This window comes from Engystomops pustulosus, chromosome 11, assembly GCF_040894005.1.
Source record: "Engystomops pustulosus chromosome 11, aEngPut4.maternal, whole genome shotgun sequence".
NCBI classification, from domain to species: Eukaryota; Metazoa; Chordata; class Amphibia; order Anura; family Leptodactylidae; genus Engystomops; species Engystomops pustulosus.
The window spans coordinates 32,392,099-32,536,277 of record NC_092421.1 but is presented as its reverse complement, the minus strand read 5'-3'; the positions used below and the strand labels follow the sequence as shown (position 1 = coordinate 32,536,277).

Genomic DNA, 144,179 nt, shown 5'->3' with positions numbered 1-144,179 from the left:
TAACGGAAAATAGCGCCCAAAGTCGAAAATGGCACTTTTTTGCCATTTTGAAAAATCTAAAAAAATCTATAAAAAGTGATCAAAAGGTCGTACAGTCCTAAAAATGATATCATTGAAAATATTATCAAATTTCGCAAAAAATGACACCACCCACAGCTCCGTACACCAAAGTATAAAAAAGTTATTAGCGCCAGAAGTTGGCAAAATCAAAAAAATTATTTTTGTACAGGAGGTTTTAATTTTTGTAAATGTATGAAAACATTATAAAACCTATACAAATTTGGTATCCCCTTAATCGTACCGACCCAAAGAATAAAGTAGACATGTCATTTGGGGCGCTCAGTGAAAGACGTAATATCCAAGCCCACAAGAAAATGGCGCAAATGCGTTTTTTCACCATTTTCATTGCATTTGGAATTTTTTTCCCGCTTCCGAGTACATGGCATGGAATATTTAATACCATCATTATGAAGTGCAATTTGTTACGCAGAAAACAAGCCGTCACACAGCTCTTTACGTGTAAAAATAAAAAAGTTATAGATTTTTGAAGGTGGGGAGTGAAAAATGGACATGAAAAAACAGGAAAAGGCCCGGTCCTTAACCGGTTAAAATGCAATCAGGACTCCACCTTTGAATGTGGTCTGAACAAATTAAAAAAGACAGGTGCAAAAAGCCATGGAAAGTCATGACATTTGCTGAAATCTATAAGTAATTAGAAAGCAATCCTACCACTTAGTGATACATTGGGGCTCATTTACTAATCCCAGCAGGTTCCAGAATTTTTCCATTTTGTGCCGAATTTTTGATTTTGGCACACGGGATCAGCTTTCACGCAACAGAAATCGGGGGGCGTGACCGTCGGACATCCTGACGGATTCGGAAAAAACCCAGAATTTAAAAAACCAAATGTGTCACATGACCTTAGTGAATCCCGGCAGAACCCGAATCCACGTCGGACAACGCGCCGCGGGATCGCGACAGGACCAGGTAAGTAAATGAACCCCATTATATCAGCTAGATCCACTGAGGGGCAACATCTAAAAATATCCAGTCAATTACATAACATGTTTTTTAAACAAAAAATATAAATTTTCTTGCTTGAAACAAGCAATAGATACACTAGAAAATAGGAATTTTTTATACGGTACTGAACTCTTTGTTTGCAATTACATAGATGACCAAGTTTGCACACATTGCAGCAGGGATTATGGGCCACTCCTCCATACAGATCTCTCCAAATCTAGTAGTTTTTGAGACTTTTTGGGAAACATTGAGTTTCAGCTCCCCCCAAAGATTTTTGATCAGGTTCAGTCTAGAGACTGGCTAGGCCACTCCAGGACTTTACAGAGCCCCTGGTTGGTTTGTGTTATGTATTGCTATGTCTTTTTTACTTTTATGGCTATGTACTGGGGGCATGGGCTGGTTATAAGCTGGGATCATGGGCTGGCTACATACTGGGGTGTGGACTGGCTATATACTGGGGATATGGTACTGACTATATATTGAGGGGCATGGGCTGGCTGGCTACATCCTGGGGGGGTCTGGATTGCTAAATATTGGGGAACAGGGGGCTGGCTGGTTATATACTGGGGGGCAGAGGGCTGGCTAGCTATATACTGGGGATCTGGCTAACTATATTAGTTGGGGGCAGAGGGTTGGCTCTGACTAGGGGGCACGGTCTGACTGGCTATATACTAGGGGACTAGCGGCTGGCAAGCTTTATACTGGTGGAGGCTGTGACTAATGCATTTCCCACCCTAGACTTATACTCAAGTCAAATGGTTTTCCCACTTTTTTGTTGTAAAAATAGGGGCCTTGGCTTATATTCTGGTTGGCTTATACTCAAGTATATACTGTATTTAACCAAAAAAAAAAAAACTGTGATTGAAATAAAGTGAGAAGATGTGAGGACAACATATGATAACATAAAACAATTACAGGTCAGATCTTGTGTTGCTATGACAACGGGGGATATAATGATGGTTCAGTCAAGACAAGGGAACAAGCGCCACAGCTGAGAGATCTGCATTATAATAACAATACAGGTTATTCATCATGAAAGAAGAAATGGCAGCAGACCTTTTCCTAGAATTCAGTGTGGCTACCATGAGATCTTCTATGGGGTTACTCATCTCTATAAATAGAAGAACCAATGTAGCTGGACTACCACTTTGGTATGTCGAAATTGTGGTGAGATACAGGAACAAGCCATAGAGCCATGGGTAATTTCATGGAAAGTGGGGAGGCACATACCGTTCCCATGACTAGAATGACCTACTTCGAACGCTGATCCAAGGGCTTGGCATGCATCAAAGAAAAAAACACTGTTTCGCAATGGTTCATGTAGCAAATTTATTATAATGTTAGAGTAAATTACTTGGCCAACTCTTCAACTGGAATAAGTTGAGAGATGTTACATTTAATTGGTCTAGGCAGACAGCACAAAACAGTAGGACGTGGAGCTCCTACCAGGCGGAAAAACTGCAGGTTAAATAATCACAAGGGGAAGTCCATGAAAATAACTTCCCTGTTTCATCGAAAATAAGACCTAGCGCAAATTTTTTCAAGCTTAGAAATATGAAGCCTCACCTGAAAATAAAACCTACACGCCATACTATTACACGCCATACTACTACGCCCACGCCAGAGTTGGGAAAGTTATAAGGATAAGTTTGAGAAGTTGTTGACATGAATGTCTTTAAATCTAAAATATTGCTTTTTATTCCTAAATGCTGGCATTCTTAAATGTATTATAATTTGTTGTACATGGAAATATTGCCACAAGACTTTCTTGATGGAGTTCAGATGTTTTGCTGATGCTTGCGGTGACATTACTAAACATTACTAAATGTTGATTTTTTTTTTTTCAACTATAAATGTAAACTCTTGTGTTTGTAAAAATAAGACATTGCTGAAAATAAGACCTATTGCCTTTTTAGGAGCAAAAATTAATATAAGATACTGGGGCTCATTTACTAAGGGTCACACGCAGCACTTTCGTCGGACTGTGCACCTTGTCACGGGTGGTCCCGTGGCCCAATCCGCTTTGTGGCGGGCTCTGGTGAAGACCAGGTGCCACTCCGGTCCCAGATATCGGCTAGTACCACCTCCCGCAGTGGTCCGGTGGATTCACACATCCCGAATCCTGACACACCTTTTTCAGGGCTTAAACGGTTTGCACAGGTTTTTAAGTAGTGGGTGCGCTGAGATTTTGGCGCACATGATCCTTTTGTGGCGCAGCTGCGCTGTCTTCCATGCGACACAAATTGGGGGCGTGCCATCGGACTGTCCGACTGATTCAGACTGAGCGCAGGATTTAACTTTGAAATTGTGTGGCAAGCCCAAGCACAAAGATGTACCACTTAAAAGTTGGTGAACTCTGTCAGACCTGAGCGGGGAAGAGACACATGCAGGACTTCGGGTGCACGGTCTTAGTGAATCGCCACACGGTGCATTATAGTCGGACAATGCACTTTCTGTGAACTCCGGTGACCCTGTAAATGTAAATGTGTCCCGTGTCACGGTTGGTCCCCCGACCCATATCGTGGGTTGTGGGCTCACACGTGCTCCCTGGGGCTTGCAGGCGCGGCGCCGCTCACCTCTCCCCGTGCCTAATTCCCTACCGAGCTCTTGACGTAGTGTCCCCGACTGCTAGGCCGCACGTGCGGCAACTTAAAGGGCCAGCGCATCACTAATTGGTGCACTGGCTGATCTCTTCCCCTTTAAAAGCCAGCACCTTCCTTACTGCCTTGCCGGATCTTTGTGCCTCACAGCCTGAGAGAAAGCTCTTCTGCGATTTACCTGCGTTCCAGTGTCTCCTGTGTTCCAGTGTCTCCTGCGTTCCTGTGTCTCCTGTGTCCCTCCGTGTTCCTGTGTACCAGTGTTCCTCCGTGCTGCTGTCCTGTGTGCAGTGTTCCCGTACCCATCTGCTTGGACCTCCTGTTGCTGACCCCGGATTGGATCTCTGCCGCCTGCACTGACCCTGTGTCTGGACTTTGACCTCGAAATTGTCTGCCGTCTGCTGTCTCTGCCACTGCGGACAAGTCACGCCCGAGGAACGACCTGGTGGTACCACGTCACAGCTTGTCTAACCCGCTTTGCGGCAGACTCTGGTGAAAACCACTTAGACTCCAGTCCCAGGTAGTGGCTTGTGTCATCGTCTGCAGTGGTCCAGAGGATCCACAACCCGCAAGCCTGACACCCCGCTGTCTTATTTTCGGAGAAACACGTTACCAAGACTCAAAAGCGGCTGGACCAGCATGTACTGTATGACTCATGTTCCAAACATGGAAACATCGGTTGTTTTAGTAAACTACTGACTTTGACCCATAAGCACTTAATTTCCAGGTAAGAATTTAGTCTAGGAAACTGCAGTCATACAATTTTCTATTAATTACTACATTTTACTCTCCTGCTTTCTGATAGCCATTACCCTACATAATTATAAAACACTGAAGTCTGCTAGGATTTAGCTTTAGGAGGTGAACATGTCTCCTTAAAGAAAACCTGTCACCAGAAATGTTATTTTTAGCTGGTGTCAGGTTCCAATAGCCCATGCTGTGCTGAGTTAATAATTTCATTACTTTTTAAAAGTATATTGGACATTACCCGTCAGCACTGCTAGCTCCAACTACCTGAGTCCCCTCCTTGATCCGGCTGACGTCTTCAACTGCCCTGGCAATGACATTCCCGGCAACAGGTTCCGTTTGCGGAGTTTTCCGCTTTCCCCACAAAAGATGTTTAGTAGATAAACAGAAAAGATGTAACTGAAGACTAAGACTCAAAAAAACTGTGCAAATAGGTAAAATGGCTGTAATCCCAAAGACTCTGTATGAATGCATTTGTAAAGTTATTTCAGAATGTTCCTGGTTATTTTCTTTAATTATTGTTTTGTATCTTTGGAACAAGGGCCTTCCGTAATTCAGATAAGCAGAGAGAATGCAGCAAGTTATCGTATTATAAATGCATGCCCTACTTGACCAACATCGTTGTAAGAAAGTTATCTTGCCAAGAAAGCAATTACACTACATGACTATTGACAACAGTTCTTCCCCTTCAGCGGCCCAAGGCTGAATATATTACAGACATACAAACTTGGCTGCAAAATTTCAAATGCTTCTGCTGTTTAGGGTTAACTAGAATTTTACATGAAATGTTGTCGCAAGTGCAGATATTGATGTTTAACAGAAAATATGCCATGAAGACCAATGATAGAAGATATATTACTTTTAACAATTCTAGAGTAGATGTTTTTTTTCCCAAAGATAGACCATGTCTGTTAGGCTACGTGCACACGACTGTAACGGGTCTGTTACACCCATGCGATGCAAAAGATACAGCAGGTCCCATTCCTGCCTAGATTTGCAGCACGGTCACTCAGCTTCCTATGTAGAGAGAGGGGTGACCGGCACTCCCCTCCATTCACCGCACGGCCGTCTATTTGGCCCAAGTTCTGGCCCAGGAGAAGCACAAGTTCGAGTGCATGAGGCCACAAAACAGAAATGTGGATCTTAAAAGACCTAAGGCTGTATACACATCTCCATTGGGATTTTCATTGCCCTGTTGTAGAAACAGAAATTTAAATTTGGAGTCGTGTTCAGGCAGAAGGTCAGGTTAGGCGGCACAGGATTGGAGTCGGGGACGTAGCGGAAGGTCAGGGCAAGGAGCAGGGAATCATCGTCAGGTACGTAGCAGGAGAGGCCATTTATTAGATCAGCGGATGGCCAGCGCCAATTAGCAGCACACAGGCCTTTAAATTTCAGAGGGGGCAGGAACACCCACGCTGAAACACAGCTCCTGTGGCGAACGACGGGCAGGTAAGTAAGCCTGCTATACTGGGGCACAGGGAGGTATATGAGTGCTCCTGCGACATTTTGCATACGTAGCAAATAAGTTGTATATCACATGTGAACCTTCCCTAAGAAACTCATTCATCTCACAAAGTTTATTTTTCTCAGGTACCCTACCACAGTGGTGGAAAACCTATGGCACGGGTGCCAGAGGTGGCACTCAGAGCCCTTTCTGTGAGCACCCGGGCCTTCACCCCAGCACACCAGACAGGACTCAAAGAATCTTTCTGCAGTTCCAAGCAACTTAAAAGATGCTGTTTTCAGTCATATACCGTATATACTCGTGTATAAGCCGAGTTTTTCAGCACAAAAAATGTGCTGAAAAACGTCCCCTCGGCTTATACACGAGTCTATAACGAAAAAAATTAGAGAAGAGGAGCCGCGGAGAGGAAAGAAGACGGGACGCACTGACATCGGGGACATCGGTAAGTCGCGCAGACATCGGGGAGCCGCGCTGACATCGGAGGGTGAGTATATAAGTTTATTTTTTTAAGGGCCGTGGGAGCAGGCTGGCTGTATACTACTAGGGGCTGCTGTATACTACTGGGGGCTTCTGTATACTACTAGGGGCTGCTGTATACTACTAGGGGCTTGCTGTATACTACTAGGGGGCTTGCTGTATACTACTAGGGGGCTGCTGTATACTACTAGGGGGCTGCTGTATACTACTAGGGGCTGCTGTATACTACTAGGGGCTTGCTGTATACTACTAGGGGGCTGCTGTATACTACTAGGGGGCTGCTGTATACTACTAGGGGCTGCTGTATACTACTAGGGGCTGCTAAATACTACATGGGGGCTGGCAGGCTGTATTCTTCTGGGGGCTGGCAGTCTGTATACTACTGGGGGCTGGCAGGCTGTATACTACTGGGGGCTGGCAGGCTGTATACTACTGGGGGCTGGCAGGCTGTATACAACTGGGGGCTGGTAGGTTGTATACTACTGGGGGCTGGCAGGCTGTATACTACTGGGGGCTGGCAGGCTGTATACTACTGGGGGGGTTTGACCAATGCATTTCCCACCCTCGGCTTATACTCGAGTCCGTAGTTTTTCCCAGTTTTGGTGGTAAAATTAGGGGTCTCGGCTTATACTCGGGTCGGCTTATATTCGAGTATTAAAGTGATACTTACTTCACTGCTTGGGACAGAGGGAGAAGAGTAGAGCAGACAGGGCTGAATTATCTTCGAAGGACCTTCTGCTGGCCAATATGAATTGAAAGTTGTTGAAGAACAGGGAGCAATAAGTTACTGCTTTAATTTTTTGTTTGCACCTCATGATAAATAAGGGGGGTTTGGGGTTTTCAGTTTGGGCTCTGGGACGCCAAAAGCTTCGCCATCACTGCCCTACCACAACTGGTGAAAAAGCACAATCCAAGGAAACAAAGAGGAAAAGCCGGGGCACATCCAGGTAAAATCCCAAATTCTTTATTAGATGTCCATTAAAAACGGCACACGATCGGTATAGATGGTCGGTGTAGGTACAGCACACCTACATGTTTCGGCTTAGTATTAAGCTTAGTACATATCAGACATCTACTATATATATAGTTATAGTTACAATAACTATTTAAAGGTGTTGTCCGAGAGCATCCGTTTTTTTGAAAACGCATCAGTTTTTTTTAGTTTTTGACCATTTTTCCCAATTATCATAACTATCATAATTGGGGAAAAATGGACAAAACCAGAAAAATGGATGCAATTTCAAAAACGCATGCTTTTTTAACAGACTGCTTAAAAATGTCCCCAAAATGGGTTCAAATGCCAAGTGTCTCACCACCCTTATGGGGCAGGTCCCATTCCATATACAGGTAGTATTTTTCTATTATTATCGGCATAGGGAGTCTTCCAACACATGTCGGAAATTTTATACGGGCCACAAACAATGGACCATGAGAAGGTAGCCTAAATAAGGAACAAAGGCAAGGGATGAAGACGCACACAGGGTCATATTTCTTTGATAAAGTAGATCACAAAGTTTACTAATATCATCTGCACTATTCAGCCCAAGGAACTTACTGACAATAGCTGGGATACTGGCCTTGTGCTACCCGTACCGCCCGGTCCTCCCCTCTGCAAACAGCCGTATGCTACCCGCAAGCACAAGCCCGGGTGAGCACACAGCCATGTGCTAGGCGCCTTGGAGTGTAGGAAGAAACCTGGAAAATCCCTTTAACAACCGCAATGAGTAATTCAGCGAGGAATCTGCTGCTCGCACCTGTTATTCTGGGGTTGTTCCCTCACTTCCCTATTCTTGTCTGAGGAAGGAAAACACAAAATCCCTGTATGTGCTCAGCCTCAGATCATAGCTTCACTGGCGACCATTACCCTCAGCCCTGATAGCTTTATTGAATCACTTTGCACAAACTCTCTCCATAGATTTTCTGGCCTCGTGTCAGTAAGCTGCAGTCGTCGCTCTTTCTAGTTGGGTGGATCTGCCTGGGGCTCTGCTGTTAGAGGTTTATACCAACACAACAAGCCACGGACCGAACGTGGTACAGACAATACTCCTGAGCCACCATGTGAATTATTTGCAGAATGCAAGTCATTTCTCATGTCACATGGCATCTAATACATTTTAACCAGATCAATTTGCGAATAATCCCAGTAAGACCAGTCTGATTAAGAACTGGATTTTCCTGCATGCTATTTTGTGAAGGCAACATTCAGGCAAACATGGTAACAAGTAAATGTGGCTAAGTGATTGATAATATAAACATAATGACTTCTTCATTATTCATATTACGGTACTATGTGAGTAACAAACTCCGCATTAAGCTAATACCTCAAGGTCACAGACAGAGCTGGTAGTACAGATTTTCATTGCAGTTCCCCAACCGAAAATTACTAATTTTTATTCTTTTTACATTTTTTTTTTTTGCTCCAGTAGACAAACTACCGTATATACTCGAGTATAAGCCGACTCGAGTATAAGCCGAGACCCCTAATTTTACCACTAAAAAAATTGGAAAACCTATTGACTTGAATATAAGCCGAGGGTGGGAAATGCATTGGTCACAGCCCCAGTATATAGCTTGCCAGCCTCCTGTAGTATATAGCCTGCCAGCCCCCTGTAGTATATAGCCTGGCAGCCCCCTGTAAATGCCTGCCAGCCCCCTGTAGCAGCCTGCCAGCCCCCTGCAGATGCCTGCCAGCCCCCTGCAAATGCCTGCCAGCCCCCTGTAAATGCCTGCCAGCCCCCTGCAGATGCCTGCCAGCCCTCTGCAGATGCCTGCAAGCCCCCTGTAGCAGTCTGCCAGCCCCCTGCAGATACCTGCCAGCCCCCTGTAAGTAATAGCCTGCCAGCCCCTTTTAAGTTATAGCCTGCCAGCCCCCTGTAAGTAATAGCCTGCCAGCCCCCTGTAAGTAATAACCTGCCAGCCCCCTGTAAGTAATAGCCTGCTAGCCCCATGTAAGTAATAGCCTGCCAGCCCTCTGTAGCCGGCGCCAGGTCCGCGACGGCTCCATGCCCGCGACCCGACCGGCACACAACTATGATGTCAGCAGCTGCTGAAGTAAGTAGAGGCACTGCATAGTTGTGTGCCGGTCAGGACGCGGGCACGGAGCCATCGCGGACCTGGCCCGGCATGAAGTAAGAAGAGGCACTGCAGGCGGAGCTGCCGCGGACCTGCCGCTGCTTGGGCCGTCGGAATGGTGAGTACCGAGTTTTTTTTTTGGTTGTTTTTTTTAATACCCGAGTATAAGCCGAGTGGGGAATTTTCAGCACAAAAATTGTGCTAAAAAACTCGGCTTATACTAAAGTATCTTTTCAGTTGTATCAGCTTTAATGCATTTATGTGTTTGCACTTTATATTAAAGGAAACCTACCATAAGGAATCTACTTTCAGAAGTAGATGTGACGGTAGATTCCTCCTTCCTGCCTCTCCCCTAATCTGTCATTTAACAAACCTAACCAAAACCTAACCTGTTAAAAACGTTATTTTCCTAAAATGCAGAGGCTCCTGGGGTGTGGAGTAGCCTCAGTTCCCAGTGCCCGGCCAGGCTAGTACACGCCCCAGTAGCCTCTGAAGTTAATTTGCATATTACTAAAATAAAGTTTTTAACAGGTTAGGTTACATTCCAGGATTAGGGAAGAGGCAGGCAGGAAGAAGCTACCATCAGATCTACTTCAGATAATAGATTCCTCATGGATGGTTTCTTGGTCATTGCTTTTTTGATTTTCAGGATTAGAAAAACATTTCTGTACCTTTCTATAAGACGTATAGTGATACTCTACAGTGGGTATAGAAAGTATTCAGACCCCTTTATTTTCACTCTTTATTTTATTGCAGCTAATTGGTAAGATCAAAAAAGTTATTTTTTGCTCATTAATGTGCACTCTGCACCCCATCTTGAAAAAACTGAAATGTAGGTATTTTTGTTAATTTATTAAACCAAAAAACCTGAAATATCACATGGTCATACTGTCCATTTCCTTCTGATCCTCCTTGAGGAACTGCCCAAAGAGCTCAGAGGATTGTGACAAGGCACAGATGTGACCAAGGTTACAAAAGAATTTCTGCAGCACTCAAGGTTCCTAAGAGCTCAGTGGCCTCCATAATTCTTAACCCCTTGCCCTTTTTTTTTTCATTTGCATTGTTCACTCCCCACCTTCAAAAATCTATAACTTTTTTTTTTTTACATGTAAAGAGCTCTGCGGAACAAATTGCACTTCATAGTGATGGTATTTAATACTTCATGCTGTGTACTGGGAAGCAGGAAAAAAATCCAAATGGAGTGAAAATGGTGAAAAAGCGCATTTGCCCCGTTTTCTTGTGGGCTTGGAGTTTACAGCTTTCACTGTGCACCCCTGTGCGACCCTTTGGGTCAGTGCGATCACAGGGATAACAAATTTGTACAGGTTTTATAATATTTTTATACATTTACAAAAATTAAAACCTCCTGTACAAAAATATTTTTTTTGATGTTGCCATCTTCTAATAACTTTTTTATACTTTGTAATATGGAGCAGTGGGTGGTGAGCCCTCTCCATGGACCCGTATCCAACACGTGCCATACTTTACGGGGTTAAACGGAAGAAGTTTGGGACAATTTATTTATGTGCCGTCTATGCCAGAATTCTGTGGCCATGTGCATTTCTATTGAAACGTATATACCACTTGTGGCCTCAACCTCAAATAGAGCTATATCCCTCTGAATTTAATAGGAAAAAGTTGTTAAGAAGTGGAATTTAACTTTAAGACTCTTTGAAATTACCAACATTGCAGTCATTATTGCAGTTGATCATCTCTAAGGTTATTAAACTATTACCGTATATGACTAGCTCAGAGATAATTTATATCTGAATAAACACATACTATTTCAGAAGATGATGTTCTTATGGTATCATTGCTCCACCTAGTAACCTGATAACTCTCCTTTTGCAGATTACATCGACACCTTTTCCTCAGGATCACTGAGTATTTGAGGCTATTACAGATTGCAATTTAACGGAATATCTATGGACTACGGTTCATATAAAGTGGAACTAAACCTTTGAAGTAATAAATTCAGAAATATTTTACAAATAAATAGTGCAGCTGATAATAGTAAACTTTGTTATCTACATTATTAAGGAGAAAAGCTACTCAGTTCAATTTTTCTTCTTCTTGCTCCTGCAGTGAGCAATGTACTTAAAGGCCTTCAGAAATCATCCATCTCTGATAGATAAGGAGGCTAATGAATAACTCTTTCCAAACCAAGATAATATGAAAGGTGCCCCTAATAATACCCACACTAAATAATGCCACCACCCACTGAATAATTTTCCCACATGAAATAAGTCTCACCATTAAGTAATGTCCCCCACAACCCTCCAGAGTATAATGTTATATATATGTATAATGGGCAATAAACAATCCCCAAAGAAATTGATGTTCCCCGAAGCCGCCCAGAAATTCATGTTCCCTGCAGCCCCTCACACTAATTCATGCTCTCCCATCCCCTCCCAGTAATTGGTGTCCCCCAAAAACCCCAGCAATTGATGTACCCCTTCAAAAAGGGATATTCCCCCCAAAACCCCCTCCCAGCCCCTCAGAAATGGTTTTCCCTACCCCCTGCAATGGATGTGCCCCATAGACCCCCAGCAATGAATATCCCAGAAATGAATTTTCACATTATCTCCCCATCAATGGATGTCATATACAGCCCCCCCCCCCTGAAATAAATATTCCATCCCTGCCCCCCCCCCCAGAGCAATGGATGTCATTCACACACCCCCAGCAATTAATATTCCACCCCAATCCCCACCCCTGAGGAACAGATGTCCCCCCACCGGCCTCTCTCAGCAATTGATATTGCCCTTAGCCCCACCCCCAGCAATGGATGTGCCCCATAGACTTTCAGCAATTGACGTGTCCCACAAACCCCCCCAGAAATTAATGTTCCCATTACCTCCCAAGCAATGAATGTCATCCACAGCCTTCCCCAGCAATGGATGTTCCCCAAACAGCCCCTCTCAGCAATTGATGTTGCTACCAGCTGCACCCCCAGCTGTACTCCACAAGCACCCACCCCCAGAAATGTTTGTTCCCATTAGCTCTCCAATGTCCCCCAGCCCCTGGCCAACAAGCCCCTGACTCCTTTCCCCACTGCAGCACTCGCCTCTATCTGCAGAAAGAAGTGAGAGTGGGGAGAGGAAAAGGACAGGGGACAAGAGTCCCACTGATACGGGGCACAGTTCAAAAGATCAGGGGTATGAGCTCCGATCTTTCAGCCTAGCGATGCCCCTGCTACAAAGTACTATTTATTCATGCTAAAAACAAGCCCTATTGGAAAAATAAAAAAAGGTGGGGGGGGGGGGTGAAAAATGAAAAAAACAAAAACAAAAAAGGGCCACGTTACTAAGGGGTTAAAAGTATGTCATGTCATATTGAATTTCTATAATTGTACAGATTGGTAGACATCACATAACAGTAATAGCACTAGAGATACTTGTGACTGAATCTTAGAGCGGCTGCACCCTCTAAAGATCACGCAGGGTAATGCAGACATGTTTTTACAATAACTGGAAGAATTAACACCTAAAATGGCCTTCAGGACACAGGCCTTTTTTAATTTTTCCATCCTCATTTTCCAAAAGGAAACTTTTTTTATTTTTTTATTTGAAATAGGCATATGAGGGCCTGTTTTTTTGGTAGTAAAAGTATATTTTCAATGGTTTTGTTTTTATGATAAATATAGCACAATGATTTAAAAAAATGTACGGTATCTTTCCTATAGGGGAGTAAATATGACGTTATCGTTTTTCAATTAACACGCTCATGCAATTCACCATAAAGTAAACGAAGTGTATTCTGTTGGTTAGTACAATTAAAGAAACTCCAAAAATGTACAGCTTTATATATATAAGAAAATAAGAGGAAAACTTATCTGCCTATGTCACTATAACTTTTTTTTATTTCTCAAAAGAGAATAACACACAGTCCCAGAACAAATTTAAGAACACACCTAAAGAAGCCACCATGTACATAACTTGTGGACTGCCTGTATTAGGGTTTGTTTACTATGGGATAACGTGGTTTCATCCAACTGTTTGACCGCATGTTATTACATTTTTTGGGGCATTAGGAAGCGCAACAATTGCAATTTCTTTTTTTTTTTTTTTTATGTATTTTGTACCTTACACAGTACGGATATATTGACACTCTATATAGTTACTTATGAGGAAAAGGTGATTTTTGGATTGTTTTATATTTTTATCATTTATGTATTTACAATATTTTTAAACTGAGGCTGAAACTAATAGGCTTCCATAGTTGCCAGACACAATGGTGATGATCAGGACTCTGGCTACCATTGCGAATGCAGGGTGCCACAAAGGCAAACCTCTTATTTCTGTAACTTTTTGTTGCTGTAACCAAGCTTGATCATGGCAGTTAATGGGTTAATTTGCTCTGCATTGAGATCTCTCTGTGAAGAGTAGAAGCAGCAGAGACCAGGCTGTTTATAACAGCTGGTGTCCTGCTGCTGATCCCGCTGGTACACTAGCAGTGCCAGCGTGATCTGCAGGAGATCTGCAGGAGATCTGCAGGACGATAATGCTCGTCCTAACGCAGGACATTCTTATTAGGATGAGCATACGTGTCCTGAATCCAGCAGTGGTTCAAGTGTAATTGATTATGTACACTCTTGTAATATAAATATATACACGCCTTCCATCTTACACAGAGGTTCACAGATTCATTTGAAATGTATAATTAAAAATGTGGCATATAGGACAGAAAAAAAAAAGAGTACAAAAAATATCAAGATTTGATAAATCTGGTACAATATAAGTTTAAGGTCTATGTTACTGGGCTTCGTTCTAGTCCTGTATCTATTTAATAATCTTGGTTCTGGTCCTGTATCTATGAAGTAATTCCGGTTCCAGTCCTATAACAATATATATATTTAGTACTCTTGGTTCTTGTCGTGTATCTATGTAGTCATTTTGGTTCTGGTTCTTTATCTATGCAGTAAATTTGCTTCTAGTCCTGTATCCAGGTATGAATCTTGGTTCCGGTGCTGTATCTATGTGGTAATCTTAGTGTATGTGAACTCAATATATATTACTCATATAGATCATTTATCTAGTGTTGCTATGTTTTGAGGAAATGTAATTGTGCAGTTGCTAATATTATGTCAATTTGTAGGAACACTGTTTCATTAAGTGTTATCCATTTGATAACAGATTGTGACACATCCTGTGTAGGCGACTGAGAAAGGAAACCTTGAATAATTCTTTTCTTAACAGACAGATGTAGTGTAATCTAATAAGACATAATCAAAGCACAATTTACATGGCAGCTTTCATGGGAGGAGGAATAAGTGTGAGAAGTTTCTGTATTTGCTTGTATAAATAGCTAACAGGGTAAAATAGACCATACTTATGGCAATGTGGCGAGCACTAAAATTGAGAGCTCTAGAAGATCCTGCATGTGTGACACTGACAAGCACACTATCCACCATATCTTGCATTTTGCAGTGTGGCATTGTATGGTTCAATAAGAGTTTATTGAGTAAAAACACAGTTGTGAAGAAAAATGACAGTAGTATGAACTGTAAGAAACAAAGTACAGGTACTCAGAGACCTACATAGCGGTCTAAATATTCGGGACGCAACCCCATATCGCAGCAGTGTGGCATTGTATATAAAGACTATGTAATCAAGCAACCTAGTTGGTAACATACAGAAAGATGATGCAAGTGGGCAAGTTGGGGCACATATACTAAGGGTCCGTCGGACACATTTTCGTCGGGTTTCCCGACTTTTTTACCGTTTTCCCCTGAATTGCCCTGGGTTTTTTGCGCACGGGATCGGATTGTGGTGCATCAGCGCCGGTTTGCATGCCACACAAATCCGGGGGCGTGGACGTCGGACAACCAGACTGATTCGGACACTGCGGAATTTAAAATCAAATTGTGTCGCAAGATCAGCACTCACATACACCGGAAAGAAGAAGTTGAACTCCGGCAGACCTCAGCTGGGAAGCGACACATGCAGGAAATTGGACGCACAATCTTAGTGAATCACGGCAGCTCCAAATCCTCATCAGACATTCCGGATCGGCGTCGCCAACTGGACAGTTAAGTAAATGTGCCATATTGAGCATTTTATTTGGTAAAATATATATGATGACTAAGCAACTAAGCAGTGTAACTCTTACTGTACAGAAATCTCAAAGATTGACATGATTGGAAACTGGTGGTTGTGCTTGGTATGGCAACTTAGCTACTCTAACTGGAACTAGAGACAGAACTGTGAAGCAGAATTTACACTCAGTGGATCGTTACAACTGCCTGAAACATCTGATCGGTGGAGGTCCCCGATGTAAGATCCCGTTCATTCCAATACTGATGACATACTCCAAGGTTAGGTGATCAAGAAAATATGTTTATATGTGGCTATATACACTCACCGGCCACTTTATTAGGTACACCATGCTAGTAACGGGTTGGACCCCCTTTTGCCTTCAGAACTGCCTCAATTCTTTGTGGCATAGATTCAGCAAGGTGCTGGAAGCATTCCTCAGAGATTTTGGTCCATATTCACATGATGGCATCACACAGTTGCCGCAGATTTGTCGGCTGCACATCCATGATGCGAATCTCCCGTTCCACCACATCCCAAAGATGCTCTATTGGATTGAGATCTGGTGACTGTGGAGGCCATTTGAGTACAGTGAACTCATTCACATGTTCAAGAAACCAGTCTGAGATGATTCCAGCATTATGACATGGCGCATTATCCTGCTAAAAGTAGCCATCAGATGTTGGGTACATTGTGGTCATAAAGGGATGGACATGGTCAGCAACAATACTCAGATAGGCTGTGGCGTTGCAACAATGCTCAATTGGTACCAAGGGGCCCAAAGAGTGCCAAGAAAATATTCCCCACACCATGACACCACCACCACCAGCCTGAACCGTTGATACAAGGCAGGATGGATCCATGCTTTCATGTTGTTGACACCAAATTCTGACCCTAACATCCAAATGTCGCAGCAGAAATCGAGACTCATCAGAACAGGCAACGTTTTTCCAATCTTCAACTGTCCAATTTCGATGAGCTTGTGCAAATTGTAGCCTCAGTTTCCTGTTCTTAGCTGAAAGGAGTGGCACCCAGTGTGGTCTTCTGCTGCTGTAGCCCATCTGCCTCAAAGTTCGACGTACTGTGCGTTCAGAGATGCTCTTCTGCCTACCTTGGTTGTAACGGGTGGCGATTTGAGTCACTGTTGCCTTTCTATCAGCTCAAACCAGTCTGCCCATTCTCCTCTGACCTCTGGCATCAACAAGGCATTTCCGCCCACAGATCTGCCGCTCACTGGATGTTTTTTCTTTTTCGGACCGTTCTCTGTAAACCCTAGAGATGGTTGTGCGTGAAAATCCCAGTAGATCAGCAGTTTCTGAAATACTCAGACCAGCCCTTCTGGCACCAACAACCATGCCACGTTCAAAGGCACTCAAATCACCTTTCTTCCCCATACTGATGCTCGGTTTGAACTGCAGGAGATTGTCTTGACCATGTCTACATGCCTAAATGCACTGTGTTGCCGCCATGTGATTGGCTGATTAGAAATTAAGTGTTAACGAGCAGTTGGACAGGTGTACCTAATAAACTAGCCGGTGAGTGTATATTACACTAGAAGGTAGCTGAAGCTGCAATATACCCCCAACTAAATAATGAATATGGACTTTTTGATTGATTTGTTGGATCATTTGTTTGCAAAAGGCAAAAAAAGAACATTGGGCATGTTATAATTTGGTTTTGAAGGTACATATGCTGCACAAAAGGTATCCCACAGTTTATTGTTCCCACCTTCAATTTATTTGGTTTATTTCAATGCTCCTTAAAGTTACCTTTTCACATGGATGCTGGAAGGTCATAAGCAGTTGTCGGGATCAGGTTTTGTTCTTCAATAGTTGGTGCAAGGGGGGAAGGAGAATGAAGGGTTGGACTGCAATGGTGGGGGAGGGCTCCTCTGTCGAAGTGTCGGAGAAGCTTTTCTGTCAGCATGGATCAGCTATTGAGGATGTGGACTAAGTCCTGTGAAGGCAAGCAAGTGCTATGCATGCGTTTACTGCTGGTACTCTGTGCACATCGAGTGGAGATACGTCAAACAAGAAGGCCAGCCATGAAGACGGTCCAACGAAGGTAAAGAGCTTGGTGAAGTCTCGAGTCACCTGCTTGGCTTTCTTTTCACGGGCACTTTGTTAGCATGATGCCTAATGCACAGCAGTGAGTATTGAATATCCTAAACATAGGTTTGGTCAAACAATAAAGGGCACCCAGCACAGGTCTGTGGATGGCAAATCCTTATGATGGGAAAACGTGCACGAGTCTTTCAGTCTATATGAAGCAGTTTGACAATTATAAAAATCTATATACACGGTCTCTTCATTGATAAATACGATAAGGAATCGTTACTTAACACACCCTCACCTCCCTCTGCTCCAGCCACAGCACTACACTAGGAGTGGCCACTCTACCAACCAATGGCTGAACAGGATGTTTCCAGCCATGGCAATGAGGTTTCAGGATGTGTAAACATTTTATAATTTAACTGGAGCTTATGGAAACAGGTTTTTTTAAAGTGATGTGTATGCAAATTCCATTGGGAGGATACACCATACCCCATATAAACCAGTGACGCTCTCTCGGTGCCCCCAGGGAAGCCCCTCCAGAACAAAGACTCCATGATTCTGTAGATACTGCACGTGTTTATTCAGTTACACTAATGAAAAAAATTGTAAATCAAGAGCATTTGGATTTTGAGTAGATAGGTTACACTTTACAGACTGTCCTTTCTGCCACAGTGCATAAAACATGAAGCGTTCTTTGTCTTCTACTGGCTGTCTATTTTTTACATTTTCTTAAGCCTATCTTACTGACTCCTTCCAACATTTCCTGTTTTCCTTTAAATAAAACCATCACCGAGAGCTATAGTTTACATCAACATACATAGGAAAGCCTGGCTGCTTTAAAGAGGGCATATTAGGACATGGTGTTGATGTGACCTGTGCCATTGGCAGATAAGTAGTCATATCTTATTGCACATTTCCTTGTAAGACTTGGAGGCCAATGGAACAGGTCATATCTGTAAATTCTCATACACCTACAGGCTACAGTTTTTTTTTCTTCCTGGTGTTCCCAGATTTTACAGTTCTTCTGTTTCACCATCAACGGGCACATTAAGTTCAATGTTGTAGTGTGTACCCTCACTAGATCCCAACCATCCAATTGGTGTCCTGTTGAAGGATGGTCTGTTGGTAACAGTAGGGTTGAAGACTGTTACAGGCTCTGGTTCCACAGGACCGGCATCAAATTCAGGCATCTGGAAAGTCATCAATTTTGATGCTTTCTCATATCCTCCATAAGGCATTGCAGACCTACAATAAATAATAACCATTATTGATAAGGAGACTTTATTATTATCTACAGATTATTAACATCATTTAGAAGAGCAACTTTAAAACATTAATTTCTCCAGTGGAACATCTCTTTAAGAATTTCCACCATTTGTTATACACTATTACTTAAAAGTTTGTCCACACAAGGACAAGGTTTTTTCCCAAAGGAAGGTCAGTTTTAGGTTTTCTGCCTTTCTAGCATACTTGAACAAGGATTTTCTAAACATACTTACACAATATACCATTAAACCACTGGAGTGGTGGTTGTTGGAAATGGGCCTATATACACCTAAGTAGATATTGGGGCACATTTACTTACCTGGTCCTGTCGCGATCCCCGATCCGGACAGTTCGACGAAGATTAAGTTCAGCGTGATTCACCAACATTGTGCGCCCCGAGATCCTGCATGTGCCGCTTCCCCCGCTGCGGTCCGCCGGAGTCCACCTCCTTCCTGATGCTTGTAAGTGCGTGTCTTGCGACACAATTTCCGATGTTAAATCCTGCGCGTTGTCCGAATCTGTCAGATCGTCCGGCGGCCCGCCCCCCGATTTGTGTTGTGTGAAAGCCGGCACCGATGCACCAAAATCCGATTCCAACCTACAGTAAATGATGTCTGGTCTGATGTGACCCAGCCTGCAGCCAGGCCATGATTTTTGGGTTACTTCTGGTCCGGGGGTTTATATCTGAATACTTGCTTTCCTCTAACACACAAAAATTATACTTGGATGATAAGAGGATTAATAAAAAATTAAGCATTACGCATTAAGAACTTAACCTCAATAATTACCAAGACTAAGATCAGATGAGACATTAACTGTTCTGGAGGGAAAAAAGAGCACTAATGTTAATGGGTGGCTACTTACCTGTTGAATGATTTATATTTGCATAGTTCAGCCTTTGTACTAAAATCCAGTAAGTTAACATTTAGTGTTGTCGCTTGCTGTGGATCCACTCCCAAAGCTTTGTCCCAGGGAGAAAGGTAGGTCTTAATGACAGTGATATGCTTCCCACCTTCACCATCTGGCTGGCTAGACTGACCATCTGAAATGACACATCAAGTAAAGGAAGACAAAAAATATAGTACTCATCAATATACCGTAACAATGTCTTAAATAAAAAGCCTCTGATTAACATGTAGGTATATTGTTACCGCACGGACACAGGGAGCCGGAACATTGATGACTAGAAGAGGACCTGCCGGGACGTCGGAAGGTGAGTACACTTTTTTTTCTCTTATAGGCTGGGCATTCCTCTGGGAGGGAATGTATACTGGGGGGCAGGGGCTAGCTGTATACTGGGGGCCAGGGGCTGCAGGCTGTATACTGGGGGCAGGGGCTGCAGGCTGTATACTGGGGGGCAGGGGCTAGCTGTATACTGGGGGCAGGGGCTGCAGGCTGTATACTGGGGGGCAGGGGCTGCAGGCTGTATACTGGGGGGCAGGGGCTAGCTGTATACTAGGGGCAGGGGCTGCAGGCTGTATAATGGGGGCAGGGGCTGCAGGCTGTATACTGGGGGTCAGGGGCTGCAGGCTGTATACTGGGGGTCAGGGGCTGCAGGCTGTATACTGGGGGCCAGGGGCTGCAGGCTGTATACTGGGGGCCAGGGGCTGCAGGCTGTATACTGGGGGCCAGGGGCTGCAGGCTGTATACTGGGGGCCAGGGGCTGCAGGCTGTATACTGGGGGCCAGGGGCTGTAGGCTGTATACTGCGGGCCAGGGGCTGTAGGCTGTATACTGCGGGCCAGGGGCTGTAGGCTGTATACTGGGGGCCAGGGGCTGCAGGCTGTATACTGGGGGCAGGGGCTGCAGGCTGTATACTAGGGGCAGGGGCTGCAGGCTGTATACTGGGGGCAGGGGCTGCAGGCTGTATAATGGGGGCAGGGGCTGCAGGCTGTATACTGGGGGCAGGGGCTGCAGGCTGTATACTGGGGGGCAGGGGCTGCAGGCTGTATACTGGGGGCCAGGGGCTGCAGGCTGTATACTGGGGGCCAGGGGCTGCAGGCTGTATACTGGGGGCCAGGGGCTGCAGGCTGTATACTGGGGGCCAGGGGCTGTAGGCTGTATACTGGGGGCCAGGGGCTGTAGGCTGTATACTGGGGGCCAAGGGCTGCAGGCTGTATACTGTGGACAGGGGGCTGCAGGCTGTATACTGGGGGCCAGGGGCTGTAGGCTGTATACTGGGGGCCAGGGGCTGCAGGCTTTATACTGTGGACAGGGGGCTGCAGGCTGTATACTGGGGGCCAGGGGCTGTAGGCTGTATACTGGGGGCCAGGGGCTGCAAGCTGTATACTGGTGGCCAGGGGCTGTAGGCTGTATACTGGGGGCCAGGGGCTGCAGGCTGTATACTGTGGACAGGGGGCTGCAGGCTGTATACTGTGGACAGGGGGCTGCAGGCTGTATACTGGGGGCCAGGGGCTGTAGGCTGTATACTGGGGGCCAGGGGCTGCAGGCTGTATACTGGGGGCCAGGGGCTGTAGGCTGAATACTGGGGGCCAGGGGCTGTAGGCTGTATACTGGGGGCCAGGGGCTGCAGGCTGTATACAGGGGGTCAGGGGCTGCAGGCTGTATACTGGGGGTAGGGGCTGCAGGCTGTATACTGGGGGCATGGGCTTCAGGCTGTATACTGGGGGCCAGGGGCTGCAGGCTGTATACTGGGGGCAAGGGGCTGTAGGCTGTATACTGGGGGCCAGGGGCTGCAGGCTGTATATGGGGGGCAGGGGCTGCAGGCTGTATACTGGGGGGCAGGCGCTGCAGGCTGTATACTGGGGGGGCAGGGGTCTGCAGACTGTAAACTAGGGACAGGGGGCTGCAGGCTGTATACTAGGGACAGTGGGCTGCAGGCTGTATACTAGGGACCGGAGCTGTAGGCTGTATACTAGGGACAGGGGGCTGCTGGCTGTATACTGGGGGGTGCAATTCACTGCAGGTTGTATACTGTGAACTGGGGCTGCAGGCTGTATACTGTGGACAGGGGGCTGCAGGCTGTATACTGTGGACAGGGGGCTGCAGGCTGTATACTGGGGGACAGGGGCTGCAGGCTGTATACTGGGGCACGGGGGCTGCAATGCTATTTTCCGTTACGGGGTTAAACGCAGTGAAAAAAAAATTATTATATTTTGATAGATCGGCCATTTTCGGAGGCGATAACTAATGTGTTTATGATTTTTACTGTTTATTAATTTTTTTTATTTTATTTTTAATTTTACTATTTTTCAGACTCCCTAGGGTACTCTAACCCTAGGGTGTCTGATCAATCCTATCATATACTGCCATATTACAGTACAGTATGGCAGTATATGGGGATTTTCCTCCTCATTCATTACAATCTGTTATAGATCTCAAAATACTTTATAATGTTCCTCATGGGCCGGATTAGACAGTCCTGACATTAAAGTTCTATCCTTGTAGATGCTGGTGTGAAATTTCAAAGTGACTGTTTTCTCAAATTGGTTTCAATACCTAGTAGTGTATACCTTTACATTGGTGATGTAATTACCTTGTCCCTCTGGGCCATCAACACTCACGTCGCCCCCTTGGCCTCCACTACCACCGGTGCCTTGCTGACCTCCTGCACCACCTTTGCTCCCTGGTTTTGGTGGAGGAATAGGTGGCTGTTGACCTCCAGGCCCACGATGTCCTCCAGACACACTAGACACAAATTGTCCACTGCCTTGTATTAATCCATAACCTCCTCCCCCAACACCTGTTTGTCCGCCGACACCCAACTGGCCTCCAACAGATGGTATGAACTTCTGGAAGTGGTCCTACAGAAGACAGAAACAAGATAACCATTGAGTGTTTCATCTTTAAACCTTGGTTAATACCCATCAGTCATAGATCTATTTTAACCCCTGTACTCATGGTGCTATGAAATTAATTTGAGTGTCTGTGCATCACACATAACAAACTTAATAAAACATTTATACCATGGAATACATTTTAGCAACAGAAATGAAAGTGTTCCCGAGCAAGTTGTTTTATTCCATTACCATTCATCTTCTGCTGAGCCCTTCCTCTGGTTCTCTTGCCTTCCACAGATGACCTGAATGAGGAGGCTATGGCACTTGAGTGTTGTTGTATTTCCACTGCAGTACATGACATGGAACCATCCAAAATGGGCTAAAAAGGGGCTACAGTACCAGACCCGGCCACAGGAGAGCAGATGTGTGTCAGGCTCTGCACTTCAAGATTTCCCTGCTCAGATGGATCCTACTGTACTTTAAGCAATCTGTATATGTATATGGCTTAATACAGCATAGAACTGCTTCTTATCTGTGCTATATATAATATGAAAATCAAAGGAGTATCAAGAGAATCTCTATTTTTACAGCCAATAATGGTGTTTTTACAGGTCTGCCTAAACCAGTGCATAGAGATGATTAATTGCACAGACAATTGGCTTAATTGTGCACTTTTGTTGTTTATCCTTTTTTCTGTCATTGTGCCTTATTTTTTACATTAAGATGTTACAACACCCCTCTCAACGTATAGCCAAGGTGGAAGTTGCTAACAGCGCCCTCTTGTGAGCCTGCATAAGTCATCCAGAGGACAATGCCAGGAGACCATAGGTAAATTGCAGCTGTAGCCTCTGCCTGGAAAGGCAACAGTTACATGCGTGTAACTATCCAATTATGTGGCTGTATTGTAAGCTGAAGTGTGATTGAACAGGGGGAGTATAAAGCCCCTGTGCCGGGGGAACACATGGTCTGTCTTAACTGGTCTTAGCATGGTCAGAGTGAACAGAGAGACAGTGGGGCACATTTACTTACCCGTTCCTGTCGCGATCCCCGATCTGGACTGTCTGCTGGAGTTCACCTTCTTGCATGTAAGTGCATGTCTTGCAACACAATTTGACTTTTAAATCCCGCGCTCAGTCTAAATCAGTCAGGTTGTCCGACGGCCACGCCCCCCCCCCTATTTGTGTCACATGGAAGTCAGCGTGATTGCGCCAAAATCTGATTGCGTGCGTCAAAACCCCCTGTTAAATGCGGTGCAAATCGGAAATAGTCGGGAAACCCGACAGGAAATGCAGTCCACGGAACCCTTAGTAAATGTGCCCCATTGTGTGAAGCACACCTTCATTGCTGTCATAGATACCAATCCCAGGAACTGAGTCAAGACACTCTAATCCAGAGCTGCAGCTTCTACAGTTTGGACACCGCTCCATCTCAACTATACCAGCCTGCATCTACTATCAGGCTGGTGCACTATTCCTGCGCACCACTCTCCATGTCCACTCCAGAAACCACTGCATCAGCCTCTCTCCATATTTCTTGTACACACCACCTGCCAGGCTGTAGGACAGCCCTCTGGTCCCCATTCCATGCACCATGACATCAGCGTGCCCATACCTCCCAACTTTTGGGCGAGAGAAAGAGGGAAAAAAGCCCCTCCCCTTTTTCTAAACCACGCCCAATGCCACACCCACAAGCATAGTATAATATTGACCTTGATGGTCCCCACATAGAACAACGCCCCTTACTTTGCCCCCCACCCCCGTGGACCCGTATAATTACACTGCAACTCTCCAACATATAAAACACCTCTTTAATTTTATCCTCCCTTTATATTTGGTTTTCCACTTTTATTTAATCTCCCAAATTTATACATAATCCTATCTGTACCCCTACCCCCACCCCTCCTCACATAGTGTGGTCCCAGTTCTCTATCCTCCTCATTCTGTGGCCTCCTGTTATCCATCCTCCTCCTGTGGCCTCCTGTCCTCCATCCTTCTCCAGTATCCTCCATCCTCCTCCTGTCCTCCATCCTCCTCCAGTATCCTCCATCCTCCTCCTGTCCTCCATCCTTCTCCAGTATCCTCCATCCTCCTCCTGTATCCTCCTGTCCTCCATCCTTCTCCAGTATCCTCCATCCTCCTCCTGTCCTCCATCCTCCTCCTGTATCCTCCTGTCCTCCATCCTTCTCCAGTATCCTCCATCCTCCTCCTGTCCTCCATCCTTCTCCAGTATCCTCCATCCTCCTCCAGTCCTCCATCCTTCTCCAGTATCCTCCATCCTCCTCCTGTATCCTCCTGTCCTCCATCCTTCTCCAGTATCCTCCTCCTGTGGCCTCCTGTCCTCCATCCTTCTCCAGTATCCTTCATCCTCCTCCTGTCCTCCATCCTCCTCCTGTATCCTCCTGTCCTCCATCCTTCTCCAGTATCCTCCATCCTCCTCCTGTCCTCCATCCTCCTCCTGTCCTCCATCCTTCTCCAGTATTCTCCAGTATCCTCCATCCTCCTCCTGTATCCTCCTGTCCTCCATCCTTCTCCAGTATCCTCCTCCTGTGGCCTCCTGTCCTCCATCCTTCTCCAGTATCCCCCATCCTCCTCCTGTCCTCCATCCTCCTCCTGTATCCTCCTGTCCTCCATCCTTCTCCAGTATCCTCCATCCTCCTCCTGTATCCTCCTGTCCTCCATCCTTCTCCAGTATCCTCCATCCTCCTCCTGTCCTCCATCCTTCTCCAGTATCCTCCATCCTCCTCCTGTATCCTCCTGTCCTCCATCCTTCTCCAGTATCCTCCTCCTGTGGCCTCTTGTCCTCCATCCTCCTCCTGTATCCTCCTGTCCTCCAGCCTCCTCCTGTCCTCCATCCTCCTTCTGTAGCTCCTGTCCTCCATCCTCCTCCTGTGGCCTCCAGCTTCCTCTTGTAGCTCCTGCACCTCCTGTATCTCCCTGTTCTCTATCCTCCTTCTGTAGCTCATGTCCTCCATCCTCCTTCTGTAGCTCATGTCCACCATCCTCCTTCTGTAGCTCATGTCCACCATCCTCCTCCTGTGACCTCCATCCTCCTCCTGTGACCTCCATCCTCCTCCTGTGGCCTCCATCCTCCTCCTGCAGCTCCTGTCCTCCAGCCTCTTCCGGTGTCCTCCAGCAGCCTCCTCCGGTGTCCCCCATTAGCCTCCTCCTGTCCCCCCATTAGCCTCCTCCTGTCCCCCAGCAGCCTCCTCCTGTCCCCCAGCAGCCTTCACTGTCCCCCAGTAGCCTCCTCCTGTCCCCCAGTAGCCTCCTCCTGTCCCCCAGCAGCCTTCACTGTCCCCCAGTAGCCTCCTCCTGTCCCCCAGTAGCCTCGTCCTGTCCCCCAGTAGCCTTCACTGCCCCCCAGTAGCCTCCTCCTGTCCCCCAGTAGCCTCCTCCTGTCCCCCAGTAGCCTCCTCCTGTCCCCCAGCAGAATTCAACAGTGCCCTGCAGCCTTCACCTGTGTCCTCCAGCTCTCCCTGTCCTGTATCCTGGCCCCCTCTTCCTGTGGCCCCCTGTCCCCTCAGGTTCTTACCTCTCCTGGTTCCAGTCATTAAGTCTTCTCCCGGGCTGCAACTTGACTCGCGGAGGGGGCGGGGCCAGCCGGGGGCGGAGCTACCGTCTCACATGACTTCATCATGTGAGGAGGTAGCAGGGGCTGGTCCCGCCTCCGCCTGGCTCCGATGCTTCCGCTGCTCTGCAGCTCTTATCTACGGAGCCAGGAGGAGGCGGGACAAAGCGGGGGAGAGGGGGGGGGAGCCGTGACATTCTCCCAACCGCCTGTGACGCGTGTACAGAGCCCAAAAAACGGGACTGTCATGTCAAAAACGGGACGGTTGGGAGGTATGAGCGTGCCTAGGCTACAATAGCAAGCCACTCCGGTATTATGAGCCCCGGCTGCCTCCAGGCCCCAAGAAAAGGCTAGGCCCCGGTGGGGGATGTTTACAAGCAGGAGCCACCTTCCAGAAATGAATGAAAGAAATAAAAAAAATAAAAAGATCCAAATGATAAATTCTTACAAATGAGTGACATGTGAAAAATAGAACGGTTTTCCATGTCACTTTCAAATTTAATGTACAAAATAAAAAATGAAGAACACAGAGTCGATTTTTATGTACAAGTGTGTATAAACCTGTAACAATTATTAAAGTGGTAACGTAGAGTAAGATAGATGTTAGACATGTTACATGACAGGTTTACAGGCAAGTGACTTATAAACTGGTATTTTGTCATAGATGGTGTAAGTGCCCGCTCTGAAGAGAGAATATGTAAACCAGCTCCTACAACAGCTGTTGCGAAAGCTAAATATAGACAGAAATGTAAGAAGGAAGAAGCAAGAGACTCGCTGGGATTATATAACCCTGTGCACTCGAAGGCTTAAACTGCAGAACAGACCTTACTCAGGAAGGATAAGGAAAGGTTCACTGGGCACAGAACCTGCACGTAGCATCGGCTATGCTGTGTGTATTCTCTCCTGACTAAATCTGATTAAAGGAAATCTACCATCAGGATGAAGGATTGTAAACCAAGCACACTAACATACTCGTGTGTGACCCCTCATGTAGGATCCTCTCTTCTTTTAGCTTCTTATTTCCTGGTTTTTACACAAAAAGGAATTTAAAATTATGCAATTAGCCTAAGGGGCTTCAGGCTCCATTAAAACATATGGAGCCTAGAGCCCCCTAGGCTCATTTGCATAATTTTAAAATCCTTTTTGTGTAAAAACCAGGGAATAAAAAGCTAAAAGAAGAGCAGATCCTTCTTGATTTACAATCCTTCATCCTGACGGTAGATGTCTTTTAAAATTCAGAATATTTATATCATATGCCATCAGATGGAATAAAAGAAGCGAAAAAAAAAACTTGAACCATCCATTATCAAAGAAAATAGCAATTTCCAATCAATCTTACTCAGTTACATACTGGAACATGAGTTATTCTTAACGGTGGGAATTATGCGAGGGCAGAGTTGGTGCCATCAGGCAACAAGACTACGACAGGGCTGTGATGTATGACAGAGACTGTCTCCCCTAGAATCAATGCTTCTATGTCTGGCATCTGATGAAATAACAATTGTGAAGATTCTGTGTAGTGCTGTTTCTCTGTTATTCCTCCTGTAAATCAATGAATAAATTGACAACTGGCCATTACCATTTCCCCTTCACAAAGGGGTGTGTCCCTGCAAAGCCACACTGATTGGACAGTGTCAGACTGTGTATGCACACGCCCCCAGCTGGCAATAAAAGTTGTAAAATTATGCATGAACTTCTAGAAGGAATAAAAGAAAAATGGCTCATAGTACAGTTTTGAGAGATGAAGCTCCAGATTTGTTGTTTCTTGAATATTTACTAAAACACACAGGGTAAGAAACATGATAGGCCCTTATTTAAACAGGTCCATATATGTTTTATTTGTATTTTTGGGCTGGGTATGATTGAGGGTGCCATATGTGTTTCTATTTCCACCATGCCGTTGAACGGTCTCTGAAGGCATTGCAAGGCTCTGCTAAATGTTACTGTCTCTCAGCAACACATGCCAGTAAAGTTAGACAACTCTCAAGTTGGACTTTGTGGTCACGAACCAAAACTTAGTCTCTGAGCAAAACACATGCTTCAATACTTATTAAAAAAATTCCGATGCCTCATATGATCTGCAAGCACTAATGCAATTCCATTTGTTATCTAGACTTTGTCTGACTCCTGGGAAGGATACAGGGTTTCTTCTGTTTCATATACTGTTAATTGATTCTTTATCTATGTGAATGCAAGGTAGAAATATTTACATCACTGTATAAAATAGTTATCACAAAACTCTATCTTGATTTGAATAGTGAGTAGCCATTATTTAAAAACTCATCCTTAGTAAGGTCCTGTCACCACTATTGACATGCTATGAGGGGTTAGGCAAGTGGGTGTTTTCAGTTAGGAGGGTGTCCCACCACAGACACGGACTGTAGGGTCCCACTTCCAAAAAAATGAAGCAGAACTGTTATTTCACGGGAAATAGACATGTCAGGGGCACAGATAGACAATTCACGCCCGCAGCACTCTGACCACTTCTGTTTGCTCCTCCGCCACTTCCCCTTCCCGACGGTCTCACTGCTCTCTGACGAAATCTTGCAGCCGCATTAAGTTCAGTCACTGAGGCCACAAAATTTTGACATAGACATGGTGACATCAATGGGAGAGAGAAGCTCCAAAGGATCCGTCTGTTGTGGTAGTAGTACTGCAGGGGCGTAACATAGATTAACAATGACCCCCTACAATCTATGTGGTGAGATCTACAAGGCAGCAGTAACAGTTAAAGGATTTCTACCATCAGTTGACTTCTTTTATTCTAACTCTATAAATTAATACTAATTGCCCTGGAGTGCTCAGGCTACGTCACTCGAGTGCCTCAGGGAGCCTCACATTCTAATTTATGCACTCCCCCCATAGCGCGAGCAGTTCCGCTCACATCATATGGTTGACAGGCAGGAAAGCTAGCGCTCCAGGGGGAGTACATAAATTAAAATAAGAGGTTCCCGCTCCCTGAGGCACTCGAGTGACGTAGCCTGAGCGCCCCAGTGTAATTAGCATTATGTAAATATCTTAGCGTTGATGCAGGATAAGTATTACCGTATATTGCGGTATGATTGCTTAAATGTAGCATTTCGACCAACAAAGTTTTAATAAAACACTTTTGTATCCTATTGTACATGTACAACAGCAGTAACTGGAAGGCGCCAACGTTCCATTGTGTTCAAGTCATGGTCTACTGCTATCCAGGATTGTGACTGTCTCACAATACTGTTCTTCTATAATGTCGTAATTAAATAACCTGTCATGGCAGCACAGTAGGGTCAGCCTGGGATGTCTCCTTCAGGCTTGAATTATGTCCTACAGGACAAGCACATCATCATAAGTTACCTATAGCTAATGCAACCCAGATTTGTAATTATGTACCTGGTTTAGGTGTTATCATCCAGGCCATTTTCTCCACACCAGTGACTACTACTATTACTACTTCTACTATAATTCAATATTCAAAATTATTTTTTTAGAGAATTTCTGCATATCCCAGAATATGGAAAGATATTGAGGCCACATTTACTTACCCGGCCACAGGAGTTCCCAAGTGTCCGACGATCTTGCGGCTGTTTTCTTGTGTCGCTCACCTTCTTGTTCCCGGTGTATGTAAGTGCTTGGCTTGCGACACAATTTTGAAGTTAAATCTCGCGGTTTGTCTGAATCCGGATCGTTTGACAACCACGCCACCCGATTTGTGTCGCATGAAAGCTGGCGCGATTGTGGCAAAATCCCAAAATCCGATCGCGTGCGACACAATCCCCTTCTAAATACCTGTCCCAGCGGCACAAATCTCGAAAACGTCAGAAAACCTGACAGAAATGCGGCCACTGGACCTTAAGTAAATAAGCCCCATTGTCCCACATATATTAATGTGTTTGTGCCAGTTTCCGTTTGACTTTGCACTGAAAAGAACGTGCAAACTTCTTATAGATCTATTTATAAAGCGTCTGCGCCAGTTTTGTGTCACGTCCGCTGCAGCACAAAATTCTGCACCTAAAGGACCGTTCCAGTGCGACACATTTATTGCAGTGACTCGACAGAATCGTATTGCATGCTTTATGTTAAATGTGCGCCAAAAAATGGTGCACACTTCCCGAGCAGTGCGGGGGGCGCCAGATTAATAAAGAGGATGCAACAGTTATGAGGAATCTGGCGCCCTCTGCACAATCCATTTTGATAAATGTGGCCTATTGTGACCCCTAAATGTCCTGGATATAACAGGTTGATGTTAGTGTAGGGTTAAATACTCATGACAGGTTCCCTTTAATAATAAGACTTTCCCACTGTATCCCTCTTATTCATTCCATATGAATTCCTTAAACAGAAACTTTTAAAACATGTCTGTTTTTGATAACCAACAATAAACTCCTCATCAACTTACCAATGAGTTGTCAGAGAAGACATCAGGATTGTTCTCATAGATGAATTTTTCCACTCTCTTTTGACGAAGTTTGAACATCTTTGAGCCTTTGTTGCTTAACAGAGATAGCTCCTCCAGCATGATATCCCTGGGAACACTGATCTTCTTCCCTAAATTTAGTCTGGAGGCATCCTGCTCTCCTTCTCCTGATGCTAAAACGATAACAGAAATATATTGCACAATTCTGTCATTTTCTTTGATCAAAAACAATTTCTGGTTGACTCATCTGTTTTGTAGGGACCTTCTATTAGGGCCCACCTTTTATATATTATATAGTGTCCAAATATTTAATACAGGGCCACAAGGTGTCAATGTAACACTGACCATATGATAAACTGAGGACTATCGGTAGATTTTGATAACTGTGGAAGAAATTCACAGGATGTGCTGCTGAGACAAAAAGTGGAGCACCTATTGCAACCATACAAGTCATCCACCACATTTTCTGTCCATGCTTTTGGCGCGCAGAACTTGCATTGCACTCTGACCCATTGTAACCAATGGGTCTTTTCAGACTTGCATTTTTTTTCACGCACACACGCGTGTTTTTTTTAACGCACGTTTAAATTTCGACATACTTTTGCAAGTCACGCGCGTGAAAAACGCACCATACAAGTCTATGGAGATGCATCAAAAACGCATTGTACTCTGAGACACATGCAAGTGCAATGCAAGTGCAATGCGTTTTTCACGCATCAATTGCCATAGAAAAGATAGAGCTCAGTGCTGAGTACATTTCACGCGCATTTTCTGCGCGTGAAAAACGCATTGAAATTGCATCAAAAACGCACATGAAAAACTGAGACACTGAACAAACTCTGACTGATTGCACTCTGATGCAAAATGTGCGTTTTTCACTGACCAAACCCTGATCGCACCCTGATCAAACACTGACGTGATCTGCAACGCAAGTGTGGAAGGGGCCTTAAGGTTGCGGTTACACATGGCATTTTGATTGCATTTTGAAACACATAACAGCTGAGGAGAGGTGATTTGCCCAATTACATTACTGTTAACATTTGTATTTACAAAACGCATAGTAAATGCTATTTTAACGCAAATGTTAACACTAATGTAATTAGGCAAATCTCCTCTCCTCAGCTGTTGTAATAGGTTTCAAAATACAATTAAAACGCAATCAAAACGCCACGTGTGACCTCACCCTAAGAAGTAATCAATACATTTAAAAACATTAAAAAAAAAATGTAAATGCAACAATTTATGAATTTTCTAAAAACAGGTTACTGTACAAAATGTTAAACATTTAAAGCATGTGAAATAATTCCAATTTACAGGTTAAAACAGGCTCCATAAAAAAAGCCTTCTTTTGCACCTGTCCTGGACCAGGTCCAGATTTGCGGCTAAAAAGTAGCAAAAATAAGCAAAAAAAGTGATACATTGCATGGAATATCTGGAAAATAAAGTTACATATGGCACACTGCACAAGGTGCAGCCAAGACGTCCTTGAAAAACGACAGCAAAAGTCGCAGTTAAAAATTCGCAAAAGTGAGACAATTTGACTAGCAGAAATAAAGATACATGTCCCCCGATCCGCAAGACACATTCCATAATGGCCACTCTCAGCCAGTAGTGGATTATAATATAGGCGGTTTGGGTGGTAGCCCAGGTCCCAAGTCTTCTAGGGGGCCCTTGGCCACCCAAGCCACCCACCAAATTATATATTGAGAAGGACCTTCACCCATGAAATCCACATAAAGGCCATTTCAGGACCTTTAAAAATCCTCCAAAAGTCCTGAAACTTTAGGTTGAAGCAGGGCAGAAAGGACCCATCCCCAATTTCCCAAGAAGCTTGATTCTAGTATTATATGTAGGAAGTGAATTACAGACTTGTGGGGGCTATAATATTCCTACAGCCCAGGGCCCATGGCAGTCTTAATACACCCCTGCTCTCAGCAGGTCTACTGAAGTAGGTGGATGGACAAAATTACCATGGTTTCCCCAAAATGTGATTGTGACTTCTGCTTAAAGGTAGATCTGATGTAGGTTGCTGCTCTAATCCTCACCGCCATAGTTATTTTCTTTAAACATTAAATTCTGGATAAGCAATGGAAATTGTTATCTTTGGTTTATGCAAATTAGCACTGAAGGCTACTGGGGCGTTTAGCAGCCGCACTGTGGGGCAGGAATAAAGGCTACACCACGCCCAGTAGCTGGCCTTCCCCACCTAGCAGCTTGTCTTCAGCGCGCTTCCTCCTGCGCTCATGCGCAGAGGATTACAGAGGAGTGGAAGCAGCTGCAGTACCAAGCACACACTGGTAGGTGAGTATGTCTACTCCACACCCTAGTAGCCTGCGGCGCTGATTTGCATAAACCAAAGCTAACGATTTTCATTGCTTATACAGAATTTACTAGTCAAACAAAATAAGTATGGGGGTGAGGATTAGAGCAGCAGCCTACATCACATCTACCTTATTAGATTTCATAAATGTTACAGGAGAAGGTAGAAAACAACTGTAGCTTTTGAGATAAAAAGAAAAATCTACTTACAGGTGAGCTCCATGATGATTTTTGTTGCCTTTTTCCTCTTGTTTGGGGCGGGAGTTCCAGACAGTGGCATTGCAGCAGATACTTCAGTAGGTTTTTTGTTTTACTGTTAATAGAAATTATTTATTATTCATTTTAAAGTGAAAACTCAGAAAGTTATCAACTAATGCTCTTTTCCTGGACTTTTCATTTTCTGACCTGTTTGAACCCATGTAAGGGCAGAAAACCCTGCCATACCACAGTTTTTGTCTGTGTATTTTGGGCCTAACTTGCTGATCAGTGGTGGTCCCAGTGCTGAGACCCCTACAGATTGCGAAAACGAGGGGTCCGTCAGATTACTGGAGCTTAAGGCTGCGCATGGACGTTCTGTTCCATTAATCTCTATGGAGCTGACGGAGATCGGTGCTCTGCAATTAGATCAGCTCCAAAGAGATTAATGGAGCAGAACTGTCCTGCGTGGCCGTCTGCTCCATTAGTCTGAGGAGCAACGTGAGGTCCGTCGGACCCCTTGTTTAAGCGATCTGCAGGGGTCCCAGCACTGAGGCCACCACTGATCAGCAGGTTAGGCCCTATTCCGTGGATCTTGTGTTCGTGGGAAAACCCCTTAATGGAGTATATATAAAAAATGATCACAAAATATAAAATTATTTCAAATGACAGCTACCCTTTAAATAATTTTAACATATTTGTGTCCAAAAATTACCATATAAAAATCAATGTTCATATGGCAAGGTAGTATCCTATGATTTATCATCTGTGTAATTACAGATAAAACTAAAAGCAAATCATCTTGTACATAATCTGTACTCCCACTGATGGTTTCCAGGCCAATGATAATAATGACCTATTCATAGGAGAGGTCATAAATATGTAATTGTGGATAACCCCAAATGGTGGAGAGGCCTGTGGCATTGTTACATGCTATAAGATGCTGGAGGAAGACAGCTCAGTTCGTAGTTGACCAACAAAAAAGTTGGGATAAGAGACAGAAGATGGGCTCCAAAAAGATGGATACATAAATAATAATAATCATTCCTTTATTTTTATAGCACACACAGAGCTTTGCCAAATCGCTCCCTGTCCCCATGGGGCTCACAATCTAATCAACCTACCAGTATGTTTTTGGAGTGTGGGAGGAAACCGGAGTACCCGGAGGAAACCCATGCAAACACAGAGAGAACATACAAACTCTTTGCAGATGTTAACCTGGGACAAAGTCACACTGGAAACCAATTACTATAACTGTATAATGAATATAAATTAAAGAAACAGGAAAACAAACACCAACATTACATATAGGTCAGGGGAAAATATTAAAGTACAACTTTCACCACCCATTTATTTAGTGGGTGCAGCCAGCGATTTGAGGGTCTGTGATTCCCTCTGCATCCACAAGTCTGTATACATATTACACATGCTGCTTACAATTTTACGTTATATGTCGTTTTCTGTATAGCAACCTCCATGTGCGTTTACAAATAAGTGTATAAATACATTTTGGATTTCTTGGCTCCTGTTTCTGTGTTTTGCAGGAAATATAAATTTTGGGCATCTTTTATAATAATGCTGGACCATTGCATAAACACAGTCTCCTCTTGTGTGATGTCTTCCTTGGGTGGGGTGTAATAGCCAGAGCCCCTGGAGAGGCTCAGGTGACACCCGCCAAACCACTTGTGCTTTGTTATCATTAACTAAACTATAGGAATAAAGCTCCTAATAAAAATATATTCTAACCAGGCTGCTTGGAGCTACCCAGCAGCGTTAATGGTTAATAAAGTGGACATCTGACGGTAGATTTCCTTTAAGAGTCTGCTACATTTTTTGCTTCTTTCTGACCAGAGGTCGCACTACATTTTTACTTGCAGAGTAATAACCCTCCTCTATAAATACTTGAGGATTATTTTTACCCAATGAGAACTATGGAATGAGCAGTCCTACTAATAAATATTCTGTAGAAGTCACGTTTATACAGGGAAAACATTACTATTACTTGCTTAATTTTTCTTTTAAGATTTTTTCCAAAACAAAGACAACAGAACCACTTAAACTCCCTAACAAACCCACACAGACCGCTCCAGTGGAAGAGCACATAACACAAATTATGAGAACCAAATGTAGCCATCAGCATGAGAAAGTCTGGATATCACACCCCTCCCACCCAAACATACAGAATAAGCCAATCTAAACATAATTATTTCAGTCCAGTGGCCCCACTCCAGGCCATTACATTGTGCATTTATAATAATATATTTTAATGGGGTGGTCTATTTTTCCATTTTATTCTGTGACTGTCCCTATGTTGAAGCTCAGATTCCTGTCCTCAGTACTATGTTCAGTCTCTAAAATCAATATTTTTAGGTAGTGTAGACCTGTTCTATGCCAGTGGGTACCAATGCAACCCATTAGCGCCCCATGACTATGCAACAGAGTGCTGATAGGGTGAGAGAAGGGCCCCCTTTTGAGCATTTCATTTTCCTTTGGGGCCACATGAGAAATTGGAATGATTTTAGAGGGTCAGACTAATATATTTAAGGCTATATTCACACTGCCGTTGCCCGCCCGTACCGTACCGTAGCGGGCAACGGCAGTGTACGGGGAGAGGAGGAGGAGGTGAGCGCAGCTCACCCCGCCCCTCTCCATAGCAACCTATGGCGCACGGCGCCGTATTACGGGAAAAGATAGGACAGGTCCTATCTTTTTCCCGGGTACGGAACGGTACGGTGCCGCACATGTGCGGCACCGTACCGCTCCCGTAGGGTGCCGTGCGCCCATTGCTGCCTATGGGGGACGTATATCGGCCGTATATACGTCGGCCGTATATACGTCCCCCATACGTTAGTGTGAATGTAGCCTAACTCTGTTTTTCCCACTACTGATATACTGTATTCAGTATATAACCCATCCTTACATAAAAGTGATAGTTAGAGGGTTGGCTGCGGCCCACAGGCCATACAATGCCCAGGTCTGCTCTAGGGGCTTAATGCAGCAGCAATAGTCCTAGTGGTGGTTGTGTTGTATTTCCCTGTGACTGACATACAGCAATGACCTCAAGGCTTAAAAGTGGCATCTGACACCATTAACCTCCAATCCAGTAGCAGTATACAAACTTGCGGTCACGCTACCCATACACATCAGCTATAGATTGAAAGTCAGATCATTGCTCAAATCACCCCACTATTAGCATGCCATATAACAGATAAGCTGCAATGGACATGTCTACAGCTGTATATTTCAATAGCATGCATTATCTAACAATAAAGGTGAAGCTTTATGGGTTATTTTCGTTAGTCCCACTCTGCAATGATCAGCTGTAAAGTGTCTGTAATAATGTTTTATTGATAATCAATCCTTGGTCCCATTACAGCAAAAAATGATAAAATTCCAATTGTCACTGGGGCAAAAAGAAATTTTCTTCTGGAGCTACAATTATAAAATATACGGTTCGAACTTACATAAAAATTCAACTTAAGTACAAAACCAAGGAATCTATCTTGTACGTAACCCGGGGACTGCCTGTACTTCCCATACTGCAATATTAAACACACCCAACATGTCTAAAGGCAATGGTGGCCGATTAAACACTAAATGACTGAAATACTGTAACATCTGTAGATGAGGAATATATTACATGGTCGCTGTAAATTGTCCAAATCTGCAAATCCCTTACTACCCCAAGCTATACAAACACACAGGATATTTTAAGCCGGTGCTTGACAATATATAAGTCATGGCTGCTACACATAGGATTTAAAAAGTCATCAGAAACCTCAACTGGGCAAGTGTGACGTGTTTTATGACTGCATTACAGATCATGGCTTCATATCAAGGGCTATAAACAGAATACAACAACAAGTGTGGAAAACAACATGTACAGTCATATGGTATAAGTGAGGAAAAGTGCATTTTGTAATTGAATCCAATGAGTGACAATACAATAATATAATAATACAGATAACAGTGACAGCAGAAGATTGAATACTTTATTAACTCAAAGTGTCAGGGACTGCCTGACCAAAACCTTACACCAACTGCCCTGCCAAGACCCCAAGGGAAGCCAGTAATATTATCCTGCCTAAATGTCATCTGCATGGCCATAAAAAGACTCACACTAAATGTTACATTGTTTCCCGTGTAACTCCGGCCAATTGACCTATAATAAAAGCAGAATAATGGGAAAATCCAACACTGTCTTGTGGCAGCCATACACCGAGAGAAGACCATCTAACCACTGACTTCTGAGGGACAGAGCTGATAACTTAGGATAAGTTCACATTTCCAAAATTATTTGCCAAAAAGAAATGTGGTGGTGGTATTCAGATATCTGCTATAAGGACCCAATTCAGAAATCTGCTATGGGGCCCAGCCTCTCCCAGTTACGCCTAGTCTCGCCTAGTTCCTAAGAAATGATAATAATGCTTCTTGTCTTCACCTTTAAAATATACAATTTGTTACAAATATAACACCCTGAAAAAATATACACACAGTTTCTAATGATATTTCAAAAGTTTGGGGTTTTGCCGATATCGGGACATTTTTGGCATCGGCTGTGAAAGTACATGAAGTAAGTTTCTACAGGACATTGAAAGGTCTAAGGTACAGAGTAAGGAGCCAGCCTAGTAAAATCTCTGGAGGGTTCTTACGTTACCCAAGCAGCATTTGGCTGCAGTCTATATTCATCTCATTCTCGGGAGGTTAGCCCTGCTGTCTCAGCAGGATTCCCTTGCAGGCAGCTTTAGTTTCAGTCCAAACATTTCATGACTTATAAATAAAAGTCATTATTTTTATTCTTTTTTTTAAAGCAAAAAAGACTTTCTCTTATTGTCCATAATTTCTTTCCAATGCCCTTCCCAATGCTGACATCATCATAACAACCATAATAATACATACCTTATCAATAGGTCAGTGCAATGCTCTCCTCCTTTATCGCTGATGTAGTATGAATGTCCTTTTCTTGTTAGAGGGTCTCTTAATTTCTTGGGGTCCTCTATGGAAGAGAGCAGCAGTAAGAGGGACGTCTGTCCTGGGGTGTCTGCACAGCACAAAGTGCTGATGCAAAGTGCAGTATATTTGACTCTTGGATGTTGCTTGCAGAGGCATCCTGAAGTTTATAAATAGTAAAAGAAGTAAGGGGGATCTCAGATGGCAGGAGCACAGAAGAGGAATGGAGAAAAGGTGGATCTCAGCAGTCCTGAGCACTATGAAATCTCACTTATACGGTGACGTAAAGCAGCATTTAATATGTAGCATAAATGGTTCCTAGAACAAGACATAAAAAGCTATAAAAACTGTAGCATAATAACATGCTAGAGGAATAATTATGTGACTCAATAATTCACTTGTCAAACATGTAGAATGACGGCCTTGTGTGACTTAGAGATACAAAATACTGATATAGAATCACCAGCTGCTTTGTCTCATTTACTATCAAGGGACCAATATATAAAAAGAGGACTGCCTTCATGCTCGTAGTGCAGCCCCCTTTTTTATATATTGGTCCCTTGATAGGAAATAAGATCATTCAGCTGATCATTAGGGGTACCATAGTAAGGCCCCTTTCACACTTGCATTTTTCACGTGCGTTTTGTGCGTGTGCTTTTGATGCGCACAACTTGCATTGCATTGTAACCAATGGGTCTTTTCAGACTTGCATTTTTTTTAACGCGCGTTTAAATCTTAGCATGCTCTACTTTTGCAAGTCACGCGCGTGAAAAACGCACCATACAAGTCTATGGAGACGCATCAAAAACGCATCGCACTCTGAGACACTTGCAAGTGTAAAGCAAGTGTAATGCAAGTGCAATGCGTTTTTCACGCATCAATTGCCATAGAAAAGATAGAGCTCAGTCCTGAGTCCATTTCACGCGCATTATCTTCCCTTCCACACTTGCGTTGCAGATCACGTCAGAGTTTGATCAGGGAACGATCAGGGTTTGGTCAGTGAAAAACGCACATTTTGCATCAGAGTGCAATCAGTTTTCAGTCAGAGTTTGTTCAGTGTCTCAGTTTTTCACGCGCGTTTTCAATGCAATTTCAATGCGTTTTTCAAGCGCAGAAAATGTGCAGAAAATGAGCTCTATCTTTTCTATGGCAGTTGATGCGTGAAAACGCATTGCACTTGCAAGTGTCTCAGAGTGCAATGCGTTTTTGATGCATCTCCATAGATTTGTATGGTGCGTTTTTCAAGCGCGTGACTTGCAAAAGTAGAGCATGCTGAGATTTAAACGCGCGTTAAAAAAAACGGGTGTGTGCGAAAAAAAATGCAGGTCTGAAAAGACCCTTTGATTACAATGGGTCAGAGTGCAATGCAAGTTCTGCGCGTCAAAAGCACACGCAGAAAACCCGCGTGAAAAACGCAAGTGTGAAGGGGCCTAAGACTACCAGTTATCTGATTATTGATGGCCTATTCTGAGGATGAATGAAACCCTATCAGCTTTCAAATCTCCCCACAGCTTATAGCATTATATAGGGAAATTTTACTACCGTATATACTCAAGTATAAGCCGACCGAAGTATAAGCCGAGGCCCCTAATTTTACCACAAAAACTTGGTAAAACCTATATTATTTTTACTCGAATATAAGGCGAGTTTGGGTTTACAGTACAGCACATTTTTTGTACTCGAGTATATATGGTACTTTTCAGACAGACTTTTGCTATTATATACAGTTGAAACCAGAAGTTTACATGGACTATATAAAAAGACACATACAGGTTTTTCTCACATGACATGCATTTAGAATAAACCTTTGCAATTGTAGGTCAATTAGGATTACCCAAATTATTAATATTTTCCAAATGCCAAAATAATGAGAGAGAATTTTTTAAGGCATTTCTATTATTATTATGTCAGAAGTTTACATACCCTAAGATTACTATGATTACTGTTACAATTTAGCACAGCACATATATATATATAATGATGTCATGTCTTTGGAAGTTTCTCATTGTTTTAGTAGGAACATCTGGGGCCCTGTGCTACTTATTCTTTGATGCACCTTTAACATAGACACAATTGTGTGACACAATTCTATTGAGTCGCAATAATAAATGTGGCCCACAGTCCTACTCTGCACCTGGACTCCACTTTAGGTGTAGAATCTTGTGGCACGGCGGACACAGAGCAAGAGGTAATAAATGCAATAAACAATTAACCCCTTATCACCGACACTAGTTTTCAGCTTAATGACCAGACTCGATTTTTCAAATCTGCCCTGTCTCACGATAATTGGTTATAACTTCGGAACGCTTTATCATATCCAGGTGATTTTGAGAATGTTTTCTCGTGATACATTGTACTTCATGTTAGTTATAAAATTTAAGTGATAAGTTTTGCGATTCGTTCTGAAAAAAAGTGAAAATTTGGCAAAAGTTTGTAAAAATTCTTCATTTTCCAAGTTTGAAATGTTCTGCTTGCCAGACAGGAAGTAAAACTACCCCAAAAGCTTGATAATTAACATTTCCGGAATGTCTTCTTTATGTTGGGATGATATTTTATGCGTCCTCTCATTTTTCTAGGATGTTATGAGGTGCAGAACTTTAGGTGCGATTTTTCTTATTTTCATGAAAATCCCCAAAACTCACATTTTAAGGGACAACTCAGCTTCCAAGTGACTTTGAAAGGCCTAAATAATAGTAAAACCCCATAAATTACCCCACTATAGAAAAGTCACCCCTCAACGTATGTAAAACAACTTCTTTTAAGTCCATTAACCCTTTAAGTGTTTCACATGGGTTAAAACAATATGGACCTGCGATTTAGAAACTTTCAAATTTTTTTGGAAAATACATTCATTTAGGCCAAAACTGACAGTTTCAGAATAAATTAAATGATGAAACGCACTGCAATATTTGATGCCCAATTCCTCCCGAGTGTAGCGATACCCCATATGTGGTGGTAAACTTCTGTATGGGCACACGGCCGGCCATAGAATGAATGGAGGCGCCCTTCACAGCAGATTTGTATTGTCACATTGTACTACCAGTACATTTTTTTTTTTTTTTTGGTAATACAAACATATGAGGGCTTATTATGTACGGGATGAGATACAATTTATAGATAATTCATTTTGGGGATCTATAGCTTATTCATGAGATTTTATTAACTATTTCAAGGTGGACACAAACAAAATCATCAATTTTTATTTTGGATTTTCTTCCCCCGCTCACCGTAACGTAAAAATTATATTTTATCTTTATTCTCTGGTTCACTACGATTTTCCTGAGCAAATCCAATATTGGAGAAAATCGCATTGTTTTTACCATTGAAACTTTTTTACATAACTTATGTATTTTTCTGTTGTCAGACCTGGTTGAGGGCTTATTTTTTGCGAAAAGAGTTGTTCTTTTCAGTCGTATCATATTAGGGAACGTAACTTTTTTGATCACTTTTTAGAACATTTTTAGTGATGGTGTTTGATGAAAAATTGTATATTATGGGAAGTTTTTCGAATTTTTTTTAACGTCGTTCACCGAGCGGGTTCAATTTTGATTTAGATTTATTGTATTGGTGGTACTGCATGACGACTTCCAGTACACTTTGCACTTGGTCCCCAGGAGTGATACCATTGTCTCCAATATTGAGCTCATGCCACCAAAATTGCATGGCAGGCTCACCTTCAGTACTTCGGTTGACCTCCAACTGTTGGGAGGCAGACAGGGAAGTTTTCAACAAGTCTTCGGGGTGGACGCTGAAGAGAGTGGCTACAGCTTGATATCTTCTCAGATCCACTGGGGAGTCTCCCATGTTTAGCAGTCTAATTGGTACTTGTCCTCGAGATAACGTGACTAGGCTCCTAGCTGCCAGAATGGGTAGGTCTTCATCGGCTGGTAGAGGTTCTACCATGGCCTGATAGTCTTAACCTTGTACACCCATGCAGGCTCAGCTACCCATTCACCAAGGAGAAGTTGCCATCTTCAGGCACTTGCATTGCCACTATGCCTTTTCTGGATAACTCAATGGGGCAGATTTACTTACCCAGTCCATTTGGATCACGCGGCGCGTTCTCCGCGGTGGATTCGGGTCTTCCGGAGATTCACTAAGGTAGTTCCTCCGATGTCCACCAGGTGTCGGTGCTGCGCTGAAATTGATCGGAATCCACTGATCTTCACCAAGCTGGGCCGAGTGCAGGTAAGCGCGAGTCCAGCGACACTTTTTTTTAATGAGTCGGTTTTTCCGAATCCGTCGGGTTTTCTTACATCCACAGCCCCCGATTTCCGTTGCTTGCATGCCGGCGCCGATGCGCCACAATCCGATCGCGTGCACCAAAAACCCGGGGCAATTCAGGGAAAATCAGCGCAAATCGGAAATATTCGGTTAACCCATCGCAAAAACTCGAATCGGGCCCTTAATAAATGATCCCCAATATTTGCGATGACTAGCGTGAGCTCCGAGTAGCCGCATATGGGCACAGTTTTCCCATTAGTAGCAATGAGGCCTTTGGAGGCTGTAACAGGGATGCTCCTCTTCGGCAATTCTCATAGGTAGCACTGCGGATGGTGGTCACTTGAGAGTTGTATCGATATACTCCATATATTGTCACAGGAAGTATGGGGCGAGTCCCCACAAACCTTGGCATCCAGGTTAATTTTGGGGACTCAGAGGTTTTTTCTTTGAGGATCATTCTTCAGTTCTGAATTTCTGTTGTCTCAGCTGCCGACATGTGTCTTCCTGATGCCCGAACCGGTGACAGTATCCATATCTGGACCTTCTACGGCTACTATAGCAGGAGTCTGGAGATCTTGGTTGTGTATGTCTCTCAAGTGTTGGTGAAGGTGGTATGTTGGATGGAAGTTCTGGTTTCTGTTGCCAGGATAACACCTCTAACTGTTCCAGGTGTTCTAGGAGTTGGTGTTATGTATCAGTCAAGCAGGATACTTGGTCTGCTAGGTTGGCAACTTCCTTCATCAGAGACATCAGAGATTAGGAGGTCTGTTGTGCCAAACAGACCACTGAGGCAGATTCTTTGTCAGTCAGGGGTGCTGATTCCTTTTAGGTTTCAGATGGAAGTCGTTCCTCAAACACTGCCGCTCTGTACAATAGAAAACGCCGGGCTGCGCTGTAAGTGGTCGGGCATATACATGAGGGGGCAGGATTAGGGAAGGTGACTGCCGCATGACAAGCGGCAGTCACCGCTGGCCTATGGAGTGCGGAGTGGTCTGGGGGAGAGGCAGCTCCTCGGTCCACCCCCTCATGAATAAGCCCAACCGCTTAGTGATCCAGCTTAGGTTGATTAGTCCTGTCTGGACAGTTCAGGAGGCTCCACATGTAATGCGTTTATGTATGGCAGCCAGCAGCACCCAGTTTTTCCAAGGTCTTGAATGTTATAATTGCTTTTTTAACAAAACACTCAGCACAGCTCAGGGATTAAACAAGATATAATTCTGCATCAGTGTAGCTACTTCAATCAAATGGTAGATTTCCTTTGACACTTATCGGGAACAAAAATCATGTGTTCTACACATAAACAATGCAAAACATGTACTAATCCCAATTGCAAGCCTATCAGTCTCAATCCAGATGCAATCGGATATATCTCCTTCCCAATGTGTCTGAATTGCATTCCTTAACTGGTTCACGACCGCCCGCCGTGTATTCACCGCAGCGGTCAGCTTACTGCAGCAAAGACTTACCGGTAACATCTGCGATCGGTGCTAGAACCGATCGCGGGTGTTATAACAGCGATCACTGCCAGCAAAGCTGCGGGCAGCCTCAAAAAGGCAGCGGCGCTTGCCTAGGATCGTCGCTCCGTCTGACGTCATCAGGGAGCGGCGATCCGTCTCCATGGTAGCCTCGGGTCATCTGAAAACCCGAGGCTATTATGTTTTAACCCCTTCATTACAATGTGCTGATAGCACATTGCAATGAATGAGGAGGAAAATCCGCATATACTGCCATACTGTAGTATGGCAGTATATGATAGGATCGATCAGACAACCTAGGGTTAAAGTACCCTAGGGAGTCTGAAAAATAGTAAAAATAAAAATAAAATAAGTTTAAAAAAAAAATTATAATAAAAAACCCTAAAAATTCAAATCACTCCCCTTTCCCTAGAACTGACATAAATATAAATAAACAGTAAAAATCATAAACACATCAGGTATCGACGCGTCCGAAAATGCCCGATCTATAAAAATATATTAACGGTTTTTCAATGCGTTTAACCCCGTAACGGAAAATAGCGCCCAAAGTCAAAAATGGCACTTTTTTGCCATTTTGAAAAATATTTTAAAAATCTATAAAAAGTGATCAAAAGGCCGTAGAGTCCTAAAAATTATATCATTGAAAATATTATCAAATGTCGCAAAAAATAACACCACCCACAGCTCCATACAAAAAAGTATAAAAAAGTTATTAGCGGCAGAAGATGGCAAAAAAAAATAAAAATTTGTACATGAGGTTTTAATTTTTGTAAATGTATGAAAACATTATAAAACCTATACAAATGTGGTATCCCTGTAACCAACCCAAAGAATAAAGTAGACAAGTTATTTTGGGCGCTCAGTGAAAGCCGTAATATCCAAGCCCACAAGAAAACGACACAAATGCGTTTTTTTCACCATTTTCACTGCATTTGGAATTTTTTTCCCACTTCCCAGTACATGCCATAGAATATTCAATACCATCACTATGAAATGCAATCTGTTACGCAGAAAACAAGCCGTCACACAGCTCTTTACGTGTAAAAATAAAAAAGTTGTAGATTTTTGAAGGTGGGGAGTGAAAAATGGAAATGAAAAAACAGGAAAGGGCCCGGTCCTTAACCGGTTAACATAACTCAAGCACAAACTGTCCTTGACTTGAGAGTCCCATCCTGTTGCGTCTCAGCGGTATCACACCAACCTGCTCAGCGTGGCCTACTCTTTTTCTAGTGGCCTGCTCACCAACAATGACCTTGGCTTTTGCGAGCCTGCCCTCACCAGCTATCCCTAAGCTAAAGGATGCACGGTGTAAGGCCCAGCAGAACAGAGATATTCCTGAACCGTCTGCTCCAGCCGAGCTCTCTGGCTCTCCAGCCCAGCAAGTAAGAGCATGGAGAGCTCCAACCTCCAGACATCAAATAAGGAGTATCAGGGAGAGCTAGCAATTACTTTTGTTTGGCCCCACAGTTGCCAACCATTGCCCAATGCCCTCCCCCCCAAGATGCAGGATAACCACTACCAACAAAATCAATATGCCCCCAGCATTATAAGGCTCACAGCACCTGATGGCTTACAACTGAGCATTAACACCTGGCTGGTAAGATTTCCAATAACGGTTGCCATGAGTACCAACATGTTCAGCAATCCTAAGAACTGTACACACATGGACAGGTGCCCATGACCAGGCTATATATGAGCACCCGAGCAGGAGCATTAGAGGGCAGGCACATTAGAAACCTTATAGCTTATAACTTTAAAGGACATCTTCCATCAGATTACCTGATTGTAGATGACTATTGTATACCTGATGGTAGATGTCCTTTAACCCCTTAATGACTGCCCTATCGGGAATCTATGTCGGTCATTAAGGGTACTTCTTCTGATGCGATGCCTTTCTAGGTCGGCGTGTCAGAAAAAGATTTAGGGACATTGGGTCAGTTTGGTGCTGGTCATGGGCTGTGATATCACAGCCTAGACCCGGCACGTACTCCCGGGATCGGAAAAACGCAGATCCCGGGTATTTAACCCTTTACACGCCGCGGTCAAACATGAGCGTGTCCCCGTGGATTGAATCCCCTGGTGTGCTTATCGGGGGATCCGATCCCTCCTGCCACAGCCCCGGGGTCCGGCGAGTGCCACGAGGCTGCCGGCTCTCCTTCACGCCGGGTTCCGCCCCCTGGCGGGACCCGGCTATATGTAACTGAGCATGTGCAGCATGTGTATTGCAGTGTAAAGGCTTGAACAAGCGATCGGATGAACACTTTTTCAAGCCGAAGGGTGGAAAATGTTAAAGAAGTAAAAAAAAAGATTAAATCATTTTATAATAATAATTAAGTAAAATAAAAGCCCCATAATCCCCCAGTTACACATATAATGCAAATAAAGTATATAAAACACAAAAAAGGTACATATTTGGTATCACCGCGTCCGTATTAATCTGTGCAATAAATCTAAATCAATATTGAACGACGTAAAAAAAACACGGAAAGCTTCCCATAATATACAATTTTTCATCAAACACCATCAGAAAAAATGTTCTAAAAAAGTGATTAAAAAAAAGATACATTCCCTGATATGATACGACTGAAAAGAACAACTCGCAAAAAATAAGCCCTCAACCAGATCTGACAACAGAAAATTACAGAAGTTATGGCCCTGAAAAGTTGTCAATAGTAAAAACAATGCGATTTTCTCCAATATTGGTTTTGATCAGTAAAATTGAGCAAAGATTAGAAAAACCATATAAATGAGGTATCACCGTAATCGTAGTGAACAAAGAGAATAAAGATAAAATATTATTTTTACATTACGGTGAGCGGGGGGAAAAAAAGTGCCCAAATCCAAAATAAAAATTGATGATTTTGTTTGTGTCCCCCATGAAATAGTTAATAAAATCTCATGAATAAGCTATAATTCCCCCAAAATGAATTACCTATACAATGTATCGTATCCTGTAAATAATAAGCCCTCATATGTTCGCAATTACCAAAAAATAAATAAAAATGTTGTACAATGTGACAATACAAATCTGCTGTGAATAGCGCTGCTTTCATCTTATTCCCGGCCGTGCGCCCGTACAGCAGGACACCACCACACATGGGGTATCAGTACACTCGGGGGAAATTGGGCATTAAACGTTGCAGAGCGTTTCATCATTTTATTTATTGTGAAACTGTTTTGGCCTAAATGAAATTATTTTCCCAAAAAATTCAAAAGTTTCTAAATCGCAGGTCCATATTTTTTTAACGCATGTGAAACACTTAAAGGGTTAATAGACTTAATAGAAGTTGTTTTACATACGTTGCGTGAACTTTCTATAGTGGGGTAATTTATGGGGTTTTACTATTATTTAGGCCTTTCAAAGTCACTTGGAAGCTGAGTTGTCCCTCAAAATGTGAGTTTTAGCAATTTTCATGAAAATGAGAAAAATTGCACCTAAAGTTCTGCACCTCATAACATCCTAGAAAAATGAGAGGATGCATAAAATATCATCTCAGCATAAAGCAGACATTCCATAAATGTTAATTATCAAGCTTTTTGTGTAGTTTTACTTCCTGTCTGGAAAGCAGAACATTTCAAACTCGGAAAATGAAGAATTTTTTCAAACTTTTGCAAAATTTTCACTTTTTATTCAGACCGAAACGCAAAACTTATCACGTAAACTTTACAAATAACATGAAGTACAATGTGTCACGAGAAAACATTCTCAAAATCACCTGGATATGATAAAGCGTTCCAAAGTTATAACCAATTATCGTGAGACATGTCAGATTTGAAAAATCGAGTCTGGTCATTGAGCTGAAAACTAATGTCGGTGATAAGGGGTTAAGCTGAAAACTAATGTCGGTGATAAGGGGTTAAGTGAACTCCAAATCTGCTGTTGTTTCATCTGTATACACTGAACCAGCGGCCTCTAATGAACCTGTTTCCTTCTCTTACACTTGACCTTGCATTTGTCTCTATGTATACATGCACTCAGTAGGTGATAATGTTTACCTAGCATATTCATTACATACTATGTATAATGATATGATGATGTGGTAACAAAATGTCTACATCTCCATGACGGTGACGATAGCACATAAAAAGACAAAGGTCACAAGCACAAGATTTCAGTCAAAACATGTCTGAGAAATACATGTTGCATAGCAGGATTCATACTTACCTTGTGGCCAAGAGGGAAGGGGGGCAGAACTCCTAAAAGAACCTGGGGGAAAAAATAAAAGTTTCAGGATGTGAATTGAATTCTTTCTGTAGATCATGAAATTATTTTGGGCTCTGGGATGCTAAAATATTTTTTGGACTGAAGTAAGAATAAAGGGCTGTCCAGATGTTTGGAGGCAGGGCTGACGCCAGCACTGAGCACACCTAGGCAAGTGCTGGGGCCCAGAGCTGCTTGGGGAAGGGGGGGGGCAGTTAAGGCTGTATATCCAGGTTTTATATAAAATAACCATGAGGGGCTGTTTGGGATTATAAACTAGGGATTGTTTTCAGGTACAGGAGACTATTTTAGTTTCTGAGTTTTTAATGCCGCCATGTGAGTTCACTGCAAAGGGGCCCACTGAGGCTCTGTCACCCAGGGGCCTAATGAAATCTGGAGCCGACCCTGTTTAGTATAATTTGCCGTATTAATATGGTCAGGGTTGTAGCAGCAACATAATAAGGTTATGGCTGTGTTTTCTATGTGAGGGATACAGTACATTACAGCGCCCTATGAATGAAAGCTATAGAGCTGTGCCATTCTTTTGTTCAGTTTGGGAGCGGTTATCATGGAGACAGGCTACATACATAAATATCTGTCACGTGATCTGCAGCTCCTAGCGACTACACAGAAAGATAATATGGTTGAATCTATTAGGATCTTATAGTTACCAAAGTAAACTTAAAGGCTTTAACTTTAACTGCAAGATTTAAAGGGCCAGCGTCCTCCTAATTGGCGCTGGCATTTCCGTGTTCCTATATAGCCCGGCGGCTCCCAGCATCCCCTGACGGATCTACAAGTCCTTCCACTGAAGAGAAAGCCCTTCGTGTTTCCTGAGCGTTTCCAGACGCCTCTGTGTTTCCCGTGTTCCTGTGGCGTTCCTATGTTCCTGTGTCGTTCCTGTGTTCCTGTATTCTTGTGGCGGTCCTGTGTTCATGTGGTGGTCCTGTGTTCCTGTCGTGGTCCTGTATCCCGGTGGCCATCCTGAGGTCCCGCCTTCCAGTGGTCCTGCCTACCCGGTGTCCCTGTCTTCCCGTGGTCCTGCCTTCCCTGTGTCCCTACCTTGGCTGCCACCGTGGGCCTAGTCGCACCCATGGAGCGACCTGGTGGCTCCCCACCGCAACAAGACCATCCCACTTTGCGGCGGTCTCTGGCGAAGACCAGGGGTCCACTTAGACTCCGCTCCTGGATTGCGGCTAGTATCATCATCCCCCGCGGTGGTCCAGGTAATCCACTGTCTTTACCCTCAAGAGACTCTCCCACACCTCCGTGCGTGACACTCACTTTAGGAGATGAATCTTGAAACTCTCAGCTGAAAGATGATACTTGTTTGGTCTCCTATCACTTATGTTCTTGATCAGTTAAGTTTCCAATGCCAACTCAGACCAGTACTAATGTGTATGGTATCTTTGGGAAATGAGCCAAAATATTTCACTCATATCAAATATCGTCGATGAGAATAAATAGCTGGAACTATCATTTTGTACATCTCCAGAAGCTTTCAGAGGGAAGCTCTAGTGGATGCATTCATTCTTTTGGGGGACATTTTACTGTACCTAGTACAAGGAAATAAATCTTAATATACTCCAGGTAGTATTACTCCTTCTTTTATTACAGATAAAAATGTGATCACAGGACAAATGGCATTGTACGTGCTGCCATAGTAATGGATTGTACCAGTGTCTTAAAGGGAACCTGACATCAGAAAGTTAATTTTTACATTTTCTTTAGTAACAGTTAGAAAAAGGGGTAAAAGAAAAAGTGCCAGGGAGGCTATTCCTGAACTGACCACCCTAACAAATATGCATGCAAGCCCATGAGCAGCATCACTACAGCAGGCTGTTGCTCCTAGCAACTAAGGCAGAAACTGTTGTAGGAAGACTAAGAATAGGAGTGAAGAAAGGGTTAGACAGATAGGTGGTGGGGGATTCTGTGCTCAAGCGGACACATAAGATTATCTGTCACTGGGACAGTGAATGCCGAACAGTATGTTGTTTTCCCGGGTACTCGGGTACAGCATGTTGCGGATCGGATAGACAGATTGCTGGGTGGGGTTGGAGAAGATCCAGTTTTAATGGTCCACATCGGTACCTATGACAAAGTCAGTGGGAGACGGAAGGTCCTTAAAGAAAATCTACCATTTGATTTCATGCATTACATACCTTGAGAATGCTGTAGCTACACTGATGCAGGAACATATCTTGTTTAATCCCTGTGCTGAGTGGTTTTGCTGAAAAAACAATGATAAAATCATGATCATGATGCTCTCTCGCTCCTTTGTCTGGCTCAGTGCTTCTCCTCTCACATAAGTTATGGACTGCTCAAGAGAATGATGTAATCACTGTGTTGTGCCTGACAGGCAGAAGTAATCAATCGTTGTACCGTCCCCCAGCTGCTGTGTATGAGTGATCCAGTTCAGGTTGATTAGTCCGTTCTGGACTATTCAGAAAGCTTGGTGTAATGTGTATGCTGAAGCAATCCAGCTTTCCCAAGGTCTTGAATAAATCCACATTACACACAAGATTTCTCAACAGCCAAGACAGGACTAATCAACCTGAACTCGATCACTCATACACAGCAGCTGGGGGATGGTGCAACAATTGATTGTTCGGCCTGGCAGGGAGAACAGTGATTGCATCATCCTCTGGTGCAGTGCATAACTAATGTGAAAGGATAATTGTTTTCAGCAAAACCACTCAGCTCAGGGATTAAACAAGATTTGATCCTGCATCAGTGTAGCTACAACAATCTCAAGGTATGTTTGCTTCATAATGCATCAAATCAAATGGTAGATTTCCTTTAAGAATTACTTTAGGGAATTAGGTAGAGAGATGAAATCCGGGACCTCCTAGGTAGTGTCTTCAGAAATACTACTAGTGCTACGAGCATCACTAAAGGGACATCAGGAGCTTAGGGAGTTAAATAAGAAGCTTAGAAAATGGTGCAGGAAGGAGGGGTTTGAGTTCATGGAGAACTGGGCCGATTTCTCTGTCGGCTAGAGGCTGTTTGCTATGGACGGGCTGCACTTCAATGTCAACGGTCCAGCTGTGCTTGGGGAAAAGATGGTTCCTCTGTTGAAAGAGCTTTTAAACTAGGCTATTGGAGGAGGGGTACAACTGTACAGATAAAGGGATAAAACAGTGGGAAGGGTTATTTAGAGAACGTGCCGCTGGATCGCGAATGGACCGGGTAAGTAAATCTGCCCCATTGTGTCACAGTCTGTGGGAAATAGTCCCTTGGGACTAAAGTTTGTGGACTCCCTGAACCACCGCGGGAGATAACGATGCCAGCCGCAACCCGGGAGCGGAGTCTAAGTGGACTCCTGGTCTTCAGCGGGGAGCCACCAGGTTGCTCCACGGGTGCGACTAGGCCCGCGGTGGCAGCCAAGGTAGGGACATGGGGCAGGCAGGGCCACAGTAAGGCAGGACCACGGGAAGGCAGGACCTCGGGATGCCAGGACCTCGGGATGCCAGGACCTCGGGATGACAGGACCTCGGAAGACCACTAGGATACCGGACTGTCACAGGCTTGTAGCGCCGCCACAGGATTACAGGACTGCCACAGGATTACAGTACCGCCACAGGATTGAAGACCGCCACAGGATTGCAGGACCCCCACAGGAATACAGGACCACCACAGGATTGGAACAAGAGAACACCAGAGGAACACGGGAACACCACAGGAACACCAGAGGAACACAGAGGCGTCTGGAAACGCTCAGGAAGGCTTTCACTCCAGTAGACTGACCTGAAGATTCGGCAGGGGATGTTGGAAGTCGCGAGGCTATATAGCCGAGCCGGGAATGCCAGAGCCAATAAGGAGGATGCTGGCCCTTTAAGGCTGGGAGAAGTCCGCGCGCAGCCCCCCCCCCCTAGTGGCGGGAGTGTGCAACTGCAGGGAAGAAGCATGCGGCCTACACGCCGGGAGCCAGAGTACAGACGGGAGCCAGGAGAGGTAAGTGAGGGCAGGGGGAGCAGGGGACCGCAGCAGCAGGCATGGGTGCACCCGCGATCCTCGGTACTGTAACCGTGACAGTACCCCCCTTCCTTAGGGCCCCTCTTCTCTCCTTCTTAGCCCGCTGTTTTCTTTCCACGCCTCCTCCAATTCTTCTTGGTGATGAGACACCTTAGGAGGAGAGCAGGCACCGGGAAGACTTAGGAAGCCGCAGGCTGGGTCAGCTCTAGGCACACCGGAGTGGCCTCAGGGGAGGCCGGTGGAGACTCTGAAGAGGCATCAGGGGAGGCCGGTGGAGACTACGGAGCGGCCTCAGGGGAGGCCGGTGGAGACTACGGAGCGGCCTCAGGGGAGGCCAAAGGGGACTCTGGAGCGGCCTCAGGAGAGGCCGGTGGAGGCTCTGGAGCGGCCTCAGGGGAGGCCGGAGCAGCCGTGGGAAGCTGCAGAGTCACCAGAGCAGCCATGGAAAGCTGCGAAGTCACCGGAGCAGCACTGGCAAGCTGCGGAGGTCGAGACGACTTCTGGAGAGCCGGTGGAGCTCTGGCAGGCTGCGGAGGCTGCAGAGTCTCTGGAGCAGCTCTGGGAAGCTGGGGAGTCTCTGCAGCAGCACTGGGAAGCTGCGGAGTCACAGGTACAGCTCTGGGAAACTGCAGAGTCTCTGGAGCAGCACTGGCAAGCTGCAGAGTCTCTGGAGCAGCACTGGCAAGCTGCGGAGTCTCTGGAGCAGCACTGGCAAGCTGCGGAGTCTCTGGAGCAGCACTGGCAAGCTGCGGAGTCTCTGGAGCAGCACTGGCAAGCTGCGGAGTCTCTGGAGCAGCACTGGCAAGCTGCAGAGTCTCTGGAGCAGCACTGGCAAGCTGCGGAGGCTGGGACACCACTAGTGCAGCTGCGGGAAGCTGCGGAGGCTGGGAGAAGTCCGCCTGCGCCCCCCTCCTAGTGGCGGGAGTACGCAACTGCAGGGAAGAAGCATGTGGCCTACACGCCGGGAGCCAGAGTACAGACCGGAGCCAGGAGAGGTAAGTGTGGGCAGGGGGAGTGGGAACCGCGGCAGCAGGCATGGGTGCACCTGCGATACATACCGAGGATCGCGGGTGTAACCATGACACAATGGAAACAGGAAAAAAAATCAAACTATGTAATTACCTAGTACTGTAAAGTTGGCAATGATGAGTGCCCCCATTCAAATACACCTACTAAATCTACCCCCCAGCCCTTTTCTAAATCAGTCCGTTTCATAACCCTGGCTTTAATAAAGCTTATTTACTAGGGGGTGGTCCAGGCACTCCTCTTTCTTTACAGGCTGGTTCAAATTCTCGTGATTGCACACTAGATGGCTGCAGATATGGCACCCAGTGCACAATAGCTGGCGGCTTCCTGCTTTTGGTGCTCTCAGGGACTTGCGGGCACTGCCCCACTGACATCTCCTGACATTGAACCCGGCAGCATCGCATTGAAGCCAATAGGGAGTGGCAGCCTGTGAAAAAAGAGGAGTGCCTGGAAGACCTCCTAATGAATAACAAGGACCGCTGGTCACTTGATCTGACCTATAAGTATTTAATGGGTCATATGCTTAAAGGTAGATTGGTGAAGTTTGATTAAAACCAGGGTTATTAGATTATGCTAGTAGGTATGTTTGGATGGGGGCACTAATTTGTGGTGACAGGTATCCCTTAAGTTACTAGAACGTGAAGGTAGTGATGAGGCATTACAGGAAACTAAAGAAAAAAAAAATCCTGTTAAAAAAACAGATAGAAACTGAAAGAAAAATTGCCTTGGAACGTAAAAATACTCTTCAATTATTCTAAAAATCTATGAAAAGCAAAAATGAAGAGTGTGGGCCCTATGAGGAATAAATTCTCCATTAAATGCCAGCTGCTTAAAACCTGGAAGAGGTACGTTGCAGCCTCAACACCACTAAAATAGGCAGATCACCGGGGCTAGATGGCATACACCACCGGGTACTAAATGAATTATTTACTGTGATATAAAGACTATTATTACTATATTTTTAAAGATTCCTTAATGTTCTGTTCAACATAGCAAATGCGGCACCAATATTTAACAAAGGGTCAAAAAGTGATCCTGGGAACTACAGAGCTGTGAGTCTAACATCGGTTGTTAGGAAAATATTTGAGGGGTTTATTAAAGATGCTATTGCAACACCCCTGCCAATACATGGGCAGAGGAGTAGTTGCGAATAAGGCCCTCAACCTGTTAGAACCCATCTAGTGAGTCTGATCAACTCATAAAGAGGGTATGCAGTAAGTCTCAGGTAATCAGCCGCTGTAGATTCTGCCTGAACAGGCAAGGGTTAAGTGGATGTGCTTCTGTCTACCAATTGTATTACACCATGTACACTGGAGTGTTATTGGAGAGTGAGCCACCACCTGACCAGGGTGATGAAAACCCCCTAGACAGGGTGAGACTAGGTCGGTCAGTCAGTCAGTCAGTGAGTTCCAGAAACCACTTAGAGCTCATGCTCTTACCATAGGCCTCAGCTCTCAAAATAGAGCACATCCTGTCACAGAGGAAAGAAACAGTGTCTGTGCACCTTCAGCACTAACACTCAGCTAAACCCAGGATAAAAGCTGCAGCTCCCACAACTAGACACAGCTCCATCCCAGCCAGCATCTGCTCCAGGCTGGTTTCCCAATTCCTGAGGACCACTCTCCATGACCACTCCAGTAATCCGGAATCCCCAGTAATCTGGAATCTTTTCCAAGATCATTTTGGCCGTTTACCTGCCTTTATTCTATTAAAGAACCATGAGTTATTTTGCACTACGTTGCCTTTGTCTATTCCCTGGATAAGGCTGTACCACCAAGGGCTCCACATCCATCACCCAAGGACATATATTACGGACACTCATGTGTTGCCCCAGGGAGAAACCAGCATATCAGCCTCTCCCTCCATATTTCTTGCACACACCACCTGCTGGAGACCTGCCAGGCTGTAGGACACGTAGATATAGAGTTTAGAAAAACCCGGGTTGGTATAAGACGCCCTGCCCGAATATGTCCGACACAGGTAGTATGGTTCAAGGTTAGGTTTATTGGTACAATAGTCCTTCTATTGTACCAATAAACCTAACCTTGAACCATACTACCTGTGTCGGACATATTCGGGCAGCGCGTCTTATACCAACCCAGGTTTTTCTAAACTCTATATCTAGGTGATTCCCTATCCGGCACAATCCTGTACCGGACTCCAGGAAGACGCAGCGTACCCTACCAACAACCACTAAGGAATAGACGGAACAACAAATTTCTGCTCTAAACTCATAAGACACGAGGTGTCTTCAGGTGAGCAGATACCTTTACTATCTCATCACACTCAAGTGACCTATTGCACTAGGGGCGCCACCTGTGTTTCTTTCTATTTTTCAGGCTGTAGGACAGCCCTCCAGTCCCCATATAAAGCACTGTGACATCAGCGTGCCTATGCTGCAACCGCCAGCCACTTCAGTATTCTGGGTCCTGGCTGCCTCCAGGCCCCAAGAAAAGGCACTATCCTGGAATATCCCATTGTACATAACTTTATAACCCAGCATCAGCATGGGTTTATGAGAGTTCGGTGCTGTTAGACTAATCTGGACGGCTTTAATACAGAATTAAGTTCTAGACTGGACCTAGGGGAGGCGGCGAATGTAGTGTATATGGACTTTTTCAAGTTATTCGATAGAGTGCCACATAAAAGGTTGGTACATAAAATAGGACTTATAGGACTAGGGAAAATCTGTTTACCGTAGTTGGGTAAGCAATTGGTTTAGTGATTCACAGTGTAGGAATTTAGCACATTGAGGGGATTTATGAACTGTCCTGACATGTCCGTGTTTGTCTTAATGGCCACATTTCTTTTACTTAAAAAATACATTGAAAAATATTGAAAGGGAAGTTTTTCCCCATTAAAAACATTATATGTAAACTCCTTCTAGACTTCAGTTTCATACAAGGTCTTAGCACTCCCTCTAGGGGCCATATAAATATACTAACAATGCCAGTTGCTCGTAGAAACACAACAAACACAGCACTACAGCTAGTGTGACAAAAGAAGTAATCACAGAAATGCTGAGAACTAAAAAGAAGCTTAAGAAAAAAAGTGTTAAAAAATCCACTTGTGACGAAGCAACTGAAACACCAAAGTCTGTGATTCACTTTTCACAAATTCCCCCACCAGTTCCAGGTGAAAAGGTAGGTGCAATTTCTTGATAGTCTGTGCAAAAATAAAATAAAAACTGTCTTTGCTAAAGGTTAGAGCGATATAATCACCTGTGGGTGCAACAGCTCCAGAATAGGGAGCCCCCAATACCCCACCATTCCTGGTGTTTGGGGCCATCCGAATGGACAAGTGGTCAGTCTTGTGTGACTATGGCCATTCAAATCTCCAAAGCAAGAAACGACTATATAAAACGTGTTGGATGTTGAAATATGTCAATGGCCGTAGTCATTTGTGATGGACGTAGTAATGGCCGTAGTCATTTGTGATTAGGGCCATTCAGTCACATGTTGAGGGACAACATGCGTACTGTATTTGTCAGGATGGGAGTCTGATGGGATGATATGGATACCTGTAGAATCAGGGCAAGATGATAATAAAGGACCCTCCATGGTTCCATACTGCGATTTGAATCCTGAGACTCGATAGACCTGACTTGGTAAGAATGTTCCTTTTTTATCTCTTTGAGCAGGTTTTATCTAATATAACATGTGGTAAAGAAATAGTATTTTTAAGGAAAATAGTAAAGGTTAAGTTTTATATAGTCGGTATCTTGCTTTGGTGATTTGTCAGTACACATTGTAGTATTTACACTACATTTGGCTTTTTTTTACTATGGTCATTAACTTATTCCAAAATCCAAGTTGTTTGTAAATATGGTAAACACATAGATGTCATTGAGGTACAGACTGTATGTAAATATATAGAATATACAGAAGTAGTAGTAATCTGCTGGTGACACTCTATTTTATAGCTGCTGGCAGCTCTTCAAGAATGGAAGAGTGGAACCCAACAAGTTGATTTATCACATAATGATGGCGAGAATGAGTTGCTGCAAAAAAGCAAAAAAGATTTAAAACTCGTTTTCCAATGTGTTGATACTGACAAAAAAGGGTGAGTTAAACACACTATAAATAATATATTTAAGAATCACTGGTTGCTCTAACAAAAATGTGCTAGAACAACAGTTTTGTACCTCTAAACCAGGGGTGGCAAACTAATTGTAACCAGGAGCCACATTATGGTTGCCCTAAAAGGGTCATTTTATTGCTGTATAAATGTATCTACTAAGCATTTGGGGCCATTTTGCAAAACCTCCAAACTGTTCGTTTGTATTTATTCAATTTTAGAAAAAAACTAAATTGTATGTTTTTTCTAACTATCCGACATGAAATTAGAACAAATCTTTCTTGTTTTAGGTCAATTAGGATCAAAATTATTTATATTTGCCAAATTCCAGAGCAATGAGAGAGTTTAAGCCATTTTATTACTTTCTTCAAAGTCAAAAAACGTGTCCATACACTAAGATTACAAAGCCTTTTGACAATTTGGGATAGCCCAAATGATGATGTTTTAAGACACATCTGAAACAGACTTTGTGTAAAAAGTCTAAAAAAACAGCCAGGATATCAGGAAAAGAATTGTGGACTTGCACAAGCATCCCTGGGTGCACTTTCCTGAAGGTGCCTCATTATTTTTTAAAAAAAGGATGGGAATGTCCAGCCAAGCACAAACAAGATGGGAATTTCCATCATTTCCAGTCATCAGGATGGGTTCTGTCTCCCAGAGATGAATGGCCTTTGGTCTAAAATTTGCATTGAAACCCAAGAATAAAAACAAAAGATGTTGTGAAGATGCTGCTGAAGCTGGTAAGAGTTTGTCATTATCCATACCATAAAGCAGTCAAATCTCGAAAAGAAACATGAAAAAGTCACATTACTGTTTGAAAATTGGAGACATGTCCTGTGGTCTGACAAAACTAAAATTGAACTGTTTGGCCATAATGACCATCATTATATTCGAGGAAAAACAGAGAAGCTTGCAAGCCTGACAACACCATCCCAAATGTGACAAAAGGGGGGGGGGCGCCATCAGGTTGTGGGGTTGTTTTGCTGCAGGAGGGACTAGTGCACAAAACAGATGCATCATGAGGAAAAAACATTATGTGGTAAGACATTGGCTCGGAAGTTACAGAACAAGGTGCAAATATGAATTCCAATGAACAATGAAGCTACTGGTTACAAAGAGGTTTAAGGATAACAAAGTCAGTGTTTTAAACTGGCCATCACAAAGCCTTCATCTCAATCGCATTGAAAATTTATGGACAAAGCTGAAAAGGGGGATATGTGAACAAGGGGGCTACAAACATGGCTCAGCTACACCAGTTCTATCAGGAGGAATGGGACCAAATTCTTACCAAATGTTTTGAAAACTGTGTCGAAGGAGATCCAAAATGTTTAAGGGAAATAATACCAAATAATTATGAAGTGTATGTAAACTTTTGACTTTGCAGAAACTAATAATATCTTGTTATTCTGGCATTAGGTAAATATAAATAATTTTGGTAATCCTAATTGACCTAAAATGGGAAAGATTTATTCTGATTTCATGTCAGATAGTGAGAAAAACATTATATGTGTCTTTTTTATATAGTGCATGTAAACTTCTGGCATAATATCTAGAAACAGCTGTCACGCAATGGGGTGTGGGAAGAGTCTCTGAGGCTAAAGTCTGTGGACTCCCTGGAACACCGCGGGGGATAATGATACTAGCCGCAACCCAGAAGCGAAGTCTAAGTGGACCCCTGGTCTTCTCCAGAGACCACCGCAAAGCGGGATGGTCTTGCTGCGGCCGGGAGCCACCAGGTCGCTCCATGGGTGTGACTAGGCCCGCGGTGGCAGCCAAGGTAGGGACACAGGGTAGGCAGGACCACGGGAAGACAGGACCTCAGGATGGCCACCGGAACACATGACCGCCATAGCAGTACAGGACCACCACAGGAACACGAGAAACACGGAGGCGTCTGGAAACGCACAGGAATACGAAGGTGTCTGGAAACGCTCAGGAAACACGGAGGGCTTTCTCCTCAGCAGAATGACTTGAAGATCCGGCAGGGGATGCTGGGAGCCGCCGGGCTATATAGGAACCCGGAAATGCCAGCGCCAATTAGGAGGACGCTGTCCCTTTAAATCTTGCAGAGTCCAGACGGGACCAGAGCCAGAAACCGGGAGAGGTGAGTACGGACCCTGGGGGAGCAGGCGTGGCAGCCGGGGCACAGATGAGGGCACTGGTGCACCCGCGATCCGCAAACAGCCATTTGTCGGACTTTAATCTTGTATGCCATTCACTGTGTGGGTAAAACAAGGTACCAGTGTTTTAGTGACGGTTGTTAATTTTTAAAAACAATATGTAAACCAACTTGTCCAGCAACAGCGCAACCACAGTCAGACTTGGTGCAAGCTGACAGACTGGTTTTAAGTGATGGCAGACTGACCCTGCATCATCCCTGCTTGCTATGGCCCTGCCTACAGCAGATAAAACTGCCCTGATAAGGGAAACCCGCTATCAGGAACCTAACAAACCCTGAAAGACCCTACAAGGTGACAGGGAAAACTTACTTCGTTATCGGATGGTGAAGCGGACAGGAAATCAGAGATAGACCAGTGTTCACACAAGTACACAAAAAAATCATCAAGCTAATAACCAAACACTTGTCTGAGTCAGGGAAAGCAGGGTCACCCCGGGAGAGACAAGACACAAGGGGTGAAACAACAGATAATAGCAAATTCAGACAAAACCGTGTCAAATCCAAGATGACAGCAAGGCACAGAAGCGTATAATGTGAGAAGGTTTAAAAATAAACATAGCTGAGGCCAGATACATATAATAGAAAAAAATATAGTAATAGCAAGACAGAGAGTAGGACTGCAATAGCCAGCATCCTCTGAAGGGGTTAGGCAGAATATAAAAGGAGTAATGGACACTGCCTCCAGCACTGACAGCTGCAGACAAACACGCTCAAACTCACACCCAGCTTTCCTTAAGAGAAAGATCCAGAAAGGGAGATGTCAAACACAGTGAGAAGCCTGAAACCTGATCCCATTCAGATCAACTCAGCGAGTTCTGACACAATAAATAGATATAAAATAACTTGTGATACAGTACATTACTTTGATTACAGGCCCTTTGTTATTCTGTTAATTGTTTAATATGCAGAATCATGTTGATAGGTTCCTTTGAAAGGGAAAAAGACACAACAGGTCCATAAATGTACACTCACTTTTATATATTATACAGTAAACTCGCAGGCATAATATTATTTATTCAAACTATATTTGTTCTCGGACAACATAATTAATGGTCCGAACTTTAATAGATACTGTATATGACCTAAAACAAAAGAGAACCATATCTTGAACAGTAGTATATTTTTGCTAGAAAGGAACATTTAATCCCATACAGATCACTAAGTAACAGACTAAACCTAGAGAGGCAGCCAACAACTTTTAGTATAAAACTAAACACTAATGAAAACTATGTTGTGTGCGCCGATCACTCACTTGCTTTGCCAGGAAGTTCTATTATATATTACATATCTATTCTTCCTTAGATTTCTTAATGAAAATGAAGTGAAGAGTGCCCTTAAACTACTTGGATTTGTATTTAACATGGAAGGCAAAGAATATATAAGAAAACAGCTTGATTCTAATAAAGGGTAAGTCCAATTAATAAAAATATATGGAATTTACAAATATTGATATTTTAATTAACCCCTTAACGTTCTGCGCCGTAGCTCTACGGCGCAGAGGTATAAGGGATGTATGAAGAGGGCTCACGGCCTGAGTCCTCTTCATACAAAGGTGGGGGTTTTTGCATTTTGCATAAAACCCCCACAGCTAATAACCGCGGTCGGTGCTTGCACCGATCGCGGCTGTTAAACATGTGATTGCCGCCGGCAAAGTCGCCGGCGGCCTTTAATGCGATCGCCGTGCCCCCGAACGTCAACGGGGGGCGGCGATTGGTTGCCATGGTAGCCTCGGGTCTTCTTTTGACACGAGGCTACATGGCATCTGCAGATTCGTTACAATGAGCCAGTGGCTCATTGTAATGAATGTGCTGCAAAAATGCCATATATTGCAATACAGAAGTATTGCAGTATATGGTAGGAGCGATCTGACTATCTAGGGTTAATGTACCCTAGATGGTCTAAAAAATAGTGAAAAAAAAGTTTAAAAAATAAAAAAAAATAATAAAATATTAAAAATTCAAATCACCCCCCTTTCCCTAGAACGGATATAAAACATAATAAACAGTAAAAATCACAAACATATTAGGTATCGCCACGTCCCAAAATGCCCGTTCTATCAAAATATAAAAACGGTTACAGCCGGCGGTGACCTCCGAGGCGGGAAATGGCGCCCAAATGTCCAAAATGCGACTTTTACACCTTTTTACATAACATAAAAAATTAAATAAAAAATTATCAAAATGTCGCACAGACTTCAAAATGGTAGCAATAAAAACGTCGTCTCATTTCGCAAAAAATGACTCCTCACACATCTCCATGCACCAAAGTATGAAAAAGTTATTAGCGTCAGAAAATGGCAAAAACATTTTTTTCTTTTTTGTACACATTCGTTTAATTTTTGAAAATGTATTAAAACACAATAAAACCTGTATAAATTTGGTACCACTGCGATCGCACCGAACCAAAGAATAAAGTAGGCGTGTTATTTGGAGCGAAGAGTGAAAGTCGTAAAAACTGAGCCCACAAGAACGTGACGCACGTGCAGTTTTTTTTCAATTTTTCCACATTTGGAATTTTTTTCAGCTTCGCAGTACAAGGCATGTTAAAATAAATAACATTATGGGAAAGTAAAATTTGTTACGCACAAAATAAGCCCTCACACAGATCTGTACTTGTAAAAATTAAAAAGTTATGGATTTTTGAAGTTGGAGAGCGAGAAATGCCTGCGTCCTTAAGGGGTTAAAGTGCACAATTCCCTTTAACCTGTAACATTGATGGGTACTTAGATAAAGTTACACAAACATTGGATGCAGTGTATATAATTGGGTTTCGGAAACAATGAGACACCTGCAACTTGCCATACAGAGTGGGTCACACAATCATTTTGCCTCCTGATTAAAAGGGTATTCTCATCTGGGCATTCACATTCAATTTAATTAATCTGCCATATATATATATATATATATATACATTTCTTCATTCAGAAGGAATTAGATCCTGAAAAACAACACTTATATTCCAGTTTTGTAGCTGGACTTAGACAACGGGGTGGGGGTCTTCAAACTGCTGTGTTCTTAGATATGACTCCCCAGCCCATCCCTCTGCTGTGATATCTTACCAGAACCCTACTGCACCAGTGGCGCAGAGCAGAAGAGGAGCACTATGCTGTGAAATATTACACAGTGCCCCCCACGTTGTGCTACAATCTTTAAATGTAAAAGCAATAGAGATGAGCGAGCACTAAAATGCTCGGGTACTCGTTATTCGAGACAAACTTTCTGATGCTCGAGTGCTCGTCTCGAATAACGAGCCCCATTGAAGTCAATGGGAGACTCGAGCATTTTTCAAGGGGACCAAGGCTCTGCACAGGGAAGCTTGGCCAAACACCTGGAAACCTCAGAAAAGGATGGAAACACCACGGAAATGGACAGGAAACAGCAGGGGCAGCATGCATGGATGCCTCTGAGGCTGCTTAAACGCACCATTATGCCAAAATTATGGGCAACAGTATGGCCATGACAGAGTGACAGAATGAGGCTAGATAGCATCTAAAACATCCAATAATTGACCCTGACACTATAGGGGACGGCATGCAGAGGCAGCGGCAGCAGCGGCAGGCTAGAGAGTGGCATGGCTACATACCCTAAATGGACTCAGGCTTCAAACCAATGGGTGGCAGAGAGGAACCAAAGGAGGTGAGCAAGAAGCGCTGAAATTATTTCCTCTGTGAACAAAAGGTTGACGGTATATTTAGTCGATAACACAGCATGGTGGGGACATAGTGACCAAGTTCCATAACGTATCTGGTGAAACACCCGAAAAATGAGCCTGACACAGCTCGTTTGATAAGGGGACGACATTTGGAGGCAGCCATGGAGAGGACTTCCATTATTAAGAGCGACAGTATGGGGCATCCATATTGCGCTTCTATGATTGCAACTGCAGGTCTCCAGCATGGCGGCGACAGACGCGCCGAGTTCCACTATGTATGTGGTGAAACACCTGAAAATTCTGCCTGACACAGCTCGTTTGATAAGGGGACGATGTATGGAGGCAGTGAACTAGTAGTAGATTAAAGGTGCTGCAGTTAAAACTATGTTAGTTGGATCTTGGGATGGAGCTGGCGCTCCGCTGCCAGGCGAGCTTTCGCCAATCCAAGCCCCTGTCTCTAGGCTACTCCCCAAACAGCACTTCTAAGAACCTTTTGTATAAGATCAAGTGTAGTAGCGTTCTTATAAGTTTGGGATATGGCGGGTGAGGGGAATGTAAACAGATGCGCAAGAAGCTCTGAAATAATATCGGTAAATGATAAAAGTTTGCCAGTATATTTTGTGGATTACACAGCAGGGTGGCGACAAAGTTAACAAGTTTGATGTGGAATGCCCTGTAATAGCTCTTGGGCGGTGTGCCTTTTATCGCCTAGGCTCAGCAGTTTGAGCACCGCCTGCTGTCGCTTAGCGACGGAACTGCTGCTGTGCCTAGAGCTAGCGACTGATGGTGCCATGCCCACGGATGGTAATTCGGAGGAGGAGGAGGTGGAGGAGGGGTGGGAGGAGGAGGAGGTATAGTAGGCCTTTGAGACCTGGACCGAGGTAGGCCCCGCAATCCTCGGCGTCGGCAGTATATGACCAGCCCCAGGGTCAGACTCGGTCCCAGCCTCCACCAAGTTAAGTGTAGTAGCGTTCTTATAAGTTTGGGATATGGCGGGTGAGGGGAATGTAAACAGATGCGCAAGAAGCGCTCAAATAATATCGGTAAATGGTAAAAGTTTGGCAGTATATTTTGTGGATTACACAGCAGGGTGGCGACAAAGTTAACAAGTTTGATGTGGAATGCCCTGTAATAGCTCTTGGGCGGTGTATGCCTTTTATCGCCTAGGCTCAGCAGTTTGAGCACCGCCTGCTGTCGCTTAACGACGGCACTGCTGCTGTGCCTAGAGCTACCGACTGATGGCGCCATGGCCACGGATGGTAATTCGGAGGAGGAGGAGGTGGAGGAGGGGTGGGAGGAGGAGGAGGTATAGTAGGCCTTTGAGACCTGGACCGAGGTAGGCCCCGCAATCCTCGGCGTCGGCAGTATATGACCAGCCCCAGGGTCAGACTCGGTCCCAGCCTCCACCAAGTTAAGTGTAGTAGCGTTCTTATAAGTTTGGGATATGGCGGGTGAGGGGAATGTAAACAGATGCGCAAGAAGCGCTGAAATAATATCGATTAATCATAAAAGTTTGCCAGTATATTTTGTGGATAACACAGCAGGGTGGCGACAAAGTTAACAACTTTGATGTGGAATCCATAAAAACAACCCAAATTTCTGCCTGACACACCTCGTTTGATAAGGGGACGATGTATGGAGGCAGCTATATGGACGACTTGCTATGGAGGTAGCAATGGAGACAACGTGTGGAGGCTGCTATGGAGACAATTTAATTTGGATAGTGCCTGTATGTGGCAGTCCAAAAAAGTTTTCAAACCAGAAGAGCAGGTAGGTGGCCCTCCAGAAAAATGAAATAGATTGAGTGCCTGTATGTGGCAGTCCAAAAAAGTTTTCAAACCACCAGAGGAGCAGGTAGGTGGCCCTCCAGAAAAATTTAATAGATTGAGTGCCTGTATGTGGCACTCCCAAAAATTGTTTAAAACAGAGGACCGGGTAGGTGGCCCTCCAGAAAAATTAAATGCATAGAGTACTATAGCTAGAGCCAGTGGGCCCTGTCAAAAACTAGCCAGTTTCCTCTGCTTTAGTGTACAAAGAGGAGGAGAAGGAGGAAAATGAGGAGGAGGAGTGCATAAATTATTCAGGTTGAGCTTCCTTCACCTGGTGGAGTTTGGAAATTATGAGAAATCCAGGCTTTATTCATCTTAATAAGCGTCAGCCTGTCAGCGCTGTCAGTCGACAGGCGTGTACGCTTATCGGTGATGATGCCACCAGCTGCACTGAAAACCCGCTCGGACAACACGCTAGCGGCAGGGCAGGCAAGAACCTCCAAGACGTACAGCGCCAGTTCGTGCCACATGTCCAGCTTTGAAACCCAGTAGTTGTAGGGAGCTGTGTGATCATTTAGGACGATGGTATGGTCAGCTACGTACTCCCTCACCATCTTTCTGTAAAGATCAGCCCTACTCTGCCGAGACTGGGGACAGGTGACAGTGTCTTGCTGGGGTGACATAAAGCTGGCAAAAGCCTTGTAAAGCGTACCCTTGCCAGTGCTGGACAAGCTGCCTGCTCGCCTACTCTCCCTCGCTACTTGTCCCGCAGAACTACGCACTCTGCCGCTAGCGCTGTCAGAAGGGAAATACTGTTTCAGCTTGTGCACCAGGGCCTGCTGGTATTCATGCATTCTCACACTCCTTTCCTCTCCAGGGATGAGAGTGGAAAGATTTTGCTTGTACCGTGGGTCCAGGAGAGTGAATACCCAGTAATCGGTGCTGGAATAAATTCTTTGAACGCGAGGGTCACGGGATAGGCAGCCTAGCATGAAATCTGCCATATGCGCCAGAGTCCCAACGCGCAAGAATTCACTCCCCTCACTGGCCTGACTGTCCATTTCCTCCTCCTCCAACTCCTCCAACTCCTCTTCTTCTGCCCATACACGCTGAACAGTGAAGGACTGAACAATGGTCCCCTCTTGTGTCTCGCCAACATTCTCCTCCTCTTCCTCCTCATCCTCCTCCACCTCCTCCGATATGCGCTGAGAAACAGACCTGAGGGTGCTTTGGCTATCAACAAGGGAATCTTCTTCCCCCGTCTCTTGTGACGAGCGCAAAGCTTCCGACTTCATGCTGATCAGAGAGTTTTTCAACAGGCCAAGCAGCGGGATGGTGAGGCTGATGATGGCGGCATCGCCACTGACCATCTGTGTTGACTCCTCAAAGTTACTCAGCACCTGACAGATATCAGACATCCACGTCCACTCCTCATTGTAGACTTGAGGAAGCTGACTGACCTGACTACCAGTTCTGGTGGAAGTTGACATCTGGCAGTCTACAATCGCTCTGTGCTGCTGGTAAACTCTGGATAACATGGTTAATGTTGAATTCCACCTCGTGGGCACGTCGCACAACAGTCGGTGAGCGGGCAGTTGGAGGCGGCGCTGCGCTGCCCTGAGAGTGGCAGCATCTGTGCTGGACTTCCTGAAATGCGCACAGATGTGGCGCACCTTCGTGAGCAAATAAGACAGATTGGGGTATGTCTTGAGGAAACGCTGAACTATCAGATTTAACACATGGGCCAGGCATGGCACATGTGTCAGTCTGCCGAGTTGCAGAGCCGCCACCAGGTTACGGCCGTTGTCACACACAACCATGCCTGGCTTTAGGTTCAGCGGTGCCAGCCACAGATCAGTCTGCGCCGTGATGCCCTGTAATAGTTCTTGGGCGGTGTGCCTTTTATCGCCTAGGCTCAGCAGTTTGAGCACCGCCTGCTGTCGCTTAGCGACGGCACTGCTGCTGTGCCTAGAGCTAGCGACTGATGGCGCCATGCCCACGGATGGTAGTTCGGAGGAGGAGGTGGAGGAGGGGTGGGAGGAGGAGGAGGCATAGTAGGCCTGAAAGACCTGGACAGAGGTAGGCCCCGCAATCCTCGGCGTCGGCAGTATATGACCAGCCGCAGGGTCAGACTCGGTCCCAGCCTCCACCAAGTTAACCCAATGTGCCGTCAGCGATATATAGTGGCCCTGCCCGGCAGCACTCGTCCACGTGTCCGTGGTCAGGTGGACCTTGTCAGAAACGGCGTTGGTCAGGGCACGGATGATGTTGTCTGACACGTGCTGGTGCAGGGCTGGGACGGCACATCGGGAAAAGTAGTGGCGGCTGGGGACCGAATACCGAGGGGCGGCCGCCGCCATGAGGTTGCGAAAGGCCTCGGTCTCTACTAGCCTATAGGGCAGCATCTCCAGGCTAAGCAATCTGGAGATGTGGACATTGAGGGCTTGGGCATGCGGGTGGGTTGCACTATATTTCCTTTTCCGCTCCAGCGTCTGGGGTATGGAGAGCTGAACGCTGGTGGATGCTGTGGAGGATCGTGGAGGCGACGATGGGGTTTTTGTGCCAGGGTCCTGGGCAGGGGGCTGACTATCAGCTGACACAGGGGAAGGAGCAGTGGTGTGCACGGCCGGAGTTTAAAGGGCTTGGTGCCACTGAGTGGGGTGTTTAGCATTCATATGCCTGCGCATACTGGTGGTAGTTAAGCTAGTAGTGGTGGAACCCCTGCTGATCCTGGTTTGGCAAAGGTTGCACACCACAGTCCGTCGGTCATCCGGTGTTTCCTTAAAGAACCTCCAGACTTCTGAAAATCTAGCCCTCGCCGCGGGAGCCCTCGCCACGGCAACTTCACTACGTGACACATTTGGCACTGATGCACCAGCTCTGGCCCTGCCTCTCCGTCTGGCCCCACCACTGCCTCTTCCAACCTGTTCTGGTCGAGGACTCTCCTCCGTCTCAGAAGCACTGTGTTCACCCGGCCTCTCAACCCAGCTTGGGTCTGTCACCTAATCATCCTCCGATCCCTCAGTCTGCTCCCCCCTCGGACTTCCTGCCCTGACAACAACTTCACCACTGTCTGACAACCGTGTCTCCTCATCGTCCGACACCTCTTTACACACTTCTTCCACTACGTCAAGAAGGTCATCATCACCCACAGACTGCGACTGGTGGAAAACCTGGGCATCGGAAAATTGCTCAGCAGCAACCGGACAAGTGGTTTGTGACTGTGGGAAGGGTCCAGAAAACAGTTCCTCAGAGTATGCCGATTCAAATGCCAAATTTTCCTGGGAGGGGGCAGACTGGGGGGGCGGAGGCTGAGGTGCAGGAGCTGGAGGAGTGCCGATTTCGGTGACATGGGTGGACTGCGTGGAAGACTGACTGGTGGACAAATTGCTCTAAGCATTGTCGGCAATCCACGACATCACCTGTTCGCACTGTTCTGGCCTCAACAGTGCTCTACCACGAGTCCCAGTAACTTCAGACATGAACCTAGGGAGTGTAGCTCTGCGGCGTTCCCCTGCTCCCTCATCAGCAGGTGGTGTCTCACCCCGCCCAGGACCACGGCCTCTGACCCCTGCAGTAGTTGCACGCCCACGTCCCCGCCCTCGTCCTCTACCCCTAGCCCTCGGGTTAAACATTTTGAAAATGAAAGTTATAACTTTAATTTTTTTTTAACTTTTTTTTGTGTTTTTTTTTTGGTTTTTTTTTTTGTGTTTTTTAGTTTTAAAAACCAAACGATGCTATCCTATTGCTATGGCTATTTTCTAGCCAACTATGAAAGCACACTGCTATGCCAGATGAGATGACGCTGAGTTATGAAAAAATAAACGTAAAATAAAAAGTAAATGGCAGACTGTGCCTAATTGAAATCCAACCCCTAATAAATTGTCCCACTTCGGTCTTTGCGATGGATATGTGCGTCACTAAGCGCTAAACACAACGGTCGCAAGTCTCACTGCAAATTCCTCACAATATGGTAGTAGATGCACTACAGCAAGGCCAGCCACCAGCAGATCAACCAGAAATAAAATATATAACGCTATTGTAGGCCTAAGTAAGCCGTTTGGATTCTCCTATGGCTATTTTCTAGCCAAGTATGAAAGCACACTACTATGCCAGATGAGATGACGCTGAGTTATCAAAAAATAAACGTAAAATAAAAAGTAAATGCAGACTGTGCCTAATTGAAAACCAACCCCTAATAAATTGTCCCACTTTGGTGTTTGAGGTGGATATGTGTGTCACTAACAGCTAAACACAACGGTAGCAAGTCCCCCTGCAAATTCCTCACAATATTGTACTAGCTGCAAATAAAAAAAAAAAAGTATAACGTTATTGTAGCCCTAAGAAGGGCTGTTGGGTTCTTGTTGAATCACTCCTGCCTAACACTATTCTAATAGAACAGCCTAACGCTTTCCCTGACCAGCAGCAGCTCTCTCCCTAGCGGCATCCAGACACAGAATGATCCGAGCAGCGCAGGCAGGGGCTAGTCTATTCCAGGGTCACCTGATCTGGCCAGCCAACCACTGCCATCGACGTGTAAGGGTACCACGTCATGCTGGGTGGAGTGCAGAGTCTCCTGGCTTGTGATTGGCTCTGTTTCTGGCCGCCAAAAAGCAAAACGGCGGGAGATGCCATTTTCTCGAGCGGGCGAAGTATTCGTCCGAGCAACGAGCAGTTTCGAGTACGCTAATGCTCGAACGAGCATCAAGCTCGGACGAGTATGTTCGTTCATCTCTAAAAAGCAACTTTTCAGAGTCCTGCTGCAACAAAACACACACACAATAGATCTCCAGGGTCCGAACCAAGGTCAAACTGATGGTGTTCAGCATTTAATACATGGTATATTCAGTAGCAGTACAGTATCTACCCCTATAGTTCTTTCCTAAGGTTTGCTTTACCCAAACTAACGGATGCAGAAAACATATAGAGAGAGCAACAAGAACTATAACTAAGCTAGTCCCTGTCTGCGGGTGATGGACAAGCTCCGTACCCGACAAATTCTATCTCTCTGAATACAAAGACTTATTTACCAACGCATGTCTCTAGGATTTCTCCAGACCTGCACAAATTCTCTGGAATGCTCTACCGTGGCCTATCAGACTAATACCCAACCCCCAATGCTTCAAACATTCTCTTAAAACTCATTTATTTAGGCAGGCCTATCACACTCGCTAATTGGATGCAACTTAAACTGTTATCCGGAGAAAATGCTTCTCTGCAGTCCTGCTGAATTTGGACTTTGCATATAAGATGGCGGCTGATGGCTGGTTCAAGCAACAGCATTTTTTATTTATTAAATGATTTTTATTTCATCCCCTTATAAAAATGGCTGGACCATTATACAAGCTCTTGAGTCACCCCTCATCCTCATAGACTGTAAGATCTTGAGTCACCCCTCATCCTCATAGACTGTAAGCTCTTGAGTCACCCCTCATCCTCATAGACTGTAAGCTCTTGAGTCACCCCTCATCCTCATAGACTGTAAGATCTTGCGAGCAGGGCCCTCACTCCTATTGTTTCACACTACTGTTGTTAGGCTACATGCACACAATGTATGCCCGCCGTACCGTAGCACGGCAAGCATACATCGGCGCTGCGGAGCGCAGCTCACCCCCGCCTCTCTCCAAAGGAGTATACAGAGCGCGGCGCCGTATCACGTAGAAAGATAGGACATGTCCTATCTTTCCCCGGGCTACGGAGCGGTACAGTGCCGCATGTGTGCAGCACCATACCGCTCCCGTACAGGGCCGTGAGCCCATAGCGATGTATGGGGGATGTATATCTGCCGTATATACGTTGGCCATATATACGTCCCCCATACATGTGTGTGAATGTAGCCTTACTCTGTAATGTCTTATTTTATTTGTATGTTACCCAAAATCTGCAAAGCACCACTGAATTTGATGGCCCTATATGAATTAAGATTATTATTATTCAGAAAAAAGGGAAAAGGACCAAAGAATACCAGGAGTATCTGGAGTACTAAATGTGGTCCCCCCAAGTGAAAACATTGCTGCAAGTAAAACTTGGAGAACTTTCAAAGCAGGTCCACAAGGCACCAACAACTATATAAACACAAATAAAAGGGAACAGACAGAAAACACAATGGCTGAATTTAAGTAGCCATAATAAAGTTTTTTTTAAATATACCTGAATATAGCATTGGGCTGACTAGATGGGTCACTAAACTAAGTTGAACTCAACATTTTATAAAAATGGGTTTGCCGAAAAAAAGTTCTCAAATCTTAATCCCCTAGGGATTTCATAGACTATAAGCTCTTGTGAGCAGGGCCCTCGCTCCTATTGTTCCCTATGACTGTTTGTACTCTAATAATATTATACAGGCAGTCCCCGGGTTACATACAAGATAGGGTCTGGAGGTTTGTTCTTAAGTTGAATTTGTATGTAAGTCGAAACTGTATATTTTATAATGGAAGTTCTAGACAATTTTTTTTCTTTTGCCCCAGTGACAATTGGAGTTTCAAAATTTTTGGTGTAATTGGACCAAGAATGATCAATAAAGCTTCATTACAGACATCTTACAGCTGATCATTGCAGTCTGGGACTATAGTAAAGCATCCAGAGAGCTTCACCAGAGGTCACAGTGGGCAGGGGGGTCCGTCTGTAACTATGGGTTGTCTGTAAGTCGGGTGTCCTTAAGTAGGGGACCGCCTGTATTAGTAATATTAGTAATAGTAATATTATATTTGTATATGTCCCCTATGATGTGCTACGAAGTGTGATGGCGCTATATAAATAAAGATTATTATGTTTCCACAATAAAAATCACTTTTAACCCCTTACTTTATAATTTTACTCAGTTTCATTGCTGTGGGCGGAGACTTCTTAGGCAGACACATCATGATTCCTCTGTGCTATGAAATGCTGTGTGCTGAGGTGAGAGAGGAACATCAGAAATGAGATTGATATAAAAGACAATGACACTCTTAGCTTATCTAACTCACCTATAACACACACAGAGTCTGCTCTGCTATATGCCTCCCTCCCAGATAAAGACCTAAACTGACTGTAGTTTGTAGACTAAGTCTCTGCACACTGCTGCTTTCCTGCAGGAAGTGCCTGTGTTTGAGCTGGTCTTGTAATACAGGGGGAGGGGCAGGATGCAGGGAGTACTGAAGTGTGCAGACAAGAGAAGCTATTTATGAGAAGAATCTGACCATAGTCAGAAATTGTAAACACCAGGACTAATAGAGCCAGGTTGGATTTACATCTGTAAAATGCTGTATTTTTGTTAATAACAGTGAATTAGAGAATGTGCTATTTTATTAACCTGCGTATATTTCAGAATCTTGTATTCATAGGAATACTGCTTTAAACACAAAAACATAAAAAGTAGATTATAACTGTGAATGTAATAACTATGTCTTTGGCAAAAAAAAACTAAAATATATCATTACAGAATGGGCTTCCATAACATACAGGCTGCTGTGCTTTGGCATTGGTCTCAACATTCTGATAATTTTTCCAAAGCTTTTACAGTGAAATTGTTGCTTTTCCCCCAAAAGAGTACACAATGCTAGAAGTTTGGAGATTAGGAAGAAATGGTGGTGGAGAAAACATGTATGAACCTAAGCCCTCCGCATTTGGAAGTTCCTGAGCATCCTGTTGCGGGAGGGGGGGTATGAAGAGGGCTTCCAGGCTGAGCCCTCTTCATACTCACTAGGTGTTTGCTGCATAATGCAACAAATACCTGTCAGTAACCATTTAAATCCTGCTGGCCATCTTTGATTTGCGCCATCTTTGATTTGATCAGCGCACCCATTGAAGAAAGAAAAGCAAGAAAACACGGCAAAATAAATAAAATAATTACAAAAACCTAAAAAATTCAAATCACCCCCGTTCCCTAGAATTGATATAAAAATAAATAAGGTATCCCTGTGTCCCAAAACATCCAATCAAATTACAAAAAGTTATTCCCGCTGATGAACCCCATAACCTAACATGGCACCCAAATGTCAGTATCACCACTTTTTTGCTATTTTGCATCATACAAAATAAAATAATAAAAAAAAGTTATCAAAAGTTTATACAGTCCCCAAAATTGTAGCAATGAAAATTTCATCTCGTCTAGCAAAAAATTACACCTTACACAACTCTACACCAATGTGTGAAAAAGTTATTAGCATCAGAATTGGTCAAGATCAAGATTTTTATTTTTTTTCTACAAAAGGTTTTAATTTTTTAAAATCTGGCAAAACATAATAAAATCTACGGTCAGGGGCGGACTGGCCATTGTACCCACCGGGAATTTTCCCGGCGGGCCGGACGGTCCTGGACCGGTCTGGGGCCGGTCCGGAGCTGGTGCGGGGCCGGTCCGCACTCCCTAAAACTTTTCACATAATCTATAGTACCTGCATCGTACGATGCAGGTACTATTGATTAGTACACAGACGCAGCGCAGCACCGCTGCTTCTGCGTCTGTGTATACACCCAGCTACACAGGTCGTGCAATCGACGTCATTGCGCGACCTGTGTAGCGTGGAGGAGGCTGACTTACCAGCTGTCAACTGTCGCCGGCCTCCGTGTATCCCGCGCCTCTACACCAAGCCACCGAAGACCGAGGAAGACGGGAATAAACTGCACCAAAGGGGTGAGTATGATGGGTTTTTTTAAAATTACAGAACGGGGGGCATTAATTATATGTCTGGGGGGGGCTGCATTATTTTATATTTGGGAATGGCAGTGGGCATAAATTATATGTCGGGGGGGGGTTTATTATATATATGGGGCTGGCAGGGGGCATAAATTATATGTCTGGGGTGGGGATTATTGTATATATGGGGCGGGCTGTGGGCATAAATTATATGTCTGGGGTGGGGGGGGGATTATTGTATATATGGGGCTGGCAGTGGGCATAAATTATATGCCTGGGGGGGTATTATTGTATATATGGGGCTGGCAGTGGGCATAAATTATATGTCTGGGGTGGGGGGGGGGGGTTATTGTATATATGGGGCTGGCAGTGGGCATAAATTATATGTATGGGGGGGTATTATTGTATATATGGGGCGGGCTGTGGGCATAAATTATATGTCTGGGGTGGGGGGGGGATTATTGTATATATGGGACGGGCTGTGGGCATAAATTATATGTCTGGGGTGGGGATTATTGTATATATGGGGCTGGCAGTGGGCATAAATTATATATCTGGGGCAGGGGGGGGCATTATTGTATATATGGGGCTGGCAGTGGGCATTAATTATATGTCTGGGGCGGGGGATTATTCTATATCTAGGGCTGGCAGTGGGCATTAATTATATGTCTGGGGCCGGGGGGAATTAATTATATATCTGGGGCTGGCAGGGGGCATTAATTATATGTCTGGGGCAGGCTGGGGCCATTATTTTTATGCCTGGGTCATAGTAGGAGCTCTATCAATACTGGGGTGGATCGGTGGGGGGGCGAGGGGGGGGGGTTAAAGGAGAGAAAGAAGAAATAAATTATCCTTACCATTACAGTTACATTATGGGGCACTATTTGTGTGGTACTAATATTTCAGGGGGCTCTATTACAGTATTTGGGGCACAGTATTGGTGGTAGCAGAAGAAGGGACAATGGGAAAGTGCAGAACATAAGACGTCTGTGTGATAAACTCTGCAGGAAAGCTGTGTACCTGGAGGAAGAAACATGGTGATGGTGGAACTAATGGAGAAGAGGAACGAGAACAATCCGAGGACACGTCACCTGATGTCACTGGATGCAATAGGTGAGGATCTCATGTGTTTTCTGAAGTTGTATATGATAAATACTGATTTTTTTCATGTTCGCTTCTGTGTACATATGTAGTATTATAGTAGTTATATTCTTGTACATAGGGGGCAGTATTATAGTAGTTATATTCTTGTACATAGGGGGCAGTATTATAGTAGGTATATTCTTGTACATAGGGGGCAGTATTATAGTAGTTATATTCTTGTACATAGGGGGCAGTATTATAGTAGTTATATTCTTGTACATAGGGGGCAGTATTATAGGAGTTATATTCCTGTACATAGGGGGCAGTATTATAGGAGTTATATTCCTGTACATAGGGGGCAGTATTATAGCAGTTATATTCCTGTACATAGGAGGCAGTATTATAGTAGTTATATTCTTGTACATAGGGGGCAGTATTATAGTAGTTATATTCTTGTACATAGGGGGCAGTATTATAGTAGTTATATTCTTGTACATAGGGGGCAGTATTATAGTAGGTATATTCTTGTACATAGGGGGCAGTATTATAGTAGTTATATTCTTGTACATAGGGGGCAGTATTATAGTAGTTATATTCTTGTACATAGGGGGCAGTATTATAGGAGTTATATTCCTGTACATAGGGGGCAGTATTATAGGAGTTATATTCCTGTACATAGGGGGCAGTATTATAGCAGTTATATTCCTGTACATAGGAGGCAGTATTATAGTAGTTATATTCTTGTACATAGGGGGCAGTATTATAGTAATTGGCTTGTATATGGGAGAAGGTATTGCAGTAGTTTTATTTTGTATATAGAAGGCAGGATTGAATGTGTTATTCTAAATGTGTTATTGTAGCAATATTCCTGTACATAGGAGGCAGTATCAATATATTCTTTCTCTGAATTCTACATGTATGGCACAGGGAAAGGTAATTAAGGCATAATTTACTGATCGACAGGTCACATTCCTTGCACATTAGATTCACTTACTAGCAAAAGATGTTCTTGTTTTGCATTAAGGCCATCTACCAACAATTTGTCTGTTATAACTCCACCCACATTATCTGACCACACCCACTTGTTTTGACTCCGCCCATAAGATGGGGCCACTTTTATATTTTTTTCCAGGGCCATTTTAAATTCCCAGTCCGCCCCTGCCTACGGTATATAAATTTGGTATCATTGTGATCATACTGATACAAAGAATAAATTTGAGGTGTCATTAGGAGCGCACAGTTAAAGCTGTAAATACAGAGCCCACAAGAAAATGATGCAAATGTGTTTTGCTTGCCAATTTTGCCAAATTTGTACAGCATGCATGGAATATTAAATACCATTACTAGGAAGGACACTTGTGAACAGCCTTAGAAATCGGGTGCAGTTTGCTGCATTGAAAACAAGCCCTCATACAGCTCTGTACACAGAAAAATCAAATAAGTTATGGATTTCTGAGGCTGGGGAGCAAAAAGTGGAAACCAAATAACGAAAAAGGCCAGCGGCGTTAAGGGGTTAAAGCATTGTCCAACACTATTTAGGTGAGATAAATTATGGAATTCATGTAACTAAATACAGATATCTCCACATTGTGGAGGAGAGGAGACTGAGACACAGACACACAGGGGCACATTTAATTACCCGGTCCTGCGCGTTTCCCGATCCAGAGTGTCCGACTAGAATGCACTGTGCCGCGATTCACTTATATTGTACACCCGATATCCTGCATGTGTTGCTTCCCTGCTCAGGTCCGCCAGAGTTCACCTTCTTCTTCCCAGTGCATGTAAGTGCAAGGCTTGCGACACAATTTTAAAGTTAATTCCAGCGGTTTGTCCGAATCCCTCGGATAGATCGACCGCCCACCTGCAGATTTGTGTCGAATGAAAGCCGGTGACACAATGCCCATCTAAATCCCTGTCCCGGCGGTACGTTAAGTTTAAAATTTGTCATAATACCAACTTAACACAATGGGGCTTATTTACTTAGGGTTCCACGGCCGCATTTCCGTCGGGTTTTCTGACTTTTCGGACACCGTGCCGCTGGGACAGGTATTTAAAAGGGGATTGTGTCGCATGCAATCGGATTGTATTGCAATCACGCTGGCTTTCATGCGTCACAAATTGTGGGGGGAGCGGGCCGTCGGACGACCCAACGGATTCGGACAATAAGCAGGATTTAACATTTAAATTTGTGTGGCATCCAATGCACTTCCATACACCGGGAGGAAGATGGTGAACTCCGGCAGACCAGATCGTGAAAGCGACACAAGCAGGAAATCGGGCACACGATCTTCTTGAATTGCGGCAGATGGGCATTCCGGCAGAAAATCCTGATCAGGGAACGCGCAGGACCGGGTAAGTAAATGTGCCCCAATATCATGACCTGATAACAAAGCCCTCGAAAGGCTGCAATTCACACATTTACCATTTTTGCACCATATTAGAGAAAAACATACTGTGCTGCCAAAACCTTCAAATAAAACAACGTGTTTTGAAGGTTTGTCACATCAGTGACACTTCTAGACATTAATGTTGCAACCACTGAGCCAGTGACAACTCTGACCACAGTTTCCTTCCTGTTCTTATGAATTGCCAAGGAGTTCTCATTTAATCAACATCCTATTACACAAATTGCAAGTAAAATTTTCCTTTAGAAAAAGAAAAAAAACTGAAGCAATGCATTGGGTTACGCCATTATGCTGGTATATTGGGGCAAATTTGCTTACCCGTCCCGTCGCGATCCCCGAGTTGCATTGTGTCCGACGAGGATTCTGAGCTGCCGCGATTCACTAAGATCGCGCGTCCAATTTCCTGCATGTTTCCCTTCCCCGCTGAGTAAGTGCATTGTCTTGCAACAAAATTTTGAATGTTAAATCCCACGGTTTGTCCGAATCCTTCGAATCGCCCGCGTGAAAGCTGGCGCCGATGCGCCAAAATCCAATCATGTTCAACAAAGAGCCCTTCCAAATGCGGCGCGCATCGGAAATCGTCGGATATGTTAAGGCTTTCTCACACAAACATGTGCAGTCCATTGATCTTAATAAGTTAGACAATTTTAAACTACACCCGATTTCTAAGGCTTTGCTCACACGTTTGTTACTGATCAGTTAAAATGCATATATAATCTGGGCAATATTCATAAAGAACGTGCAACACAATTTATGAATCTGGGGAACACTGCACACTCCACAGTTTTTTGATAAATGTGGGCCTGTATGTGACTCCAGGACCTCTCATTGAGAAGGATCACACCACAGGCACAGTGTTATAGATACATAGCAAATTGTCAATATACAGCTATACTGTAGAATAAAGTTACACAAAATAAATACAGGGTATGAACTGATAGAAAAACCTACCTATTTTAATTCTTCCCTCATGTAACTCATATTAGGAATCTCAACTTCAAGGCATTCCAGGAGCTTATTACAGACTGGCACGGTGTAACACGAGATTTTTACACGGAATTAAAAAATGGATTTTCAATTATTGACTTTGGTGAGAACATAATGCAACATATTTGAAATATTATGCCAACAAATTGCCTCATGTACTTGATAAAGAATGCAGTTATTTTTATAAACATGTGATTAGCGATGGGCTAGCGGTGGGCAGGAAGGGTGGAGGAAAAGCTGCTAGAGAAAGGGTGTAAAAATTATTAATAACTCATTTCACAAGAGAAACAAGGTGCTTACAAGTTGTGATCAACCTAAAGGCATTGCTTTTTCCTCTCGCTTAACTTGACTAAAACTAATCTGCAGCCCCGGTGATGTCAGGAAAGAGATATTAGTAGTATTAGTGGAAGTGCGGATGTGCCATGGGGGAAATCTGCAGCGTAATACAGTAATATTGTAGGACAGATCCTATTTAGCACAGAGGGTACCTAACCTTACTACACCGACTTCACAGATTACTGGGGTTATTACTAAAATTCCAAATGTTAACCTTTTAAAGACATAGCCCTATATAACTATATAGCTATATAGTTATATATCCAGCGAAATGAAAACAGGCAGCACTCCAAAAAAGTGAAAAAACAAGGGTGTTTATTCCACCTCCCGGCGGAAGGTGGAATAAACACCCTTGTTTTTTCACTATTTTGGAGTGCTGCCTGTTTTAATTTCGCTGGATATCTAATACACTCTTACTGGTGAGAGTGAGGATAGCACCCATCAACTCTTTTTTTCTCTCAAAGACTGTGCTGCTTTTTTTCTTTTTTTTGTATATAGTTATATAGCTATAACTTCAGAGCCCTTTGCGGTTATGCACTTACGGGCCAGCGCCTAGGACAACCCCTACATTCTAGATACTACCGATCTACCTGTGTTATTTATTTTGCAGGATAAGGTGACAATTTTTAGAACAGTACAACCATTTGATCACTTTTTATTGCTGGTTTCTCAACCCCCCGTACCTGTCCCCTCGATGCCTACATGGAGTGAAGGTGGCGTTTTCTCAATTTTAATTGCAACTGTGCAAGAACTGTGCAAGAATTTGTGGTTGTTTCACTCCTTGTACACCAGAAAACCGGAGTAGAAGCAGTGATAAATCTTCCCCTATGTGAGTGTGTGAATTCTGATCTATGGCGGATGAAAAAGAAGCAAATTAGGGCAGAAATAGGGCCTGTTCTGAGTTTTGCAGGCAGCCAGCCCTCACACATGTGGAATCCTTGGTTATCTGTGTGAGCCCATTGAAATAAAAGGGCCAAAAACAATGAACATGTGCAGGGGCCGCAGTCCTTCTCTATATAGGGTCAACATCATTAAGGGTTATTGCTAGGGGCACTTATCCTATACTGAACACATCATTATTTTCATACTCTCTTGGCAGATAAAGATGGCAAGATAACAGCTCAAGATTTACAAGAGGCTTCCAGATTGGCCGGCATTCAATTTTCAAACAAGCAACTGACCGAGATGCTACAAGCAGCAGACAAGAACGGTGACCATGCAGTGGATATGATGGAATTCGTTGAGATCATGTTAAAAACAAATCTGTTTTAAAATCTTTGGTCAATCAATTTTTGTTTTTATATTTAGTGTTCATATATCTTCTAAGCCTGACACCTAGAAATTCTGGACATAAAATACAATTGTGGAATATCCTTTTGTGTATAAAAAATACTGGGGAACAATTACACGTGGTCGCGCTCTGCATTTTTCTCGGACTGTGCTTGTTCTTGTAGGCTAAAACGTCTTGCACAGGTATTTAAGAAGTGTCTGCGCTGGGATTGTGTCGCACGCGACCCTTTTGTGGCACAGCTGCGGTGGCCTCCATGCGACACAAATTAGGGGGCATGCCAGTGGGTCGGTCCGACTGATTCTTACCGAGCGCCATATTTAACTTTCAAATTGTGCTGCACACCCTATGTTTAAGATGCAACACAAAAAAGATGGTGAAGATGGTGGTCTGTCGGAACAGTGTAGGGAAGCGACACATTCATCAATTCTGGCAAATAGTCTTAGTGAATAGCCGCACGCAGCATTATAGACTGACAATGCACTTTTAGTGAACTGTCAGAATTTTAAGTACCGGTAAATGTGCCCCACTGTATCTGGTCTCATTTCAAAAAGTGTTTCTTTTATTGTTTTTGTTCATTGTTGGAGCTAAATAAAAAAAAATTACAAAAAATATATATATTTATCCAGGATATTTTCCTCCATGTAGAACATGGATTCTTATTGTAAATGTCTATATTCAATGATTGTCTTCACTATTAATATTCATCACCAGCCCATCACCCCAGCTGATCACTACAACCGAGGTACAGAACCTGTCCCTTGACTATGATAGAACTCTGGATCAACTTTCATTTATACCAGGTCAAGGGCTAGTACTGATCTTTGTATGGGCACACTGCAGGGCTCAGAAGGGAAGGACCAAAATTTAGCTTTTGGAGCGCTGTTTTCACCAATTGGTTTTCAGGTGCCGTGTTGTTTTAGCAGAGCCCCTAAGGTACCAGTACAATAAAGACCCCAGAGAAACGACTCCACTATCGAAACTACGCCCCTCCAATAATTTTTCTAGGAGTATAGTGACCATTTTAACCCCTGAGGTGTTGGATATAATGTAACTATGCACACCGCTCACTTACAGTGTGTTCAACATCTAATAAGTGTGTTACACGTCTACTAAGTACACAAATAATGTAAAACGGGGTGAGACACAAAATGATGGAAGTGATCATTTATTATGATGAGAGCGATCACACAGCAATGAGGACAATGAGAGTATATACAAGTGATCAGAGAGGATGGGTGTAGTAGTGCTGGGACAGATTGCTCCTCTTTCCAACAACTTCAAACACAGAAAGTAGCCGCCGCTGGAGAGCGGGAATATAGCTTAAACTACCCATTTTTACTGTAAAGTGTTGTGATTGGTCAGTTGGATTTGACTAGCATCATGCTGTGGGGTTATTTTGCTGCAGGAGGGACTGGTTCACTTCACAAAATAGATGCATAATGAGGAAAGAACATGTGGCCATACTGAGGCAACAGCTCAAGACATCGGCCAGGAAGTTACGCAAATTTGTCTTCCAAATGGATGATGACCGGAAGCTCCTGCCAAAATAATTACAAAGTGGCTTAAGGACAACAAAGTGAATGTTTTGGAGTGGCCATCACAAAACCCTGATCTCAATCCTATAGAAAATATATGGGCAAAGCTAAAAAGGCGGCTAGAAACATGGCTCAGCTACACCAGTCAGGAGGAAAGGGCTCAAATTCCTACCAACTATTGTGAGAAGATTCTGGAAGGATATCCAAAACGTTTGACAAAAGTCATACAGTTTAAAGGCAATGGTCCCAAATACTAATGAAATGTATATAAACGTTTGGCTTTGCAAAAAAGGAATAAAAAATGCCTTAAAAATCCTCTTTCTCTCGCTATACTGGCATTTGGCAAAACCAAATAATTGTGGTAATCCTCCTAGTTGACCTAAAACAAGAAAGGTTAATCATGTAACGTTGCTTTTTTATATAGTGTAACTTCTGGTTTCAACTTACACCTTTGCAAGTAGTTTGTAGTCAAACCAGTGTAGTAGTAGAGTTCACGGAACACTTTCAGTTACAATATGGTAAATTACATACAATATGGTACTAACATGGTAACCCAAAATAGTGGCCAAAAAACCAATCACTTAACATGTAAAATTCCCTTTGTGAACTACATTTGAATAATGCAATGTCTACTATTTTGCTCGGGAGAAGATGGAGAACTCTTTGCATATTGCTGTCTATCTGGCTTTATAATATATTTACAGCACATACATAGTAGATTTTCCGCTTCTTAACCCCTTTCGGAGGCTTCAAAAAGATGGCGCCGCATTGGCGCCGCCATCTTGCTGCGGATCATCGCTCCCCGATGACGTCACGGGGAACGGTGATCCGTTGCCATGACAGCTTCGGGTCTCACGAAGGTCTGAAGCTGTCATGTTTTAACCCATTCATTACAATGTGCTATCAGCACATTGTAATGAATGAGGAGTAAAATCCCCATATACTGCCATATTGCAGTATGGCAGTATATGGTAGGATCGATCAGACGACCTAGGGTTAAAGTGCCCTAGAGAGTCTGAAAAATAGTAAAAGTAAAAAAAAAAATTATAATAAAAAAGCCTAAAAATTCAAATTACCCCCCTTTCCCTAGAACTGATATTAATATTAATAAACAGTAAAAAACATAAAAACATCAGGTATCGCCGCGTCCGAAAATGTCCGATCTATCAAAATATAATAACGGTTTTTCACTGCGTTTAACCCCGTAACGGAAAATAGCATCCAAATTCAAAAATGAATTTTTTTTGCCATTTTGGAAAATATAAAAAAATTAATAAAAAGTGATCAAAATGTTGCACAGTCCTAAAAATGATAGCAATGAAAACACCATCAAAATTCGCAAAAAATGACACCACCCACAGCTCAGTACACCAAAGTATGAAAAAGTTATTGCCGCCACAAGGTGGCAAAATCAAAAAAACAATTTTTGTACAGGAGGTTTTAATTTTTTTTAAATGTATGAAAACATTATAAAACCTATACAAATTTGGTATCCACGTAATCGTAGCAACCCAAAGAATAAAGTAGACATGTCATTTGGGACACATAGTGAAAGCTGTAAAATCCAAGCCCGCAAGAAAACGTCGCAAATGTGTTTTTTTCACCATTTTCACTGCATTTGGAATTTTTTTCCCACTTCCCAGTACGCGCCATGGAATATTAAAATACCGTCACTACGAAGTGTTACGCAGAAAATGAGCCATAACAGAGCTCTTTATGTGGAAAAATAAAAAAGTTATAGATTTTTGAAAAAACTAAAAAAAGGCCAAGTCGTTAAGGGGTTAAAATATTCAATGTTTGAATCCTGATGGGATGTATCCCAGGTACGCTATATAGAAAAGAACTGTGCTAACAAAGAAAGTGTAGTTTGGACACTAAACAACAGTGTATACTGTATATATAACGCACAAAATGTGAATACAATTGAAATATATACTAAAGCGAAAAAGGAAGTTATAAGTGATAACCTCAGGGAAATGGGTGCTTTCGGTGCACAGAGGGGGAGGACTTAGCAGCCAGGGCTGTGTATACAGGTCTGTCTCTCAGTACAACCTGACAGCTCCAGCTGTACAGACCACTAAGGTACATACTAGGCTCCTTGGTGCCAAACAAGATGCCATCATATACCATCACAGTGGCTACAGGCAGTCAGTGGTTTGCTGGCACAGATGATTATATCTATATTACATTAATTGGATCGAAAGGATGCAGTGAAAAGAATCTGCTGGACAAACCTTTCTACAATGATTTTGAGAGGGGGGCGGTAAGTATGAGCAACAGATGACTTACATGTGTATTAGTCCACTTTGTTGTATTCATAATAGATAGATAGATAGATAGATAGATAGATAGATAGATAGATAGATAATTAGTATTACTTAAAACTGAAGCAAATTCTTGCGATGGCTTAATTTTTATTCCGTGTGGGAATAAAAATGAAAAAAAAAAATTCTGTGTATTTTTTCCCTTTGCTCTCACAGCTTTACCAAATTAATAGATTTAAACGAGTGCTTACATTTTTTTTCCAATGTATGTTCAGAGAGTAGAATGTATTCTTTTTTTGTAACTTTATTTTTATTGGTTTTATCCAGAACATATCATACATAGCGCATTATAGATCACTCAATCTATGACATACAGGAGTTTATCTCTGTATTCTTAATGCTGTTGAAAAAAAGAAAAAGATTCTAAACGGATTTGCATTGATACGTTATGGTGCTGTTATTTGGGTGCTTTTTGACATTATTTGGGCAGCAGCATGTTATGTCACTCTAATATTATACAATGAACCTCAGCAGAAGTAGAAAGGCAAGAATATGGCAGAAATGCATCTACTCCGAAGTAACTGCATTACTGTATATGTATTACTATACAATAGAACAACCCTGGTTACAAGTAAGTAAAGTACCACAGTAGCTGCGAACCCATGATCCCATTGCTATATTGCTGCTTGGTAGACCCTTTCTTGAATATGGAATTCTATTTAGGGCTCCTTATTGTAAAATGAATATAGAGCTGAAGATGCGGATGTCTTACTCATGGGGTTGCAGGGGTCTCTCTTATAAGAAGAAATTAACAAAGGGCTCTTCAATTCTGGGACAAAAACTCCTAGAGTAGATCTAAATGACATGTACAAATATATGTATGTCAGTACAAAGAACCAGCGGGAGAAGTGATTTAGAAATTTACAGAGAAGCAGTGGGAGATTAACCCTTAAAGCTACTGGGTAGAGCCAAGCAGCCTGATAACTAAATGTTTATTATGAGTTGTGCTCCTTTACTTTAACTATAAAATGAACTTTATGTTTATGCTAATGAATCCTATGGGCTCTGGTGGGGGAGCACTTCTCTCTTGCCTCCCTGCTCTGCCCCTCTTGCTGTCTGACAGAAATATCATGCCAGATACCCAATGCTGCAGCAAGATTTTCATCAGACAATAGGAGGGGGTGCGGCAGAGAGCAGGGAAGCAAGGGACAAGTGCACCGGGGGTATAGTAGGCGGTACTCAGAGGAGCTCTAGTGACGCCCCCCAAAGCACTTGGGCTTTATTTGCATCCGGTAAAGGAGCACAGCTCCGGATATAGATATAGTTATAATCAGGCTGCTACATTGTACGCAGCAGTGTTAAACTAAATGGCAGATTTCCTCGAAGTGATGGAATTCTCTACCCCAGGAGTCAATAACTATAAATAGCATTTTGAAAGGGGTTATGTTCATGTTAATGTCAACGGGAAAGAACAGTGGATCATAACTTGTCATTCTACATTTTCATATTACAAATGGTCCTAGTGTGTTTTATCTGTGTTCCTACAGATATTTGCATCTCCATTAATAGCTGATACACTTATATAACCTTTCATGTTTAGGACAATGACAGCACACATAGGAATTGGCTAGATTTTTCTTTTCATATCTTTGTTTATTCCAGTATGCAAATGTAGCACACATGATAAACCATTGTTCTCAACAGTACTCCCTTTATAGATTCTGTTATCAGAATTTTGTAACACCTTAAGTTAGGATGTGTAGTATAATTCTTATATTTTCTTTCTTGTTTAGCCAATGAGCTAAACAGAGTCACTATTTATCTGCAATTGGTCACTCTGAGAAAGTGTGGGGGTGGAGAGAGGTGAGCATCACATGCTACACATGTAGCTATTTTGGGCTCTATCCATCTAATTGTTATTTTAAAGATCAAAAAGTTTTCGAAAAAATTAGGGCCAACAATTCCTCCATGTGTCCTTTTCAAATAAATGAAAACGCCCATCACTTGGCTTAGCAACGCCCCCTGTTCTTCTACAGCCAATCCTGATGGGAGTTATTCATATATTTGTAAAGGACACACAGAGGAGCGGTTTCCCAAGGGTAGCCACTTCCAGTTGACCAGTGCCTAGTCACAGAGCACTTGGCATTGAAAGGTACTGTATAACATATGTTTTTTCTGTAAAACTTATTTTTTATACAAAAACTCTTTGGCAGTGTATGCACTATGCTGTGGGGACTGGGGGAGTGCTAAAAATAGGTCTCCTGGAGACAGGTTCCCTTTAAATACATTGTAGCATATTTCAGAGAAATAAAATCCAAGATTTTATTACCAATAATCTACACTATATGATGATGTCAGGAGCCCCTAAGAAAGTAAGGGGTGAAATTGTTTAATTGTTGAAATTAAACTAATATGGAGTAATGCCAGCCCTTCTAGTAAAGCATCAACCATAGCATGAGAAGAAGTACTACCAGATCTTCCACATAAAGCAGAAGTGAAGCGAGACAACAGAAAGTCACCATATCAACTGCAATAAAGAGGAACTAAATACTTGCACATGAATGGGGTTTCTAGCAGCAGGTATTGGTACTAATGTGGTGTTACACACAAAATAGCTCAGTAACGAATAACATAACAAGCATGTTACAATATGAGGGTTCTATATTGTGTACTATGTTTCTATACAATATAGGTTTCTAAAAGTTGCATTATTCTATGCATATGCTTATCTAGTGGAGAGAAGATCAGCAAGATAAAATTACTTAAGAGTCATCATTATCAACATCATGATGGATACTGTCCATGAACTGGTCCTGCTATATACAGTACAGACAGAGGTCACACTAACATTTTTCCAGAAGGGTAATAATACTCCTCTCACAATTTTTGAGGAGTATTTTTAACACAGGAGGAGTACGAAATTTTCATTAATAAATATATAACTCCCAGGCGTATATATAGTGTTAAGAGACGTCTATTAATACAAGGAAAAAGTTACAGCTCCTGTTTTCTGTGCTTAAAAGGGTTTTCCCACAAATTCAAGTTTTCCCAGTTTGAGTTCTTGGGAAAACCCCTCTAGGGCGCATTCACACGATGCGTTGCGTCACGTTTTTTATGCCCCCTCATCTTCTCCATGGCACGGAACGCATGCCTGCACGGCTACGGCCTGGCGGGCATACGTTTGTGTGAATGCAGCCTTAGGGCGCGTTTAAAAGTTGCGTTTTGACCTGCGTTTTCATTGCGTTTGAAACGCATTACAACAGCTGAGGAGAGGTGATTTGCCTAATTACATCACTGTTAACTATGCGTTTTGTAAATGGAAATGTTAACGAGTACGTTAACACAGCATTTAACGTAAACGCTAATGTAATTAGGCAAATTACCTCTCATCAGCTGTTGTAATGCGTTTCAAACGCAATAAAAACTCAACCAAAACGCAACGCGTGAACCCGCCCTCATTGTCTACAGAGCGGACTATGGCTGACCAGTCTGGGGCTGATGCTGCTGAATTTTTATTTAATTTATTTTCTGTGGTTTGGGAACATAACTCTTCACAGGGGCACATTTAGAAATGGAACACATAATATACTTAAATATAGATCACAGATAACAGTGATCTAATGGTAAGAGCACATTGGATCACTGTCATCTTCCCTGCATGCCTCTCATTGTATACAGGTACTGTTGTGACAGGGGGCCGATTATTATCAGTGACAGTACACGATTGGGATGTCACATAGGCAGCACGATCCTGCTACTGGTTGCACACAGTTTGGAATGGGCAGATGAGGAACACAGCCCCGGCAATAGATATGCCCCAACCCCGTGCTAAGCTCCTCCCCCGCCCCTCGGCTCTGACAGTGAGCAGGAAGTCCCTCCCTGTCCTGCCTCCAGACACTCAGCGCTGCGATCCTGCAGAGAATATTTTTCAGGATCGCAGCCGGCGCCGTCACTGTTTGGAACCAGCAGCTCACATTCAGACAGGGAAATCACCAATCGTATTTATACGCTTGATGATTTTTTGGGGGAGTAAATCAGCTTCTAAACACGTCTATGACGCGTGCAGAGGCGTTATTGCGACCTCCGAGTACAGACCAAACGTTTGGACATACCTTCTCATTCAAAGAGCTTTCTATATTTTCATGACTATAAAAATTCACACTGAACCCATCAAAACTATGAATTAACACATGTGGAATTATATCCTCAACAAAAAATGGGAAAAAACTGAATATGTCTTACATTCTAGGTTCTTCAAAGTAGCCACCTTTGCTTTCATTACTGCTTTGCATACTCTTCGCATTCTCTTGATAACCTTCAAGACGTAGTCACTTGAAATGGTCTTGCAACAGTCTTGAAGGAATTCCCAGAGAAGCTTAGCACTTGTTGACCATTTGCCTTCACTCTGCGGTCCAGCTCACCCCAAACTATCTCAATTGGGTTCAGGTCTGGTGACTGTGGAGGCCAGGTCATCTGGATGAGCACCCCATCACTCTCCTTCTTGGTCAAATAGCCCTTAAACAGCCTGGAGGTGTGTTTGGGGTCATTGTACTGTTGAAAAATAAATGATGATACAACTAAATGCAAACCGGATGGAATAGCAGCCACTGCAAGATGCTGTGGTCACCATGCTGGTTCAGTATACCTTCAATTTTGAATAAATCCCCAACATTGTCACCAGCAAAGCACCCCCACACCAGCACACTTCCTCCTGCATGCTTCACGGTGGGAACCAGGCATGAAGACTCCATTCGTTCACCTCTTTTGCTTCGCACAAAGACATGGTGGTTGGAACCAAAGATCTTAAATTTGGTCTAATGTCCATTGCTTTTGTTCTTTAGGCCAAACAAGCCTCTTCTGCTTGTTGTCTGTCCTTAGCAGTGGTTTCCTAGCAGCTATTTTACCATGAAGGCTGCTACACACAATCTCCTCTTAACAAGTGTTGTTGCTGCTGCTAGAACTCTGTGTGGCAATGACCTGGTCTCTAATCTGAGCTGCTGTTAACCTGCTATTTCTAAGCCTGGTGACTTGGATAAACGTATGCTCCGCAGCAGAGGTAACTCTTGGCCTCCACAGTCACCAGACCTGAACAACATCAAGATGGTTTGGGGTGAGCTGGACTGCAGAGTGAAGGCAAAAGGGCCAACAAGTACTAAGCAACTCTGGGAACCCCTTCAAGACTGTAGGAAGACCATTTCAGGTAACTACCTCTTGAAGCTCATCAAGAGAATGCCAAGAGTGTGCAAAGCAGTAATCAAAGCAAAAGGTGGCTACTTTACAGAACCTAGAATATAAGACATATTTTCAGTTGTTCCACACATTTTTGTTAAGTATATATGCCACATGTGTTAATTCATAGTTTTGATTCCTTCAGTTTGAATCTACAATTTCTATAGTCATGAAAATACAGAAAACTCTTTGAATGAGAAGATGTCCATTTGGTCAGTAATTGTATGGAAACTGGTCTGCTTACGGAAAATAGTGCCCTGTGCAAAAGTATTGACCTCCCATGCCATGTATACACCCAAATGATACAACCTAATAACAGCCTCATTGTGTTTTCATATTACTGCCCTTAGCAGGAATTAGACTAGAAGTGCTGAGGAAGCAGCATGGTAATCCATATCAAATATTAGTGGTTGATTCTTACTGGATTCTTGCCACATACTAAATCCAGCCCCGCATTGGAATATAAGGCGAATAATATTGACTTCACAACAATACAATCCAAAATATAAAAAAGTGCATGGGTCTTTTAATGTCAGTTAAAGGGCTTTTCCACTAATCTTATTATTCCAATATCTACAAGTCAGGCAAGTAATGTCAGAGTTAGGCTCCACAGCAATTATGAGAATGTTTGGCCTCTGTTCTAATCACTTCTATGGGAATTTCAGATGTCCCCCAGGTAAATAGAGAAGTGGTTTGCATGCTTACAAGTCACTCTTTTCACTGTGGGGCTCCTACAGGGGGATTCTGGGATAATTTTGTGTGATTGTACCCCAAAATTACACATATTTAACCCTATACTATAAACACTTGATTACTAATGGGACCACATTAGTTTAGTCCCCCACCCATGCTCTAGTTGTTACAGCCAGTGGATGGGGGTGGTTGGGTAAAAGATGCTAAGGAACAGGAGAATTTAGGGAAAGTCAAGAGTAGAACATCACATTTGTATAGTCAGAACTTCCAATGCAACTTTTGACTCTTGGTCTTTGTCGAATAAGAATTTCTTTAAAAATCTAATTTTCAGAAACAGGCACCACATTTCTGATAGTGTGTGGCACATTTTTTTTCCATCATACTTATTAAATGACATCTACCACCAGGATGAAAGACTGTCTGCAAATGAGCCTGAGGGGCTCCAGACTGCATTTACCCCTAGGGCTCATTTGCATACAGTCCTTCATCCTGGTGGTAGATGTCCTTCAAAGACTGGGTAGTAGGTGCAGATCCTTCACTAGTGGAAGAATGCAGTTTTTTATGAAAGTAAAAGAAATTACAGAATACTGCATGAAATATAAACAATGAGTTAATGTTTTCTTACTTTTGAGATAAAATTATCAGAAAGTGGTGCATGACTGTACCATTCTCCTTTTATTTGGTCTGTAAGCAAAGAATTTTTTAGCAGATGAGATATTGCTTGTACTTTTTTGGGAAGAATTTTCCTTTCTAAGGATGCAATCACATTGTATGCTAAACAGAATGGGGGTCAAGGTAACACGCGAGTTCAGCCGCCGGGTCCCACTAACAGTACAGTACAGTGTCCGTAGATTGGTGAAAGCGGTGAATATTCACTATATTGACTGTTTATGACACCAATTTCACCAATCTACGGACACTTGGATTTCCATCCTTTAGTTCAGATGTAGAGGAAATTAATCTGGAACCGTTGCCCTCTCCTCTATCCAGCTCATTTGATTCTAACAAATCTTTTTTAGAGCTAAGTCCCACCAGATCCACAACTCCATCAAACTAATTAATCGACCCGAGCAGTCCAATTACACTGAATCTGGCACCTACCTCTCAATCTCTACAAATACCCACCACACAGACCAATTTGACCAACTTCTTTGTACCACTGTACACCCTTCTGCATACAAAAAAATCCAAAAAAAGAAAAAAATATAGAGGCTGCAGAGAAGGCCAAAACAAAAGAAAGAATAAAAAAGAGCAAAAAAAATTGATATACATACACCAACTTTGTGTAAAGAGATTGATAATAGTAAGAATACTTTCTCCACAATAAATTTTTTAACTTATCCGAAAAAGAGTTAACCACAAATGAAATCACTCTGTTGTCATAGGGCCTTAACTTCTGCCCCGAAAAGACCACAGATAACTTTGAACTATTTTTGGACCTAAACAATTTTGTGCACAATTTGTCAAGAAAACATTTTTTTTTCAAACAAGAGACACTAAAATACAACATCGGACCCTTTTCTTCATCAGCCAGTAAAGAAAAAATCTACATTTAATCCTGTCAACCATCATGGCCGCCATTTGGAGAATTTTTATTCTCTAATGGCAGAACAATTTAGGCACATTAAAACACAACAAGCCCCCAAAAATAATTTAACAAAGGCAGAAAAAATAGCCCTCAAAAAACTACAGGATGATATTAAAATAACCATCCGAGCAGCGGACAAAGGGAGGGGGGGGGGGATCGTTATTCAGGACGCTATAAAATATATAAAAGAGCCAAATAACATTCTAACAGACAAAAAATATTGCAGTACTGTATATTAGACAGAGACGCAACTCCATATGGAAAAACGAATATAATAATATGATAAAAGAAGCAAAAAAAAAAAAAAATATCCTAAATAAATCAGAGAAAAGTTTTCTGTTAATGGATCAGCCCACTCTCACATTGTTTTATCATCTACCTAAAATACATAAAGATGTAAATAACCCTCCAGGCCGCCCCATAATATTGGGGATTTGATGCCTCACTAGCCAACTGTCCCACTACATCGACTTGCATTTACAACCCTTGGTGAAAGAATTACCTTCCTATCTAGGAGACTCAGGTCACCTTATTGAAGAACTTGAATCAATAAAATGGGAAATGGTCTATATATTCATCTCTATGGATGTTACATCATTATATTCCAATATATTCCACCCATTGGGTATAAGAGCTACTAAATATTATCTGAACCTTGACCAGAAAATGGAACCAGAACAAATTAAATTTCTGCTAAAAGGACTAGAGTTCATATTAAATCATAATTACTTTTCTTTCCAAGACAAAATATTTCACCAGATGTTAGGAACAGCCATGGGGACCCGAGTGTATCCTAGTTACGCTAACCTCCAGTCCTCCATGGTGTACGAATCCTATTTCTGGAAAACTCAAATAGTATTCTATCCCCGTATATCGACAATATATTTATGATTGTCAAAGGGACAACCCAAGAAGCAGAAGCATTCGTTGAATCGCTAAATCCCAACGACTGGGGTATCAACTTTACAGCTAACATCAACGTGAAAAAAATGGTTTCCCATGCATCTAATAAAATGATTACAAAAATTAACTTTAAACAAGTTGATGGCAACGGGTACCGGGACTATAAAAGCGCTCATTACGGCAAATGGTTGGAGGAACGTACCATTTAGCCAGTTTGTGAGCATACGAAAAAAATGATACTTCAAATGAAGACTGTCATGCTCAAGCAAAAAGTATTTCCAAAAAATTAATTGAAAAGAATTTCCCAAAACCACTAATTCAGATTGCATACCAGATCAATACAGAAAAAAGAAACCAAGACCCCCCAAGAAACAATACAGCTACAGCTGATGCACTCCTACTGCGCTAACTGCCAACTAGCAAACTACTTACAACCTACTCTCACAATTATTAAATGCCAAAAGATGGCGTTCCCTCCTTAGCCGTAAATATATACCCTTCTATAACTCCTCCCCCCACATTTAAAACCTTTATCACCCTTCACTACCTCATCCACCCCCAAAGAATACCACCCACCCATTTTTCTTCCCAGACCTCTATGTCATCGCCGCACTCCACCTAGCCTGTGGTCTGCTCCGTGCTCACATTATGAATGTTGTCTGAGATAACCCTTTAGTAACAGTACCATATATACAGTATGTCTTCTTAAGAAACCTAAATGGCTTATTAATACATACACCCCTTTTTTGTTCTTTTATGTCCTTTTAACCTATTCTAAGGGGTGGTTAAAAGACCTTAGTAATTGCAACAGTCGACACAAAGGCAACAAACCTTTGTGGTTACAACGTTTTTATCAAAACAATCTCTAAAATACAAATATTTACAAATCCGCTCAGCAGTTTCAGTCTCTGTAGCAGTGCACAATGTTACACTGTATTCGGCAATACAATTATTAGGCAACATAACTGTCACAACCCATACAAAAAGTCGAAAGGATGCTAGAGCTAGAGAGAGCACAATCGGTTTGCATCAGTTTTGACCCTTCTCGCACATTTCTGTTGCACAATCTCTGTAGGTTATGTGCAATTATGTTGGAGAGCTTACAATAACAGAATTTTTATATCAATTTCTTAGAGTATGAACTTTTAAAATCTGTTTTATAATTAGATTATAATTAAAATTTTAAATATATGTATTCAATATCCACTGACAGGCACAACATTAATAGTCACTCGACCTAAATATTGTGATAACACATTAAAGGTTTTTTAAAAGAATTAAGATTACATTTTTATCCACAGAAGGGGGGAATAAGTGTCTAATAGCTTTGATAAAGAGAAGGTTAAATAACCTGTGCTGTGCTGTCCTGTAAGAGGCAATGGAGTCGAACATGCACGTCTGCATTCTATTCTGTATGAGGAACTTAAGGTGGCTTTATGTCCCCTATTCTCCCCATTGTTCTCCCCATTCTTGCAATTTGTTACTTATTCCTTATCCTGTGAATAGGGGGTTAATGTTAATTGCAATAAAACCCTCTAAGCATAAGTACTACCCATTTCTATAGTGCATGTGAAAACACTTGTCACAGATGAGGAAGGAAGTTTACAGTATATATTATGAAGCAATAAAATGGTATTAACCACAGCTTATGTAACATCTGCAAGTCAATCTTATCACTGGTAAAAAAAAAAAAAAGTTATTTGAATTTCCCACAGTAGATACAGTATATAGTCAAAGATAAATTCTGCAGAATATTAGGGTGATGCCAGTTTTCAGCATTAACTTTTGCATCTCTGCACAGTCGCATTGCCACAAACTGGTTTAAAACTTCCAGGACCTAAGGGTTTGGTCAGTGATACAGGGAATGTACAGGCAGTCCCCTACTTAAGGACACCCAACTTACAGACGATCCCTAGTTAAAGACGGACCCCTCTGCCCACTGTGACCTCTGGTGAAGCTCTCTGGATGCTTTACTATAATCCCAGACTGCAATTATCAACTGTAAGTTGTATGTAACTAACTTTTATTGATAATCCTTGGTCCCACTAAAGCAAAAATTTTTGAAACTCCAATTGTCACTGGGGCACAAATAAATTTTGCCTGGAACTACAATTATAAAATATACAGTTTTGACTTACATACAAATTCAACTTAAGAACAAACCTATGGAATCTATCTTATACGTAACCCGGGGACTGCCTGTTTACGGCAAAACGGCTGACCTGTCGTAAAATTCTAGGTAAGAACCTGCCTGAGAGCATTAGGGGGGTTGCAGAGCCTTTCATTAGAGGGGGTTGCAGAGCATTTCATTAATATGGGGCTGTAGGGCATTTCATTATTTGTGGGGCTGAATCGTGCATTTCATTATTTGTGGGGCAGCTGCAGAGCATTTCATTACGGGGGGAGGCTGCTGGGCATTACATTACTGGGGGAAGCTGCTGCAGGGCAATTCTTTATTTGGGGGGTCTGCTGCCTGCAGGTCATTTCATTACTGGGGGAGGCTGTTGGGCACTATATTACTCAGGGAGGCTATAAGCAATGCATTTTTCACCATAGGCTTATACTCAAGTCAATAAGTTTTCCCAGTTATTTGTGGTAAAATTAAGGACCTCGGCTTTTATTTGGATATATACGGTACTTTAATAATAAATTCTCCTTGGTTTGTATAGAAACAGGCTGCAATGTTACTTCTACATTGCTTTGTTTCCTTTCCAATTTGTTACACAGCTGTGAGTGTTATCCCTTCCTGCTCTCTCCTTGGCTGTAGGAGCATTATTTTCAAAGATCAACCCGAAAGTTAAGGGGTTAATCCTCCCTTCTTAAAGCTGTTTAGCCAAACTCAGGGATATTAGATGTGAGTTCATATACAGGCTGGAATACATATCTCTATGGGAAGGAGCAGCTTGATTTTTATAACAAACTAAGCAGAATTTGTTAATGAAGTATATTTTAAATGTTCATCACACCCCCCCCCCCCACGCACAATATAAAAAAAATTTAATTATTCTGAAAAAATACTCCTTTAACTGCTCATGTATAACGCAAAGGTAAGTCAAGTCAACAAGTCTTTAATGAAACAGAAATGGATAACTGATAATAAAGATTATTAATACATATGAATTAAAATAAAAAATATCAAAAAAGACCTCTTGGTTTCTATAATTGCTTAATCCAGTTGGAGGATGTATCAGCAGATGTGGAAAATTAGATGTGTGTTACAAGAAGTTGCACCACACGTGTCGAAAGTTTCATATATAACCTACCATCAAAATCCAGAGACTATGGTAATCTTCTTATATTTTTTTATCCAGTCTCCTTTCTTCTAAACTCAACTTTTAAATTATGCTGAGTCTAATGGGTGATTCCAGAGCCCCTCAGTGCTGTAGCTTCACAGGTTGTTACAATGAGCAGAGTAGGCCTTCCCTCCCCATGCACTTCCTGCTGCTACACAGGAAAAGGGAGGAGGGAGTGATCAGGGGGTTGGGTGAAACATGTTCTGCTCATTGAAACATCCTGTGAGGCTACATCACTGAGGGGCTCTGATAAACCTCCCAGAACCCTTGAGATTAATTAGGATAATTTTAACCCCTTAGTTACTCCCCCCATACAGGTTTTTACAGCTTTTTTTCCATTGGCCTAGCCCAAGTTCAGACCAGTGATCCAGCGGTCATACGGCACCCGGGACCCTGCTCTAACAGACCAGATCAGAATGAGTTCTGATCCGGACTGTTTAACCCATTAGATCCCGTGGTCAATGCTGTGATTGAGGGATCTATATAACTGCAGAGGGAAGAGGCGCTCTCCACCTATCTTTTCCAACGGACAGCCGGGACCTAATGAAGGTCCCTGGGTCTGTCATCACATGATCACTAGTTGCTAGTTATGCTAGTTATGTTAAAATTAAAAAAGATTTGAAAAAACAGACCAAAAATAAAATTTACTAAATGGTCCCAAAATCCCCACATGTAAAACAATACATCATTTTTTTAAAAAGTGGAAAAAAGTAAAAAAAAAAACTACATATTAGGTATCACCGCATCCCAAAATTCCCAAACTAAAAAAATATAAAAACATTTACTCATGATGGTGAATCCCGTAACGGAAAATGCTTCCAAAAAGTCAATTATAAAATGACACCAACATAAAGCCGACATACGATAAATGTTAGTTAGCAACTAATTTGGGTTGTAAGACTATGGGGCTTATTTACTAAAGGTCGCGGATCGCACTTTCGTCGGACTGTTCATTGTTTTCGGGATTTGTAATTGGACCAAGTATTATCAATAAAGCTTCATCAAAACACTTTACAGCTGATCATTACAGTCTGGGACTATATTAAAGCATCCAGAGAGCTTCACCAGAGGTCACATGGGGCAGAGGGGACCGTCTGTAACTAGGGGTCGTCTGTTAGTCAGGTGTCCTTAAGTAGGGGAAGACCTGTACAGGCAATGAATCGATTCTCCCATTGAAGTGAATGAAAACAACACAGCACACAGGGCTGATTCATAGCACCAATGAGATTGAGTTATGGTTTTGTGCATGTATTATAAGGAACAGGAATTTGTTCTATTCTTAACAAACAAAATTGTATCTAAAAACACCAAACAAAAACACTGGCACAGCATATAAACAGGGTTTTCAGGAAGGTTTTGCTTCCTGTTTGAAGTTCCCCATTTTTGTTCATGTGATTATTTTTTAGGAGCAAAAAAGTTACAAACTCTGGTATCTAAAGTTTTATACATTTCACCTAAACTGGAGAATTAGAGAACAACGTATGACATAAAACTTATTTTGCAAAAAAAGAAATGATTGTACTTAGAGAACAGAAGTGACGGTAGCATAGAGAAAGATCACACTGCTCAGATGAGATTTTGGTCCACTCTTATTCCAGTCTCTTCCACAGTTCGGTGACTGTTGTGGTTTCTTAGCCATCATTTTTTCACCTCTGTTTCCAGATGTTTTCTATTGGGTTTAGACCAGAACTCTCAGCTGATCATTTCATTGTTTCAAGAAACTGCTTTATCCGTTTTCTTGTGTGACAGAGAGTATTGTCCTGCATGAAAATTACTGGTTGATTGAGCGATGAACGTAAAGGAACCATGTGTTGTTGAAGAAGGTTATGATACTCCACACTTGCACTCACTCTGCCATGTAGCTGTATAAGAGTTCAAACTACTGCTGTAGAAAACATTGACACTTCTAAATCATGACACTTCATCCACCACCTTTCACTGACTTCTTTATGCACTTTGGGTTCTGTCTTGCCACAGGTTGTCACTGAATGTAAAGTTTCCCAACAGATCCAAATAAAAGATCCAAACTTAAAAGTGGAGACACTCCATGACGAGGCAGATTCTAACATTGTTCAGTGGCGAGCAATTCCTGCTGCTCCGTGGGCCCCCGTTGCTGCTGCTCCTCCGGACTTACCTCTCCCGGCTCCTGCTCCCCAGCGGACTGCCGTACGCAGGCGTCCCCGCCTACTAGGGCGCATGCGCCAGCTATAAGAAATTTAAAGGGCCAGTGCACCACTGATTGGTGTGCTGGCTGAACACCTCCACCTTTATTAATCAGTGCTTCCCTTCCTTCCCCACTGGATCTTTGTGACTACGCCTTAGAGAAAGCTCCCCAGCGATATTCCAGCATTCCTGTGTGTTCCTATTCCCATCGGCCTGGACCTCCCTTTGCTGACGAGACTGTCTTCCGCTAAGGTACCTCGGCTGCCACCGCAGGCTAGTCGCACCTGTGGAACGACCCGGTGGTAACCTGCCACAGCAAGACAATCCCACTTCGCGGTGGCTCTGGTGAAGATCAGGTGCTACTTAGATTCCAGTCCCAGGTGTCGGCTAGTACCACCTCCCGCGGTGGTCCAGAGGATCCACTCATCCCGAATCCTGACACTGCCTTAGCTGGATGTACTATACTCACTGCCTTACCCTTTATTGTAAGTGATTATCTTGGGCTAGGTCCTCACAGTTAACAGGCTACTTCACACCTCTGTCCTTTCACAAGTGTTTAGCATCAGTTATTATGAACTATGAACAGTTATTATGAACTATGGCAAAGTGTGGAGACTTAAAGGGGTTGTGTGTTTGTTTTCAATATTCTGCAGGCGGGCTGGAGAGGTATTAAAAAAAAAAACCCACAGAAGCCCACCCGTCCCCATACCTCCACAGCCCACCTCTGAAGTTTGAAAACAGTCGGACAGCCCCTTAAATAATGGGTAAGGTATGATGTTATGATCTGCATCTGTTTTCTGTATCTGACTACTAATTTTGGTTCACAATAACTAATGCAAAAAACTGATGAAATAATAGAGCTGGCATGAAAATGACTTGGGCCCCTTACACACGAAGATATGGGGGCCAATGCTAAGGCTACATCACAGCCCTCTTAGACGTCTATTGCACCTGCTCACGGTGCGGTGAGCACACAAGGTCTCGCCACACTGTGACAGAGCCAGATGAAAGCATGGAGAAATATAGGACATGTCCTATATATTTCTGTATCACGGAACCGGACACCCAGCTTTCAATGGAGAGGGGTGAGGAGTGCTCACTCCTCCTCTCTCCTACATGCGGCTGGATGCTCACCTCAGGCCATGTGTAATGTCACTGGCACCCCAGCAATCCCAGGTGTCGGCTAGTTCCATCTCCAGCGGTGGTCCAGAGGGTCCACAGACTGCACAAAGACCCCGGCTGCTAAGAAACGCAGAGCTCCTCCTGTCTTCTCTCCTGGTGACAAAGTGTGGTTATCCTCCAGATACGGCCGGCTTAAGATACCCAGCTACAAACTTGGTCCCTTTGAGGTAATCAAGCTCATCAATCAAGTGGCCTACAAGCTCCGCCTTCCTCCATCAATGCACATCCTGAACTCCTTCCATGTCTCCCTTCTGAAGGCCGTTGTCTTGAACTGCTTCTCCCAGCAATCACCTACTCCTGCGGCTGATTCCCCATATGTCTCTGAGGTTAAGGAGGTTCTGGACATGAAGATTGCGAGGGGTAAGCGGTTCTTTCTTGGAGCCTGGAAGGGGTTCGGGCCTGAGATGAGATACTGGTAGCCCGAAAAGAACATTTTTGATCGGACTCTCCTCCAGAGGTTTCTTGGGACCAAAAAGAAGAGGCGGAGGCCGAAGGGGGTAGGTACGGTTACGGGCACACCCTCTCCCATGGACTTACCTCTCCACATTCCCGTTCCTGTCCGGACTAAGCCTTGCGCGTGGCCCCACTCCCTAGGGCGCCCACGGCGGTACTTCGAGATTTAAAGGGCCAGCGCACAGGTGATTGGCGCTGGCCACTTCCGGGTCTGCATTTAATCTGGTGGCTCCCATCATTCCCCACCGGATCTGCAAGCCATTCCTGTGAAGTGAAAGCCTTCCTGTGTCTCCAGCTTTCCTGTGTCTCCAGCGTGCCTGTGTGTTCCCATGCGTTCCAGTTCCACCTCCTGTGTTCCCGTGGTCCTGCTCCTGCGTTCCTGTCTTGTGTGTCAGCTCCTGTGTTCCTGACGTGAGTCCTAGTGTTCCTTTCTGTGCTGTTCTCCTGCTGTCACCCCGGGTACAGACTGTCTCCTGCATTGCTACCTTGGCTGCCACTGTGGGCTAGTTGCACCTGCGGAACGACCTGGTGGTACCCCGCCGCAGCAATACCATCCCGCTTTGGGCGGGCTCTGGTGAAGACCAGGTGCAACTTAAACTTCGGTCCTAGGATTCGGCTAGTACCGTCTCCCGTGGTGGTCCAGGGGGTCCGCAGACTCAGAACCCTGACATGCAAAAGGCATAACGTTAGGGAAAATAAGTGTTTACTAAACTTCCAATTTTGCCATTGTAATTTTTATTGTAGGTACTTTCCAAGTGTGAGAGACAAAATAAAAAATTAAATCCAGAAAACCCACACTTTTTAATTTTAAATTCTCCTTATGGAGCCACTCTTTAGTTGCCCTGGTTTCGCGTTTTTGGTCACTATCATGGTGGAAGACCCATCTTCAATGCGTAACCTGGCCGCATCAATCTCCTTTCATTATGGCGCAGTTGTTCTGCCTCCTCTGGATCATCCAGATGGTCATTGTTGAACTTCAAAAAGATCTGGACATGTGCTGTGTGAGCAGGGGGACCTGCAGGATTTCAAGCCATAGTGTGTTGCTAATAGTATTCTTTGAAACTATGGTCCCAGTTTACTTAACCTTATCGACCAGGTCCTCCCACAGAGTTCAGGACTAATTCCTGTTCTTTCTCAGAATCATCCAAACCCAACAAGGTGAGATCTGGCATGGAGCACCAGACCAAGGAAGACTGACAGTCACTGTGTGTTTCTTCAATTTCCAGATAATTGCAGTAGCAGTTCTTCTCACCAAGCTACATGCCCATTATCATGTAGCCCATCCCAGCCTAGTGCAGGTGTACAATTTTGTACCAGGTATCGTAAACTGAGAAAACGTATTGACTCGAGTGTAGGCTTAGGAAATGCAGTTGTTACTCTAATAAAGAGAAGAAGAAGAGTGTCCCCTTAAAAAAATTATTACTTTTAAAAACAAGTTATTACTCACTTTTGGCACTGAACCCCGGCGGCCTCTTCTCCCCACAGTACATCTTCAGTACCACATCTGCTGGCACCCAAACTGCCACGTAATAGTTCTGGCCGGGAACCTGAATTCATGCTGTGGGGAGAAGAGGATGCCAGGGGTGAGCGCTGGAGGGTAAGTACTAACTGTATTTCTTTATGTATATATGAGTATAAGTCGAGTGGGGTTTTTTCAGCACAAAAATTGTGCTGAAAATCTCACCTTATACTCGAGTACAGTATTTAAAATATGATTTTCCGGATTTTTTTTTTCTCACAGTTGAAGCGCATCTACGATAACAATTGCAGATTTCTCTGTTTTCTTTTCTTTTAAAAGAACACAAACAAACAAGATATATATTTACAAAAAGGGAACAGCACAGCACGGGAATGTACAAATATATATTAAGGCCAAGTGCACCCAAATAAACACCATATGCAAACAAAAGAACAGAAGGGGATGCACAAAGACTGGCCTGTATAAAGAATGCATTATTAGAACAATATACATCAAAAAAATGACAATGAAGACACCACAATAATAAAAACAATTAAAAATGTGTAACAATGGCACAATAACTCCCGCTGGGAGAGGGAACCTAGTCCCAAACCCAGGAATAGCCCACACCACAAACTCCAAAAACCCTTCTAATGACCCCCTACTTCTGTGCTGAATGTATCCAAGGTCCTGGGAGGAAATGGTGACATAGTACAATACAATACCTCACAAGCGCCAGGCGAGAATTCAATAATATCCCAGAACACAAGGAAAAGTAAATAAGGTAGGTCAGGCGGGGGGAGGGAGGAGGAGATGCAGTTGAAGTGCATCTACGATAACAATTGCAGATTTCTCTGTTTTCTTTTCTTTTAAATCAGAACATTTTTATTTGATTTTTATAAACACAAGCAAACAAATGGTCATACATTACAGCTCTATGGCCAAGGTATGTTACATGTAGGAAATAGTCACCGTATTACACTGTTTTACAAACAACCTGTTTTACAAACAAACAATTTTCGATAAAAACTGTATCAAGAAAAATCTGACAGTATTTGGATCAATGTTTTACATGGAATCACAATGACCAAGAAACCTCCCCCCCCCCCTTCCCACCCCAGAGTCAGCTCCCGTGGACTGGGCTAGTATGCCCAGAGGCACTTCATTCCAATTTCCCACTTATGTGGCTAAAGACAGTTGGTATTGCAGACTCGCTCTGAGTTGGAGCAAGGATCGTGATGGCAGTCCTGGTACATCCATCCATTTCCCCCATATTTTTTCAAATTTGGCTATAGAATTTCTCTTCAAATATGTCCCATATTCCAGCATGATAACATTGTTGATTTATATATTCCCTTAGTGCCAGAGGCCTTGGCTTTATCCTGGTATAGAGCCCGTTGGATCCCTATAACATTGGAGGACGAGGCATTATTTATATCAAGGATTCCTAATAAACAAGCGAGGGGAGTTGCTGGTATGACAACTGAATACACCTTACCCAGGAGTTCTAGCACCTCCTTCCAGAGTCCTTCTAATTCCCTGCACTCCCAAATCATGTGTAGAATACCCGCCTCCTCAATCCCACACCTGGGGCAGGATGAGTCCCCACAGACGCCTATTTTACATAACAATTGTGGCGACCTATATGCTCTATGCAGCATGAGTAAATGGGACATTCTGTAAGGCTCACTTGGAGACAGAGTTGGTACAACCTCCAGGCAGTCAGACCACTGTTCATCTAGATTAGGTCCAATATCTCTCTCCCACTTAGCCCGGCATTTCACTGGTATATTTTCCAATTTTTTTGTTTAATAATACAGTGTTATAGAAGGAAATTAACCCTTTAGTAGAAGTAGACAACAAAGCCCTATTCAGAGCGCCACAGGTTCCTACCGTAATTGGCGTCAATCTGTGTTGGGTGTCATAGGCATGTCTCAGTTGCAGATATTGAAAGAACCAGGAGCGGGGGAGCTCAAAGGTGGTACTAGGGTCCTCAAATGTTTTGCACACCCCCTCGGTACATAAATCCTCCAAAGTAAGGATCCCCCTCTCCTCCCAGGGAGAGAAGCCTTACAATCTAAAAATCTCTGGCAAAGCCGGGTTTCTCCATAAAGGACTATAAGGAGTGAATTTGGTTGTACCCAAAATGTCCTTCACCTTACACCATACCTCCCACACAAGCAACATCGTTGGTTTCCTGCTAAGTGGTCCCCCTCCAAATTCAGCTTCCAGGGCATGTACAGGGGTTGGAAACCGCGTCCATCCTTTAATTAGACTGCCCGCAGCGTTAACCTCCTCTTTCTTACCCCACCCTACAAAATGCTGTACCTGAGAAGCCAAAAAGTATAACCAGGGATTAGGGATCGCTAGGTCCCCTTCCATTTTGCCTCTTTGTAGCATTTCCAGACTGATACGTGCCTGTTGACTCTTCCATATCAGTTTACGGAACATCCCTTGTATCCTATGAAAGTAGGTCTGTGCTATCCATATTGGAGCGTTATGAAGGATATACAAGAGCTGCGGCATCAGAACCATCTTAATCAGGTTCCCTCTTCCTACTGGTGACAGAGGGAGCTTACACCATGTGTTAATTTTGGTCAGTGAGCGGGAGAGTAAGGGTCTCTGTTTTCTTTTCAGATGAGAAACTTGCAAAAGTGTCTCAGATGCTTATCTTCCCTACTGTACAATTTATTGTAGAGTTTAAACATCAAGCAAACTTTAATCATAAAACCAAGAAATACATTATGATGAGCAGCTGAGGTGTACATTACAGTTCAGTTTTCCTGGTCCCTCTAGCGCTACTTGAGATGACTGCAGGTATTCTTTCCCAGGTATTCTTTCCTTATTCCTCTAATCTATAGCAAAGGAGCTTTACTACTGAGCATGTACATAAAGTGAAGCACACATTTATCAACTAAAAGAGGGATTCTGGATGCACAAGCCTTGCCGAAAGGCCACAGGATTGTAAACCAAGCACAGTGACATACACTTTCTGGCAGGATCTGCTATTCTTTTAGCACCCGATGCCCTTGTTTTGAAGAAAAATAGGCTCTAAAAATTATGCAATGAGCCTGAGGGGCTCCACGCTCCATAGATGTCAATTGAGCCTGCAGCCCCTCTGGCTCATTTGCATTATTGTAAAAGCCTTTTTTTTGTAACAACCAGGACATTAGACAGCAATAGAAAAGTGTATCCTGCCAGAGGGGGCACACACCAGTATGTTAGTGTGCTTGGTTTACAATCCTTCATCCTGGTGGTAGATGTCCTTTAAAGTTCAAAAGCAAGACAGTATGGACCTCGGGCCAATAAATGTTGGTCACCCCTGGTCTAAATCCTTAGATCAGAAATAGAACAGACATTTTTATAATTCACTGTATGTTTGTGGAGACAATTCTATAAGTTATCATGTGCAGTTCTATTTCTATGCTGCCACCTAGCGGCCAAACTGCATTTTGATTGTAAACAGAGCAGGACAAGACTCTCAAGTCATAGGGCAGTGATGGCGAACCTTTTAGAAACCGAGTGCCCAAAATGCAAACCAGACCCACGTATTTATTGCAAAGTGCCTACACGGCAATTCTAGCATTAAATTATTAAAATCTTCTTGCTTCGTGCTATACCACAGCTTTCAAGGGTCCTGAGGACACCAATATCGTTGACAGAAGGTGGGAAAATTCAGATTGCCATCTGAGCTTCCCTGAACATGAAAAATTGTGGGGCCAAGAGCAGGAGCTTCAATGGCTCCAATGATAATCTGACCATGTCCTCACCTTCTCTTACTGCAGTCTCAGGTAGACCAAGACGCTTCACGTTTTGGACTACCTGGGCCTGCAGAAGGATCCCTCAAGTCCTGTCTGGTGAATTCTGTGCTGGGGCAACAGCCTGAGTGCCCACTGAGAGGGCTCAGGGTGCCACCTCTGGCACCCGTGCCATAGGTTCGCCATCACTGTCATAGGGGCTCATGTACTTACGCAGCCGCTGGAGTTCACCGAAAGTGCACTGTCTGGCCATAATGCACTGTGTTGCGACTCAATAAGATCCTGCATGTGTAGCTTCCCCGCTCAGGTCCGACAGAGTTCACCTTCTTCTTCCTGTCGTATGTAAGTGCAATGTCTTGTGACACAATTTAAAAGACACAATTAGATATCCAGCGCTCAGTTTGAATCAGTCAGATCTTCCGACGGCACGCCCCCCGATTTGTGTTTCATGGAAGCCAGCGCAGCTGGAGCAAAAACCGTTTGCGTGCGACACAATCCCAGCGCAGACACCTGTTAAATACCTGTAAAAACTGTGCAAATCCCTACTCACCACCGTAATTTGTGATGTTGTGCTGAACTGAGGATACAGGAATGGACAGTAGATTGAATCCATTTAATTTACACAATTTAAGGTTCTTAAATTATTTCATTATTTTCAGAAAGGTTATTTTATTTATTTATTTCTGTAATTTTAGATTGACTCCTATGACTTTACAATATCGGAAGATATTGGAGAAATCCAGCTAATTAAAATTGAAAAACATAAATACTGGTATAAAGACGACTGGTATTGCCGGCACATAACTTTGAAAACTCCCACAGGAGACTATTTGGAGTTCCCCTGCTACAGGTGGATAACCAATGATAAGGAAGTCATTCTCCGTGAAGGATCCGGTAAGTTCTGCTATAACACTACCGGGACTTTTAATTTAACCCCATTTTAGTTTTTTTCATCACTGCATACCAAGAACCAGAACTTATTTTATATGTCTTTCACTGCGTATTGTAGGCACTATAAAACCGAAGATAGGGCCCGTGGAACTGAAACTACCTCTGCTTGACTCATATCATGAAAATATGACTCTTTTTTTATTGTTATACAGACAAGATTTCTCATAAAAGAGGGAATTCCAGAAAGGAAATTTCATACCCTACCTGAGGGGGCTGGTAGTTTAGTGGTGACAGGTTCCCGCAAAATCTCTCCAAATCCTGACCAAGTGAAATAATTGGCAGGAATTTATCCAGCTCTGCTCCTCAAATTTCTGGCATGAAAAAGATGCATTAAAAGTTTATACAATTTTATTCCAGTAAGACTGGGGCATAGAAAAAGTAGTAAAGTTTTAGAATTTACCGCTTTATTTCACAGGCCACAAACAACAGATCTGAGGTCCTTTGTTTGCAGTCCTTGTGTCATTGGCAAGTGAAGTTCACTTTCACCTCGATGACCAGAAGAAAGATAAGCTGAGCCATAAACACGGGTGACTTGGTCAGCCAGCCATCTCCCATGTGGGCCAGTGGAAAACATGGCTATGCATGAGCCCATAGGAATGAAATTAAAATGGCGTAAATTGGCACATATGGCACTCAACTTTCTCTTGCAATCTTAATGGTAGGGTTTTCATTATTTTTAGTGCTAGTTGTTCTTTTCTGGCACCCGATTTTAGCAGGGTTTTGTGCAGTGATTATACACTCACCGGCCACTTTATTAGGTACACCATGCTAGTAACGGGTTGGACCCCCTTTTGCCTTCACAACTGCCTCAATTCTTCGTGGCATAGATTCAACAAGGTGCTGGAAGCATTCCTCAGAGATTTTGGTCCATATTGACATGATGGCATCACACAGTTGCCGCAGATTTGTCGGCTGCACATCCATGATGCGAATCTCCCTTCCACCACATCCCAAAGATGCTCTATTGGATTGAGATCTGGTGACTGTGGAGGCCATTTGAGTACAGTGAACTCATTGTCATGTTCAAGAAACCAGTCTGAGATGATTCCAGCTTTATGACATGGCGCATTATCCTGCTGAAAGTAGCCATCAGATGTTGGGTACATTGTGGTCATAAAGGGATGGACATGGTCAGCAACAATACTCAGGTAGGCTGTGGCATTGCTACGATGCTCAATTGGTACCAAGGGGCCCAAAGAGTGCCAAGAAAATATTCCCCACACCATGACACCACCACCACCAGCCTGAACCGTTGATACAAGGCAGGATGGATCCATGCTTTCATGTTGTTGATGCCAAATTCTGACCCTACCATCCGAATGTCGCAGCAGAAATCGAGATTCATCAGACCAGGCAACGTTTTTCCAATCTTCTACTGTCCAATTTCGATGAGCTTGTGCAAATTGTAGCCTCAGTTTCCTGTTCTTAGCTGAAAGGAATGGCACCCGGTGTGGTCTTCTGCTGCTGTAGCCCATCTGCCTCAAAGTTCGACGTACTGCGCGTTCAGAGATGCTCTTCTGCCTACCTTGGTTGTAACGGGTGGCGATTTGAGTCACTGTTGCCTTTCTATCAGCTCGAACCAGTCAGCCCATTCTTCTCTGACCTCTGGCATCAACAAGGCATTTCCACCCACAGAACTGCCGCTCACTGGATGTTTTTTCTTTTTCGGACCATTCTCTGTAACCCCTAGAGACGGTTGTGCGTGAAAATCCCAGTAGATCAGCAGTTTCTGAAATACTGGCACCAACAACCATGCCACGTTCAAAGGCACTCTAATCACCTTTCTTCCCCATACTGACGCTCGGTTTGAACTGCAGGAGATTGTCTTGACCATGTCTACATGCCTAAATGCACTGAGTTTCCGCCATGTGATTGGCTGATTAGAAATTAAGTGTTAACGAGCAGTTGGACAGGTGTACCTAATAAAAAGGCCGGTGAGTGTATATTGTGGCACACATTTGTAATGTATTAGGTGCTCCGTAAGAACAAATGAGTGTCAGAAATGTGAAACCACATTCATGAAGGGTTTTAAAAATTGTTTTTCTAGACTTACTTTTGTTGGTCTAATTTGGCATCAAAAAATGTGCCAAAAAAGTGTAGGAAAACTAGAAAGAAGTGTCCCGATTCAAAAACTGCAACCAAAATAAGCAACAAAAAAATAAATAAAATAAAAAAAGTCAGAAAATAAGCTAAAAAGAAGCCAACATATAATTATTAAAGCACAGAAAAATTTTTTAAAAACTGTTTTGCTTTTGGCGAAAGGTGAATCGCAATGTCCCCCCATTGTGTTCAAGAAACATAGCTGAAATATGGATATATTAATTAGAAATACAGATAAAAAAAAAACGTTCTAAGCCCTACGACAAATAAACTTAACATCATTTTGTGAAAATATCTAATTTTTATATATTAAAACAGCAAAATTGGTTACCCATGATGTGACACAAATTCACAAGCAACATAGAAGAAAGGAGTTGGAAGACAGACAGAAACAGTACAGGTAAGCTGAAAGTGTTATTTCCTCCTAAGCCCTGACACTTTCTTTTGTCTAGTGTGCTGCAGAAGGTCGTAGCACGACTAAAGGATTTTGCACCATAACAGTGACAAGGGCGATTTAGATATTGGCAAAAGTTAATAAATCAGAACTCCAATGGTAGCCATAGATTAATAAATCTTTTAGAGTTCCTGTTAGTTTCCTATTTTAATGCAAAAGGCATGACTGCTGGAACACCTCATTGATGAAATGTCTTGTGAATATATCAACAACAAAAATTGTAATGCAGTAAAAAGTGCACATTTTCAGCATAGCTGTAAGTTGAACCCCAGAGCTATGTCCTACGGGTCAATGCTAAATGTTTACCTGCAAAGTTTCGGAGAGGTGATAGAGGGACAAGAAGAGATTTTCTTCCCTAAGCTGAAGCTTACTCCACCCAACACAGTAGCTTCCCCCCGCTCCATCATATTTAGGCCCCCTTCATACTGTGCCCCCAGCATCTGCTGGAGGATACTGTAGTTGGGGGAGGTGGAGGAGGGAGGCGGCAGCTTTGTCCCACACATCTCCTCTGCATTCTGCCTCCTGGTCCCAAAGAGCAATTCTTGTCAGGACCAGGAGATGGGATGCAGAGAAGATGTGTGGGACAAAGTGGGGCAAACCGGGACAAACGCCCAACCATCCAGGATGGCGGGAAAAATCCAGGACAATTGGGAGCAATATGAATGTAGATGTGAATGGCAGTGCTGGGCTATGGTACTTGTTAAGATGTAATAATTTTTTTTTTTTTATCAGAATCTTTTCTAATTCTTTTTTAAATCTGACTAAAGAGCAGGAACAGGAATGGAGATGATTATAATATAACGTGATAATAATATAATATCACTGAAACAGCACCAGAAGTCTATGAGCTTTTAGCTTTTATAGTATAACATTTGAACTTTTAATTTATCATTTGATGATATCATCTAGATTAGTGATATGTTCTAATGCTGTCAATGACCTAATCTACCACAGATGGAAGGAGTGGCATCCTGGCTTCCCATCGAGTATGGACGCTCACTGTCATAGTGATCTGCCCCATGACATACAGTTTGACAGTGAAAAGGGTGTTGACTTTATTTTAAACTACACAAAAGCGTAAGTACTAAAATAAAAGAAAAAGTTTAATGTTTGGTGTGGGATTTTACCTGGCATGGCACAAGTCAAAACTAGATTCTTACTCTTCAGCTGCCCATACAAACAAAATACAGTATATTACAAAATGATAATTCGGCTATAAGCTATCTGTTCTAACGTCTTCATAAACAAGGACACTTTGCCCCGTAATATAAACTTGCAATGTCAGCTGAGGCAGAGAGAGAACTGGTAGCGCTGTACAGGCAGTCCCGGGTTACATACAAGATAGGGTCTGTAGGTTTGTTCTTAAGTTGAGTTTGTATGCAAGTTGGAATGTATACTTTAATATTGTAACCCCAGTCAAAATTTTTTTGGTCTCTGTGACAATTTTTTTGGTTTCTGTGGATTTTAAAAATGTTGGATTGTCATATGAACCAGGATAAACAATAAATCTTAATTACAGGCACCATTGATAACTGTTACAGCTGTTTATTGTAGCCTAGAACTAAAGTACAGTAAATTACCAAAATCCAGAGGTCCGTTTGTAACTAGGGGTCGTATGTAAGTCAGGTGTTCTTAAGTAGGGGACCACCTGGCATCTATTTGTTGAACATAATCTGAAGGATTTGAGCGTTTTACAACAAATCCATGCCACTGCAGCCCTACAAGAACTACAGCATCAGTAGAACTAAAATGATAGTCTGCGGCCTTGTGAGGGGGTCCTGCCAGATTGGACAGGTCCTTGTATCTGAGAATAACTTAATTCCATGATGGTTTAGTAAAACTAAAATTACTTTAAACTTTAGGGAAAGGATGTGTGAAATGAAGATGCAATATTCTACCCTGATACCTTCATGTTTATAACTTACAGGATGGAAAACCTCTTTGTGAACAGCTTTATGCATATGTTCCAGTCCTCATGGAGTGATTTTGCAGACTTTGAACGCATTTTTGTCAGGATTAGTAACACAATATCAGGTATATGTCCAACCATTACATTACATGAAGTACTTGTTTTATACATTCTGCTCTGCTTGATTTCTTGATTTTTAGATTTCCCTATGTTTCCTTCTCTTCTCCCTTTTGCTCTCAATCTCATAATGCCTCAGCATAGTGTCACATGACCGGTTAAAGACATTACCACCTCTTATTATTTGGGTGTTTATTCTCTCCATACCATAAGTATACAATATAAGTATACAGGAAGGCTGAAATGTGAGCCTCTTATTCATAAATTTTTCTCTAATGATAAGTAATTATGATAGGAGCTTCTTCCCTCCTGTACAGAGCCTATACTATAGGTGTATGGTCCATGTTATTTCAAATACAGGAATATCTGATGCCTGTAAAGGGTGACTTATAACTCATAATATTCTCAAGTACACAAAGTATGTCACAAGAGAAAGGTTCACATTGCTGCTGTTCAGCCACCCCAATGTGATATACAATGAAATAAGCAGCTAAGAAAAGGTGGGAGAGTGACACATGGAATACCAAAATGTAGGACATAGGGGCTCATTTACTGAGGGCTCTGCGGCCGCACTTTCGTCGGGTTTTCCCGAATTTTTCCGTTTTGCGACGAATTCCGCCGGGATTTTGGCGCACGCGAATGGATTTTTGCCCCGGGTCACACGACAGAAATCGGGGGGCGTGGCCGTCGGACAACCCGACGGATTCGGAAAACCTGTGGAATTTAAAAAACAAAATATGTCGCAAGATCAAGCACTTACATGAACCGGGAAGAAGCAGGTGAACTCCGGCGGACCTCGGCGCAGCAGCGACATCTACTGGATATCAGGCGCACAACCTTAGTGAATCCTGGCACAACCCGAATCCACGTTGGACAATGCACAGCGGGATCGCGACAGGAACGGGTAAGTAAATGAGCCCCATAGTGTAAAATATTTGTTTTGGATGCAGTGTCCCTTTAGGTGGGAGCAATATTCCTGTTGACTCAATTAAAAGTCCTTTATGTTTAATGTTCCAGAATATGTTATGCAGCACTGGCAGGAAGACTTCATGTTTGGATATCAGTTTCTCAATGGCTGCAATCCAGTATTAATTAAAAAATGTAAGAAATTACCAGAAAAGTTCCCAGTAACCCACGAACTGGTGGAATGCAGTCTTGAACGGAACATTACACTTGAGAAAGAAATGGAGGTAATTGCGTATGAATTTGAGTAGATAGTTTACCTGGAGTTTGACTTGAAATTTACTCAGAGATGGATCACGAGAACGGGGGTCCTATGTAACCCCTTCACACCCCTCGTTGCTCCCAGAGATGACTAGAGCAGCATGCGCGGACAGCCTCGATCTTGATGGAGCTGATGGAAAATTCCCAAGTACAGCCCTCGGAAATCTCTGTCAGCTCCTTAGAGATGAACACAGCAGCTTGTGCACATGCGACTGGGGTTATCATCTTAGGGAGCTGACGAGGCTTGCGACAGGGGGTACATCGGACTCCAGTTCTCATGATCCATGGAGGTCCCACTACTGTGATCCTGTGGATAGGGCCTAACTTGCTTCATGGGAAAACCCCTTTTAAGACGAAGTTGCCAAGGACAGGTGGACAGAGCCTTCTACTTCCAGCTTCCTTTACTGTATAGAGTTCATTCTATTGGAGTGCCGAGTGAATAGTCTCGGCTCTTGTTGAAGGTTTACTAGAGATAAAGGGAGAATGGCTGCACAGGCCGACACTCTCTCCATTCAGCTCCGCTGTGGGAAGGGGGTCAAAGGACCTCCGTTCCTAAGAAAGAAGTTAATAAGGTGCCACTTATGGGACCTGTACCTATTTATAACATAAACTGTGAATATGTCATAAATATTAAGATGGGGAAACACCTGCGAGATAAACATGATGGTTTAGAAATTAATAACCAAGCAAAATCTGGTCTTTATCTAATTTTTTTCAGCAAGGTAACATCTTCATTGTTGATTTCTATCTACTCGATGGCATCTCTTCAAACAAAACGGATCCGTGCACCATACAGTACATTGCTGCACCCATCTGTTTATTATACAAAAATCTTGAGAACAAAATTGTGCCGATTGCTATACAGGTAATGGCAATATTCCATTTATGCTATTGGGTTTTTAAAAGAAATATATTTACACTAGTTGTAAAGAAAATGAATGGCTTTGAATATGGCTGGTAAAATCATGTGATTTGTGAAGAACACTGTTATATTTACAACCAACATTGCCCACTGGGTTAGCTGCTGATGGATTTGTGAATAGCAGCAAACCTTATGACTTTGGGAGGTTGTGCTGCAGAGACATGCATAAGAAAATACCAACTTTCTGCAGCATTCCTGCCTCATGTTTCCCAGGCACCTTTGTTTGGCCAGCATACAGGGACATCTTGCATCTGACCAGCACACACATTAGTTCACGCAGTATTTGAGGCCAAGACCATGCATGGATTAAAAAATGTAAAGTACCACTACTAGTCCTTTCATTATCTTTCATCATGATCCACCACTAGTTTGGATATTAAGAACTGCATGCTAAAACATGAATATATAAGATATATCCATTATGTATCTAGCTCTTACATCTATATATTCTAGATCTATATGCTCATTAGTTTAATGGTTCTCACCACTGACTGTCACATGCAACTGGCTTGGTAACAGGAAGATCGGGAACCCCACTACAGCTGCATCAATGGATCACTGGCGGGAAAAAAACAATGTGCTGTTAAAAAATAAACAGAAAACCCCTTAAAACCCCCCTTCAAGACCAAGTTTTTTTGTGTTTCTGTTTTCCACTCCTCTCCTTTTACAAGCCATAACTTTTAGTTTCTTTTGTTTACAAAGCTAAAAGTTCGGTTTGTTATGTGCCATGTACTGGGAAGCTGCAAAACAAAATTGCACAAGGTGGTGGAATCGGCAAAAAACACAGTTGCAGCGTATTCTGATGGGCTTTATTTGTATGGCTTTCAATGTGCGGTCGGGATGACACCTCTTTTTTATTCTTTGGATCAGTACAATTGCAGCGATAACAAATTTATATTCTGACACCCATAACTTTTTCATACTATGTGAGGTGTCATTGTTTGCGGGATGGGGGACATTTCATTGATACAATTTTGAAGACTGTACAACCTTTTGATCACTTTTTATTAAAATTTTCATTGGAGGCAAAACATCGGAAAAGTAGCAATTCAGATATTTAGGCGCTATTTTCAGTTACAAGGAATAATTGTTTTTATATTTAAATATATTGGATATTATGGGATGTGGCGATACCTAATTGGTTTATGATTTTACCAGTTTTTTATATATTATTCTCGAAAAAAAGAAGGCGATTTAAATTTTTTAAAAATATTTTTTCACTTTTTTTTTTTACTATTTTTTTTACTTTATTATTATTTTAGAACCTCTATTGTACTTCAGCCTTGGCAGTCTGATCACTTATAATTCTATATTACAGTCTGTCTGACAAAATGTATTGCAGGCTCCCAGCTGTCTCATCAGCCAGTCGGCGCCCTCCGATGTCGTCACAGAGGGTGGCGACCTCCATTTAAACATGGCAGTGCCCTGTAGTATGCCTGTTAGGTGCTGCGGTCAGCACTGGCCACTGCAGTTTCCAGCAGGTGTCAGCTGTGTAATACAGCCGACACTTGTGTAGTGAGGGCTCTATTTGGAGGTCATGAAGGGGTTTCCACTGGTTATTGTGCTAGTAATTTTCTGCACAACATTCTGTGAATACAAAGACACTCATTGAGTAACTAAATAATGTGAATATAACACATTTTTGTTGTTTTTTTGCTACATAGTTGAATCAGGTGCCAGGTCCAGAAAATCCAATATTTCTTCCATCTGATGCCAAGTATGACTGGCTGTTAGCGAAGATATGGGTGAGATCATCTGACTTCCACATTCATCAGACTGTTAGTCATCTTCTGAGGACCCATCTCCTTACAGAGGTTTTTGCTATTGCAATGTATCGTCAACTACCTGCTGTTCATCCTATATTTAAGGTGATAATATTTTTATGTGTGATATCGTATTTTAATATAACTAAAGATTTTTTCAGACCAACAATACCACGACACACAAACGCACATGAATAATGTAAGTTTTCTTCACATTTTCAGTTTAGCATCCGTTTTTTGGGATCATCACAACCTATAGTCTATGAGTGATAAGTGAAAAACAGTCCTTGCTATTACATACTTTAAACTTTAATGGATCAGCTGCATGACCTATAAAAATAACGTCCATGGGCACTGATTCATCTACAGTATTGTATTGCATGACGCCTTAGCCCCCTGCACATGAATGTGGAATGGGCTGTGAGGTGGTCAGATCCCACCGACTGTGCACAATGCAGTGAATAGGATTACTTAGGGAATATCAGCCACCCACTGGGATTTATCAGGGGGCTCCTGGGGGTCTATGGGGACAGGATTTCATCATATATGGCTACACTTAGAACTACTGTAAGATGAAAGGCCCCCATTGTGTCATACAGAAATGCTTGCCAAATAGAACCGGAGACATTGCAATTACTGTAAGTGTCAGCGCTGTTGTTTGGTCAGCAGACAGGGACTCCTTGCATCATAACTCACTAAGATACAGGGACTCCTGTCCACTTTATTATGCTGTGTCCATGGGATCTGACCATAACACAGACAGTTTGTGTGGACAATTGTGTGGCAAATTGTCAGGGCGAGTAAAGTCATATTTGGGCAAGAGTAAAAAAAATGTTACCTGTAATTTAGCAAAAAAACATTTTTAGGACTGTAATCCCACATTCAGTATTTGTGATTATATACAATTGTGATTCACACACCGATTGTTACCTGTGAGCTCTAAAGAGGGCAGGTGTCAAACATAAAACAACTTGCTTTTGTTATAGATCAAAGTGCATAAAACTACAGGGAAAGTTACACAGTTAAAATATTTCACACTGCTCTCACCTTTTGTAAATTAAAAATGTATTTTATGTTTCAGCTTATAATACCACATGTAAGATTTACGATAGCAATCAACACAAAGGCACGGGAACAGCTTATATGTGAATGTGGCCTCTTTGATAAGGTTTGGTATATATCTTCATTCTTCAACTATTTTTGTGTTTATGATGTAAAAAGACATATTTTAGTTCATATGTACGTTGGAGGATTAAAAGTCACTGGCAGCAGCGAGTGCGCTGGTGTGGGGACAGTAATGCCCCACGCCGGCCCACTCCCGACCGGCCGCCACCCCTCCTCCCCACCCGACTGGCATGAAGGTGGCGGATTAGGGCAAATAATCGCAAGTGTTAGCAAACTGTAATGGCGCAGAGGCCCAGATAAATATGCCCCAAAGAATTTTTTTTTAATTATTTAAAAAATGCCAAAAAACCCCACAGCCTTTCTTTAGCACAACTGAAAACAAAATCTGCTTGTCCGAACTCTAACTTAATGCAAGTCAAACCTGACTATACCTCAATACCCGGTACTTAGAATACAACAGCAAAACAAGTTGTGTTTGCAGTCCCAGACTTTGAAGTCTCACTTCTCATGCAGCACTTTGCAGTCAGCTCTGGGAGACATTGGGGCACATTTATTTATAAAGTTGGAAACTGCACTAAAAGTGCAAGGCCTGTATATAATGCTGGGAGCCACAGATTCATTAAGATTGTGCGCCAGAAATCATGAATGTGTCGCTTCCCCGCACTACTCCGACAGTGTTCACCATCTTTTTTTTGGCGCACCTTTAACGTAAGTGCAACTTAAATAGGGTGCTTGGTCTGAATCATTCGGACCGACTGACGGAATGACCCTAATTTGTGTCGCATGGAAGCCAGCGCAGCTGCGCCACAAAAAGGTTGCGTGCGACACAATCCCAGCACAGACACTTCTTAAATACTTGTGCAAGCTGTTTTAGCCATGAAGATCGTGTATAGTCTGAAAAAAGTGCAGCGCTTAGTAAATGTGCCGCATAGGGTGATGTCACATGTGGCGTTTTTAGGCTATTTTTGGGCCGTTTTTAGTTAGTGCGTTTTCAGATTGTAAAAAACGCATCCGTTTTTGTCTGTTTTTAATTGCGCAAATTCGGAAAACCGAACAAAAACGCATGCATTTTTAAAAAAACGGATGCATTTTTTACAATCTGAAAGCACACCATGTTTGACATCACCCAGCTGATTGCACAGACATGTGGTCCAAAAGTCTGCGATGGACCAGGGATGTGTAAATCCGCCCTCTATTCCCAAACCAGCAGGGCCTCTTTATCTTGACTTTTACAAGAAGCCAACCTTACAAAGTCTCTGCTTTCCAATACACACAACAATAAAAATCTATTGGAAATATATAACCTTCCCCATCTTATAGTATATGTACTCAGGGTTGTGACAACTATAGAAGATGTAACATTTGGAGAGCAGCACAAAAATGTTTGGACACATGTTTTCATTCATTGCATTTTCTTATTCTACAAAATACAATTATATGTATTATTACATAATACGCACCAGCCCCCACTCCATTTACATCAGCCTGGTGTAAAATCGTAAATTGTGCTTCTGCCAGCAACCATTCAGGCCAGCTATAATGAGTTCAAAGGATTCCGCCGTCGGCCCTAACTGGTGTGGAGTGCCATAAAGGTGGAAACAATCGCAAAGCCTGGCGGTACGAGCCACATACAAGCCCTGAGAAAAGTCTCCTGAAGTTTCCAATACATGGAGACATGTATATTTTGACACAATGGGGCACATTAAAATAAGGTCCCTGCACAAGTTTTATTTTCGGATTTTGCGCATTCTTTCCAGTGCAAACTGCTTGCGTATGTATTTAAGAGGTGTCTGCACCACAAATGTCTTGCATGCGACCATTTTGTGTTGCGGCTGAACTATTCTTCAAGCGACACAAATTTCGTCATTGAAATAAGACAGAAATGTGTCGATCTCCCCATTTTAAAGGGGCACCAAAAAAAATAGTTGGTGTACTATGTCGGAGCAGTGCAGGTGGCGCCAGATTCATGAAGAACCTGCAGTATCCACTGTTCTTAGTAAATGTTCCCCAGTATAATTGAAAAGCACATGACTACCTTTTTAACCTGATTATAAAATGGAGAGTGTGCTAAGCTGACTCTGAATTAGGGTACATTCAGACGGGGATGTATAAGCGGATGCAAATTTATGGCCGCATATATGTCCCCATAGACGGCAATGGCGGTTTGGTGGCAGTCCAGTGCCACACACGTGTGGCACCATTCTGCGCCGTACACAGGGAAAAGATAGAGCATGCTCTCTTTCCCCATGTGTGCGGCCGGGCGCCGCTGTTCTTTATGGAGGGGGGAGGGGTCATATTCTTTTTGTTTACTGCTAAATACTATATGTGTTCCTTTATAATTGTCTTCACAATGAATCTACAATGGGAAAAAATAAGGGAAAAAAATAAAGGGGCTGGTACTTTCCCGTATACATTTTATTTCAAATAAAATAAATTTACAATATTTGTAGAGATATGAAACAATGTATCATACCCAGTCGGGAAAATGTACAAAAAGCAATATCTACGTTATCAGCAGGTGTGGGAGCCTTGAGAAATTATATGGTATGGTATGTCAAGTCTTTTGGGGGTACAATCTGGCATTACAGAAAGGGGGCATATTTCAGCAGTAGGGAATGGGTTTTGTGCTTATTTGTTTTTTTTTATAAAATGTTTAACAAAAATCTCCAAAAAAAATATGTTGTAGGCCAATGCAACTGGAGGCGGAGGACATGTGCAGCTAGTGCTGCGAGCCATGAAGGAGTTCACATACGAGAGTCTATGCTTTCCAGAAATGATCAAGTTGAGGGAAATGGATAATAAAGATGAAATTCCCTATTACTTTTTCAGAGATGATGGAATGAAAATCTGGGAAGCTATATTAAGGTAAGAAAATTTTATATGCTTTAATACCTATTAGTATTTCCTTAAATGTGCTTACCGTAATTATGTGTACAAAGGGGTACACATTAATAGGGTACACAACCCTGGTAAACTTTCTATGTGGTCCGCTGACCCATTGACAGCAGGACACAAGACTTCCTGTGATATTCTGTGTCCTGCTAGCTCCTGTAGGATCAGCGGGGCCATGCAGTCATAACTGTATGCACACCTCATCAGTAATAACTACTCCCATTGTAGTAGTAGTTGGAGTGGAGTGCCGAGGACCGCATGGCCTCCTTTATCCAATAGAAGCCAGCAGGAAGGCACAATAGGACGCCCAGAGTACTGCTGTCGGCGGGTCGCAGTCTACAGAGAAACTTAACGACGGTTATGTAGGGCATACAATAGCGTTATATCTCCAGTCCCCACAAACAGTTAAATGCCAGTATTCAGTAATAATGACACAGTCACATAACTGTCTACTACATCCCCACCCTTTTATATCTGTATGGCAACTCCTCCATGATCACCATAACCCACACACTTACATCGGTCATTTGTATTATTTTTAGCTTGGGAGATCACAATTTCTTATTTTCCCTATGACTAGTTTGCATTCTTTTTTTACCTTTTTTTACTGATAAGGTGTTCTAATTAGAATAGAGGAAGTTTGGTTAAGTAAACTTCCCTTGTACCATGTTCCTCATTGATGGTTTTTAATTCTTAAAAAATCTAGCCTAATAGCATCTAAAAATTACTACCGGACATCATACAGCAAATGCTTTTGTTAATTTATGAATGAGCAGCCTTATAAAAAGAAATCAACCAGTTCAAAAACACCTAGAAATACTTGCCTCCGCTCCTCTACATCTTGATCTCCGAGCTGTTCTTCACTAGGCTTGACACGCCGGGATCACCTACAAAAGAAATTTATAGATAGCAGCCTGGAGTGCTGGGACAAGATTAGTTGCGATACTTTGATGCACCAATATAATTAATTTTTGGACTCGGCCATGCGGCCATGTCTCCATTTACTGAGGACACGCCCTTTTTTCAGAGAGAGTCTAAAATCTTCAATAAATGTGGAATATGACATTTCAGATGCAAATGACTACAGTTTTGTGGCATAGACAGATTGATACATCTCCCCCAGTGTTTATTCACACGTTAACGTTAATATTACATCATAAATTACAACTGTAAAGTATAAAAACTTCTGTCTAACTCTGCTCTAAGCAAAAAGAAGCAATTCTCTAATTTACTCTAATTAGCTACCTTCAGGTGTTTAGCAGCTAGTAGAGGCTTTACCATACTCCCCCCTCAGGAAACTATCCGTTTTCCATGCTTTCTGGTAACCATAGGAGACCATATAGAACAGCTAGAGATGAGAGGAGGCTTGTTGGGAGTAGCTGTAGGATCTGTAGTGATGTCATGGTGCTGACGTCATTGTGCTTGCAACGGATCGGGACACGCAGCCGATGTCGAGGCCGCAATGTACAGAAGAGGACCTGCCCGGGGGGAGGGGGCGTCAGAAGGTAAGTACATTTTTGGTTTTTTTTCTTGACTCAAGTATAAGCCGAGTTAGGGTTTTTCAGTACTATACGGTATATACCGTATATTCCGGCATATAAGACGACCTGGTGTATAAGACGACCCCCTACTTTCCTGTTTAAAATATAGAGTTTAAGATATATTCGCCGTATAAGGCACTCGCCCATTCACTCAGAGGGATCCCACACTTCACAATGGACCATACTTCCACCCCACACTTTTCCTCTTTCACTCCACTCACTTCACCTTTTCCCTTTTTCCCCCTCCCCCCCCCCTTCCTTCCCCCCTCCTTCCCCCTCCCCCCCCCCATTTCCTTCTTTTCTCCAGTTCACCCCCCTCTTTTTCACTCTCTTTTTCACTCTCTTTTTCACTTTCACCTCACTTCATCTCCACCTTCCCATATCTATCACCATCCACATCACTTTATCACAAGGTCACCCTGTTTTCCTTCTTCTTTCTTTCTTCTTTCTTCTCTCTTCTTTCTTCTTTCTTCTTTCTTCCTTCTTCTTTCTTTTTTCTTTATTCTGCCTTTTTCCCCCCCCTTTTTTTCCCCTTGTTAGTCATTCTATTACTAATTCTGCCTCCCAATATGTAATATGTACCATTTACCCATTTAACTTTATACTTACATCTTTATCCGTCCCCATCCGTTTGTTGCTCTCTACCTTTAGGCTCACGGCATTCAGTCCAAGCTTCTCCTATTTTTCATGCCACCTATTCAGCATCTACATGTTTCTCCGCCTTCCAGCCTACTCACCTTGTCCTTCCTGGCGCCCACGGATGTAAGAAGCAAGAACTTTGATTATTCGACATATTTATCAATAGGATTTGGTGTCCGCTTATCTTTTCATCATGTATTTATACATGCGCTACCAATAGTGTGGGTGTTTTGGGTGTCTGTGCATGGGCCCATGCGTTCGTGTGAGTGCCGTGTATGAATGGATATGTTGATTTTTTATTTTGTTCTTTATTTATTTATTTTTATCCTTTGTAACCCTCATATCTGTGTTAGGTTTTATTATATCCTATACATTTATTTCATATTATTATTGCTTTGCACGGGACATATATATATTTCCAGCCTTTTTATTGCACCGGCACTTTATTAGCACATATTATCATTCATTCATCATGTTTACTCCTTATTCCCTGGATATATTTCCAGCTTTTTATTGCACTGACACTTTATTAGCACATCTAATAGTGCTCATATTCTACATGCACTTATTTTTACCTTCGCCCCTCTTCTCATTTGCCTACTTAACTATATACTTACCTATTGGCTTATCAGAATGTTAGAATGGGCACTTCGTGCATCCACTCTGCCCGGCCCCAACGCGCATGCGCGAGTACACACGTCACCGGAAGTGACGTCATTCGATCATGTGACTCGCTCTCGGCGTGTGCCGGCATGGGCGCCGCCATGACACCTTGGCCTCACACCGGTAGCGTCATCCCCCTCATTACAGGCAGGTATTTATACATGGACACCACTTCATATGGGCACCCCTGAGGAAGCCGCTCCTTGCGGCGATACGCGTGGGGCATCTATTGGACTCCCTCTGGACCTCACCTTATTTGGGTAATTTTATGCTTTGCAGTTTTTCACAGCAGCTTGTTAGTTCATGGTTCATTCCTACCTGTGACTTTTGTTTGTTCCATTTCATGTATTATTTGCACAACAGCTGCTGCTACTGGAGCATACCAGTGATTTCTTCATCCTAGGGCAGGTCCTAGGGGGGGTCCTTTTGCAGGTTGCTAGCCACTATTGTATGACTGCACCTGCTATGGTTATATTACGAAAGCAGTTGATCTGCTTTTCGTTTTTTAATTGGTTTTACTTTGTCTGTCCATTTGATTTTCCTATGTGTATATTTTCAAATAAAGGATTTACTGTTTTTCAGCTACTTGACACATGGTTTTGTTTTTGGTTTAGTGCTATTTTCTCATGTGTGTAGTATCATTTGATTGAGTTATCTCATATGGATTTGATTCCGTTCTGGTCATATTCGCCGTATAAGACTACCCCTTTTCCAACGCATACAAAACACCGGTAAAAATTAAAAAAAAAACAGATTTGAATTTAACATGGTCCTTTTTTTTAATTTAAATTCTTATGACATGCAGGTATATAGCAGGAAAACTGTCGCTCATAAACATAAGGCATACAACAACAACATTACCATCATCCATTTTACTGTAAATGTTACCATACTGTACCTTAAATTTTTATTTTATTAAATATTCCATGCCATGTACTCAGAAGCGGGAAAAAAATTCCAAATGCAATGAAAATGGTGAAAAAACGCATTTGCGCCATTTTCTTGTGGGCTTGGATATTACGTCTTTCACTGAGCGCCCCAAATGATATGTCTACTTTATTCTTTGGGTCGGTACGATTAAGGGGATACCAAATTTGTATAGGTTTTATAATGTTTTCATACATTTACAAAAATGAAAACCTCCTGTACAAAAATTATTTTTTTGATTTTGCCAACTTCTGGCACTAATAACTTTTTTATACTTTGGTGTACAGAGCTGTAGGTGGTGTCATTTTTTGCGAAATTTGATAATATTTTCAATAATATAATTTTTAGGACTGTACGACCTTTTGATCACTTTTTATAGATTTTTTAATGTTTTTCAAAATGGCAAAAAAGTGCCATTTTCGACTTTGGGCGCTATTTTCCGTTATGGGGTTAAACGCATTGAAAAACTGTTATCATATTTTGATAGATCGGGCATTTTCGGACGCGTCGATACCTGATGTGTTTATGATTTTTACAGTTTATTTATATTTATGTCAGTTCTAGGGAAAGGGGGGTGATTTGAAATTTTAGGTTTTTTTATTATTATTTTTTTTTAACTTTTTTTTATTTTTATTTATACTATTTTTCAGACTCCCTAGGGTACTTTAACCCTAGGTTGTCTGATCGATCCTATCATATACTGCCATACTACAGTATGGCAGTATATGGGGATTTTCCTCATTCATTACAATGTGCTACCAGCACATTGTAATGAAGGGGTTAAAACGAAATAGCCTCGGGTCTTCGGAAGACCCGAGGCTACCATGGAGACAGATCGCCGCCCCCGATGATGTCACGGGGAGCGGAAATCCCAGGTAAGATGGTGCCTCTATGTTTTTGAGGCTGCCGGCAGCTTTGCCAGCAGCCCACGCTGTGAAAACACCCGCGATCAGTGCTACACCTATCGCGGTCGGTCGGGATTACCGGCGTATAAGACGACCCCAGAGAAGATTTTTCTGTCTTCAAAAGTCGTCTTATACGCCGGAATATACGGTAGTTTTCTTTAAATTTATCCAATTTTATTGAAGAAAAACTGTAATAGAGTAAATCTCATGTGCTTTGGCATTGTCATCTTTCAGAGGCAAAACTTTATTTTTATTGGCACTATTTTGGTGCATAAATCTTTTTTTGCTAACGTTTTAGAACATTTTTGTGAACTCTTTTTTAGGGCATTCCACAAGTGGGTCCAATTATCTTTAAAATTTGTACAGATTATTACGGATGCCGCCATACCAAATATGTGGGGTTGGCTTTGAAGAAGAGATCCACAAGAAATTGAAATAAAATCCCCGGAAAAGAAAATCAGTGTGAACACACATTTAAGCATCCCTGGGAGGATTAATGGTGCAAGGGGGGAAAGGGTACTATGCATTTTGAAGACTACTTGACTCAAAAAGGGAGTTATTTGCAAAAGGCATGTTAATTCTGTGTAAAATAATTAAAAATGTGAAAGTCACAAAAATCATGTTTGGGGTGCAGTAAATTAATAGGTTGTAAAGACAGTGGTCTTCCTTATGGAACCTTGCAAAACCGAAGGCAAGATGTTGTGGAGGGAGAGGGCGAGACTGATAAGTGCTGCTGCAGTGTAACCACAACTTGTGAAACCAGAGCACAGATGTGCACATAGCCCTTCAGACTCATTAGCATTTAAAAGTGAATTATAGAAGGAAGGAGGTCATGGATAAAATATATAAGAAGATTACCACAGTCACAGTGCCTGGGTCTATGAGTAAGTGCCCCTGGTTTATCATGCTTGACTTTGATGGTAGATTTCCTTTAAATTATGCAAATTATACAAGTAGCAGGAGTAATTCCATCAATGAGGAACAAGGGGACACACATTATGAATGCAGAAAAAAATGATCCATCCATAGATTTATGTTAAATGAATAATGAATTTGGAAATATAAAAATAAAACAAATAACTTAATGTTTTTATGTAGTTTTGTTGGAGATGTGATGGATATTTATTATGAAAGTGACCAGGCAGTATGTGACGACAGTGAGCTTCAAGCCTTTGTCAAAGATGTATTCATTTACGGACTTCGGGACAATGAAGCTTCGGGTAATCTTTTTTTTTTTCAGTGCAATATTGCCAAATTTATATTTAAAAAAATGTAAAACTTTGTTATATGATATATAACAATGGCCAAAAAAGAAACTAAACTCTGTATAGAAAATTTGCCTTTAAAGGGAACCTGTCACCAGGAGACACACTTTGAATACCCTAGGTCCCCAAAGAGCATAGTGCATACACTGTCAAAGAGTTTTTGTATAAAAAAAGGTTGGTCTAAGGTTGGTCACTACTCTGGTCTGTGATTGCCAGAAACGATACTCTTAGGTAAATTGCTGCGTGACCTGGAAGAGTTGAGTAATGTTAATGGCCCCATATGAAGTAGCTAAACCTATTTAAATATGCTGGAAAATCCCATTAACATGCTTGATTCTTGATCAAATAAGGGGAAGGTAAAACCTGAAATGTGTAGCAGCTCATTATCTTGTTTTTCCCTCTGGCTCTTAACATACAACAATCATAACTTACGCATGAAATATAAATTCTTTTCAATCTCTAATGATTTAAGTTTACTGACATAAATCTGTAATTACTGTTTTTATAGGTTTTCCCAAAACAATCAAGACCAAAGAAAAGTTAGTGGAATACATCACCCTAATCATATTCACTGCAACTGGACAACATGCTGCTGTAAACTTTGGGCAGGTTAGTCTGTAATAAATATGATGTCAGAAGGACGCCATCTTACAAACAAAATAATTTAAAGCGTAACTGTAAAAATATTGACAAAATATAGTTTTAGGACAGCTAGCCTTTGACAACAATTCCAACGATACCAGTATAATGCTGCTAGCTTCTTCCTAGCCTGAGATATAGGGCTAATAGATATATGATGCTATCTGTAAAATCCTCTCAACTTCTCCTGAAGTGGGCGGGATTTCCCAGTTGTGACATCAGCTCAGGGCACTGAAAGCAGAGCACTGAGTATTCATATGAATCAGGACAACATGTTTGTAATTGGAGGACCTACAGCATGTGATGAGTCACAAGCTTGTGACATCACCCAAGATCCTATTTTCTTGCACTCCTCTATTAAAGTTCTTCCCAAAAAGCCTCCTCTCTGTATGGTTTCCCATGGTGACCAGAAAGCAAGACAAATGGAGATTTGCCTTGGGACGGGTAAGTAAATATGCCCCATTGACACACACTGCCCATTTAGCGGGGCAATTTCTAGGTACTTCTAGGTTGTACAGGCAAATCCAAAAAATGCCCCCCTCCCCAATGTGCCCCAATTTCAGCATAGACTGACCCCTCACCAAATTAGAAATATTAGATATGCATTTATGTATGGATTATAGTGTATGCAGCACTATCTCACTAAGTTAGCCTATATATTATTCCCAACAAGTACTAAATCCGAGCAACGTACAGGAAAACAGCAACAGGACCAATTCCCGGTCCTCTAAATTATATGAATATACTACCCTTATAATGAATTAATACTTGCATTCCCCCTTTTAATGTGAATTAATATTCAGAAAGGCAGCTTAAAAATATTATAAAAATTCCCTAGTATATAGATATCCAGCGCACTATCCCCCAGTATATAAGTATACAGCACACTGCAGCCAGGATGGACAATATGTATCCAGCACAGGGACCTCACTTTCACTAAAGTCAGGTTGCAGGAGCCCATATCAGCTGGATAGCACATGTGCCTTTCTGCCTATGTGTATTACTATATAGTTGTGTGTTTTAGCTTACCTTAACAGTCCCCACCTTCCTGCTGCTGTGCAACTCCTCCCTCCTACCACTGATGTCAGTTTACCACATGGTGAGCTCAGTGAGTGAGTGAAGAAGCAGGAGGCAGGAGTTTTACTGGTGCACAAAGGTGGGGACTGAGAGCTGAGGAGCATTACAGTCAAGTCACAAGAACAGGATTCTGTCATGGTGCAGGGCAAGTTAAAACACAATTATATTGTAATGCAAATGTACATAAAACATACCTCCTGACCTTTAGGCTAGAGAAATAGGGACAAAAAGTACCTCCCCCTTTTTCATAAACGCGCCCTTTGCCACACCCCCAAGCACAATATAATATCGTCCTTAATGGCCGCCACATAGTATTCCTGTGCCCAACCCCACTATGGACCCACATATAGCCCCATAATGCAACTCAGCAACATATAATACAATCTCTTTAACTATTTGATCCCTTTATATTTGTTCCCCAACTTTTATTTATCTCCCCACTTACTATAACCAAACTTTCTGTACTCCTACATTGTGGCCTCCTGTCCTTATTCATCCTCTTCACATTGTGGCCTCCTGTCCTCATTCATCCTCCCTAGTAACATGACCTCTTGTCCTTATTCATCCTCCCAAGTATCGTGGCCTCTGACCTCCATCCTCCCTAGACTGCATGCAAAATTACGTAACCCAACCTTAAGAACCCACTGTCCCCTTTGAATAATGAACCACAGACACAGATAATATGTTCAAACTTGTGCAGTGACATCAGGGAGTCAGCCACAGCTTTATTGAATATATTTAACCCATTAACTCCTACTCATAGAGTAGCAACTTTATTAACACTTAACATAATAAAATATAAAGGGCACCTGAAATGCCAGCCTCGTTAGAGGGCATGTAGGTACTCACCCCCTTCTACACAACCGCCCGCTGTGACTTTAAAACAAAGGTACATCAGTAATAGGGAGGGAGGGAAGATCTCCAGAAAGAGGGTGAGCGTCATCACCAGCCCTCTTTTATCACTTTAGCTCAGCCCCCGCAGGTGTGGCTACCACTAGCCTCACATCCAGTCACGTAGCCCACGATTACAAACATACACCCACTTAAAGGGGACGTGCCATTTCACCTTTTCTTGACCCCACCTGCCTGCAGTCCCTAGCCCGTCTATACGCCTACGGGCTATCAAGTATCACGGCCTCCTGTCCTCATTCATCCTCCCTAGTATCGTGGCCTCCTGTCCTCATTCATCCTCCCTAGTATCGTGGCCTCCTGTCCTCATTCAACCTCCCTAGTATTGTGGCCTCCTGTCCTCACTCAAACTCCCTAGTATTGTGGCCTCTGACCTCCATCCTCCCTAGTATCGTGGCCTTTGACCTCCATCCTCCCTAGTATCGTGGCCTCTCACCTCATTCCCCCCTAGTATTGTGGCCTGATCTCATTCCCCCTAGTATTGTAGCCTCCTGTCCTCCATCCTCCATCATATTGTGGCCTCCTGTCCTCCATATTGTGGCCCCTGACTTCCATCCTCCATATTGTGGCCTCTGACCTCCATCCTCCATATTGTGTCCTCATTCACTCTTTCTGGCTCTGTGCCCGCGTCCTCTTCTGTCTTCCAGTCATCATGTGCACGGTGTAACTCAAGGAGGGCAGAGCCAAACTAAGGCTAGGGGAGGTGCTGGGCTGCACAGTCCATATCATGGTGATACCAGGAGAAAGCAGCTTACTCTGCCTCTTGGAAGCTGCCCGGTTGGAAAGGAGCAGTGCTTGGGACGGCTCAGGAGGAGGGGCAGGGCTTGGTCGGGAAAGACAGAGCGTCTGGGAAACGGAAGCCGGAGTGCAGGACACTGCAGAAATGTCTGGGACAGAGGTAAAAAAAGGGGGGACTGTCCTGCCGAATACGGGGCGGTTGGGATCTATGCATAACAGGCAAAAATACTTTTTTGCAATCCAGCTGTAATGGGCTTCTGCATCTTCTTTGTATTGAAATTGAGTTTCTTGATCTCCTTTAATATCACAAAGGCAGGAGGTGGTAGAGCATCCATGGACGAGAGCAAATACCATGGGCCAGCTTTCCAGTATATAAATGGTGTTTCTGGAATGTACAAATTGTCTAGTAGATTACAAAGTTTAGCTTTGTAAAAAAAAAATCAAAAAGTGAAAAATGGAAATGCAAAAAAACAAACTTGGTCATAAAGGGGTTATTGAAAAATATAAAATGGCTGTGTAATTGACTCTTAATATTATACAATTTACAAAAATGCTAACATATATGAATATTGTGTCCTGCAGTATGACTGGTGTTCATGGATACCCAATTCTCCCCCTACCATGCGCCAACCTCCACCGAAAGAGAAAGGAGTGGTTACAATTGAATACATCATTGAAAGCTTACCCGACAGAGGTCGATCATGCTGGCATCTAGGAGCTGTATGGGCTTTGAGTCAGTTTCAAGACAATGAGGTAAGCTAAACTTGCATCCAAAGTTGATCCATTTAAATCCATATGAAAATCAGTATGTTACACAATTTTTCTTATGTCAGTTTATATAATAGATTTTTGCACCACCATGCTATAGCATTTTAAATAATTAATCTCCACTATGTTTCATCTTATACCATGCTGTGCATTTAGTTGTTTCTAGGCATGTATCCGGATGAGCATTTTGTTGAAAAACCAGTGAAACAAGCGATGGCCAAGTTCAGAAAGACCCTTGAAGACATAACCAGTTTCATTCTTGACCGTAACAAGAACAAGAAGCTGCCATATTATTACATGTCTCCTGACAGGATCCCTAATAGTGTGGCTGTGTAAATCCAAGAAGTTACTAGCTGGATCAGTTGTGTAAAACAGATGGATGCAAAAGTGAAGAAATTTCATTTAAAGGACATTTACCACCAGGATGAAGGATTGTAAAGCAAGCACGCTGACATACTGGTGTGTGCCTCCTCTGTCAGGATCTGCTCTTCTTTAAGCTTCCGAAACACTTGTTTTAAAGAAAAATGGCTTTAAAAATTATTTAAATGCGACCAAGGAGCTCCAGGCTCCATATGTGTCAATGGAGCCTGGAGCCCCTCAGCCTCATTTGCATAACTTTAAAACCCCTCTTTGTAAAACCCAGTGCATAAGAAGCTCAGAGAAAAGTGAATCCGGACAGAGGGGGCACACACCAGTATGTCAGTGTGCTTAGTTTGCCATTTTTGATCCTGGTGGTAGATGGCCTTTAATTGGCAGTACTTATATATTGCATGTGCATTGGCAAGACACTTGCACTCTACTTCTATGCTATACATTACTCAAAATTTTCCTAGATCACACATTGCATGCACATAATAGCACAACAGTGGGGCACAATACAATACAATGAGTAATGCTACAACTACTACATTAAACTTGGCATTGTACATTGTGAACATAGAAGATGTAACTAGCATGTCTGTAGTAATAGAATATATAAACCATACCCACATACAATGCTTATACAAAATACAGCAAGTCTATAATATTTCACTTCATGGCGTTATAAGATGTTTGGTTTTGCGTGTGGATGTTATATACTCTTAATTATGTTTATATTTGTTGATTTTAACTTTTAATAAAAAAAAGTGCACAATGTTTTTGAACAACTTCTCATATGACATATTAACCAATTATGAACATAACTGTAAACCACTTTCATAAAAAAAGAACAGAAAAAACAAATGACATCATAAAACTCCTGCCCCAAGGAGTATAAAGGAGTATATGCAAGTAGTTTGGTGGGTTCGGCTCTCTGTAGCTCCTCTCTCTGTGCTGGAGAATCGGGATCACTAAATTGTGCATCTTTCCCCTGCTCCTTGCACAGCTCTCTGCATCTCGGCACAGGTCTCTAGACTAGACAAAGAGGCATAGATGAAGGGGACTGTATAAGGAGGGTTCCCACAGACTTGGGGTGTCTCGGTTTTACATTTTATTACATGGGGTGTTTGCACTTTTAGTAGGGGAGGTATTTGCCCCTTTCTCCTGCTGGTCAACTCCTCCCGTAGCTGAACCTTTGTGTGGTTGAGGCCGGCTCTGGGCAATGCACTTCCTCTTGCCTGCGCCATCTTCAAGCTGTCCCTCTTTCCCTCCTGTTACTTGTTTTGATGTTTTTGGTTTTTCAGTGATTGTCTCATGTCACAGCTGGCGGAAAAGAGAATTGATGTGTATTTTGCCCAAAAGTCGAAGTGCTGGTTTGGGAGTCCGGCTGAGAAAACCGCTTCGGGCAGCAAAGAAACAAACAGAGATTGCAGTTTATTTTGGGAATATAAAAATAATAATTTGAGTTTATCAGCAACAAATAGCTGTAGCAAATAAAAAACAATGTTAGTGCTCTAACTCCACAATAAAATGTTAGGATTGAGAATTCCACAGAACAGCCTCACCCAGTTCCTTATAGAGCGAAGATTGAAGAAATTCCTCGGTAATTCCTCCTGTCACGATGTTCACTTCTCTATACTGGATCCTGTGGGAGACCACGCTACACTCTCGTGCACGCGATTATAACACCGGTCCTGTATCAGGAAGAATGTGGACAGATGGTGCAGATCACCAAGGATAAGAGTAAAAATAATTTTATTCTAGCATACTCACAAACGAAATATTAAAAGCGCGCATATCACAATTGTTAAAAACGCCAGAGGACCTCACGCCCGACCTAAGTTTCGCCCTTTCATCAGCTTCATCTGGAGCCCCAGATACAGGACCGGTGCTGTGATCACGTGCACGAGAGTGTAGCGTGGTCTCTCACAAGATCCAGTATAGAGAAGTGAACATCATCACAGGAGGAATTACTGTGGAATTTCTTCAATTTCGATCTATATGGAACTGGGTGAGACCGTTCTGTGGAATTCTCAATCCTAACGTTTTATTGTGGAGTTAGAGCACTAACATTTTTTTTTATTTGTGATTTTTCTGGCTAATTTGGGAGTGTGCCAAGTTAGTAGCTCCTCCAGTATTTGCCTCCCTTTTTCCGGACACTGCAGTACAATAAATAGCTGTGACCTTTTTCTGCCCAACAGGAAGTCTTGGTTCATCATTTCTTAGTTATGTTTAGGAGTTTGGAGTTAAATGGGTAATGTTTACATTGCTTGTGATAAGGAGCTAATAGCGGTGTAAAAAAGGGGAAAATTAAGGGGCATGGCTTGGTAATGGCGGCAAGAGGATGTGCTTCACTTGAGCTCCGTACCTCCAGGCGCCAGACATGTCAGCGAGACGGGGGAGGACCGCAAGACGGCTGCCGACTCCTGTCAGCTCCCGATCAGAGGCCCCACTGCAAGCATGGACAGTTTCCTTCGGCCTCGCTCCTCCACTGCACAGATGGCCTCGCAGGCCACGCCACCCGGAGAACAAAGCCCGGGCACATCACCACAGCTACAGGTACAGCATGCTCCACAGTCCCTGCGAGCATTGTCTACAGGGGAAACGCTGGCCCTGGCCCCCCTGCACCCTGACACTCCCTTGGCCACAAGGCAGAGGGCCCAGACCCCCATATCAGAGCGAAGCGCAGTACAGGCTCCCACACAGTTGCAGGAAACCGCGTCCACGTACATTCCATAAATCGTGACACCCTCTGGACTCTCTAGACACCTAAACTCTGACATTGCGGCAACATTCCGAGACAATTACAATCCCTTTATAACCCTGACCAACCTCCTACATCATCGGCCCGTAGTGCACTACAAAGTAGAATATAAACCTCTCTGACTCCTCTCTCCCATCCCTTACTGCGGAAGACTGCAGAAGCTAAGGAGGCCCCGATTACTGATCTGGAATTTCAGCTGGCCATTAAGGAGACGCAGTCGGGTACTACAAAAAAATTCTCTGGCCTACTTGAACCGCATTGGACAAAGGCTTTCAATGAGATCTCCACGGATGCCTCTCTCCCCAGAGATGCACTGAGAGCGACCATAGCTGTCAAACCTAAACCAGGAAAGGATGCAACCCAATGCCCAAATTATCATCCAATTACACTGCTAAATCAAGATCTTAAGCTGTTCGCGAAGCTTATAGCGATGAGGTTTGCTCCCCACCTTCTCAGTGCCATTCATTCGGACCAGGCAGGCTTCTTGTTGGGACGAGAAGCTAGGGACAACACCACAAAGGCCATCAACTTGATATACAAGGGCCAAATAGAACGTTTGCCACTCATGCTCCAATCAACGGACGCAGAGAAGGCCTTTGATAGAGTAAACTGGTCCTACATGTCCGGAGGCCTTTGTGCATTTGGTATTCAAAACAAAATGTTTTGTTGGATTAAGTCTCTATACTCCAGTCCATCTGGCCGAGTGAATGGCACTCTCTCAGATAGCTTTGAGATAAGAAACGGTACCAGGCAGGACTGCCCACTGTCTCCCCTACTCTTTGTCCTCTCCCTGGAGCCCTTTCTCCATCGTGCATGATCCAATCAAGACATCACGGGGATAGAGGTACAGGGGGCCTATGCTGATGACTTTCTCTTTTCTTCTGACCAACCCTCACATCTCCCTCCCTAACTTAATGAAAGAAATACACACGTTTGCTCAGTTATCCTACTTCCGCATTAACTGGTCCAAATCAGAAGCCCTAAATGTCTCACTTCTGGAGCAGCTCCAGGAGACGCTGAGAAGGTCATTTAATTTCAAATGGGCATCTCAGAGTATAACTTACTTAGTGTGGGGATTTGGCCCAGTAGAGACCGTGGTAGCAGGGTGCTGGGATGCAGTTCACGACAGTGACACCAAAGTACAGTCCAAAACAGGTCTCGCCTGTGTTTATTTCAGCAGGTACAAAATAAAACAGCCTTCACATTCAGGCATCAAAAACAAAATAATATCCTACCCGTCAGGGTGCTAACTAAACAATGGTTCTCTGACTCACCACTAACAAAAATCACTTGGCTGCTCCAGGCACAGAGGTCAGGGCTGCGTGCTCTCCAGCCTCCTTCCAGAGAGAGACAACACTCTGAGCTCTGCTGAGCGGTTTAAAAAGAAAGGCTGATTGGGGCTGTTCCCACCACCTGTGTCCAATGTGCTGGACAACCCAACCTCAGCACTAAGGCCTTGCATAATAGCAAAGCCTAGGGGAAACATACCGGCCATCCACAGTTAACCCCTTCAGTGTCTCACATTAGTTACTTAGGGACCCAGCTTCCAGCCGACCTAACCAACCTTTATACACTCAACTTCCTTCCGATACTTAAAAGAGTAAAGGTGGACTTCTTCAGGTGGGCCAATGGCCAAAGGTGGGCCAAGGGAGATGTGCTATATTCAAAATGAATATACTCCCACGTTTCCTCTACCTTTTTCAAGCACTCCCTATCAAATTACCTAAAGTGTACTTCCGTTCCCTGAATTCCATCCAACACAAATTTGTTTGGGCTGCTAAGCCTGCCAGAGTCAAGCATACCACCTTGTATTGCTCTAAGATCTCTGGGAGTATTGGATTACCAGACTTCAAAGGTTATCACACGACCACCCACTTGGCTAGAGCCCTAGATTGGTGCTGTAACTCTGGCTTGAAACCTTGGGTACATCTGGAGCAGTCCTTCACGACAATCCCGCTACAGGTGTTGCCATTGCTGCCTGCCGAAAGAACTTCAGCCCTAAATTGGCCCAATTGGCCCGATTGGCCACGATTGGCCCGACTGCTCTCCACTGCCAATTAGACATAGTCAGGGAAAGATTACTACCCGAATACTCCCCGCTGACGCCAATTTTGGGACATCCTGACTATTCTCCAGGATGTGAGGACAATGGGCCACATTTACTAAGGAATCCTTGTTGGAAAAAGCGCCACGGGATCGCGAGAGGACTGGGTAAGTAAATGTGCCCAACTGTATTTAAACAATGGAGACGAGCGTGCAAGTTTAGAGCAGAACACTTTAGCAGGGACTCGACATAATTGACGACTCAACAACTCATGGAGCTAACGGACCCATGCCAACTTGGAGCATGAAAAGCTCAACAATTACGTCATTATTTGACCTCCCTTCCTCCATGCTCTCAATTTTCCAAAAAGCCAACCTCATTTCAAAGTCTTTGCTCCAATATACGTCACACGCTTTCTTCCTCCTACTCGTGTATCCTATACATCCCTGGCCCACAATATTTGACAGATTGAAATATGTCACTCACACCTGAACAGAAAACACGCATTTTTAAACTATGTCACAGTACCTTGATAAGCTTAACCCCTAGGCGCACCAGGACGTTATAGTACGTCCCCGGGGCTACATGCTAAGCGCACGGGGACGTGCTATAACGTCCTGCTTCTGGCACCGTATTAGAGTATTATTTCTTTATTTTTTTTACTCCAGTATAAGCAGAGTCTAGGTTTTTCAGCACCATTTTTGTGCTGAACAAATACTTATACTCGAGTATATTTGGTATCTCTTTCTTGTGCAGAAAAAAACATCTATAAATGACACTTGTCTTTGAACTAAATTGTTTACGCAATTCACTGTACAATGATCAATAATTATGTGCAATGTTTTAAAATACGAGATAGTTTTACATTTTGAAAATGGCAAATTTTTCAAAACATTCATCATTTTAGAATAGTTTTTATAAATAAACACCAAAATTTACCACTAAAATGAAGTACAAAATGTGATGAAAAAACAATCTCATAATACCTTTGATAAGTAAAAGAGTTTAAAAGTTATAACTATATAAAGCGACACAAGTCAGAATACAAAAAAAGGGGCTGAGCCTTAAGCCACAAAATGGCTACGTCCGGAAATCTTAACGCATCTTCTTCAAGCAAACTTTTCAGAGAGTTTATACTAAGGATACACAGGCCAACTTTAACCCCTTAAAGAACAGGCCCTTTTTTCATTTTTATTTTTCATTCCCCACCTTCAAAAATCTATAACTTTTTAAAGTGGGAATAAAATTCCCAAATGACATGTCTACTCTATTCTTTGGTTCAGTATGATCACCTGGATACCACTTTTTATAAAAATTTGTATATATTGTAAAGTGGTGATAAAAGTGCAATTTTCACCTTATGGTGCCATTTTTTCTTTAGTCAAACGCCCGAAATAGCCATATATTTTCATAGATCATTTTGAGACCTAACATGTTTATGATTTTTAATGTATATCAGATCTAGGGAACGTTTATTAATTTTTTTTTTTTAACTTTAATTTTACTATTTTTCAGATCCCCTAGGGTACTTTAAACCAAGGTTATCTGATTGATCCTACCACAGTATGTCAGTATATGGGGATTTTATTGATCATGCATTATAATGTGCAACTGGCACACTGTAACAAATGGCCAGCTGCTATACAGCCTTGGGTTTTACAAAGACCCGAGGCTGTCATAGCAACAGATTATCGCTCCCCACTGAAGTCTTGGGGAGCAATGACCAAAACAAAAATGTCGGAGCCCACGCCCTGTCAGCTTTTTATTTATTTTTAATTATTTACCAATGGGTGTTTGCTGCAATATGCAGCAAACACTCACCGTGTATGGTGAAGTCTCAGCCTGTGAGTCCTCTCCAAACACCCGCAGCCATTGTGTGACGTATACATAAGTCACACGTTGTTACATTAAGGGGTTAAGATGATGATCAATTAATTATGCATCATTATATTCAGAAAGCAATAACTTCTTTACTCCTCGGTGAAAAGAGCATGGTTAGGGATTGTATATTATGGGATAAGATAACAGTTAGATTGATACTATGTTGGGTACACCCAACTTTTTGATCACTTTTTTTTTGTAGGTAGGAAACACTAAAATCGCTTTTTTTTTTTTTTTTGCAATAGTTTTTTATTTTCACAGTACGGATATAACAATATAATATCTGCTTAGCTAACGTCCCAACAATAACCATTTTGTGGGTTTTTAAATTCTATTTTTAACAGACAAAGTGGCTCATTTACTTAGGGTTGCGCTGCTTACTTTCAGCGGACTGTGTGCCTTTTTCGGGACTTTGGTTTACCTCAATCCTTCATACAATAAACTGCAGTACTTCTGTACTGTAATGTATTGCATGTGTCAGTATTACAATGACACTTTGTCTATTAGACCCAGTCTTGGACTGGGCCTAATAAGCCACCATACACGGCAGTCAGAGGTCTTGTTCAGACCACATTCCCTCTGTCTGCATGCTTCGCTGCCACGATCATGCTTGTTTGCGTCAGCTAATGGGTTAAACTGCCCTGCACAGAACGATCTCTGTGCCAGGCAGATCCAGTAGGGACTAAGCTGTGTATGAGAGCCGTTTTCCTGCTGCTAATCGGGCCGATCACCAGGACAACAATGCTCGCCCTAATGCAGCAAGGCCCCACTTATTAGAACGAGTTACCTTTTCCTGTGGATTCAAGCAATTAAACTGCGTAAAACAGATATATACAGAAGAATTTGTATCCACATTACTAGTCAACTTTTATACAGTTATAGCGGATGATTTATTAGAAATGTGTGAGAACAAAACTGTCCATTACAAAGGATGATTCCTGCTCAATGATCTACAGCAATAAGTGACACATCACTTATTTGCCACGGTTGAAAGATCTGCAGAAGAAAGGTGTTTCCGCTGCAGTTTTTTCCCACTTCTTGTATATGCAAGTGCCATCAATCCCATACACTACAATGCTACCGTATGATGCTGCATATTTGCAGAGATAAAATTCTGTGCAGCAAATCCACAGATGTAGAGCCACTTGTGATATAGAGCCTAAAAGTTATATCCTGAAAATATATCTTGAGATATGAAAGAAGAAGCCATCTCCGGAAGGCAGCAGAATTTGAAGTCAACTGGGCTTATTTACTAAGTGTCCACGGATCACATTTCCGTCTGACTTTCCGACATTTTCGGGATTTTGCTGTGACAGGGATTTAGCAGGGGATTGTGTCACACGTGATCGGATTTTGGCGCAGAAGCGCCGGCGTTTATGTAACAGAAATCGGGGGGCAGGCCGGGTGGTCCAACTGATTCGGACTGAGCGCGGGATTTAATATTCAAATTGTGTTGCAACCAATGCACTTACATGCACCAGGAAGAAGAAGGTGAACTCCGGCGGACCTAAGCGGGGAAGCGACACATGCAGGATATCGGACGCACGATCTTGTTGAATCTCGGCACAGTGCATTACCATCAGACAATGCACTTTCATGAACTCCGAGGGACCAGGAAAGTAAATGTGCCCCAATGTGGTTCTTTCAGTTTATTGCACTCTGCCTTGTTTTACTTGTTACTTTATATGGCTCTTTTTTTAATTCCTGGTATTGTTCAATAATAGGTCATTTAAATTAATTTATTTTCTAAATTCCTTGACTGACTGCAAATATCACATGCAGTATTACAGCATTTTATGTTCTATTACACATAACGCTCAGTATATTGCTAACAGTTTTATCAACTTTAATTCAAATGCTCAGGGGTAAAGTTACACAACCTATTATTCATAGTCCTCTAGCAAAATGTAAGTTTAACATGATTTATACAACAGACATGGACACACATTTTAACTATCACCACAAGCCTGCCCCTTTTTATGTTGGGCTACCTTTTGAATGCCATAGATTTCCATGCAAATGAAAAGCACACTAGCTAAATACATATTCACACAAGCATAATGTCTTCAGAGTAAATGTCAAGGCAGAAAAATTAAACTCTGCAGACCCTTAAATACCCTGAAATGAACAGAAAGAACTGAGAAACATAAAACTTTAATAAAATGAATGACCTTAGTGCCATGATCTGTGGCTGCAGGTTACTTAAAAAGTCACATTTCCATAATTAAAAGGAGGGCTTCTATTTTTTCCATTTGTGCTGAATTTTCTGGACTTAAAATCCCATAGCCCAGAAATGTATTTCTTCTCTATTTTCTTTAAAAATAATCAAAGCTTTTGTGTTTAAAACTAACATTTATAACTAATCTTTTGACAAGATGCAGATTAAAATAGTAAACTTTGTATTATACTTTATTTTAAAAAATATGTTATTGTAACGTGCCTTTCTTCTTCATTTAATGAAAATCTCCCATCAAAATCACATTATAAACCAAAAGTATGCTAATGAGCCAGAAGGGCACTGGGGGTGTTACCAGAGCCCCTTTTTGCTGCAGCTTTACAGTCTCTTACAACATTTCCTCCTTCCAATATGTGAGATTACATTAGGCAGAAAGAGGAAGAATTGCTGAGGGAGCATGGGGAGACAATGTAACAGCCTGTGAAGCTAAGGTGGGTGGAGAGGCTCCTTAAGTGAAGTGAACTGTCTTCAAGACTACACAGTTTAAGCTGGAAGATACTGAAATTATCAAACATGCCCTTGCATTCAAGTCATTGACTTTTCTACAAACAATCTTCCCAACGTGATTTCTGTGAATTAAACAGTTTATGGGCAAAGTATCTCAAACAACAATTGATCAGTGGGTGCATCCTCAATCTACTTTCCTTCCATTGGTTAAGAAACTGCACGTGTTAACTGTATTTTGCCAGTTCGTCTGCATGGTACTAAAGTCACACCTGTAAAGGAAACCTACCATCTGGGATCTACCTAACCTGTAAAATGCTAACTGTTGCTCTGATTCACTCTCGTCTAGACTACTGTAACTCTCTACTAACCGGTCTTCCACTCACCAAACTCTCTCCTCTCCAATCGATTCTTAATGCAGCAGCCAGGCTCGTCTTTCAGACTAAACGCTACACGGATGCCTCCAGTTCATGCCAGTCGCTGCACTGGCTGCCAGTCTCCTTTCGAATACAGTTTAAAATAATAACCCCCATCCACAAAGCTCTGTATAATGCTGCACCCCCCTACCTCTCCTCTCTTCTCTCAGTCTATCGCCCAACTCGTGCTCTCAGATCCGCCAGTGATTAACCTCTACCCTAGTGCGGACCTCCCACTTACGTCTCCAAGACTTCTTTAGAGCTGCACCCATTCTATGGAATGCTCTGCCCCGGACTATCAGACTAATAACTAACCTCCAAAGTTTGAAACGTGCTCTTAAATCCCATTTCTTTAGGCAAGCCTATAACACTCATTAACTGCACGAAGTTTTAACTCTTCTACTAACCCGTCCTGTGTCCTCCTCCCATATGTTTTCCAGCAACCAGCAGGCACCAGGCTTCCCTGCAGTCCCATTCACCCTGGACCTGGTATATAAGATGACGGCTGATGATTGGTTCAAGCGACAGCAATCCCATTTATTATATTTTGTTCTATTCCCTTAAGAAAAATGGCTTGACCATTATATATTCTTTTACCTCTTGTGTCTCCCCACTCCTTCCATAAACTGTAAGCTCTTGCGAGCAGGGACCTCACTCCTCTTGTTCCATACGAATGTTTGTGCTCTGTCATGTTTTATTTTATTATATTTGTATTTGTCCCCTACGATTTGTAAAGCGCTACGGAATATGATGGCGCTATATAAATAAAGATTATTATTATTATTATTATTAACATTAAAAAAGGAAGAAGCTAGTAAAAATTGTATCTTTTCTTTATGCTCATTTTCTTCAAAGGCTACTGGGGTGTGGAGTAGCCGGGGTGAGGAGTAACCGCGCTGTGGAACAGTAGCTACGTCTACTCCAGGCCCCAGTGGCCTCTCTCAATCCCTCCTACCATCACTGTAGCTGTGCGCCCTCATCTGCGAAGCCGGAGGTACTCAGCATGTGCAGAACTCTGGCCTCCCAGGTGAGGGCGCACCGCTACGAGCTGCCAGGCCTCAACTCTAAAGCCGGAGCTACACTTTGCACATGCGCAGTAACTCCGGCTTCGCAGAAGAACTTAGATTGCACAGGGATATCAATTGCAAAGGGACAGTGGCGTAACTACCGCCGTAGCAGCCGTAGCGGTTGCTACGGGGCCCGTGAGCTTCAGGGGCCCTGACAGTGGCACAATCACAAGTCTGCAGACTGCGCTGCATTTCCGTACCCAGTCCGACCGCCGCCTGGGCCCTGCTATACGGCGCATTAAGGTAAACGATCAATCCCAGGCCCGCCCCCCTCTTTGTCCTACCCCAGAGTTTCTGATCCGTCCGGCCCCTCCCCCTCCTGTGGCCGCCCGCTATGCTGCTCCCATAGCCGCCAGGCCGGTAGGGCCCGACCGTTCTCAACGCTGCTCCCGCGGGTGCCCGGCCATTACCTTGGTCCCGCGCCCGCCGGCATACTGCTCCCGCAGCTGCCCACCCGTCCCCACACTGCTCCCTGCAGCTGGCCACCCACCCTCCACACTGCTCCCGTGGCTGCCCACCCGCCCCCCACACTGCTCCCCACCTGCCCTCCACACTGATCCGCGGGTGCTCTCACGGCCGCCTGGCCGGTACCCTGGTCCTGCAGCCGCCCGGCCGGCACACTGGTCGGGGAGCTGCCCACCGGCCCTCAATGCTGCTCCCATGGCTGACTGCCCTCAATGCTGCTCCCGTGGCTGACCACCCTAAATGCTGCTCCCGTGGCTGACCGCCCTCAACGCTGCTCCCGCGGCCGCCCATCCGGCACCCTGGTCCCACGCCCTTTCTCCACACTGCTTCCTTGGCCGCCATGTTGCTGCCGCGGCCGCCCGGCACATTTGCTTGGCTCGCAGGATGCCTCCTAACCGACCCACCCCACTACACATAAGCCGGTCTGCAACAAATGTAAGTCCCTAAATATGTATGTATAGTTAATGAATGTATGCTATATGTGTGTATATATGTTGTGTGGGTGTGCATATGCTGTGTGTGTGTGTGTGTGTATATATGCTGTGTGTGTGTATATATGCTGTGTATGTGTGTATATATGCGGTGTGTGTATACTGCATGTGTGATTATATGCTGTATGTATATGCATTTTGTGTGTATATACTGTATATAGATTCAGTATGTGTGTATATGGTGTTTTTATGGTGTCTCTATACATGTTTGTGTAAACACATTGGGTGTATACCGTATGTAAAAGATTATGATTAGAGATGAGCGAGCACTAAAATGCTCGGGTACTCGCTATTCGAGACAAACTTTTCCCGATGCCCGAGTGCTCGTCTCGAATAACGAGCCCCATTGAAGTCAATGGGAGACTCGAGCATTTTTCAAGGGGACCAAGGATCTGCACAGGGAAGCTTGGCAAAGCACCTGGGAACCTCAGAAAAGGATGGAAACACCACGGAAATGGACAGGAAACAGCAGGGGCAGCATGCATGGATGCCTCTGAGGCTGCTTAATCGCACCATTATGCCAAAACTATGGGCAACAGCATGGCCATGACAGAGTGACCGAATGAGGCTAGATAGCATCTAAAACATCCAATAATTGACCCTGACACTATAGGGGACTATGCAGAGGCAGCGGCAGCAGCGGCAGGCTAGAGTGTGTCTTGGCAACATACCCCAAATGGACTCAGGCTTAAAACCAATGGGTGGCAGAGAGGAACCAAAGGAGGTGAGCAAGAAGCGCTCAAATAATATCGGTACATGATAAAAGTTTGCCAGTATATTTTGTGGATTACACAGCAGGGTGGCGACAAAGTTAACAAGTTTGATGAGGAAGCCATGAAAACAACCCAAAATTCTGCCTGACACAGCTCGTTTGATAAGGGGACCATGTATGAAGGCAGTGAACTAGTAGTAGATTAAAGGTGCTGCAGTTAAAACTATGTTAGTTGGATCTTGGGATGGAGCTGGCGCTCCGCTGCCAGGCGAGCTTTCGCCAATCCAAGCCCCTGTCTCTAGGCTACTCCCCAAACAGCACTTCTAAGAACCTTTTGTATAAGATCAAGTGTAGTAGCGTTCTTATAAGTTTGGGTTCTGCCGGGTGAGGGGAATGTAAACAGATGCGCAAGAAGCGCTGAAATAATATTGCTAAATGATAAAAGTTTGCCAGTATATTTTGTGGATTACACAGCAGGGTGGCGACAAAGTTAACAAGTTTGATGTGGAAGCCATGAAAACAACCCAAAATTCTGCCTGACACAGCTTGTTTGATAAGGGGACCATGTATGGAGGCAGTGAACTAGTAGTAGATTAAAGGTGCTGCAGTTAAAACTATGTTAGTTAAATCTTGGCATGGAGCTGGCGCTCCGCTGCCAGGCGAGCTTTCGCCAATCCAAGCCCCTGTCTCTAGGCTACTCCCCAAACAGCACTTCTAAGAACCTTTTGTATAAGATCAAGTGTAGTAGCGTTCTTATAAGTTTGGGTTCTGGCGGGTGAGGGGAATGTAAACAGATGCGCAAGAAGCGCTGAAATAATATTGCTAAATGATAAAAGTTTGCCAGTATATTTTGTGGATTACACAGCAGGGTGGCGACAAAGTTAACATGGAAGCCATGAAAACAATCCAAAATTCTGCCTGACACAGCTCGTTTGATAAGGGGACTATGTATGGAGGCAGCTATATGGACTACTTTTGGAGGCAGCTATGGCGATGACGTGTGGAGGTAGCAATGGAGACAATTTAATTTGGATAGTGCCTGTATGTGGCAGTCCAAAAAAGTTTTCAAACCAGAGGAGCAGGTAGCTGGTCCTCCAGAAAAATTACATAGATTGAGTGCCTGTATGTGGCAGTCCAAACAAGTTTTCAAACCAGAGGAGCAGGTAGGTGGTCCTCCAGAAAAATTACATAGATTGAGTGCCTGTATGTGGCACTCCCAAAAATTGTTTAAAACAGAGGACAGGGTAGTTGGCCCTCCAGAAAAATTAAATACATAGAGTACTATAGCCAGAGCCAGTTGGCCCTGGCAAAAAAATAGCCAGTTTCCTCTGCTTTAGTGTACAAAGAGGAGAAGAAGGAGGACAATGAGGAGGAGGAGTGCATACATTATTCAGGTTCAGCTTCTTTCACCTGGTGGAGAATGGAAATGCGGAGAAATCCAGGCTTTATTCATCTTGATAAGCGTCAGCCTGTCAGCGCTGTCAGTCGACAGGCGTGTACGCTTATCTGTGATGATGCCACCAGCTGCACTGAAAACCCGCTCGGACAACACGCTAGCGGCAGGGCAGGCAAGAACCTCCAAGGCGTACAGCGCCAGTTCGTGCCACATGTCCAGCTTTAAAACCCAGTAGTTGTAGGGAGCTGTGTGATCATTTAGGACGATGGTATGGTCAGCTATGTACTCCCTCACCATCTTTCTGTAAAGATCAGCCCTACTCTGCCGAGACTGGGGACAGGTGACAGTGTCTTGCTGGGGTGACATAAAACTGGCAAAGGCCTTGTAAAGCGTACCCCTGCCAGTGCTGGACAAGCTGCCTGGTCGCCTACTCTCCCTCGCTACTTGTCCTGCAGAAGTACGCCCTCTGCCGCTAGCGCTGTCAGAAGGGAAATACTGTTTCAGCTTGTGCACCAGGGCCTGCTGGTATTCATGCATTCTCACACTCCTTTCCTCTCCAGGGATGAGAGTGGAAAGATTTTGCTTGTACCGTGGGTCCAGGAGAGTGAATACCCAGTAATCGGTGCTGGAATAAATTCTTTGAACGCGAGGGTCACGGGATAGGCAGCTTAGCATGAAATCTGCCATATGCGCCAGAGTCCCAACGCGCAAGAATTCACTCCCCTCACTAGCCTGACTGTCCATTTCCTCCTCCTCCAACTCCTCTTCTTCTGCCCATAGACGCTGAACAGTGAAGGACTGAACAATGGTCCCCTCTTCTGTCTCGCCAACATTCTCCTCCTCTTCCTCCTCATCCTCCTCCACCTCCTCCGATATGCGCTGAGATACAGACCTAAGGGTGCTTTGGCTATCAACAAGGGAATCTTCTTCCCCCGTCTCTTGTGACGAGCGCAAAGCTTCCGACTTCATGCTGATCAGAGAGCTTTTCAACAGGCCAAGCAGCGGGATGGTGAGGCTGATGATGGCGGCATCACCACTGACCATCTGTGTTGACTCCTCAAAGTTACTCAGCACCTGACAGATATCAGACATCCACGTCCACTCCTCATTGTAGACTTGAGGAAGCTGACTGACCTGACTACCAGTTCTGGTGAAAGTTGACATCTGGCAGTCTACAATCGCTCTGCGCTGCTGGTAAACTCTGGATAACATGGTTAGTGTTGAATTCCACCTCGTGGGCACGTCGCACAACAGTCGGTGAGTGGGCAGTTGGAGGCGGCGCTGCGCTGCCCTGAGAGTGGCAGCATCTGTGCTGGACTTCCTGAAATGCGCACAGATGCGGCACACCTTCGTGAGCAAATCAGACAGATTGGGGTATGTCTTGAGGAAACGCTGAACTATGAGATTTAACACATGGGCCAGGCATGGCACATGTGTCAGTCTGCCGAGTTGCAGAGCCGCCACCAGGTTACAGCCATTGTCACACACAACCATGCCTGGCTTCAGGTTCAGCGGTGCCAGCCACAGATCGGTCTGCGCCGTGATGCCCTGTAATAACTCTTGGGCGGTGTGCCTTTTATCGCCTAACTCAGCAGTTGCTTAGCGATGGCACTGCTGCTGTGCCTAGAGCTACTGACTGATGGCGCCATGCCCACGGATGGTAATTCAGAGGAGGAGGTGGAGGAGGGGTGGGAGGAGGAGGAGGCATAGTAGGCCTTTGAGACCTGGACCGAGGTAGGCCCCGCAATCCTCGGCGTCGGCAGTATATGACCAGCCCCAGGGTCAGACTCGGTCCCAGCCTCCACCAAGTTAACCCAAAGTGCCGTCAGCGATATATAGTGGCCCTGCCCGGCAGCACTCGTCCACGTGTCCGTGGTCAGGTGGACCTTGTCAGAAACGGCGTTGTTAAGGGCACGGAGGATGTTCTCTGACACGTGCTTGTGCAGGGCTGGGACGGCACATCGGGAAAAGTAGTGGCAGCTGGGGACCGAATACCGAGGGGCGGCCGCCGCCATGAGGTTTCGAAAGGCCTCGGTCTCTACCAGCCTATAGGGCAGCATCTCCAGGCTAAGCAACTTGGAGATTTGGACGTTGAGGGCTTGGGCGTGTGGGTGGGTTGCGCTATACATCCTTTTGTCCTGGTGTCTGTCACCTCATCATCCTCCGATCCCTCAGTCTGCTCCCCCCTCGGACTTTCTGCCCTGACAACAACTTCACCACTGTCTGACAACCGTGTCTCCTCATCGTCCGACACCTCTTTACACACTTCTTCCACTACGTGAATAATGTCATCATCACCCACAGACTGCGACTGGTGGAAAACCTGGGCATCGGAAAATAGCTCAGCAGCAGCAGGACAAGTGGTTTGTGACTGTGGGAAGGGTCCAGAAAACAGTTCCTCAGAGTATGCCGGTTCAAATGCCAAATTTTGGTGGGAGGGGGCAGACTGGGGGGAAGGAGGCTGAGGTGGAGGAGCTGGAGGAGTGCCGATTTCGGTGACATGGGTGGACTGCGTGGAAGACTGACTGGTGGACAAATGGCTAGAAGCATTGTCCGCAATCCACGACATCACCTCTTCGCACTGTTCTGGCCTCAACAGTGCTCTACCACGAGTCCCAGTAACTTGAGACATGATGAACCTAGGGAGTGTACCTCTGCGG

General features: G+C 43.3%; 3 protein-coding genes across 5 annotated transcripts; 2 read left to right on the top strand and 1 right to left on the bottom strand.

The window, feature by feature from the left end:
- Positions 1-18,026: 18,026 nt before the first annotated feature.
- MYOZ1 (myozenin 1) lies at positions 18,027-38,038 on the bottom strand. The gene is made up of 6 exons (XM_072130037.1): positions 37,852-38,038; positions 32,968-33,070; positions 30,421-30,611; positions 22,232-22,499; positions 19,601-19,778; positions 18,027-18,715 (listed from the first exon to the last, which is right to left on the bottom strand). Exons 2-6 carry the CDS (start codon positions 33,035-33,037, stop codon positions 18,484-18,486), a joined length of 939 nt encoding a protein of 312 aa, XP_071986138.1. The 5' UTR covers positions 33,038-33,070; positions 37,852-38,038; the 3' UTR covers positions 18,027-18,483.
- A 17,737-nt stretch (positions 38,039-55,775) lies between these two features.
- On the top strand, positions 55,776-79,277 carry LOC140105773 (centrin-3-like). 2 transcript variants are annotated; one of them, XM_072129853.1, is made up of 6 exons: positions 55,776-55,946; positions 56,726-56,865; positions 60,362-60,466; positions 71,301-71,376; positions 77,568-77,671; positions 79,004-79,032. In XM_072129853.1, exons 1-5 carry the CDS (start codon positions 55,821-55,823, stop codon positions 77,664-77,666), a joined length of 546 nt encoding a protein of 181 aa, XP_071985954.1. In that variant the 5' UTR covers positions 55,776-55,820; the 3' UTR covers positions 77,667-77,671; positions 79,004-79,032. The 2 variants fall into 2 exon arrangements, with proteins under 2 accessions (XP_071985954.1, XP_071985953.1); XM_072129852.1 differs by lacking the exon at positions 71,301-71,376 and having other exon boundaries at positions 79,004-79,277.
- Positions 79,278-82,762: 3,485 nt separating this feature from the next.
- Positions 82,763-128,380, top strand: ALOX5 (arachidonate 5-lipoxygenase). Of its 2 annotated transcripts, none has more exons than XM_072129638.1 (14): positions 82,763-82,993; positions 104,411-104,609; positions 107,085-107,166; positions 108,175-108,297; positions 109,148-109,254; positions 110,264-110,436; positions 111,189-111,335; positions 113,057-113,260; positions 114,237-114,323; positions 116,967-117,145; positions 122,946-123,067; positions 123,621-123,721; positions 127,058-127,228; positions 127,400-128,380. In XM_072129638.1, exons 1-14 carry the CDS (start codon positions 82,844-82,846, stop codon positions 127,577-127,579), a joined length of 2,025 nt encoding a protein of 674 aa, XP_071985739.1. In that variant the 5' UTR covers positions 82,763-82,843; the 3' UTR covers positions 127,580-128,380. The 2 variants fall into 2 exon arrangements, with proteins under 2 accessions (XP_071985739.1, XP_071985740.1); XM_072129639.1 differs by lacking the exon at positions 82,763-82,993 and adding an exon at positions 99,999-100,095.
- The last annotated feature ends 15,799 nt before the right edge of the window (positions 128,381-144,179 follow it).

What these genes read in the sequence shown, in the direction of transcription:
- MYOZ1 (XM_072130037.1), bottom strand. Translation starts at nt 33,037, where the DNA reads ATGCCACTGTCTGGAACTCCCGCCCCAAACAAGAGGAAAAAGGCAACA. An exon ending in TCTTCTCTGACAACTCATTG is followed by an intron (nt 22,500 to 30,420) that starts GTAAGTTGATGA and finishes TGTCTTCTGTAG; the next exon opens with GACCACTTCCAGAAGTTCAT. An exon ending in AAATATAAATCATTCAACAG is followed by an intron (nt 18,716 to 19,600) that starts GTAAGTAGCCAC and finishes TATTTATTGTAG; the next exon opens with GTCTGCAATGCCTTATGGAG.
- LOC140105773 (XM_072129852.1), top strand. Translation starts at nt 55,821, where the DNA reads ATGCTGAGAACTAAAAAGAAGCTTAAGAAAAAAAGTGTTAAAAAATCC. An exon ending in CAGCTTGATTCTAATAAAGG is followed by an intron (nt 60,467 to 77,567) that starts GTAAGTCCAATT and finishes AACTCATATTAG; the next exon opens with GAATCTCAACTTCAAGGCAT. An exon ending in ATTTTCAATTATTGACTTTG is followed by an intron (nt 77,672 to 79,003) that starts GTGAGAACATAA and finishes CTCTCTTGGCAG; the next exon opens with ATAAAGATGGCAAGATAACA.
- ALOX5 (XM_072129638.1), top strand. Translation starts at nt 82,844, where the DNA reads ATGCCATCATATACCATCACAGTGGCTACAGGCAGTCAGTGGTTTGCT. An exon ending in CTGCTGTAAACTTTGGGCAG is followed by an intron (nt 123,722 to 127,057) that starts GTTAGTCTGTAA and finishes TGTGTCCTGCAG; the next exon opens with TATGACTGGTGTTCATGGAT. An exon ending in GTCAGTTTCAAGACAATGAG is followed by an intron (nt 127,229 to 127,399) that starts GTAAGCTAAACT and finishes CTGTGCATTTAG; the next exon opens with TTGTTTCTAGGCATGTATCC.